The 144,179-nt window shown below is 46.1% G+C and overlaps 1 protein-coding gene across 2 annotated transcripts; it reads left to right on the top strand.

Moving 5' to 3' along the window:
* The first annotated feature begins 42,293 nt into the window (after positions 1–42,293).
* Positions 42,294–110,578, top strand: LOC140720575 (butyrophilin subfamily 3 member A3-like). Of its 2 annotated transcripts, XM_073035413.1 has the most exons (9): positions 42,294–42,393; positions 43,422–43,562; positions 50,950–51,036; positions 57,330–57,677; positions 77,113–77,391; positions 87,492–87,611; positions 90,962–90,994; positions 102,826–102,852; positions 109,962–110,578. In XM_073035413.1, the coding sequence occupies exons 3-9, from the start codon at positions 50,979–50,981 to the stop codon at positions 110,492–110,494; spliced, it is 1,398 nt and encodes a 465-aa protein (XP_072891514.1). In that variant the 5' UTR covers positions 42,294–42,393; positions 43,422–43,562; positions 50,950–50,978; the 3' UTR covers positions 110,495–110,578. The 2 variants fall into 2 exon arrangements, with proteins under 2 accessions (XP_072891514.1, XP_072891520.1); XM_073035419.1 differs by lacking the exons at positions 42,294–42,393; positions 57,330–57,677 and having other exon boundaries at positions 43,146–43,562.
* The last annotated feature ends 33,601 nt before the right edge of the window (positions 110,579–144,179 follow it).

Here is a 144,179-nt window from a genome sequence, read left to right as displayed (position 1 = left end):
CTACAGTGGGATCTGTCCCTTCCTGTCCTTGCTACCGTTGGGTAAGTCAGGCTGTCTTTGCTGTTGCTCTGAGGCTGAACTGTTCCCTTCCTTCCCTCTGTAGCCCTGTCTGCAACCTATGCCTGTAGCCCTGCCGGCAACCTGGCCTGCATCCTCACCTGTATCACCATCAGGTTCAGCTGCCGGAGTGAGACTGGAGCCTTGCCATGCTAACAGAAGGAACTATCTATCGTTGAGCTTGGAACTGTCTCTTTGTGTCCCTGTGTTTAGTGTCCGTGTATGAGTCCTGGCCCTATGTCCTGTCCCCAAGGAGGGGTCCTGACTCTATGTAAAGCCCCGGCCCTACGTACTGTTCCCAAGGAGGGGTCCCGGCTCTGTGTTCTGTGTTTCTGTGCTCCAGTCCAAGGCTCAGTGTTCCTGTGCTCCAGTCCAAGGCTCAGTGATCCTGTGCTCAAGTCCAAGGCTCCGAGGAGGTTCCAGTCCGTGTCCAAGTTGTCGCCTAGGCCCTGAGTCCTGGTCTCGTCCAGAGCTAGTGTCCGTGTCCAGCTATGCCTCTCCCCGCTTCTGCTTTGCTGTCCCTTGATCTATGCTCTGCATTCTTGCTCTCCCTCAATCAAGACCGAGCTTCATGTCCTCGCGCAGCCCTGCAGTCCCGCGTCCTGCCCCCACATCCAGTCCTGTTGCCCTGTCATGTCCAGTCCTCACCTGGATCCGGAGTCCGATCCTGAGTTAAGACCCAGGTTCCAGGTCTCTGTCCAGTCATTGGCTCGGAGTCCTTGTCCACGTTCCTAGTTCCCAGTTCCCAGTTCCTAGTTCCTCGTCCAGGTCCCACTTTCCTACTCTAGTCCTAGCCTGTGCCCTGTCTCCTAGTCTTGTCCAGGGCCTGTGTCTTGTCCAGCATCATTTCTTCCCCATTTCCCTTGCTTTCCTCTCTCCAGTACTTCAGTGTCTGTGTCTTGTATTTGGGTCCGTTCCCAACGTCAACCTTATGACAGATATATGTACTCTGATAATAAAATTTACTTTGAATCCCATTGGATTTGTCCACTTTATTTCTCTTTGAAAGACCCAAAGCACCTTCTTCCTTATTTCAAAATGTCTTGGCACAGTAGGATTTCCCAGAGTGATTTCACTATCTTTCATAATTGAATCCTAAGCAAATAACTGTCATTAACTGCAGGTTCAGGGAGTGAACTTCGGATTCAGTTGGAGTGATACCGTGGAGAGGGAATCCAGCTTGTGTGTAAATCCAGTGGATGGAATCCTGAGCCAGAGATCCAGTGGATCGGTGGGGATGGAAATGTATTAACAGAGGCTGAGACAAAACACCACAGAGACTTGGGTCTTGTAAATGTTGAGAGCAGTGTTGGAGTAATGAGGCAATCATCGGGCAAACTGAAGTGCATTATCAGGAGCAAACGTTTGAAAATTGAACATACGGCAATTATTACAATACAGTATCAGGTTTGTAAATTATGATGTTTGATCATTGAAGGGCAAAGGTGGTCTAATCTCTACTGAAAAACTAACTACCAAAGAATAGTTTGTCTCCATAATGTCTTTGCCGAAATCTTATGCCTGCTGAAGATTGTCCCTTGTATTTAAACAAAGTCTGTTAGTGACAGTTTTGCTATTTGTGCACCTTTTAAATCTAGCACACCATTAAAGGCCAGTTGAATCCAGAACTTGTCCATTTGGGTTGGACGTCAACACAGATATTTTCAATCCGTTGATATGCTGGTGAAAATTAAATTTTCTCTCAGTGGATTCAACTTGGAACATTCAAAAAGCATTGGCATTACAAAACATTTCCCAAAGCATTAGCATCTGCTATATTGACCTACCCGTGAACCATTGACATTGCTATGCTCAAGATGAAAGTTCTGTTGCTATCACAGGTATGGTCCAACTTAAATTGGACAACCATAAAATAAGTGCCCAGATTACTACTTGAAAATTTTATAAGTTGGCACAAGGCAAATACGATCAGAGCAGAATTCCTGGCACAATGATCAGTGTGGGAAAACCCCTCATAATTTTGTATAACTCTATGAAATCTCCCCTCAATCATCTACATTCCAGTAAATACTCAAAGCAATTCAAACACCACATCTTATTCAGTTTCAACCAAACATTCCCCTCTGCTATACTTAATACATTGATGTATGAAGGCCAATCTGCCAAAAGGTTTTCTTTATGACCCTATCTACTTGTGACACCACTTTCAAAGAATTATGGACTGTATTCCCAGATCCCTCTGTTCTACCACACTCCTGTTCCCTACCACTCACCGTGTAAGACCAACCCTGGTTGGTTCTACTGAAGTGCAACGCCTCACACTTGTCTGTATTAAACAGCATCTGCCATTTTTCATCCCATTTTTCCAGGTCTTCCAGTTCTGCTGTAAGTTCTGATTGTCTTCCTCAATGTCCACTAACCACCCCCCCCCCCCCCGCCCCAATCTTGATGCCATCTCTAAATTTGATGATGCAGTTTACCACATTATCATATCCAGTTTGTTGATATGGATGACAAACAACAACGTACCCAGCACTGATCCCTGCAGCAGTCCACTCGTCACAGGCCTCCAGTCAGAGAGGCAGCCATCTACAATGCTCTCTGGCTTCTAATGAGAAATCAAAGTTTATTGCAATCTTGAAGGCCAAGCAACTGAACCTTCTTGACCAAACTACCATGTAGGATTGTCTCAAAGGCCTTGAAAAGGTGCATGTAGACATTGTCCACTGCCATGACTTCATCAACTTTCTTTGTAACTTCCTCAATAAACATTGTAAGATTGGTTAGACAAATATGTGGAAAGTTAAAATCACTCACTACCACAAACATTTGTTTCTAGTAACAATGTGAAGCCTGTCTACAAATTTTCTACTCTACATTATAGTCATAGAGAGAAGTACAGCATATCTAGTACATGCTTAAAATATTTAAATTGCCTACTCCCATCAACCTGCACTGGGACAATAGCCTTCCATATTACTACTATCCATGTACCTATCCAAACTTTTCTTAAACATTGTGATCGCATGCACCACTTGTGTTGGCAGATCATTCCAAAATATTACGACAGTCTGAATGAAGAAGCTTCCCCTCATGTTCCCCTTAAACCTTTCACCTTTCACCCTGGACCCATGACATTTGATTGTAGTCCGACCCAACCTCGAGAAAAAGCCCACCTGCAGTTACTTTATCTATAGCCTCATAATTTTGTACACCTCTGTCAAATCTCATCTCAATCTTCTATGTTCTGAAGAGTACAGTCTTAAGCTATTTCATCTTTCCTTATAACTTGGGTCTTCCAGATGCGGCAACATAGTTGTGAATGTTCTCTGTACTCCTTCAACCATGTTTACATTTTTCCTGTAAGTATAGTAGGTGACCAAAATGAAAACATTACTCCAAATTATGCCTCACCAATGCCTTAAACAAGTTCAACATAAAATCAATACTCAATGTATTCAATGCATTGATTTATGAAGGCCAATGTTGCAGAAGCTTTCTTTATGGCCCTATCTAACTGTGACACGACTTTCAACAAATTATATACTGTAGCGGTGTGCTACACGCAGCGCTGAAATAATGACACGGAGTCGATAAACTGCAGCCAAAGAATAAGTTTATTTCAAATTCACAGTCTTGCTTTAAAGCCTGTCTCCCCCACCCGATACCTCGACCGAAAGTCCCTATGAGCAGGGCTTTGAATGCCGTATACTTGCCGTCCGCCGGGGGAGACTGTACGAACTCCGCGACCTGGGCCGCTGTGTCCTGGTCGAGGGAGCTCACCACGTAGTAGTAACGGGTGTCCTCTGAGGTTATTTGCCGAACATGGAATTGGGCTTCTGCTTGCTGAAACCATAGGTGAGGTTGTAGCATCCAGAAGCTTGGCAGCTTCAAGGAAACTGCATTAATAAATGCAGCGTCTGCCATCTCTGGTCCAAAAACGTTTGGACCGTCGGGGTCACCAATTGTAGCGGTGTGCTACACGCAGCGCTGAAATAACGACACGGAGTCGATAAACTGCAGCCAAAGAATAAGTTTATTTCAAATTCACAGTCTTGCTTTAAAGCCCGTCTCCCCCACCCGATACCTCGAGAGGCATGTACTGAAACCCCTTGAGGCTATCTTCCTTTGTGCCTGCGCTCTGGCTAATTGTCAGCCGGTTCGAGTGTGCTAGTAATTGGGCCGCCACAATACCATGTATTTCCAGATCCCTTTGTTCTACCTCACTCTTCAATGCCCTTCCATTCTCTGTGTAGGTGCTACCCTGGTTAGTCCTACTGAAGTACAAAACCTTGTATTTATCTGCACTAAATTCCCTCTGCAAGCCATGATAGCCTTCCACACAGATCACTATAACCCCAATCTGACCGTCATCCGAAAATATGTTGATCCAGTTAGCCACATTATCATCTGGATCATTGATATACTGTCAGTGGCAAACAACAAAGGACCCAGCACTGATCTGGTGGCACACCACTAGTCACAGGCCTCCAGTCAGAGAGGCAACTCTCTGCTACCACTCTCTGGCTTCTCCCACACAGCCAATGTCTAATCTGATTTACTACCTCATCCTGAATACCAAGCAACTGAACTTTCTTGACTTTCCTCCCATGCGGGACCTTATCAAATGCACTAATCAACAGGAAAGACTCTTTCATGTAAAGTTAAGGAAAATTTCTACAAATTGGCCTAATTTTATTTCAATTATTACAGAATTGATCATAGGGAACAAAGACATGGCAGACCAATTGAATAAATACTTTGGTTCTGTCTTCACTAAGGAGGACATAAATAATCTTCCGGAAATAGTAAGGGACCAAGGGTCTAGTAAGATGGAGGAACTGAGCGAAATACATGTTAGTAGGGAAGTGGTGTTAGGTAAATTGAAGGGATTAAAGGCAGATAAATCCCCAGGGCCAGATGGTCTGCATCCCAGAGTGCTTAAGGAAGTAGCCCAAGAAATAGTGGATGCATTCGTGATAATTTTTCAAAACTCCTTAGATTCTGGATTAGTTCCTGAGGATTGGAGGGTGGCATTTCCCACTTTTTAAAAAAGGAGGGAGAGAGAAACCAGGGAATTATAGACCGGTTAGTCTGACATCGGTGGTGGGGAAAATGCTAGAGTCGGTTATCAAAGATGTGATAACTGCACATTTGGAAAGAGGTGAAATCATCAGACAAAGTCAGCATGGATTTGTGAAAGGAAAATCATGTCTGACGAATCTTCTAGAATTTTTTGAAGATGTAACTAGTAGAGTGGATAGGGGAGAGCCAGTGGATGTGGTATATTTAGATTTTCAAAAGTTTTTGACAAGGTCCCACACAGGAGATTAGTGTGCAAACTTAAAGCACATGGTATTGGGGGTATGGTATTGATGTGGATAGAGAATTGGTTGGCAGACAGGAAGCAAAGAGTGGGAGTAAACAGGACCTTTTCAGAATGGCAGGCAGTGACTAGTGGAGTACCACAAGGCTCAGTGCTGGGACCCCAGTTGTTTACAATATATATTAATGATTTAGACAAGGGAATTAAATGCAGCGTCTCCAAGTTTGCGGATGACACAAAGCTAGGTGGCGGTGTTAGCTGTGAGGAGGATGCTAAGAGGATGCAGGGTGAGTTGGATAGGTTAGGTGAGTGGGCAAATTCATGGCAGATGCAATTTAATGTGGATAAATGTGAGGTTATCCACTTTGGTTGCAAGAACAGGAAAACAGATTATTATCTGAACGGTGGCTGATTAGGAAAAGGGAAGGTGCAATGAGACCTGGGTGTCATTGTACACAAGTCATTGAAGGTGGGCATGCAGCTACAGCTGGCGGTGAAAAAGGCAAATGGTATGTTGGCATTCATAGCAAAAGGATTTGAGTACAGGAGCAGGGAGGTTCTACTGCAGTTGTACAAGGCCTTGGTGAGACCGCACCTGGAATATTGTGTGCAGTTTTGTTCCCCTAATCTGAGGAAAGACATTCTTGCCATACAGGGAGTACAGAGAAGGTTCACCAGATTGATTCCTAGGATGGCAGGACTTTCATATGAAGAAAGACTGGATCAACTAGGCTTATACTCACAAGAATTTAGAAAATTGAGGGGGGATCTTATTGAAACGTATATAATTCTAAAGGGATTGGACAGGCTAGATGCAGGAAGATTGTTTCTGATGTTGGGGAAGTCCAGAACGAGGGGTCACAGTTTAAGGATAAAGGGGAAGCCTTTTAGGACCGAGATGAGGAAAAACATCTTCACACAGAGAGTGGTGAATCTGTGGAATTCTCTGCCACAGGAAACAGTTGAGGCCGGTTCATTGGCTATATTTAAGAAGGAGTTAGATATGGCCCTTGTGGCTAAAAGGGATCAGGGGTATGGAAAGAAAGCAGGTACAGGGTTCTGAGTTGGATGATCAGCCATGATCAGACAGAATGGTGGTGCAGGCTTGAAGGGCCGAATGGCCTACTCCTGCACCTATTTTCTATGTTTCTAAAATGATTGATTGCACAATTACTTACCCCCTTCAAAACTCCCCAAGCTCTGTTAATTTATATGGTGATTATCAGTGAAGAGCCATTTTCAAGTCCAGCCACAAACTCTCAAATGTGGTCTAGACTCTGACTTGGCCACTTCAGGACATTAACTTTGTTGTTTTTAAGCTATTCCAGAGTAGCTTTAGCTTTATGCTTGGTGTCACTGTCTTGGTGGAAAACAAATCTCCCAAGTTGCAGTTCTCTTGCAGACTGCATCAGATTTTCCTCCAGGATTTCCTTGTATTTTGCTGAATTCATTTTACCCTCTACCTTCACAAGCCTTCCAGGGCCTGCTGCAGTGAAGCATCCCCACAGCATGATACAGCCACCACCATGCTTCACGGTCGGGATGGTGTGTTTAGTCTGATGGCCAAAAAGCTCAATTTTGGTGTCACTGGTCAATAGAACCTTCAGAATCAGAATCAGGTTTATCATCACCAGCATGAGTCGTGAAATTTGTTAACTTAGCAGCAGCAGTTCAACATAATATATAATAAAGAAGAATAAAATAATAAAATAATAATAAATAAGTAAATCAATTACAGTATACATATCCAGTGGGTGGGGGAGGGGGGGAGCAAATCAAAATCAGAATATAAAACTCACCACTCCGTTCAGGGTACAGCAGCTTAGAGATATTGCTAAGGATATCTGGACATGAGTGCTTGGAGATGATCCTCAAGAGCTTTTCCAAGCAACTAGTCATCAGAGAATAATACACAGCCTAGACGACTCTGAGGAAAGGAAACTGATTATAATGTGTTTACACCCAAATATACATAGAAACATAGAAAACCTACAGCACTATACAGACCCTTCAGCCCACAAAGTTGTGCCAAACATACCCCTACCTTAGTAATTACTAGGCTTACCTATAGCCCTCTATCTTACTAAGCTCCATGTACCTATCTAAAAGCCTCTTAAAAGACTATATAGTATTCGCCTCCACCACCGTTGCTGGCAGCCCATTCCATGCACTCATCACTCTCTGAGTAAAAAACGTGCCCTCTGATATCTCCTCTGTACCTATTCCCCAGCACCTTAAACCTGTGTCCTCTTGTGGCAACCATTTCAGCCCTGGGAAAAAGCCTCTGACTATACACACGATCAATGCCTCTCATCATCTTATACACCTCTATCTGGTCACCTCTCAATCTCCATCGCTCCAAGGAGAAAATGCCGAGTTCACTCAAACTATTCTCATAAGCCATGCTCCTCAATCCAGGGAACATCCTTGTAAATCTCCTCTGCACCCTTTCTATGGCTTCCACATCCTTCCTGTAGTGAGGTGACCAGAACTGAGCACAGTACTCCAAGTGGGGTCTGATCAGGGTCCTATATAGCTGCAACATTACCTCTCGCTCCTAAACTGAATTCCACAATTGATGAAGGCCAATACACCGAACTCCTTCTCAACCTGTGCAGCTGCTTTGAGTGTCCTATGGCCTTGGACCACAAGATCCCTCTGATCCTCCACACTGCCAAGAGTCTTACCATTAATACTATATTCTGCCATTATTTTTGACCTACCAAAATGAACCACTTCACACTTATCTGGGTTGAACTCCATCTGCCACTTCACAGCGCAGTTTTGCATCCTATCAATGTCCTGCTGTAACCTCTGACAGCCCTCCACACTATCCACAGCACCTCCAACCTTTGTGTCATCAGCAAACTTACTAACTGTTAGGATTAATTTGCGACTGCCAGTTCAGGTCAGCATGATATTAGCAGACAGAGATACAAGGGAGGGAGCGAAACAAGGGATCCTTTGTCTCTAAACTGCAAGTGTCACGTGATTCAGTAAAACTGGGAATTCGTGAAAAAATTGATATCAGACCAATTAGAAGGGCAAAAGTGTCCAATATTACCAAATATGTATAACAAAGTTCAGCATTATCAGATATGTGTAGCGGGGGTTGGGCTAAGGGAAAAAGGGTATAAATAAGAAAAGAATGTAAGGGGAGGGGAGAACGCGCCTTCCCAGCGGGGTCTTGTCTCCTCGCTGTGCCAGTTACGCTTCTGCATTAAAGCCAAGTTTTGTAATATTCCGGTGTTGGTTGTCTCTCTTCCTAAACGAACACAGGGCAGAATTTAAAGCCCAACAATTGGTGACCCCGACGTGATTCGAACACGCAGCCATCCCTCCGCTTCCTCATCCAGGTCATTTATAAAAATCACAAAGTGTAAGGGTCCCAGAACAAATCCCTGAGGCACACCACTGGTCACCGGCCTCCATGCAGAATATGACCCGTTTACAACCACTCTTTGCCTTCTGAGGGCAAGCCAGTTCTGTATCCACAAGGCAATGTCCCTTGATTCCCATTCCTCCTTACTTTCTCAATAAACCTTGCATGGGGTACCTTATCAAATGCCTTGCTGAAATCCATATACACTACGTCTACTGCTCTACCTTCATCAATGTGTTTAGTCATATCTTCAAAAAATTCAATCAGGCTTGTAAGGCACTACCTGCCCTTGACAACGCCATGCTGACTATTCATAATCATATTATACCTCTCCAAATATTCATAAAACCTGCCTCTCAGGATCTTCTTCATCAACTTACCAACCACTGCCAAGACTCACTGGCCTATAATTTCCTGGCCTATAATTTCCTGGGCTATCTCTACTCCCTTTCTTGAATAAGGGAACAGAAGGAAGAAAGAGAAAAGGCAAGCACAGTTTGTGAGAGATCCATTCAGCTTCACCAGGACTCTTCTCAGCCAACAAAAATCTGATATACTATCCAGCTCGAAGCAAGAGGTAGAGGAGTTCCTGCAGGAAGCACACAGCGACCCATGGAGGGATCAGGGACTAGGAACCAATCGGGCTGTGCGTAAACCGGAAAAACCATCAATTGAGCTGAATGTGAAGGAGCCTACATGGCAGGAAATCCAGGACATCATCCAGAAAGCTGAAGCATCAGCTGCCTCAAGCCCAAGCAGCATACCTTATAAGGTGTATAAGAAATGCACAAAACTTCTTCGGACGCTGTGGAAGGTCATGAGAAAGATCTGGGCCAAAGGTACTATTCCATCAAGTTGGAAATTGCCAGAGGGATGCTTTACTCCAAAGGAAGAGGGATCTTCCACAATCGCCTAGTTTAGGACAATTACTCTCCTGGATGTGGAATGTAAGATTTTCTTTGCTGTACTTGCAAGAAGGCTGACGTCTTACATGATGCAGAACTGTCGGGTGGCCTATAAAAAACACACAGTAAAGTTATTGACCCCCTCCTGTTCCTAAACTACACCCACAGAGACTCCGTAGACAATCCCTCCATGTCGTCCACCTTTTCTGCAGCCGTGACACTATCTCTGATCAACAGTGCCATGCCCCCACCTCTTTTGCCTCCCTCTCTGTTCTTTCTGAAACATCTAAACCCCGGCACTTGAAGTAACCAATCCTGTCCTTGAGTTATTCAAGTCTCTGTAATGGCCACCACATCATATCTCCAAGTACTGATCCACACTCTAAGCTCATCCGTTTTGTTCACAGCACTCCTGGTCTTAAAATAGACACATCTCAAAGCTTCAGTCTGAGCGTGTCCCTTCTCTATCACCTGCCTATCCTCCCTCTCGCAATGTCTACAAGCTTTCTCTATTTGCGAGCCAACCTCTTCTTCCCCAGTCTCTTCATTTTTGTTCCCACCCCCCAACAGTTCTAGTTTAAACTCTCCGCAGTAGCCTTAGCAAACCTCCCCGGAGGATATTGATCCCCCTAGGATTCAAGTGCAAATCACCCGTTTTGTACAGGTCACGCCTGCCCCAAAAGAGGTCCCAATGATCCAGAAATCTGAATCCCTGCCCCCTGCTCCAATCCCTCAGCCACACATTCATCCTCCATCTCATTCTATTCCTATACTGACTGTCATGTGGCACAGGCAGTAATCCTGAGATTACTACCTTTGTGGTCCTACTTCTCAACTTCCTTCCTGACTCCCTGTAGTCTTTTTCTCAGGACCTCCTCCCTTTTGCTACCTATGTCATTGGTACCAATATGTACCACGACCTCTGGCTGTTCTCCCTCCCACCGCAGGATATCTTGGACATGATCAGAAACATCCCAGACGCTGACACCTGGGAGGCAAACTACCATCCGAGTTTCCTTCCTGCCAAAGGCACGGACACTGTTGCTTCCCCCAGGTAGGCTGTTGCCCCCAACAGTACTCAAACAGGAGTACTTATTGTCAAGGGGTACAGCCACAGGGGTACTCTCTAGTATCTGACTCTTCCCCTTCCCCCTCCTGACTGTGACCCACTTGCCTGTCTCCCGTGGCCCTGGTGTGACCACCTGCCTATAACTCCTTTCTATCAGCTCCTCGCTCTCTCTGACCAGGTGAAGGTCATCGAGCTGCATCTCCTGTTCCCAAACTCGGTCTCTTAGGAGCTTAAGATATGGCCGTCCGGGAGTTTGGGAGACTCCAGGACCTCCCATATCTGACACCAAGCACAGAAAACCAGTCTCATACACATAAAAACACAAAATGCTGGCAGAACTCAGCAGGCCAGACAGCATCTATGGGAGGAGGTAGTGACGACGTTTCGGGCCGAAACCCTTTGCCCAAAATGTCATCACTACCTCCTCCCATAGATGCTGTCTGGCCTGCTGAGTTCTGCCAGCATTTTGTGTTTTTATTTATTTCCAGCATCTGCAGATTCACTCGTGTTGCCTCATACACGTACTTCCTCCTTTCCACAAGTAACACAGTTAAACCTACCTCGCCTTGTCTCGTTACCGCCTAAGCCCGATCACTCTGCTGCCTCTCACTCCGCTGCCTGCTGGATAAGACTGTCTTCTTTTTAAACCTTTCGTGCTCCAAATCAAAAACCGTTGAAGATTCCTTGCCTTTTTAAACCTTTCGCGCTCTACTGGCTGACGTCATCCACCTGCACAGTCTCGCCTTTCTTTTGCCCCGAGTAGTAAAAAACTCCCTTCGCTCCGAAAATCAGCCAGTCACTCGCAGCCTTCTTGCTCCGAATACACTTAGTATTGTCAGATATACAACACAATAATGACTGTTATGGGTGTTAACTCTACAAAGCTCTGGTGAGACCACACTTGGAGTATTGTGTTCATTTCTGGTCACCTCATTATAGGAAGGATGGGGAAGCTATGGAGAGTGTGCAGAGGAGATTTACCAGGATGTTGCCTGGATTGGAAAACAAGCCATATGAAGCAAGGTTAGCAGAGCTGGGACTTTTCTCTTTGGAGAAAAGGATGAGAGGGGACTTTGATAGAGGTCTACAAGATTATGAGAGGTATAGATAGGGTGGGTAGTCAGTACCTGTTTCCCAGGGCACCAATAGCAAACACCAGAGGGCATATGTACAAAGTTAAGGGAGGGAAGTTTAGGGGAGACATCAGGGGTAAGTTTTTACACAGAGGGTTGTGAGTGGCTGGAATGACTTGCCAGGGATGGTGGTGGAGGCTAAAACATTAGGGGTATTTAAGAGCCTCTTAGACAGGCACATGGATGAAAGAAATATAGAGGGTTACAGGGTAGTGTGGGTTTAGTACTTTTTTAAAGGAATATATGGGTCGGCACAACATCGAGGGCTGAAGGGCCTGTACTGTGCTGTAGTATTCTATTCTAGTGTCTAGTGTCTAGGGGACCCGGTAGACGCACTAGCCAAATGAGGAGAGGTGAACATCCCACTGCTTATGCACCCCGTTTATGGACTGTGTTCCAAGGGGTTTATAGGGCTGTATTAGAGTGGGACCATTTAGGACCAGAGGCCTCAAATAGATGGTTGAGGACACTGGTGTCTCATTGTACCGATGACTCTAAAAAGGCACAGGAAATGTTTGATTCTTCTGAACCCACAATACGGAGGCATGGGTACTGAAGAAAATGTGTAGAGCGTGGGAAAAGGAGATACAAAGACCAACTACACTCCCCAGTGGGAGGTGACACCTATTAAAAGTCAGGCACTTACCTGGAGAAATTAGGGTAGGGGACCCACCCTGAGGAACTGCCTGCCACACTATCTAGGGGCAGCTAAGGGCAGAGGAAATGGAACAGGGCCAGGAACAGGGAGAACTGAAGGTGGAGTAATTAAACGCTTTTACTGTGTTCAGGAAGGGCACATTAAGAGAGAATGTCCAGACCTGAGACGAGAAAGAGCAGAGCAATGCCGTTTCCCCTTGGAGGGTCCAGAAAGACGGAGCCCACAATAACATGATGGAGACACCACCATCCAGGGAACTGTACCCTGAGCTTCAGTGACGGTGTCAGGCCTCACCAACATGGCTGTGTGATGCAAGGTGGGATGAAACTGGAAGACCGCTGGTGAGTGATTCGGAGCAAGAGGGCTGCAAGTGAACGGCTGTTTTCCGGAGTGAAGGCAGTTTTTTAACTACTCGGGGTAAAAGAGAGGCAAGACTGCGCAGGCATGTGACGTCAGCCAGTAGAGCGTGAAAGGTTTAAAAAGAAGTCGGCCATATACAGCGGGCAGCAGGGTGATAGGGCTTTGGCTCAACAGGCTTAGGCAGTAATGGGACGAGGCGAGGTAGGTTTAACTGTGTTATTTGCAGAAAGGAGGAAGTATGTGTGTGAGGCCAGTTTTCTGTGCTCTGTGTCAGATGTGGGAGGTCCTGGAGTCTCCCAACCTTCCGGACAGTCATATCTGCACCAGGTTTGTTGAGCTCCAGCTCCTGAGGGACCGAGTTAGAGAACTGGACATGCAACTCGATGACCTTCGCCTAGTCAGGGAGAGCGAGGAGGTGATAGAGAGGAGTTATAGGCAGGTGGTCACACCGGGGCCACAGGAGACAGCCAAGTGAGTCACAGTCAGGAGGGGGAAGGGGAAGAGTCAGGTACTAGAGGGTACCCCTGTGGCTGTACCCCTTGACAATAGATACTGTTGTGGGGGACAGCCGACCTGGGGGAAGCACCAGTGGCTGTGCCTTTGGCACAGAGTCTGGCCCTGTGGCTCAGAAGGGTAGGGAACAGAAGAGAAAGGCAGTATTGATAGGGGACACTATGGTTAGGAGGTCAGACAGTCGATTCTGTGGACGCAGGAAAGAAACACGGATGGTAGCTTGCCACCCAGATGCCAGCGTCCGGGATGTTTCCGATCGCATCCAAGATATCATGCAGTGGAAGGGAGAACAGCCAGAGGTCGTGGTACATATTGGTACCAATGACATAGGTAGGAAAAGGGAAGAGGTCCTGAAAAAAGACTTCAGGAAGTTAGGAAGGAAGTTGAGAAACAGGACCGCAAAGGTAGTAATCTCAGGATTACTGCCTGTGCCATGTGATAGGAATAGAATGAGGTGGAGGATAAATGTGTGGCTGAGGGAGCAGGGGGCATGGATTCAGATTTATGGATCATTGGGACCTCTTTTGGGACAGGTGTGACCTGTACAAAAAGGACGGGTTGCTCTTCAATCCTGGGGAACCAATATCCTGGTGGGTATGTTTGCTAAGGGTACTGGGGAGAGTTTAAACTAGAATTGTTGGGGTGTGAGAACCGAACTGAAGAGACTGGGGAAGAAGAGGTTGGCTCACAAATTGAGAAAGCTTGGAGACATTGCGAGAGGGAGGATAGGCAGGTGATAGAGAAGAAACACATTCAGACCAAAGGTCTGAGGTGTGTCTATTTTAATGCAAGGAGTGTTGTGAACAAAGTGGATGAGCTTAGAGCGTGGATCAGTACTTGGAGCTATGATGTGGTGGCCATTACAGAAACTTGGATGGCTCAGGGACAGGAATGATTACTTCAAGTGCTGGGTTTTAGATTTTTCAGAAAGGACAGGGAGGGAGGCAAAAGAGGTGGGGCATGGCATGTTGATCAGAGATAGTGTCACAACAGCCAAAAAGGTGGATGCCATGGAGGAATTGTCTACAGAGTCTCTGTGGGTGGAGGTTAGGAACAGGAGGGGTTCAATAACTCTACTGGGTGTTTTTTTATAGGCCGCCCAATAGTAACAGGGATATCGAGGAGCAGATAGGAAAACAGATCATGGAAAGGTGTAATAATGACACAGATGTCATGATGGGAGATTTTAATTTCCAAAATATCGATTGGCATCTCCCTAAAGCAAGGGGTTTAGATGGGGTGGAGTTTGTTAGGTGTGTTCAGGAAGGTTTCTTGACCCAATATGTAGATAAGCCTACAAAAGGAGAGACTGTACTTGATTTTGTATTGGGAAATGAAGCTGAACAGGTGTCAGATCTCTCAGTGGGAGAGTATTTTGGCGATAGTGATCATAATTCTATCTCCTTTACAATAGCATTGGAGAGAGATAGGAACAGACAAGTTAGAAAAGTGTTTATTTGGAGTAAGGGGAATTATGAGACTATCAGGCAGGAAATTGGAGGCTTAAACTGGAAACAGATGTTCTCAGGGAAAAGTATGGAAGCAATGTGCCAAATGTTCAGGGTATATTTGTATGGAGTTCTGCGTAGGTACGTTCCAATGAGACAGGGAAAGGATGGTAGGGTACAGGAACCATGGTGTACAAAGGCTGTAATAAATCTAGTCAAGAAGAAAAGAAAAGCTTACAAAAGGTTCAGAGAGCTAGGTAATGTTAGAGATCTAGAAGATTATAAGGCAAACAGGAAGGAGCTTAAGAAGGAAATTAGGAGAGCCAGAAGGGACAATTAGAAGGCCTTAGTGGGCAGGATTTAGGAAAACCCCAAGGCATTCTACAAGTGTGAAGAGCAAGAGGATAAGACGTGAAAGAATTGGACCTATCAAGTGTGACAGTGGGAAAGTGTGTATGGAACCAGAGGAAATAGCAGAGGTACTTATTGAATACTTTACTTCAGTATTCACGGTGGAAAAGAATCTCGGTGATTGTAGTGATGAATTTCAGCAGACTGAAAAGCTTGAACATGTAGATATTAAGAAAGATGATGTGCTGGAGCTTTTGGAAAGCATCAAGTTGAATAAGTCTCCGGGACCGGATGAAATGTACCCCAGGCTACTCTGGGAGGCGAGGGAGGAGATTGCTGAGCCTCTGCTGATGATCTTTGCATCATCAATGGGGACTGGAAAAGGTTCCAGATGATTGGAGGGTTGCAAATGTTGTTCCTTTATTCAAGAAAGTGAATAGAGATAGCCCAGGAAATGATAGACCAGTGAGTCTTAACTCAGCGGTTGGTAAGTTGATGGAGAAGATCCTGAGAGGCAGGATTTATGAACATTTATAGAGGTATAATATGATTAGGAATAGTCAGCATGGCTTTGTCAAGGGAAGGTTGTGTCTTACAAGCCTTATAGAATTTTTTGAGGATGTTACTGAACACATTGATGAAGGAAGAGCAGTAGATGTAGTGTATATGGATTTCAGCAAGGCAATTGATAAAGTACCCCATGCAAGGCTTATTGAGAAAGTAATGAGGCATGGGATCCAAGGGGACATTGCTTTGTGGATCTGGAATTGACTTGCCCACAGAAGGCAAAGAGTGGTTGTAGACAGGTCCCATTCTGCATGGAGGTTGGTGACCAGTGGTGTGCCTCAGGGATCTGTTCTGGGACCCTTACACTTTGTGATTTTTATAAATGACTTGGATGAGGAAGTGGAGGTAGGGGTTAGTAAGTTTGCTGATGACACAAAGGTTGAAGGTGTTGTGGATAGTGTGGAGAGCTGTCAGAGGTTACAGCAGGACATTGATAGGATGCAAAACTGGCTGAGAAGTGGCAGATGGAGTTCAACCCAGGTAAGTGTGAGGTGGTTCATTTTTGGTAGGTCAAATATGATGGCAGAATGTAGTATTAATGGTAAGACTCTTGGCAGTGTGAAGGATTGGAGGGATCTTGTCCTAATGATCTAGTCATTAGGACGCTCAAAGCAGCTGTGCAGGTTGACTCTGTGGTTAAGAAGGCATTCGGTGTATTGGCCTTCATCAATCGTGGAATTGAGTTTAGGAGCGAGAGGTAATGTTGCAGCTATATAGTACCCTGATCAGACCCCACTTGGAGTACGGTGCTCAGTTCTGGTCGCCTCACTACAGGAAGGATGTGGAAGCCATAGAAAGGGTGCAGAGGAGATTTACAAGGATGTTCCCTGGATTGGGGAGCATGACTTATGAGAATAGTTTGAGTGAACTCGGCCTTTTCTCCTTGGAGCGACGGAGATTGAGAGGTGACCAGATAGAGGTGTATAAGATGATGCGAGGTATTGATCATGTGGATAGTCAGAGGCTTTTTCCCAGGGCTGAAATGGTTGCCACAAGAGAACACAGGTTTAAGGTGCTGAGGAGATGTCGGGGATAAGTTTTTTACTCAGATTGGTGAGTACGTGGAATGGGCTGCCAGCAACGGTGGTGAAGGCGGATACGATAGGTTCTTTTAAGAGACTTTTGGATAAGTACATGGAGCTTAGAAAAATAGAGGGCTATAGGTAAGCCTTGTCATTTCTAAGGTAGGAACATGTTCAGCACAACCTTGTGGGCCAACGGGCCTGTATTATGCTGTAAGTTTTCTGTGTTTCTATGAGTGGTAGGGTTGGAGGCCACCCTGTTACCTTTTTATGGGATACTGAAGGATCCCAAACCACCATCAACACCGCTAATATAATTAATGTAAATTGGGAGATACAAGGTAAAATTAAGTGGATTAACGGGACATTCACAAGTGGGACATGTGAGTGTACCATTGGAAGTTAGAATAGGAGACATAGCATTGAAACATTCAATAGTGTTGGTGAAATTACCCAGGAGACAGGAACATATACTGGGGAGTTATTACATGGCCAAATCGGGCTTTGTTTTGACCCAGTTAATTGTATGATTTGGCAGATGCTAACTGGGATGAATAACATGCACAACATATAGAATATATATAATGGGTAAAATTTGGATAAAACCAGAGGAGATGAGCAATGATCAGATGGTGTAGCAAATCATTGCACAGAACTCGGGGGCTTTTGCAAGGCACAAGCATGACAGTGGAAAGATGGCTGGCAGTGTATGCATACAATGTCCAGTCCCTGTTATGAGCCTGTGGACCGTGTCTTTCAGAGGGCCTAAGTGAGGCAGGACTGTGACGTCAGTGACTGACTGCTTACAGCTACAGCTTGCTTTACCTAAGAAGAACAAGGACACAGACAGACAGTCAGAAGAAAGGAGAGAGAGAAAGAGAGAGCAAAACGTAAAAGCTAGTGACTGCTGGTCACTGTTCGGATCTCTCCTCTGCCCAAAACGTTTGGGTTAATTGATGATACTATACACAACGAATGTGTGGCTGTCACTTAGTATAATCCAGAGAAGTGGATTCTGGAATATCCTGTGGGATCACTTAGTGTTTAACCCTTGCCTGGGTATGTTGTGTGGTTACCACTTGAAGACGACATTCCTGTGACAGATCACTTGGTGATAATTCGTATGTGGATTCGCAAGGATTCGATGGACAAGAACTTCGGTGATTATTTTCGTGGAACCTGTGGAATACTTTGTAATTACCCTCTCTCTCTGCATTATCTCTGCATCATAACGTGGTTACAAATATCTCTCCATTCATTTATTCCTTGGATTGCTGAGCTTTAGTAATTTGTCATCCGAAGACTTTAACAACTATTCCTAAGCTTGATAGTTATACACACATAACACTGTTAACTGTCGTTTCTCTTGTTAAGTTGCTATATTCTGAGTAGATACTAATAAAAATAGTGCTTTTAACATTAAAACCTGACTCAGTGTGAAATCTCTTGCTGCTGGGTTGTTTCTAAACTATTACAGTATGTAACAAATTGGGGGCTCATCCCAGAAAGAACAAATTTGGGGGCTTATTTATTGATTAATTATTGATTTGACTGGGTAAAGGGAAATACCCAATCCCTTTCGATTTGCTTGTGTGTGGAAATCAACAGCAATGGATGTTAGGGGATTTTTGGCATTGCCAACTCCTGAGGCATTAGAGAAAGCCAAAAAGGATGATGTGCTAAAAATTGCTAAAGAGCTGAAGCTTACTGAGATAAAGCAGGTTATGAAAAAGCCAGTGATTCAGAGGAAAATAGCTGAGTACTATATACCTAAGAAGGAGTTTGATGAAGAGGGGTTAAAGAGGTTTCTTGTAAGTGCAGAGGAAATCCAGTTACGATTGGAACAAATTAAGTTTGATAGACTTAGAGGGTGAGGAAAAAGAAAGACAGAGGCAAACTGATGCGAGAGAAGCAGACAAATGGAGGGAAGAAGCAGGAAAAGAGAGGGAATTCGAGCTAGAGAAGATAGAGAGATTGCAGCGAAGGGGTCTAGTGTTAGACTCTGGTGATAAGTTTGTGGCCAGTCAGGAAGTAAAATTATTCCGTTCATTTAATGAGGCTGAGGTTGATAAATACTTCCAGAATTTTGAGAAAGTTGCTCAGAATTTACAGTGGCCAAAAAGAAGTTTGTCTCTTTCTCTTACAAAGTGTAATTAAAGGTAAAGCACAACAAGCTTATACTGTGTTATCCATTGACCAGGCAGCTAATTATGACATTGTGAAACAGGCTGTGCTGAAAGCTTATGAATTGGTTCCAGAAGCTTATAGACAAAGAGTTAGGAATTTGAAGAAATCTGTGAACCTGACTTATGTGGCATTTGCTAATGAAAAATCTGTGCGTTTTGAAAGATGGTGCCATCTAAAAATGTGGATGAAGATTTTCACAATTTGAAAGACTTGGTTCTAATTGAGGGATTTAAAAGGTGCATCCCTATGATGTAAAGGCATATTTAGATGAGAAGGTTGCTGCCACATTGCAAAAATTTGCTAGATTAGCAGATGAAACATAGAAAACCTACAGCACAATACAGGCTTTTCGGCCCACAAAGTGGTGCCGAACATGTCCCTACCTTAGAAATTACTCGGCTTACCTATAGCCCTCTATTGTACTAAGCTCCATGTACCTGTCTAAAAGTTTCTTAAAAGAAACCTATCATATCCACCTGCACCACCATTGCTGGCAGCCCATTCTACTCACTCACCACTCTGAGTAAAAAACTTACCCCTGACATCTCCTCTGTACCTCTCCCCAGCACCTTAAACCTGTGTCCTCTTGTGGCAACCATTTCAGCCCTGGGAAAAAGCCTCTGACGATCTACACGATCAATGCCTCTCATCATCTTGTACACCTCTAACAGGTCACCTTTCATCTCCGCCACTCCAAGGAGAAAAGGCCAAGTTCACTCAACCTATTCTCATAAGGCATGCTCCCCAATCAGGCAACATCCTTGTAATTTCCTCTGCATCCTTTCTATGGCTTCCACATCCTTCTGTAGTGAGGTGACCAGAACTGAGCACAAGTACTCCAAGTGAGGTCTGATCAGGGTCCTATATAGCTGCAACATTACCTCTCGGCTCCTAAATTCAGTTCCACGATTGATGAAGGCCAATACACCATATGCATTCTTAACCCACAGAGTCAACCTGCGCAGCTGCTTTGAGTGCTTTGCATCTGTCTTCACTGTGGAAGACACTAGCAGCGTGCTAGAGGTCCGTGAGTGTCAGGGAACAGGAGTGAGTGCCACTGCTGTTACAAAGGAATAAGTGCAAGGCAACCTCAAAGGTATTTTGTGGATAGTTCACCCGGACCAGATGGACTACATCCCTGCATCCTAAGAAAGGTTACTTAAGAGATAATGGATGCATTGGTCATGAACGTTCAAGAATCACTGATTCTGGCCTGGTTGCAGACTGGGAAATTGCAAATATCATTCCACTCTTTAAGAAGGGAGGAAGGCAAAAGAAAGGAAATTTTAGTCCAGTTAGTCTAACCTCAGTTGTTGGGAAAGTGTTGGAATCCATTATTAAGGTTGAGGTTTCGGGGTACTTGGAGACTCATGATATGATAAAATAAATCAAAAGACAGCATGGTTTCTGTGAAGGGAAATAGTTCCTGGCAAATCTTCGAGGAAGTAACAAACGGCTGGACAAAAGAGAGGCAGTGGATGTGATTTACTTGGATTTTTAGAAGGCCTTTGATAAGGTGCCCACACATGAGGCTGATTAACAAGATATTATCCTCTGGCATTGCAGGAAAGGGTACTAGGCGTGGATAGTGGAATGGCTGACGGGCAGGAGGCAGTGAATGGAATAAAGGGGGTCTTTTCTGGTAGGCTGCCAGTGACTTGTGGTTTCCCTCCGGGGCCAGTATTGGGACCACTGCTTTTTACATTGTTTGTCAAATGACTTAGAATGGAATTGATGGCCTTGTGGCAAAAGTCTGTGGATGATATGAAGAAAGGTGAAGGGGTAGGTAGTGTTGCAGAAGCAATGTGATTCCAGCAGGACTTAGACAAACTGGAAGAATGGGTAAAAAGGTGGCAGATGAAATGCATTATTGGGACTTACGAGAATGCAGTTTTGGTTAAAGAACAGTAGCACAGACTATTATCTCAATGGGGAGAAGGTTCAAACATCAGAGGTGCAGAGGGACTTGGGAGTCCTCGTGCAGAATCCCAGAAGGTTCATTACAGTCTGTGGTAAAGAAGGCAAATGTAACTTTGACATTTCTTTCAAGGGGAATAGAATGTAAAAGCAGGGAAACCATGCTGAGCCATTATAAGACACGAGCAGGCCACATTTAGAGTATTGTCAACAGTTTTGGGCTCCATATCTCAGAAAGGATGTGTTGTCATTGAGAGAGATCAGAGGAGGTTCAGGAGGATGATTCCGAGTATGAAGGGGTTAACATACGAGTGTTTGGCAGGTTGGGCCTGTACTAACTGGAATTTAGAAGTATGCGGGTGGATCTCATTGAAACCTATCAAAGGTTGAAAGGAGCTAGATAGGGTGGACATGGAGAGGATGTTTCCAATGCAGGGGGGATCCACAACATGAGGGTACTGTCTCACAAATAAGTGATGACCCTTTAGAAAAGAGGTAAGGAGCAATTTGTTTGAGCCACAGTTGTAATCTGTGGGATGCTCTGCCATGGACTGTGTTGGAGGCCAAGTTTGTGTGTATATTTAAGGTGGAAGTTGATCGTTTCCTGATCAGTCGGGGCATTGAAAAGGATATGGCAAGAAAGCTGGCTTGTGGGGCTAAGTGGGATTCGGGATCAGCCGTGATGGGATGGCGGAGCAGTCTCAATGGGCTGAATGGACTAATTCTGCTCCAATGTCTTGTGGTCTTACTGTCAAAAGGCAGAGAAACACCAGTGTTAAATTCCTGACGGCTGATACGAATGAGGAGTATCTGTATGATAATGATGAGGGCTGTGCCTATATTAAACTGACAGGAGACTGAAACTCCAGGCTTACCCTCACAGGATAAATGGAGGTTTATTGCAATCCTGCAGAGGATGCTACAGATTTTAGTTTTCCCAGAGTAGAGAGCACCACACTGTGAGCACTGAACACAACAGATCTACTCCGTGACCAGAGCTTCGCACAAATAGCTGAAGCTTGTCACAAGAGGATTTGACTTTTAAATCAGCTTTGAAATTTGCCTACAAGGGTACCAAGGAGCTGGTACGCCACTCTAAACCAGGGAGGTGCTGTTCAAAAAGTCCACACAGCACCCTGATGCAACGTGTGATAAACATTGAAACCGACCTTCCGGCACTTTACCAGCAACTCCGGGTTCTCAGAAACATGAAATGCAAATGAAGGTCATGTGACACAAGCATATTCATGCTGTGCTGGGAACCACCAGCAAATGTTCTGTGGGTTTCATCAGTAAAGGCGATGGGGTTTGGACAAATGTCCACACAAAGTGTGTAAAAGTGCACAGTGCTGTGTTTCTGCAAACTATGTGATTGACATCAAACACAACAATGAACTGTTAAGAATTAACTGTCTACACAACAGTGAAAGAACTTACTTCTACATTGACCTGGCATGAAAGTTAGTACGATGCTGAACATCGGGCGTCCGTGTCACTCAGGCCAGAGCACATTTACAAGGAGAGGCTGACCAACTGTCTCTTGCAGACAACATGCTGCGCCTGGTGGGAGTTAAGGGTCAGACTTGTATCACAGGGAAAAACTGGGTAAAAAGTTCACCTTAAACTCAGAAAAGATATTCAGCTTAGAAAGGAAGGAAGGTGTTTGACTCCCCCACCCCCACCCCCGCCCACACACACACACACAAATTTAAAGGATTTCAATGTGAAGATCCATGTGGAAGTACAAGCCACTCACAACTTCCACAAGACCCAAACTCTTCTCCAGATCTCAAAAGAAGCAGTTGTGCATGAACTGGGCTGTCTGAAGAGACATGGTATTCTGTCCCATTTGAGCTGTGATTGGGCCGCTCCTATTTCCAGTCATTCCAATGCAGGGTGAAACAGTGTTGCTGTGGGACGAAATTGCTACATGGAACTTGTCCTCAATCTAAATAATTTCTGCTTTGGATCCTCCCACTTCCATCAAACAAAAGGGGTTGTCATGGGCACTCCCATGGGTCCCAGCCATGCCTGCCTGTTTGTCGACTAGGTGGAAGAGTCTATGTTGCAGTCCTGTGCTGAACTCGTCGATTTCATCCACTTTGCCTCCAACTTCCACCCAGCCCTCAAATTCACCTGGTCCATTTCTGACACCTGCCTTCCTTTTCTCGATCTCACTGTCTATATCTCCGGAGACAGCTCATCCACCAATGTCTATTATAAACCAACGGACTCTCACAGCTACCTGGACTATACCGCCTCCCAGCCTGCTACTTGTAAAAATGCCATTCCCTTCTCTGAACTCCTCCATCTCCACCGTATCTGCTCTCAGGATGAGGCTTTTCATTCTAGAACGAAGGAGATGTCCTACTATTTCAAAGAAATGGGATTCCCTTCATCAAACATCAATGCTGCCCTCAACCACATCTCTTCCATTTTATGCACGTCTGCTCTTACCCAATCCTCCCACCACTCTACCAGGGATAGGGTTCCTCTTGTCCTCACCTACCCCCCCCCCCCCACCAGCTTCCACATCCAGTACATAATTCTCCAAAACTTCCACCATATCCAACTGGATTCCACTACCAAACACATCTTTCCTCCCCCCAACTTTCTGCTTTCCACAGGGATCACTCTCTACGCGACTCCCTTGTCCATTTGTCCCTCTCCACTGAGCTCCCTCTTGTCAATTATCCTTTCAAGTTGAACAAGTGCTTCACCCACCCCTACACCTCCTCCCTCACTACCATTCAGGGCCCCAAACAGTCCTTCCAGGTGAGGTGACACTTCACCTGTGAGTCTGTTGGGAATATATACTGTATTGGGTGCTCCAAGAGTGACCTCTTGTACATCGGTGAGATCCGACGTAGACTGGGAGTCTCTTCGCTGAGCACCTATGCTCCATTTGGCAGAACAAGCAGGACCTCCCAGTGGCCACCCATTTTAATTCCACCTCCCCTTCCCATTGCATTATGTCCATCCATGGCCTCCTCCACTGTCGTGATGAGGCCACACTTAGGTTGGAGGAGCAACACCTTGGGTAGCCTCCAACCTGATGGCATGAACATTGATATCTCCAATTTCCATTAATGCCTCCACTACCCCTCCTTCACCATTTCCCATCCCCTTGTGGCTCTTTCATGTTATCTCCTTGCCCACCTCCCTCTGGTGTTCTTCACCCCCCCCCCTCTTCTTTCATCCATGGCCTTCCATCTCTTTCACCAATCAACCTCCCAGCTTTTGCATCATCCCTCCCTCTCCAAGTTCACCGATCACCTGACATTTCCCTCTCCCCCTCCCTGCTCCCCCCACCTTTCAAATCTACTCCTCAGCTTTTTTCTCCAGTTCTGCCAAAGGGTTTTGGCCTGAAATGCCGACTGTACTTTTTTCTGTAGATGCTGCCTGGCCTGCTGAGATCCTCCAGCATTTTCTGTGTGTTGCTCAGATTTCCATCTGCAGATTTTCTTTTGTTTTTGCTATTATCAAAGTACCACCTTCAGCTGATTCAGCCAAACTCTGGTCATTCTGGAGTTTTTTTTGAATTGTTAGATATTTCCTCAACGTGTCAGCCTTCATACAACCATTTCAGGAGTCAACATGGCTAGAGGCCAGATAGAATTGGTCTCCTGCATTGCTGAAAAGCATTAGCTTTTACAGGTGACTGGTACATCACAGTTCAGAGACGTGTTGCAGAGGCCGTATAAATGCAGATTGCTCAACTGCTGTGCAACATCATCCAGGAAGAATCAGATTCAGATTCACCTGTTCATCATCTATACATCTGTAATGAAAAATTTAAATGTGACTCTTCCTTGACTATTTGTTAATATGCCAATCGAAGCAAGAGGCTGAGAGTGAAAGACTGAAGCATCGCGGAGGGAAGGTTGTTTTTCTTTAACTGATCGGGGAAAAGAGGCTAGACTGCGCAGACGCGTGACGTAGTGCGCCAAGGTTTAAGAGAAAGAACACCATATACAGCGGCCATTGTCGGAGTGGACTGAGTCGGAGTGGGACGGCTTTGGCTCAATCAGGCTTCGGCGAGAAACAGGCAGATCTTAAGGTCACCATTGCCCTTACAGCTGCAGAGGAAAATGATGCACAGATTGACAGAGAGACCATGAGTCTGGTTTGGGGTATAAAATGTTTCAAGCAGTACAAGAGAGGCGAGGGTAGGTTCTGGTATGTTTTGTTTTGTTCAGACTAGAGAATATGCCAGGCAGGATGTTGGAATGCTCCTCTTGCAGGATGTGTAAAGTCAGGGAGACCTCTGGTGTCCCTGACAACGATACCTGCAAGAAGTGCATCCAGCTGCAACTCCTAACAGACCACGTTAGGGAACTGGAGCAGGAGCTGGATGACCTCTGGATCATTCGGGAGACTGAGCAGTTTATAGATAGTAGCTTCTGGGAGGTAGTTACACCTAAGGAACAGGGCACAGGTAATTGGGTTACCGTCAGGCGGGGGAAGGGGAAAGGGCAGGTAGTGCAGGGTTCCCCTCCAAAACAGGTATACTGATTTGGATACTGTTGGGGGGGGATGGCTTACCTGGGACAAGCTGTGGCAGCCGGATCTCTGGCACTGAGTCTGGTTCTGCAGTGCAGAAGGGAGGGAGGAAGAAGAGGAGAGCGGTAGTGATAGGGGACTCACTAGTTAGGGGTACAGACAGGAGATTCTGTGGTCATGACAGAGACTCCCGGATGGATTGTTGCCTCCTGGGTGCCAGGGTCAGGGATGTCTCTGATCGCGTGCACAGCATTCTGAGGTGGGAGGGTGATCAGCCAGATGTCGTGGTACACATTGGTACCAATGACATAGGTAGAAAGAGTCAGGAGGTCCTGAAGAGTGAGTACAGAGAGCTTGGTAGGAAGTTGAAAAACAGGACCTCAAGGGTCATAATCTCCGGATTGCTGCCTGTGCCACATGCCCGTGAGGTTAAGAGTAGGATGCTCTGGCAGATGAACACATGGCTGAGAATCTGGTGTAGGGGGCAGGGCTTCAGATTTCTAGATCATTGGGACCTCTTCTGGGGCAGGTGGACCTGTACAAGAGAGACGGGTTACACCTGAACTACAAGGGGACCAATATCATTGCAGGGAGGTCCTCCACGTGCCAGAGAATCGAGATGCAGAGCAGGAGTAGTTCCGTCCAGGCTATGGAACCACTCTGTTAAATAACTTAGAGCTTCCCAATCCAGAGGAGGGTACGGGGAAAAAGACATATGACGTGTTGGGCAGCAGATCAAGAGCCCAGTCACACTCACCTCAATTATAAACAAAAGCTTTGAGAGGCTGGTTAAAGACTACATCTGCAGCTTGCTACCACCCACACTGGACCCCCATAAAATTTGCCTACTGAGAGAACCGGTCTCCTGATAATGCCATAGCCACAGCACTATGCACCATCTTCACTCACCTGGGTAAGAGGGGTGCATACGTTAGAATGCAGTTCCTGGACTACAGTTCAGCATTCAACTCCATAATTCCCTCCAGATTTGACAGGAAGCTCAGAGACCTCGGCCTGCACCCCACCTTGTGCAGCTGGATCCTGGACTTCCTGTCAAATTGCTGACAGTTGGTAAGGATTGGCTCCCTCACCTCTGCCCCTTTGACCCTCTACACAGGTGCCCCCAGGATTGTGTCCTGAGCCCCTCCTCTACTCCCTTTACACCCACGACTGTACTGCCACACCCAGCTCCAATATGCCGGTCAAATTCGCAGATGACACAACTTTGATCGGCCTTATTTCCAGTGGTGATGAGACAGCCTACAGAAGAGAGGTTGACACCCTGACACAGTGGTGCCACGGTAACAACCTCTCCCTCAATGTCCAAAAAACAAAAGAGCTGATTGTGGATTACAGGAGGAACGGAGACAGGCTCGGCCTGATCAACATCAATGGGTCTGCAGATGAGAAAAATGATTTACTCTGCAAACTATGCAATGGCTTTTCATTCTGTGGAGAGTTGCACAGAGAGCATCAGGTCTCCTATCCCAGTCCCTCCCTCTCCTCGTACATAGAACAGCAGACAAACACCGCACCTGGTTTGCAGGCAGCTTCAGTCACTGGAAAGCCAGTGTACAGGGGTGGAAACCCACTGCATTAAGTTCAATCACAAATAAATTTACAGCAACAGGTCAAGAGAAGAGCTTCATGGAGAAACCAGCTGCCTATTTTAAATCGGGTCTCGCCCAGATCTGGAAATATGACAGGTCGACTCCTGCCACAATAGCAACGATTGAACTATAGTTGGACATAATTCAGGTCCTTCACTGGCAATTCTTTGCACGAGTGCAGATCAAGTCCATTCCCTGAAGGGTTTGCAGAAATAACTAGTTGTTGTGGGAACCCACAAGTAATACAACCAGATAATGGGCCTCATTTCTCAGTTTATGCCACAAACAACTGGCTGCAAAGGCAGTTATTGTCAAAGTAAATTTTATTATAAAATACGTATCAGGGAGAGCCCTGTTGACAGCTGATGGAGTAACATCGTTTTAGATGCTCCTACCCTATTTACTTCATTGTCTCCTATCAGTTGTTTTTGAAACCTTAATATAATACTTTAATACTGCTCTCCTATGGCTGGGGAAATAAACAAAAGCTTCTGCAAAGAAAGGGAAACAGAAGATGAATCCCCAGTCACTTTCGATTCAACCAGTGACTTCCTTAAACGGCAAAAATCAGAATTTTCTGAGGAGTTTAAATGACTTAATGGCAAATTGGATACAATCCAACAAACTTTAACTGAGCATGAGAATCGAATTCAGGAAAATACTGCAAAGCTGTTGACACTTGAAGAGGATGTTGAAGATACAATTAAACTCTGCAGAGAGTTATTTTTATCCAATGAAAAAATAATGAAAAGGATTATCAATCTAGAAAATAGAAAAAGGAAAAATAGTTTGCGAATTCTGTGTTTTGAAGAATCAATTGAATGCGTTGACCCTAAGAAGTTCTTTGCAAACTTTCTGAAGCAGCTATTCCCTGTTTTATTCAATTCTGAGCCTAAGCTTGATCGAGCGTATTGCTCGTTGACTTTGAAGCCACTGTCGTCAGCAGTGAGACCTAGATCAGTCATTCTAAGTTTTCATGAATTTCGTATTAAGGACCTTTTAATTCACCATACCCGTCGACAAGGAATGATAGATTTTCATGGTTACAAAATCAGATTTCTGGAGGACGATTCGCCTGAAGTTATGGCTGATCATATGAAATATAAAGCGGTAATGTCAGAACTTTACAATAAAGGATTTAAACCATCTCTTTGTTTTCCCGCCTGTCTGAGTATTGTTTTGAAGAACCGATTGCAAAAAAGAATAAAGTCGGTTGAAGACGCAAAAGAATTTCTGAAGGCTGAGGTCTAATACCATTATATTTCTTATTTGATCAATTTTTTCTTCTTTTAATATGAATTTGAAATAAGGGTTCAATAAGCTTACATTTTGGCTGTTCATATATTGTTTTTTGTTTTTTTTGGTACTTTTTTATTATATCCCTTTTTGAGGCTTTATTTTAATATATCTTTCTTTGAATTTGTTTAAATTGATCCTTTTATATTTTTGAATACTGAGTTATTTTGCTTTTTATGTTATGTCTTGGTAGGGATATAATTGACCTTGAAGGACTGGAGTTTCTGTCAACAGGATTTTTTGGGGAGGGAACTTTTTAGTTGTTAGCTCGCTGACAATCTATTGGTCGGTCTTCTGGTTTTGGGTGGGGGAGGGCGTAGGCCCTATTTCTCTCTGGGAGCTGTGTTCCATTGATTATATGATTATCTGTTTGACTACCTTACCGTACAGTTTGCTTTCTAGTTTTAATAACTTATGGCCAGACCTTTTCATTATATGATGATTGGTATTTAAAATGGTTCAAAAAATTAACTTAATTAGTTTGAAAGTGAAAGGGATGAATCACCACATTACACGGAACAAAGTGTTCACTTATATGAAAAAATTAAAAGCACCCCTTATTTTCTTACAAGAAACACACATATGCAGCTGTGTTAGCTTGCAGCTTTTTTTACTCGGTGGAAGGGTATGCAATTCCATTCTTCGTTTAATGCAAAATCATGTGGAGTTTCAATTTTTGTAGTTAACACAGTTTCCTTTGTTCAGCATAAAGTTGTTCTGGATCCTTATGTTGATTTATTATTGTATCAGGGAGTTTAAACAGTAGATTGATTGTTTTTGCTAATGTATAGGTGCCCCCAACGTAGACGATCCAGGATTTTTTGAACGTCTATTTTCGTTTTTGCCAGATTTGTGTACTTACTCTCTTGTGATGGGAGAAGATTTTAAATGCTGCTTAGATGCAGTTTTAGATCACTCATCTGTTAAACCAGCCACACTTAATAAATCAGCTTTATTTATCCAATCCTTTCTAATTAAATGTGGTATAGTTGATGCTTGGCTTTTTCTTCATCCGACGGACAGGGAGTATTCTTTTTCCTCTAATATCCATCATTCTTATACCAGGATTGACTATTTTTTTTATTAACAGTCAAATTATTCCATTGGATTGATCGATCGAATATAAAGAGATTACTAATTCTGACCACTTTCCTGTACTTTTATTTTTAAATCTTCCTGGTCCTATCCCTATGAGTAGATTTTGGTGATTTAATTTAATTCTGTTATCCGATGAGGACTTTTTAAAATTTATGGAGAATCAAATTACTTTTTTTTTACGAAAATACGTTGGAAGAGATGTCTAGCCTTATTATTTGGGATACTTTTAAAACATATATCCGGGATCAAATTATTTCTTATACTGCAAACATCATTTTAAAAGTTAACAAAGAGAGAAATGAACTAGCTAATCAGTTAAAACAACTGGACCATAAATATGCTTCGGTACCCGATCCTGAAACATATAAGAGATGTAATGAAATCAAAACTAAATATGATCTTCTTTTAACGTATCCAATTGAAAGACAGCTTTTAAAAGATAGAAGTCAAATTTATATTCACGGAGATAAAACTGGTAAGCTACTGGCTAATCAATTGAAGACATTTATAGCCAAGCGGCAGATTAAGGAAATACGTAAAATTAATGGGGACTTGACAACTGACCACTTTGAAATTAATGACTCTTTTAGGGAATTTTATTCCAAATTGTATAGTTCTGACTCTGTTAATGATAATATTGCAATGAATATTTTTAGATCAATGAAATATTCCTAATCATGATCATAGGCAATTGGATCAACCTATTTCCCAGGAGGAAGTTGCTCAGGCTATTCAAGAATTGCATTCTGGGAAATCCCCAGGATCTGATGGATTCTCTGGAGAGCTTTACAAGGTTTTTTGCTCCTTGCTTATACCACATTTATGTTCTACCCTTACAGATTCCTTTAAGGTAGGAAGGTTACCGCAGTCTTTTTACGAAGCTTCCATTTCGCTTATTCTTAAAAAGAATAAGAATCCTACTGAATGTTCTTCGTATAGACCTATCTCTTTACTCAATTTTGATACTAAAATTTTATCTAAATTGTTGGCTTGCAGACTTGAAAATATTATATTGTGGTGTCCCACTTTCCAGCGCACTCGAACCGGCTCACAAAACGGTGCGCGCCAGCAGGGAGGCCGGCCCCAAAAAGGGCACTAGGCCTTCTTCACCAGCAAGGGGAAAAGCCCACGTGCAGGAAAGGACTGTGAATATGTGCCCTCTACAGCATTCCCGCCCGGGGAGGGCGGAAATGGGAAGGCTTAATAGCGAGGCCCCGAAGTTTGAATAAATCTTTAATGCAACTGCAACTCACCATCTGCGTGTCGTTATTCCAGCACTGTGTATAGCACTCCACTACAATTGGTGACCCCGACGGCCCAAATGATATTTGGACCGGAGATGAATGACGCCGCATCTGTTCATGCAGTTTTGTTAAAACTGCCAAGCTTCTGGACGCTGTGACCTCACCTATGGTTCCAGCAAGCAGAAGCCCAATTCCACGTTCGGTAGATAACCTCGGATTCCACACGTTACTACTACGTGGTGAGCACCCTCGACCAGGAGACAGCTGCTCAGGTTGAGGAATTCATACAATCGCCCCCAATGGACGGCAAATACGCAGAATTCAAAGCCCTGCTCATAAGGACTTTCCGACTCTCACGGCGCAAGCGAGCTGCCCGCTTACTGCACCTGGATGGTTTGGGAGACAGGCCGCTGTCGGCTTTGATGAACGAGATGTTGGCCCTGGCTGAAGGACACAAGTCTTGCCTCATGTTTGAGCAGGCGTTCCTAGAGCAGCCGCCCAAGGACATACTTCCTGCTGCTGTCCAACACAGATTTCAGCGACCCCTGGAAGGTGGCGGCCTGGGCAGATGTGCTGTGGAAAGCCAAGGAGAGTGGGGCATCCGTCGCACAGATCACCAAGCCCCACGCCCAACAGCAGACCAGACCAGGCCTGGCAGCAGAGCCCACAAAACCCAGAGGCAGGAATGAACATTGGTGCTTCTACCACCAGCGGTGGGGCGCAGAAGCCCGCCGCTGTAGCCCGCCCTGCAAGCTCCCGGGAAACACCAGGACCAGCCGCTGCTAATGGCTACGGCGGCTGACCATCAGGATAGCCTCCTGTATGTCTGGAACAAACAGTCGGGATGCGGCTTTTTGGTCGACACTGGGGCCGAGATCAGCGTCTTACCTCCAACGAGTTACGACACCCAAAACAGAGAACCGGGACCCACCCTGTGGGCCGCAAATGGCAGCGCAATACAGACCCATGGCACCCATACGGTGCCGCTACAATTCGGCTCCAGCCGGCTCACACAGGACTTCACAGTGGCTGCCGTGGCCCAACCACTACTGGGGGTGGATTTTTTGCGAGCTCACAGCCTGCTGGTCGACCTGCAAGGGACGAGACAAGTCAACGCCAAGACTTTTCAAATGTTCTTCCTGGGTGAAGCCAAGTTGCCAGCCCCACACGGGGACATTGCGGGGAAAGAGGAGGTTTTCAAGGTGGACCGACTCAAACCGACCCATGTGGACTTGGCGCAGCCGATCGGGGCTCCGCGGCGCAGAGGCAGACCTCCCAAACAGAGACCGACTCAGACTGTGGACATTGGGGGGTGTATCGCCAGTTCTGGGGGGGAGTTATGTGGTGACCCACTTCCCAGCGCACTCGAACCGGCTCACAAAGTGCCGCGCGCCGGCATTGAGGCCGGTCCTGAATAGGGCGCCAGGCCTTCTTCACCAGCAAGGGGAAAAGCCCACGCACGGGAAGGGACTGTGAATATGTGCCCCCTACAGCATTCCTGCCTGGGGAGGGCAGAAATAGGAAGGCTTACAAGCGAGACCGCGAAGTTTGAATAAATCTTTTATACAACTGCAACTCAGCGTCTGCGTGTCGTTATTCCAGCGCTGTGTGTAGCACACCGCTACAATATCGTCTATAGTTTCGGATGATCAGACAGGATTTGTTAAAAATTGATATTCCCATTTTAATGTACGGCGTTTGTTAAATGTTATGCATTCTCCATCTAAGGAAATATCGGAATGTGTGGTCTTTGACAAAGTTGAATGGAATTATCTTTTTACATCCTTAGAAAAATTTAATTTTGGACCTAATTTTATTCATTGGATTAAATTACTTTATTTATTTCCCTCTGCTCAGGTTCTTACTAATCTTCAAAAATTCTAAACTCTTTAAATCCAACATGGGACTAGACAAGGTTGTACTTTGAGCCCTCTATTTTTTGATTTGGTATTAGAACCCTTAGCAATTGCTTTTCGAGTATCTAAAGAGATCACTGGTATTTTAAGGAGAGGTATTATTCATAAAGTGTTGCTTTATGCTGATGACTTATTGCTTCTTATATCTAATGTTACAACCTCTTTACCATTTGTGTTCCGTTTACTGACTAATTTTAGTCAGTTCTCAGGATATAAATTAAATTTACAAAAGAGTGAACTGTTTCCCTTAAACAGATAGACAGACAGACAGACATACTTTATTGATCCCAAGGGAAATTGGGTTTCGTTACAGTTGCACCAACCAAGAATAGTGCAGAAATATAGCAATATAAAACCATAAATAATTAAATAATAATAGGGAAATTATGACAAGTGGAAATAAGTCCAGGACCAGCCTATTGGCTCAGGGTGTCTGACACTCCGAGGGAGGAGTTGTAAAGTTTGATGGCCACTGGCAGTAATGACTTCCTATGACGCTCAGTGTTGCATCTCGGTGGAATGAGTCTCTGGCTGAATATACTCCTGTGCCTAACCAGTACACTATCGAGTGGATGGGAGAATTTAATACCAACTGATATTAACCCTCCTTTTAAAATTTTAAGAAAACAATTTACTTATTTAGGAGTAACAATTACTAAGAATTATAAAGATTTATTTAAGGAAAATTTTTTAACTTTAATGAATTATGATAAAAATACACTTTCTAATTGGTCGCCTCTCTCTTTATCACTGATTGGCCAAATTAATTCTATTGAAATGAATATCTTACCTAAATTTATATACCTTTTTCAAGCTGTGCCTGTTTTTATTCCTAAATCTTTTTTTGATTCTTTGGATTCAATTCTTTCTTCCTATATATGGAAGAATAAAAAACCTCGAATAAATAAAACTCACCTTCAAAAAACCAAACAGAATGGAGGCTTTGCCTTACCCTACTTTAGGTTATATTACTGGGCAGTTAATATACGAAATATTACATTCTGGATATATTACATTAACCATGAGAATTATCCGATATGGGTCTCTTTGGAAGTCAACTCTATTATGAAATTTTCCATTATTTCTTTACATGGATCCTCGCTTCCTTTATCTTTAAATAAAGTAACTGACAATGTGGTGGTCAAACATACTTTGAGGATTTGGTTACAGTTTAGAAAACATTTTGGTTTATTGAGATTGTCCCTCTCGAATCCCATATGTTCTAATTGTTTTTTTAAATCATCGATAATTGACTTATCTTTTAAAGAATGGGATAGATTGGGTATTAAACGATTTCAGGATTTGTTTGATGGCGGGAATCTGTCTTCTTTTGTGCAACATTCAATGAAATTTAACCTTTCCAATACCCACTTTTTTCATTACTTACAGATTAGAGATTTTTTAAGATTTCAATGACATACATTTCCTACAAGTCCAGATAAGAATATAATAGATACAATTTTTAATCTGAAACCCTTTGACAATGGCTCAATATCTTACATTTACGGTCTGCTGTTGGGACTGAAAAAGGCTTCTTTAGATAAAATTAAAGGAGACTGGGAAAAGGATTTACAGATTTTCATATCTGAAGAGAGCTGGAAGATTACTTGAAAATTGATTAATTCTTCATCATTATGTGCTCGTCATTCTTTATCAAAGTGGTACATCGAGTTCATAAGTCTAAAGACAAGCTCTCTCGTTTCTACACAGATATTTCACCTTACTGTGATAGATGCACTAATGGAGTGGCCACAATAATTCATATGTTTTGGACATGTCCGAGCCTTGAAAACTTTTGGAAAGGTGTATTTCAAACCTTTTCTGTACATTTCAATGTTGGTTTTAAGCCCAATCCCTTGACTGCTGTGTTTTGTATTGTTGAGGATAGTGCTACAATACTGAAGCCATCTGATTTGCAGGTATTGGCCTTTATGTCTCTTATGGCCAGGAGGGCGATCTTGCTCAAATGGAAGGGGGCCGCCCCGCCCACATGCTCAATGGCTATCTGATTTTATGTTAAGCCTAGATCTAGAGAAGATTTGTTGTTCGATTTCTGATTCTAAACCTGATTTTCTAATGTATGGGGACCCTTTCTGAGTTATTTTCATAATCTTTGAACTGTTATTAAAGTATGGATCTGAGCCATTATTATTATTTTAATATTACATGGTAAGGTTTTTTTCCTTCTCTTTCTTTTTACCAACCAGCTCATTTTGGTAGTGGGGGTAGACCCACTACCAAAAATAAAATTATTTTATTTTATTTCATTTCATAATTCAGCCTATTTTTCTACCTGATTGATTTGGAATATGGGTTACTGTGATCATATTACTGTGATTTAAATGTAATGTAATTCATATTACTTATTTGTATCCTTATGAATTTTGTATTTGTATTCAGCAACTTATATATTAATAAAATATTGAAAGAGAAAAAATACGTCTATGTCATCATATACTGTACAATAGATGACCTCAACAGACTCACCAGTAGAGTGTTGCCTCACCTGGAAGGACTGTCTGGGCCCTGAGTGGTAGTGAGGGAGGCATATAGGGGCAGGTGTAGCACTTGTTCTGCATGCAAGGATAAGTACCCGGAGGGAGATCAGTGGGGAGGGACAAATGGACAAGGGAGGTGCATGGGGTGCAATCCCTGCGGAAAGCAGACAGTGGAGGGTGGGGAGGGAAAGATGAGCTCGGTGGTGGGATCCCACTGGAGGTGTCAGAAGTTTCTGAGAATGATGTGTTCGACACAGACACTGATGGGGTGGTAGGTGAGGACAAAGGAACCCTACCCCTGGTGGGATGGTGCTTGCAAATATCTGTAGGGTCTTTATTAGACTGATAGAGTGAGAGGTTGTTGCATTGCTGAATTACTCTCACTGCAATCTGAAGAGTGGAATTTCCCTTTCAGCAATATAATTTTAGATCAACTTAATGATGTACAGATTTCACAATCTCACAGACTTAACTCTCAAGCAAGCAGGAACGGCACCTTTACAGTAAGTGGATGAAGGTTCTCACTATGGTGAGCAAATGTGCAGTTGCTGAAGAACAACATTGAGGACTCGTGGCAAGATCGCTGTAAAGAAGGACAACCAGGGACTCTTGTATTCTATGTTTGAACGAGACATAACTTACTAACAGGGTGCCAGGTACGGTGATCAGACCTAAAGGCTGCTTGATTCACAGGATGGAATGAACTGCTGATTCAGGAAAGGCAAAAGGTGGAGGTGTGTGTATCATGACAAACTCTCGGTTGTGCTCCAATGTGGAAGTTTTGTGACCTTGAACACCTAACAATCAAATGCCAATTGTTCCATTTGCCTAGAGAATTCTCATCCATAATCCTAACCACAGATCACATACCACCAGTGGTCGACTATAATCAATTGCTTGAGATACTGCATGATGTTGTCTTCAAACAAGAAACAGTCCATCCTGGTGAATTTCAAATCATTGTTGAGTACTTCACCCAGGCTTGCTTGATGAAAACCCTGCCCGATTATCATCAGCGTATAACCTGTAGCACCAGAGGCCACAACAGACTAGACCACAGCTATACTAAGATGAGGAGTGCCTACCACTCCATGCCCAGACCGTATTTTGATAACTCTGGTCACTTGGCTACATACCTACAAACAGGGAGAGGCTAAACAGCAGAACTCCAGAGATTAGGATAACAAAGAGGTGGTCATTGGAGGCAGAGGAGCGGCTGTGGGATTGTTTTGAATTGGTGGACTGGGCCATGCTCAGGACACATCTGTGGATTTGAATTAAATACACCATAGATAGATAGATAGATACTTTATTCATCCCCATGGGGAAATTCAACATTTTTTCCAATGTCCCATACACTTGTTGTAGCAAAAACTCATTACATACAATACTTAACTCAGTAATAATATGATATGCATCTAAATCACTAACTCAAAAAGCATTAATAATAGCTTTAAAAAAAAGTTCTTAAGTCCTGGCAGTTGAATTGTAAAGCCTAATGGCATTGGGGAGTATTGACCTCTTCATCCTGTCTGAGGAGCATTGCATCGACAGTAACCTGTCGCTGAAACTGCTTCTCTGTCTCTGGCTGGTGCTATGTAGAGGATGTTCAGGGTTTTCCATAATTGACCGTAGCCTACTCAGCGCCCTTCGCTCAGCTACCGATGTTAAACTCTCCAGTACTTTGCCCACGACAGAGCCCGCCTTCCTTATCAGCTTATTAAGACGTGAGGCTGTAATTGACAGTTATAGATGAGCGTGTCCCCACAAAATTATTCAAGTCCTCCCCAACCAGAAGGCCTGGATGAACCACAATCTACTGACAGCGAGATCAGAGACATTCAGATCTGGTGACCAAGAAAGTTTGTTACAAGCCTGAAGTCTCGTTTACTGTGACTGTTACTTTAAGAGCGCCTGAGTGAGGCGGGACTATGACGTCTGTCACAGGCTGTTGCAGTCTGTGTAGATTTAAACAAATGCAGGGAGAGAGAGAGAGAGAAGAAGCTAGTGGCAATTCTGCTTGTCACTGTCTGGATCTCTCCTGTGCCCAAACGGTTGGGTTGATCATCGGATGCAGTGCACAACGGATATGGGACTCTCACTTTGTATAATCCATATGTGTGGATGTTGTGGAGTTTCTCGAGTGGTATCACTTTTGTTAACCCTTACCTGGAATCGGGGTGTTATGTGGTAACCACTGTGAAGACGATATTCCTATGTGACTGCTGTTATTCCTGAGCGGATCCGGAATGACTCGACGGACAAGATCTTCGACGATCGCTATTTTGTTTTACCAGCGTGGAACCTGTGGAATTCGACGTAATCACTCTCTCTCTGCGTGCTACCCTGGATGACAAATCTCTCTCCTATCACCTTTTCCGTGGATTACTGAACCTTACCAAGATGTCATCTTGAGACTTTAATTACTATCACTAATGAGGAGGAGGAGAAAATGGCGGCGCGACGCAGCGTGCGCGGTCTCTCTGGTGAATGAAATCTGTTACTTGTTCAGTAGGGATCCGTGCACAATCCTGATTTGATGGAGACAGACGTGAGAGCGTGGAGGAACATCTGGAGAAACTTCTGAAATGCCCGATTCGCTGCCGCTGCTACTGTGCGGTCCGGAATCTCCGGAGGAGAAGGCCTCCGAGACCTCGGCTTTGCTTGTTTCGGCGGCCGGGACGAGGTCGAAGGCGCTCGGCAGAGGATGGCGCTCGGGAGGCTGTATCGGAGGGGCTGGTCGGAGGCTCAAAGTTTTCGGACGGACTCAGTGTCTGTTGTGGTCGGGTGATTCCTAGGCATCAGTTGTCAGTGCCTGGAAGTTTATGGCAGGGAGAGTTTCTCCCTTTTGCTGCCTGATATCGGGACTACCGGAGTCGATCAGGACTGGAGACTTTTTCTTTTAACCGGGCCCATGGTCTACGTTTATCGAATTATAGTATTGCTTTGGACTGCTGTAACTATATGTTATAATTATGTGGTTTTGTCAGTGTGAGTCTTTGGTTTGACCTGTTTTTTTTTGTGATATCACTCTGGAGGAACATTGAATCATTTCTTAATGCATGCATGCATTTCTAAATGACACTAAATGAGGACTGGGTGTCCTCATAATCTAATCTAATCTATTCCTAAACTTGATAGTCAATCACACACAATAACACTGTTAACTTTTGTTTATCTCTTTAAGTTACTATATTATGAGTAGATTCTAATAAAAGAAAGTGGTTTTAATATTAAAACCTGACTCAGTGTGAAATCTCTTGCTGCTGGTTCGTATCCAAAACATTACAAATACGTAACAAGCTACAAGAGGTCCAAGTACAGTCCGATGTCTGAATCTGAATCAGCGAAGTTGCAATTCTAGGCCAAGTGAAGGTTGCTAGACAGTTGTGTCAGGGCTTGAATACTGTCAGCTCATAAAATTAAATCAGGTGACATAGGTGGCAACAGAGCTTCGCTTCCAAATGAGCTCAAAGCCTTCTCTGCTCACTTTGATGATCAAAACATGGAGAAAACATCACAAATTCTCACAGACCCCGATGATCCTGTGATTCCAGTCTCTGTGGCCGATGTGCAAGCGATGTTCAGGAGGGTGAACCCCTGTAAAGCATTTAGCCCAGATCGTTACCTGGCCAATTATTAAAGACCTGGGTTGATAAACTGGCTGGAGTAGTTACTGAGATCTTTACCCTCTCATTCTGGCAGTCTGCTTCAAGCAGGCTTCAATTATACCAGTGTCTAAGAAGAACGTGGTAACTTGCCTCAGTGACCAGACCAGATGAATGGCACCCTAGGGTTCTGAAAAAGCTAGCGTTAGAGACTCTTTCAAAAATCATTGGACCCTGGCTTGGTGCCAGAGGACTGTAAAATTGCAAATGTCACTCCACTCTTTAAGAAAGGAGGGAGGCAGCAGAGAGGAAATTACAGAATCAGAATCAGGTTTATTATCACCGGCACGTTTTGTGAAATTTGTTAATTTAGCGACAGCAGTTTGATGCAATATATAATATAGAAGAAAAAGAACAATAATAAATAAATTTACAGTATATACATTGAATAGATTAAAATTGTGCACAAAACAGCAATGATGTATATTTTTAAAAATGAGGTAGTGTTCATGGGTTCAATGACCATTTAGGAAACAGATAGCAGAGGGGAAGAAGCTGTTCATGAATCACTGAGTGTGTGCCTTCAGGCTTCTGGACCTCCTACTTGATGGAAAATGTGAGAAAAGGACCTCAGTGGTCGGGAAGATGTTGGAGTCAATTGTTAAGGATGAGGTTATGGAGTACTTGGTGACACAGGACCAGATAGGACAAAGTCAGCATGGTTTCGTTAAGGTAAAATCTTCCCTGGTGAACCTGTTGGAATTCTTTGAGGAGATTACAAGTATTTTAGATAAAAGGGGTGTTGTATATTTGGACTTTCAGAAGGTCTTTGACAAGGTGCCACACATGAGGCTGCTTACCAAGTTAGGAGCACATGGAATTACTGAAAAGTTACTAATGTGGTCAGAGCATTGGCTGATTGCTAAGAAGCAGTGAATGGGAACAAAAAGATCCTTTTCTGGTTGGTTGCTAGTGACTAGTAGTGTTCTGCATGGGTCAGTGTGGGGACCGCTTCTTTTATGCTGTATATCAATGCTTTAGATGATGGGATAGATGGCTCTGCTGCCATGTCTGCAGATGTTAGGATGCTTGGTAGAGGGGTGTTGAGGAAACAGGTAGGCTGCAGAAGGACATACAGATTAGGAGTATGGCCAAGAAAGGGGCAAATGAAGTACAATGTTGGAAAATGCTTGGTCATGCACTTCGGTAGTAGAAATAAATGTGCGGTCTATTTTCTAAATAGGGAGAAATTCCAAAAATCTGAAATAAAAAGGGATTTTGGAGTCCTTGTATAGAACACCCTAAAGGTTAGCTTGCAGGTTGAGTTGGTGGTGAGGAAGGCAAATGCAACGTTAGCATTCAAGAAGTCCAGAATACAAGGGCAAGGATGTGATGCTGAGGCACTGGTGAGACCTCAGCTCGAGTATTGTGAACAGTTTTGGGATCCTCATCTACAAAAGATAGTTCTTGCATTGGAGAGGATCCAGAGGAGATGCACAAGAGTTATCGTATGAGGAATGTTTGATGGTCCTGGGTCTGTACTCACTGGAATTTAGAAGGTTGAAGGGGGATCTCATCGGAACCTTTTCAAAAGGTTGAAAGGCTGAGAGAGTAGATGTGGAAAGGATATTTCCCCAGGTGGGGGAGTCCAGGACAAGAGGGCACAGACTCAGGAGAGAGGGGAGTCCATTTAAAATGGAGATGCGAAGAAATTTCTTTTGCCAGAGGGTGGTGAACTTGTGGAATTTGTTAACACATGCAGCTGTGGAGGCCAAGTTGTTGGGTGTATTTAAGGCAGAGATTGATAGGTTCTTCATTGGACATGCAATCAAAGGTTACGGGGAGAAGGCTGGGAATGGGGTTGAGGAGGGGAAAAAAGTTTGCCTACTGGAGCAAAAGCAAATTTCATCTCATTAACCCTGGAACATCTGGACAGCAAAAATGAGATCCCCTTTCATCCTTCTAAAGATGCATACATCAAGATTCTCTTTATTGACTGCAGCTCAGCACTTAAAACCAATTTCCCCTCAGTGAGCTTCAGACTGTGCTCTCAGTTCCTCCTTCTGCAGCTGGAGCCTCAACTTCCTCAATTACAGACCAGTCAGTCCGGATTGGGAACAACATCTCCTTCGGGATTTCCATCAGCACAGTTGCACCACAATACTGAGTGCTTAGCCCTTTAGTCTACTCGCTTTACAATGTGTGGCTAAGCACAGCTCCAATGCCACATTCAAGTTTGCTGATGACATCACTGTCATAGGTCGAATCAGATAATGAATCAACATATAAGAGGGAGATTGACAATCTGGCTGAGTGGCACCAGAACAACAACCTCTCACACAATGTCAGCAAGACCAAAGAGCTGATTCCTGACTTTAGGATTAAACCAGAGGTCCAAGAGCCAGTCCTCATCAGAGGATTAGAAGTGGAAAGGGTCAGCAAATTCCTCGGTATTAATATTTTTGAGGATCTGTCCTTGGCCCACTATGCAAGTTCAATTATGAAGAAAGCACAGCAGCGCCTCTAATTCCAAAGGAGTTTATGAAGATTTCTATGACATCTACAACTTTGACAAATTTCTTTTGTGTTAGAGGAGAGTATATTGACTGGCTGCATCAGAGCCTAGTATGGAAACACCAATACCCTTAAACAGAAAATCCTACAAAACGCACTGGATATAGTCCAGTCAATCACGGGTAAGTCCTCCCCACCAGTGAGCATATCTACGTGAACCACTGTCACAGGAAATCTGCATCCATCGTCAGGGACCCCTCCACCCAGGTCCTGTTCTCCTCTTGCTGCTTCCATCAGGGATAAGGTACAGGAGCCTCAGGATTCACACCACCAGGTTGAGGATCAATTATCACCTCTCAACCATCAGGCTCTTGAACCAAAGTGGACAACGTCATTTGCCCCATCTTTGAAATGTTCCCCACAACCTATGGATCACCTTCAAGGACTCCTCATCTCATGTTCTCACTATTTGTCACTTATTTATTATTATTTGCACAGTTTGCACACTGGTTGAATGCCAAAGTTGGTGCAGTCTCTCATTGATTCTCTATGGATATTTATTCATTTAAATATTTATTGAGATACAGTGCAGAATAGGCCCTTCTGGCCCTTCGAGCCACACTCCCCAGCAGCACACTGCCCACTGCCCCAATGTAATCCTAGCCAAATCATGGTACAGTTCACAATGTCGAATTAACCTCCCAATTAACCTACTCACTGGTCTGTCGTTGGTCTGTGGGTGGAAACCAGAGCACCCAGAGGAAACCCACTCGGTCATGGGGAGAACATATAAAATCCTTGTATCTGGGTCGCCTGTACTGTAAAGCATCGTGCTAACCACTGTGCTAATGTGCCAATGGTGGATTTATTGAGTGTGTCTGCAGGAAAATGGAACTCAGGTGTGCATATGGTGACGTATATTGACTTTGTTTCAGCACCATTCAGCCAGGTACCGTGTCACTCCTGTACACTGACTCATCACCGGCTGGGATTCACCGTGATATAATTGGCAAACTTGCTTAAACGTGTGAGGAGCCATTTCAAAGAAACTTTTGTTTTCCAGCCTCGCTGACAAGTTCCGTGACACAGACTCTGCCTCTGAACTTGAGTTTTATCGGACTTCGACTTTCAACAATAAAACAGGCGAGTCCTCACAGGCCATAAACACACACAAAATCCTGGAGGAACTCAGCAGGCCAGGCAGCATCTACGGAAAGCGTACAGTCAACGTTCTGGGCCTAAACCCTTCGGTAGGACTGGGAAAAAACCCGAGGAGTAGCTTTATGTGGTGGGGGGGGGGAGGGGGGAGAGAAATATGCAAGGTGAGAGGTGAAACCTGAATCGGGAGGGATGAAGAGCTGGAAAGTTGATTGGTGAAGGAGACAGAGGGCCATGGAAGAAATAAAAGGGGGGAGGGGGAGAGGAGCACCAGAGGGAGGCAATGGGTGGGTAAAGAGAAAAGGTGAGAGAGGGAAAAGGGGATGGGAAATGGTGAAGGGGAGGGGGTTATTATCAGGTTTGAGAAATGATGTTCATGCCATCAGGTTGGAGGCTACCCAAACAGAATATAAAGTGTAATTCCTCCAACAAAGTGTGGCCTCATCACAATAGTGGAGGATCTCACGGATAGACATATCAGAATGGGAATGGGAAGTGGAATTAAAATGGGTAGCCACTGGGAGATCCCGCTTTTTCTGGCTGATGGAACATAGGTGCTTGGTGTTGGGTCTCACTGATTTACAGGAGGCCACAGTTGGAGCACCGGACACAGTATATAACCCCAGCAGACTCACAGGTGAAGTGTCACCTCACCTAGAAGGACTGTTTGGGGCACTGAATAGTAGTGAGGGAGGAGTTGTGGGGCAGGTGTAGCACTTGTTCCGTTTGCAAGGATAAGTGCCAGGAGGGAGATCAGAGGGGAGGAACAATTGCACAAGGAAGTTGCACAGGGAGCGATCCCGACAGAAAACGGAAAGTGGGTTTAAAAGGTGGGGGGAGGGGAAAGACAAACACACGGTGATAGATGAAACTCGGAGGGGGAGCGATGAAGGAACTGGGAAATTGATTTGTGAAAGAAATACAGGTCTAGAGAAAGGAGAATCTAATGGAGAGGGCAGAAGGTCAGAGAAGAAAGAAAAGGGGAAGGAGCACCAGAGGGAGTTGTCGGGCTGGTATTGTCCTCTCCAATCCCCTACACAGTTTCACTCTTTCCGTCCCGCCCATCTAACTGCATCCATTTTGCGGAAAAGTACAATAGTTTTAATTTTTCCTCTGGCAGCTGCCGTGACGCCGATTTTGTGGTGCTCCTCACCGAGAAAGTTCTGCTCTGAGGTCGCTTACTCCACGTTACTGCTGAGCGCTCGTTACAAACTTCCCCACCAGGAGTGGGGAGGGGGATCCGCCTGATGAAGCTGATCCGGTGAGTGGGGCTCAGGAACAGGTCACGCCACGTGAGCCACCTGGACAAAGTGGGTCACTTTCCTCTTTCCTAGCGCAGTCAGTGAGAGGGAGACCCGCCGCTATCGGCCGGCCCACGATCCCGAGATTGGCTCCGCCTCGTTACCGGAGCCGGAGCGGGAGCGGTGAACCTGTCTGCTCCGGAGAATGGGGAGAGCGAGAGCTCGGCCGGTCAGGGAGGCGGAAGCCCTTAAGACCCTAAGACAAAGGAGCAGAATCCATCATGGGTGATCCTGATCCCACTGAACCCCACATTCTGCCTTCTCGCCGCACCCTTTGATACCCTGACCAATCAGGAAACTATCAACTTCCGCCTTTAATATACCCACAGACTGGGCCTCCACGGCAGTTTGTGACAGAACATTCCAGAGATTCACGACTCTCTGGCTACAAAAAAAATCCTCCATGTCTCCGTTCTGAAAAGTCGCCCCTCAATTTTGAGGCTGTGCCCTCTCGTTCTGGACACGCCCATCACAGTGAACATCCTCTCCACATCCACCTTATCGAGTCATTTCCGCATTCGGTAGTTTTCAATGAGATTCCCTCTCCTCTCCCCGCATTCTTCTAAATTCCAGTGAGTCCAGGCTCAAAGCTGCCAAACGCTCCTTGTATGTTAACCCCTTCAGTCCCGGAATCATCCTCGTGAACCTCCTCTGGACTCTCTCCAATGACAACTCATTCTGAGATATGGGGCCCAAAACTGTTGACAATACTGTCACTGCAGCCTGACTAGTGTGGTATTATCTCAGCATTATCTCCTTGTTTTATATTGTATTCCCCTTGAAATGAAAAACAGCATTGTTTTCGGGGACTTTTGCATGAGGACTCCTAAGGCCCTTTGCCCCTCTGATGTTTGAATTTTCTCCCCATTCAGATAATAGTCTGCACCTTTGTTCCTTTTACCAAAATGCATTATCATACATTTCCCAACACTATTCCATCTGCCACTTTTTTGCCCATTCTTTCAATATGTCAAGACCTTCTGCAATCGCATTGCTTCCTCAGCCCTACCGACCCCTTCACCTATTTTTGTATCATCTGTGAACTTTGCCACAAAGCCATCAATTCCATTATCTAAATCATTGATAAACAATGTGAAAAGTGGCAGTCCCAATACTGATCCCTGAGGAACACCACTAGTCACTGGCAGCCAACCAGAAAAGGTCCCCTTTATTCCCTTTCTCTGACTGTCAACCATTCCTCTATCTATGTCAGTATCTTTCCTGCAATGTCATGGGATTTTATCTTGTTAAGCAGCCTCATATGTGGCACCTTATCAAATGTTTTCTGCAAATTCTTGTAAGTGACATCCACTGCCTCTCATTTGTCCACCCTGCTTGTTACTTCCTCAAAGACTCTTAACAGATTGTCAGCAAAGATTTCCCTTTACAAAAACCATGCTGACTTTGACTTATTTTATCATTAGTCTCCAGGTACCCTGAAACTTCATTCTTAATAATAAACTCCAACCCTTTCCCAACCACTGAGGTCAGGCTAACTGGCCTATCATTTCCTTTCTTTTGCCTTCCTCCCTTCTGAAAGAGTGGAGTGACAGTTGCAATTCTCCAGTCCTCTGCAACCATGCCAGAATCAAGTGATTCTTGAAAGATCATGTCTGCTGTCTCTGCAGCAACCTCTCTCAGGGTTCTGGGATATTGTCCATCTGGTCCAGGTGACTTATCCGCATTAAAATCTTTGAGTTTGCCAGCACTTTTTCCTTTGTAATACTAATGACACTCACTATTGCTCCCTGACACTCGTGGACCTCTGGCACACTGCTAGTGTCTGGCACAGTGAAGATTGATGCAAAGAACTCATTAAGTTCATCTGCCATTTCTTTGTCCCTCATTACTACCTCACCAGCATCATTTTCCAGTGGCCCAGTATCAACTCCATTAGTATCCTGCTTTATGTCATTGGTTAGTTTGCCCTCGTGTTTCATCTTTTCCCTTATGGCTTTTTAAATTGCCTTTTGTTAGATTTTGAAAACTTCCCAGTCATACAATTTCCCACTCACTTTTGCCCTTTCCTTGGCTTTTATGCCATCCTTAACTTCCCTTATCAGCCACAGTTGACTACCCCTGCCATTTCAGAGCTACTTCTTCTGAGGGACATATCTATCCTGTGCCTTGTGCACTATTCGCAGAAACTTCAGCCACCTCTGCTCTGTTGTCATCCCTGCCAGTATCCTCCTCCAATCCACCTGGGCGAGCTCCTCTCTCATGCCTCTGTAATTCCCTTTATTCCATTGTGATACTGATACACCTGAGTTATGCTTCTCCCTCTCAAATTGCAATATGAATTCAATCATATTATGATCACTACCTCCAAAGTATTCCTTTACCTTAAGCGCCATAATAAAATCTGGATTATTAAATAACACCCAATCAAAGATAGCCTTTCCCATTGTAGGCTTAAGCACAAGTTGCTCTAAAAAGTTGTCTTGTAGGCATTCAACAAATTCCCTTTCTTGCGAGCCCACACCAACCTGATTTTCCCAATCCCCTTACATATTGAAGTGCCCCATTACAGTTGTGACATTACCCTTATTAGATGCCCTTTCCACTCCCTTTGCAATCTCCCTTTGAAAACTGGATGGATCCTGGTGTTTGTTTATTTACAGCAGTGACTTTCAAAGTTCAAAATATATTTATTATTGAAGTACATATTTCACCATATACAACACTGATTCATTTTCGAGTGTCCATGTTCAATAAAACCATAGAATAGTAGCTGTAACTGGTTGAACACACTGATAGGGCATTGAACCAGTGTGCAAAATACAATGATCTCTGTAAATACAAAAAGAAAGAAATATCATACGAGGAACGTTTGATAGCTCTTGGTCTGTACTTGCTGGAATTAAGAAGGATGGAGGGTGGGGAATCTCATTGAAACCTTTCGAATGTTGAAAGACCAAGACAGCGTGGATGTGGAAAGGATGTTTCCCATGGTGGGGGAGTCCAGGACAAGCAGGGACAGCCTCAGTATAGAGGAGTGCCGATGCAAAACAGAGATGTGGAGAATTTTCTTCAGCCAGAGGGTGATGCATCTGTGGAATTTGTTACCACATATCGTCGTGGAGGCCAGGTCATTGGGTGTATTTAAGCCAGAGATTGATAGGTTGTTGATTGGCCATGGGATCAAAGGTTACGGGGAGAAGGTCGAGGAATGGGGTTGAGGAAGGAAAAAAGAGGATCAGCCGTGATTGAGTAGTGGAGGAGACTTGATGGGCCAAATGGCCTAATTCTGCTCCTATATCTTATGGTCTTATAATAAATGAGCAATAACTATCAAGAACATGAGTTATTATGAGCAATTTCGTGGTGACACAGCTGCTTTTTACAAACTCCATGACAACCATGGTGTATTCATTCATATCCACAAATGAGTCCTTGAACAGGGCCCAGCCTGCTGACTCAAAGCAATCCTGTAGCAGCTCCTCTGTCTCCAGCGACCACCTCTTTGTGGTCCTAATTTCTGAAGCCTTGCTCTTCAGCCTCTTCTGTGACAGCTTTCAGACGGGCACTAACTGGCTGGAAGGAGGAAGGAGGAAGGAGGGAAACTTTCTGTTCCCCGCGCTGAAACTCATTGGCAGGGCTGTGGGGGCTTCCCGGGTCTGGGTGTCGGGGCAAACTGCACAGTTCGTTGGAGAGATCCCACTCCTCCCTCCGCTTTCACTGTTGTTATTTGTGTGTTTCCAGGGCTGTCTTGTTACACATTTCATATTTCCATCACCTATTGATTCAGTCGGAGTTTGGGACAGGGTCTTGTTGGAGATCTTTAGAATCTCATACAGGAGATTGATGGTTAGAATTGAACTGGATATTGTGTGCTGAGAAGAGGAGGATGCCATGAAGCATGTACACCAACAGACTGTTTGGGATGATTGTCTTAATGTCCTGTTTTACTGACTAAAGTGAGATTTGAATTTTCTGAACCTCATATTTTATTTGTTACGAGGGGAGGCCATTTGGGCCAGGGAGTCTGCGTGGAATCCAACAGCAGTGACATTTGGTCAATTTCCCTGTTATTTCCACGGAAACTTATTACTGTTGGGTGCCAAATGAAGAAGGGGAATTTACAGCAGCCAATTAACCTATCAACCAACCCAACTCTGGGATGTGGGAGGGCACTGGAGCTCCCAGGGGAAACCCATCAGTCTCAGACTGTGCAACTCCCAACAGACAGTCCCAGACAGGTCAGCATGGAGCCAGTGTCATTGATTGAAGTGAAGAAGCAGCACCATTACTCTTTATAATCTAAAAGTTGCAAGCAATTGTCTCCCAGGACTCTCAGTCCTGTTAGTCACAGTCAGTCTGTGGGAAGCTTTTCCAGACATTTTGAGTGAACACAAATTGTGACCGGCAGACGTTGTTTGTCCGCAGGTAGTTCCACACATGGAGTTGCTTGGAGAGGTGGATTTTCAGCAGCTTGACCAAACACTGACTCTCAAATTCTCCATCTTGATCTAGTCATGGCCAAGAGTTGGTCTGAAATATGAGGGTGATACTCAGTAACTCTTTCCTCAACCTCAGAGAATCCAAATGGAGAACCCCACTGGATACAGTCCTGATCTGTAAATTGCTGATCCTTCTTATCAAAAGGTCACAATTCAGGATATTGCTCTTCCCTATTGAGATTAAATCTAAGCTTTTTGAAAGGACATGATTCCACATTGTTTATTTGGAAAATTTGTTTGCTGATGGCCTTAGCAACACATCTCTGAACTGTAGTGTGCCAGTCACCTGTAAAAGTTAGTGCTTTTCTGCAATGCAGGGGACTAACTCTATCTGGCCTCTGGTCACATTGACTTCTGAAATGGTTGCATGAAGGTTGACATCTAATAATTCAACAAACTCAAGACTGACCTGAGTTCGGCTGCATCAGCTGAAGGTGGGACTTTGATAATTGCATCGACTTTGCTCTGAGGCCTTGAACTTGAGCATCAGTTTGACATGCCACGTAATGCTTTAATATTTGTGGAAATTGGCATTTTGCATGCTGACACTGATTCCATTAAGACTACAGTCTGACCGTCACTACTCCTGGTAGCTCCATACTGAAACCAGGATTTCACAGATGAAGCAAAGAACATAATCAGCTGATCCAAAATCTCATCTGTAGTACAGTGCATAAACTCTGGTGCTGTTTAACCTCCACACGCCCTTTGTGTGTGTTAATTGTGGGACATGTCAGTCACTGGATTCAGGCCCATCTGCTGTTCAGTGATGGATGAATTCATCTTACTGAATTCAATCGCCTGTCAAGGTTGCATTAAAATTGAGTTATGTGTATGAACATTCATGTAGCAATTTAGTCCCACAGCATCACAGTTTCACCCTGCATTGGAATGACTGGAAATAGGAGCCGCCCAATCACAGCTCAAATGGGACAGAATACCATGTCTCTTCAGACAGCCCAGTTCATGCACAACTGCTTCTTTTGAGATCTGGAGAAGAGTTTGGGTCTTGTGGAAGGTGTGAGTGGCTTGTACTTCCACATGGATCTTCACATTGAAATCCTTTAAATTTGGGTGTGTGTGTGGGGGCTACTCCATTTGGTGGGGGTCAAACACTTTCCTCCCTTTTTGAGCTGAATATCCTTTCTGAGTTTAATGTGAATCCAGTTTAATACCATGCCCCACTGGCGTCTGTGTTTTCAAACTCCCAGATTACCACAGTGAAGCTGCTCTGTGAATCTAGACACAGCCCCTTATCATTATCATACAGATACTCCTCATTCATATCAGCCATCAGGAATTTAACGCTGGTGTTTCTCTCCCTTTTGATAGTATTAACTGTTTTTTCAGTAATAGTTCTGATAACAGCCCTGGTCTGCACCCTATCACAGTCATTATACCTTCTCTCCATTTTACAGGACTTTGCAACTTAAAGCAAACTTGTCGTCTTATTTTTGCCATTCTGATGAAAGGTCCTTGGACCAAAACATTGACTCTTTTTCTTTGCAAATGTTGTCTGGCCCGCTGAATTCTTCAGAAATTTGGTATACACCACAATATATTTACTTGTATATAATATTCCACTTCTGAACAACAGCAAGTTGTTGAAATGAACAATTTTTTCAACGTTGTCTTTTGTTTCCACAATTTTACCCTTTATTCTCTGCCATGTATTAAAAGCCTAGAGTGCACTTAACTCTTCTGGAGTTAATCAATACTTCTCCATTTGTTTAAACTGTGGGGGAATTTCTCCTTGTGCATGTTTTATAGAAAGCAAGAAATAACACAAAATACATTAAGTGCAATTTTTGACAGTGGAAGTCTTGATTGTACTCTGCCACTGTTCGCAGCCTGGTTTTTCAGTTGCTCCATCACTTGCTGGCCCTTTGTGAGAAATCTTGCTGCATGTGTTGGTCATGACAAACTTTGTGGCTCATATGGTATTATTGGTTCAGAGATTAAATGACCAAGTTGTGATCCTGACCTCAAGCCTTGTTTGTGGAGTTTACACATTTTCTCTGTGACTATGCAGGATTGCCCTGCATGCTTAGCTTCCTCATGCATCCCATAAACTCTCAGATTGGTAGGCTAATTGGTTGCTGTAAATACTGTAATGACCAGAGGAACATTTGGGGAGTTGATGTGAATGTGGGGAGAATAAAATGAATGAGGGAAGGATTAATGTCAATGGGTGTTTGGTGTTAACACAGACTTTGTGGACCAACTGGCCTGTTTCCATCCTGTTCCATTTTCTAAATCCATCAAAGTCAATCAAATATGCTAGTTAAAAGGATCTAGTGCTTTTGTGGCATATATGATGAATAAACTCTCCACACAGGAGGGAACAGGAATCCCAAACTTCCTGACAGCTCCTCAGCAACATTTCCCAGCTACAATTCCCATTGGACTAGCCCAGCGCTGGTCAGAGTGTTGTTGAATCTTCACAAACAACTGGTTTAAACATGTACAGGAACAATATTTTTACTAATATGATACTGTGATGATTGTACCTTTATATTACTGAACATTATATTGTTCTGAATTATGTAAATACACTTTACAAATCTAATTATTGAAACCTTGACAATAATTTGACTATTTTAAATCAAGTTTGTTGGTTAGAAATGTTTTCTACATTTCTAAGGTGAAGTGGGGTGTTCCGTGCTGAACCTGGTGTCCCTTTGCCCAGTAACTTGTTCCCACCTTGTGTGGAGAGGCCAAGGGCATTTTTCACAGGTTAATGGGAGTGGGGTTGGTGAACATTGGAGCTGAGGACAGTGGGGGAGGGGATGCTCACAGCTTCCCCCAAATGACAGGACTAACATCTCTCTCTCTCTCTCCCCCCCTCACTTACTCCATAACCCCACAACCCCTCCCCTTCTCCCAGCTTCTCAGCCTCTCGACTCTTCTGCTGAGATGAGAGTGATTCTCTGCACTCTGCTGTTACTGAACGGGATTCTCATCTCACTCCAGGGTAATTATCACAAAATCTTGTTTGATTATGCTTCTTTATCTCACAGAGTAGACACATGGAATCAGAATTTGAAGCTTTGTATATTTATTACCTTATGAAGTTGTCCACACTACTTAATTGCAATAAATGAATGTCCCATTCCTCTCCTTGAAAGTGAGATTATAGATGTCTGTAATTACAAAAAAAGTTTTCAAGTGCCTCTTATTTGGTACAAAATATAAATTATTTTCATATGAATTAATTTGTGAGATAGATGAAATGTATGAGCATTGAGTTTAGTTTTTGGTGTGTATCTAATCATTACTGTTACAACTCCCAATAAACATCTAGACACACACATGTGCCGACAAACACACGCACACACAGACACAGACACGCAGACACACAATTCTGCGGGTACTGGAAATCCAGAGTAACTCAGCAAATGTTGGAGGAATTCTGACAGGTCAGGCAGCATCTATGGAGAAGAATTAGAAGTCACTGTTTCGGGCTGAGACCCTTCATCGGGACTGCAGTGGTCCTGGATTCCTACGATTCCTTGCTGGGTCTTTCCCCTTTTACCAGCATTGCGTTTGGTGGATCGGACACACCCTGTATAGGAATCCCTTCCCCAGCAGTGTCTGAATGGGGGAACACCCTCGCCAGAAACACTGGGAGGCCATCACCAGAAGCAACGGGACAGTTTAAAGAACGAAAACATCAGCACATCCTCAAGAATAATTGATAGATAGATAGATAGATAGATACTTTATTCATCCCCATGGGGAAATTCAACATTTTTTCCAATGTCCCATACACTTGTTTTAGCAAAACTAATTACATACAATACTTAACTCAGTAAAAATATGATATGCATCTAAATCACTATCTCAAAAAGCATTAATAATAGCTTTTAAAAGTTCTTAAGTCCTGGCGGTTGAATTGTAAAGCCTAATGGCATTGGGGAGTATTGACCTCTTCATCCTGTCTGAGGAGCATTGCATCGATAGTAACCTGTCGCTGAAACTGCTTCTCTGTCTCTGGATGGTGCTATGTAGAGGATGTTCAGAGTTTTCCATAATTGACCGTAGCCTACTCAGTGCCCTTCGCTCAGCTACCGATGTTAAACTCTCCAGTACTTTGCCCATGACAGAGCCCGCCTTCCTTACCAGCTTATTAAGACGTGAGGCGTCCCTCTTCTTAATGCTTCCTCCCCAACACGCCACCACAAAGAAGAGGGCGCTCTCCACAACTGACCTATAGAACATCTTCAGCATCTCACTACAGACATTGAATGACGCCAACCTTCTAAGGAAGTACAGTCGACTCTGTGCCTTCCTGCACAAGGCATCTGTGTTGGCAGTCCAGTCTAGCTTCTCGTCTAACTGTACTCCCAGATACCAATCTTGTAAATTGAGGAAGCAAAGTTTGGTTTGCATCCAGCAATATTTGTGAGGCCGGGTCATCATTAGGCTCTGTGCCAAATTCATGGCGTATAAATGATATGATATCTGTAAAGGAATGTTAAACAGGCCATGAATAACAAGTCAGGAATTAAGTCAGACCGGCCTTTCAAAGTGAAGATCCAACTCAATGTTGGTGGTTGTTAATTATGTATATTTCCTCTAATTACATTACCCTACAACACCCCCCTCCCCATAGTTCACTAAAACCATCATTGTGAACCTGTCCGGAGTTTGGACGAGCCGCCCAGCTCAGGTTCTGTGTTCCATGGGAGGAGGAACAGCAGGTGCCTCAGCTCCTCCAGAGGAGTGTTGACATACTCATGGTCATGTTGTGACACCAGGTGCATGGTAGCAGAATCCTCCAAATCCTGGTGGGTTGGTTTAAGGTGATCTGCTGAAATATATTCCAGTTTACCCCTCTTATCTGTGATAACGGTCTTTTCTCCCCATTCCAAAACGTGGAGCGGACAATCGTTAGGGGCCTAAGGGAATGTTAGTGTGCATCATGGCGGACAAACTCAAATGAGGCAGAATGTAGGTCAGTAGGAATCCAAGAGAGCTGTACACCATGATGGGAGGTAGGAATAGGTGGAAAGGAATTGAATTTACTGAGGAGGGTGGAACGCTTTGAATGGTCGACAAGGCAGTCATGGTGTCAGGAATGAATTCACCTGGCACTCGGAATGTCTGCCCTTATACCAACAACCATGGATGACTGCAGGTCTTCTTGGAGTTGTTCTGAGCCCCAGGAGGACCCACGGGAGATGATCCTGCCAACACCCATAGGTCAGGGAGCCCTCAGAGCAGCCTTTCAGGAGCGGTGAAACCACTCACATAGGCCATTGGACTGTGGGGATACGCTGTGGTGTGAGGAACCATCTCTGCTAAATTCCAGAGTGTGTTGGTAACTTGTCATCAGGAACTTGCATCTGCCTAATTCTGCTATATATCACCAAGCAATCGGACACAGAGGGAAATTGTCATGTAGATATTTACAGCAGCCTTTCTCAAACTTTTTCCCTGGAGGAACTGTGAAATATTTTTTATGTCTCCAGGAACCCCTGCATAAAAATTATATCTACAGCTCATGGTACCTTAGTGTGATCAGTAGGTTGTAGATAAAATAATTCAAAAATAATTGTCAATGCTCTTTTGAATAGAGAATGTATTTTTAACTGACCTTTCTTGAAAAGAAAACAGACAGTTAAGCTTAGTTTACCTTTCTTGGAATTAATCTTTCTTTCCCTTCCATAACTTTTAAAAACTCATAAGGCAAACAATTTTTTTTCAACTCTGGGTCAAACCTAAGATAGCACACATGGATTTCACCTTCAACTGAAGTGAGATGATTTTTATCCTTGCTCTTGTTGCTTGTTCAGCAAGGAAAAGCTTGCTCACATGTGTAAGAGGTTGAAAACTGCAGCAAAATGTTCATTGCTTTCCGATGAATGGCAGGATACTCTTCTTCAGAAATCCAGAACTTGTCCAGGGTCAGGTCAGTAAATCTAATCTCGAGTGCATGATCAGAGTGCAGCTCACAAAGTTCATCCTCTTCTCTCAAAGTCAGGTTCTCAGGCTGAGCAGAAGATTCAGAGAAAGGTTCCCTCAACCAGTCATACTCTTGTGTTGAAATGGAGAGAAATGACTGTTCAATTTTGTTCTGCAGTTCTTCCAGGTGGTTTTCAATAAGAGTCAAGACTTTCTGATATCCGTTCTCACTCTCAAGCCCAAACAGCAGTGGAAACACATCAAGGTTTTTTTTTCTGCAATGTGATTTTTCAAAGGATTCAGTTTCCTTTTAAATCCAAGAAACTTGTCACTTGAAGTCGGAACATTTTCTCCAGGACATTGCAGAGCCTTGCTCAACTGGTTCATATGATGAAAAAATGTCTGTTAAGTAGGCTAGTTTCTGAAGCCATTCTTCATCTTCAAAGCACTCAGCAAAATCTGGCCTACTATTTTCTACAAAGTACACCTGCAATTCGCCTTTCACTCAGACACCCTGTTGTGCTCTCTTCCTCTGCTCAGCCACCAGATTTCTGTATGTAGCAGGAGATCGGTGTGCTCTTTGTCCTGGGTTTCACACAGTTCTTTAAACATTCTTCAGTGATCTGGTCTTAAAATTACTTAATAACATGCTTCCTGAATGCTTTAAATGACAGTGACTTTATTTTCAAAGCTTTAATCTTTTTTTAGAGATTCCAATAGCTGTTTAAAATAATCAGCACAATTATGTGTCAAATGGCTGTGATCTGTAGTTAAGTGTCTTTTCAATGTTGCTGGAGCCATTGCTGCATTTGTAAGTTGTTTGCCACAGACTAGTGTTACGTACCCCGTAACTGGGTCACTTACCAGCAAAGATAGAGAGGTCCGTTGAAGTCTGATGGTACTATTTTTAACTGTATTTATTGATAAAAATACACAAAAATAATATCAATGCAAACATACAGATAATATATCTCGTCAATACTAAATCTAAAAGCGTGGGTATAATAATAATAAGAAATAGCTCTATCGTTGTCGAGGGGATAATGTATTGTCTGATGGAAATATAAAAGTGTCTTTAGTTCATGCAGGCTGCAGCCTTTGGTTGGAAAGAGAGACGGATTTTTAGAACTTACCAGTCTTTTCCTTTTTATGATGTCGATCCTGCAAAATTTCGTTGGTGGTGATCTCTTCTTTAGCTAAGCCGTCTTCCGTGGTAAGGCCCCAATCCCGGCGACAGGAAAGGACACACATGGGCCCTCCACCGGCTGTCGCTATTAAACGCTGTCACGGGATTTCTAGCGTTTCTCCTGGTGCGTCTAAAGGGGTTGTTCCCCAGACCTTTTATCCTTACTCACGGGGTCTCAGATGTCAATCAGGTTGTAATGATGCCATCCCTCAACCAGCCCACTTTGGTCATTCCCTGAGGGCTTCAAATAAATAGTACAGTACTCAATACACAATTCCGTCTCCAAGAGACAATGGCCGTTTTCCGTGGCTTTGTATCGCTCAGGGGCCAGGACATTTCAAACCCCTTGTGGATTCTGCGTGTCTCTCTCTCATTTCCTGGGTCCCAGACCCGCATAAATAGCGATCTTGCAATTCTCAAGAAGGAGGGGGCTACTTTGTACCCTTCGGCCCCTCAGAGTTGGGGCACAGTCGTAACACTAGGCTCAATTGAATAGGACAACGTGGATCACCAGTCCATGTAAAACCCATTGATGAGCAGCTCTCACTGTATAAACGGACTTTTGTCTGTCCACTGTTGCACTACCGCAATGAAATGACTCAGAAGATTGTAATTCTGCTTCATTAACCTTATCAGAAATGACCATAGGCCTAGGCCAAGCATCCTCTTCCATCTCACACCTCCTCTTCAGAGATTGCCACACTGGACCAACTTCAGAGTGAAAATTTCCCTCCAAATTTTCTACTTCGCCTGTAGTTTGTTCACTCCCAAAAGTCAGTTGTTGGTGTGTAAGGGGAAGTCGAGTGAGGTCATGCCTACAGTCCACTTCTCCGTGCTCTCACCAATCATCAATGGCCTCCAGATCTCACGTCAAAAACAGAATGGACTCAACCAAATAAACACTGTCCTACTGCGCACTGCCATACTGGGCTGAGGTTGCCAATGGGGCTGCTCGGTCACTGCCCACCACTGTGAGTGCTAGCATCACGCATTGCGCGAAGTTCAAAAAACGATATATTTTTTTAACATCATGATCTCTTGCGGAATCCTGGCTGAGAAACCTGCAAACGATTGATGAAGGTCAATACACTGTATGCCTGCTTAACACAGAGACAACCTGTGCAGCTGCTTTGAGTGTTCAATGGACTCGGACACCGATCCCTCTGATCCTCCAAACTGCCAAGAGTCTTACCATTAATACTATATTCTGCTATCATATTTGACCTACCAAAATGAACCACCTCAAACATATCTGGCTTGAACCCCATCTGCCATTTCTCAGCCCAGTTTTGCATCCTATGGATGTCCTGTTGTAACCTCTGACAGCCCTCCACACTATCCACAACACCTCCAACCTCTGTGTCATCATGTTCGATTGAGAGTAGTGATGGGGCCTCAAGATACCAGGAGTGATATTCGATTGGGAGTAGTGATGGAGTCACAAGATCATCCCAGGAATGATGTTTCATTGGGAATAGTGATGGAGCCTCAAGATACCAGGAGTGATGTTTGATTGAGAGTAGTGATGGAGCCTCAAGATACCAGGAGTGATGTTTGATTGGGAGTAGTGATGGGGCCTCAAGTTTTTGCAGTTTATATAAAAAAAATGATGACTGGACAATATCAATATAAAGTTGGTACTTCAACCCTCAAAAGTTGGACTTTGAGCACTTGGAATGCAATAAACTTTTCTCATCAATTTTCTTGTTTGTAATTTGGGCTTTTCTGTCCAGCTGCCACCTGGCTGGATTTCACATAGAGATTTCCGTGCTGAGTTCCACCCACACCATTACCCACCCTCAGACCCAAACCACCCCTTTCTTCATGCTTGTTGGGTGGGTTGCGGTGGAGTAGCTGTGGGATGTTATTTTCCACCCCAGTGCTCTGTGGGATGCCAAAACTATTTTGATGGTTCGAGGGGATGGGGTAGAAGCAGGGGCAGAACCAATATAATAACATTGTTATTATAATCCGTAGTAAATTTATATACAAACCAGCAACCAACTTGCCCATTTCTATTTCATGGTATGTAATCAATATCGTAATACTTGCTGAGATTCTTTTCATTTGAGTTCACAGTCCTGGTTGTGTTGTAGTTGAACTGTATATTGGGTAACAAGTTCCTCATCAATGTTCAATATGGGTTCCTTGTCTTATCAATTATTTCTCTCCAGGTGATTTTATCCTATTTGTACCCGATGAGCCTTTTGTAGCCATTGCAGGTGAAGATGTTGTACTGGAATGTGAGCTGCTCCCACCAACCTCTGCCAGCAACATGGCAGTGCAGTGGCTGAAATCCGGTCTCAGCTCACCCATCCACGTGTACAGACATGGACAAGGTGACCCCCTCGCTCAACACCAGGATTACAGAGGAAGGACAGAACTGTTTAAAGATGAAATCACCAAAGGAAACATTTCCCTCAGAATAAAGAACGTAAGGCGAGATGATGAAGGGCAATATACATGTTCAGTTGAAGACAGAACTGACTTCAAACAATCTACAGTTGAACTGCATGTTCTCGGTGAGTATTATTGCTATTTTTACCAAGGTATAGTGGGAAGCTTTTGTTTTGCATGCCATCCAGGTAGATCATTTCATACACGAGTATATTGAGGTAGTAAAATGAAATCAATGTGCAATATGGTGCTGTTGTTGCAGAGAAATTACAGTGCAAGTAATTACACAATTACACAATAAGGTGTGAGGGCTACATTGAGTTAGACTGGGGGTACAAGTGTTCAAATGGTAGTGTGTGAGAGATCTATTCAGGAGTTTGATAACCGTGTCATAGAAACTGCCCTTGAGACTGGTGGTTCGTTCTCTCGGGGCTTTGTATCTTCTGCTCAATGGGAGAGGGTAAAAGAGAGAATGACCAGGGTGGGTGGGATCATTGATTATATCGGCTGCTTTCCCAACCCAGTGGGAAGTGTAGACAGAATCAGTGGAAGATTCTGGTTTGCATGAAGGACCAGGCTTTGTTCACAACTCTTCAGTTTCTTCTCAAACCTTAGTCACAGAGTCATAGAAAAGTCCAACACAGAAACAGGCCCTTTGGCCCATGTAGTCCATGCTGGATCATTTAAATTGCCTACCCCCATTGACTTGCACTGGGACCATGGCCCTCCACACCCCTGCCAACCATGTACAGTCCCTAACCAAACTTCTCTTAAACATTGAAATTGACCTTGCATGCTCTGCTTGTGTTGGCAGCTTGTTCCACACTCTCACGAACCTCCGAGTGAAGAATTTTCCCCTCATGAGACCATTAAACTTTTCACCTTTCACCCTTAACCCATGAACTCTGATTGTAGTCTCACACAACCTCAATGGAAAAAGACTGCTTGCATTTACCCTCTCTATATGCCTCATAATATTGAATCTCTCTGTCAAATCTCCTCTCAGGTCTTCTGCGTTCCAAGGCATAAAGTCCTAACCTATTCACTCTGTCCTTGTAACTCAGATCCTACAGACCTGGCAACATTCTTGTAAATTTTTTCTGCATTTTCTCAAACTTATTTACATTTTTCCTGTAGGTGGGTGACTAAAACTGTACACAATACTCCAAATTATACAACTTCAACACGGCAATCCATCTCCTGTAGTCAATATTTTGATTTATAAAGGCCAATGTGCCAAAAATTTTCTTAGTGACCCTGGTGACCCCTGATACTGCTTTCAGCAAATTCTGGAACTGTCTTCCCAGATTCCATTGTTCTACCACAATCTTCAGGTTCCTGTCGTTTACTGTGTGAGACCTATCCTGATTGGTCTGATGAAGATCAACACTTTGCACCTGCCTGTATTAAATACCACCTGCCATATTTCATTTCATTTTTCAGCTGGTCCAGATCCTGCTGCAAGCCATGATAGTCTTCCTCATTGTCCACTACACCCCCAGTTTTGGTGTCATCTGTAAATTTGCTGATCCAGTTAACCACATTATCATCTAGCTCATTGAGAGTGATGACAAACAACAACGTACCCAGCACTGATCACTGTGGCACTCCACTAGGCACAGGCCTCCAGCCAAAGAGGCAACACTCTACTACCAAGCTCTGGTTTCCCCTACAGAGCCAGTGTCTATTCCAATTTACTACCTCATCTTGAACACTGAATGACTGAACGGTCTTGACCAACCTCCCATGTAGGATCTTGTCAAACACCTTACTAAGGTCATTGTAGACAACATCCACTACAACTCCAATTTAAACCACCCTGCCCACTCCTCCCCTGTTCCCCACACACCCTCCCCCCACCACCGTGTGAAGCACGAGCAAACCTTCCTGCGAGGATGGTAGACCTCCTCCACCTCCAGTACAGTCCGTCTCTTTTGTGCAGGTCCCACCTTCCCTAGAAGAGAGCCTAATGATCCAAATATCTTGTGTCCTTCCTCCTGCACCAACTCCTTAGCCATGAGTTAAAGGGAGTAATCTTCATATTTTTGTTCTCAATAGTGTATGGCATGCATAGCAATCCTGCAGTCAGAACCCAGGAAGTCCTGCCCTTTAACTTGGCACCTAACTTCCTGAGAACAGCATCACACTTCCTGCCTATGTCATTGGTACCGACATGGACCACAACCTCTGGCTGTTGACCATCCCACTTTGGAATGCTGAGGACTCGATCCAAGATGTCCCGGAGCTTGTCACCGAGGATGCAACATAACATCCAGGAATCTTGTTTTCATCCACCGAACCTCTTTTCCATTCTCCTCAGTAAAGTATCCCCTATCACCACAAGTTGCCTCTTCTACTGCCCCCTCCCCCCACCTTCTCTTCTGCTAGGTCACCACTTGGCACAGTAACCAAAGTACCTGGTGTTGTGGTGGATGGCCACAGGGGTACTTTTTAAAAAAAAAATTCAATCTTTTTTATTGGTTTTAAACAAAAAAAGGATACAAATCAGAGGAGAAGTTATAAGAAACACATGCTGCAAAAAGTGTACAAACAACGAAAGGGATATATACTATCAAAGTCATAGAAACCAGAACTCCTCCTGACAGATCATAGGAAAAAAAAATTGGAAATTTTTGATAAAGGAAAAAAACACTAACCTAACCCAAAACAAAGAAAAAAGAGACTGGGCAGTCCATTTGAGGATAAAATTAAAAAAGAAAAAAGAAAACATCCTTCTATTCAGTTCTGAACCTTTATGAATGACAAGGGACAAAAACAAAACAAAAAACAAAAAAAACGTTTATCTAAAAAAATAAAAAAGAGGAAAAAAATTAAATCAAATGAAAATATTGAATAAAAGATCACCAGACTTGTTCAAAATTAAAAGATATGTCAAACGTCCGGCTTCTAATTTTCTCCAAACTTAAGCAGGACATAATGGAGGAGAGCCAATGAAAAACAGTAGGTGGATTAGAATCTTTCCAGTATAACAAGATAGCTCTCCGAGCCAGTAAGGTTGAAAAGGCTATCACATGTTTAGAGGAAACGGGAACACTTCCTGTTTCCTTTGGAATAATCCCAAAAATTGCTGTAAGTGAGTTAGGTTGTAAGTCCACACCTATAACTTTTGATAACGTTCTAAAAACATCCCTCCAAAAATTGTTTAACTTTGCACAGGACCAAAACATATGAGTTAGAGTAGCCACCTCAGCGTTGCATCTGTCACAGGTGGGGCTTATGTTAGAAAAAATATTCGCTAGTTTATCTTTGGACATGTGCGCCCTGTGTACTATCTTAAACTGAATTAGGGAGTGATGTGCGCAAATAGATGAATTATTAACTAGATAATAAATTTTACTCCTTTGATCATCTGAAAGTGAGTGCTGAAGTTCCATTTCCCAAGCACATTTAACCTTATCATTAGGCATCGTACGAGCATTCATTAATGGTTTATATATAATGGCTGTCAATCGTTTTTGAAGCAGTTTGAGCTGAAAAATAGCATGTATCATATTTCAAAATGCTGGTGGAACACAGCAGGCCAGACAGCATCTATAAGGATCTCCTATAAGGATCTATAAGGATGCTGCCTGGCCTGCTGTGTTCCACCAGCATTTTGTGTGTGTTGTTTGAATTTCCAGCATCTGCAGATTTCCTCATATATCATTTTGGTAATTGAACAAATGGATAATTCGGTAGAAAATTAGATAAAAAATTCCTAACTTGCAAGTATCTAAAAAAATGTGTGCTAGATACAGTATATCATATTTATCCACTAACTGTGAAAAAGACATTAAACAATCCTCTGAAAACGAATCTAAAAAAGTTTTTATTCCCTTGGTTTTCCATATTAAAAAGACCTTATCCAGAGTTGATGGTTTAAAGAAAAAATTAAAATGGATATTACTAGAGAGCACAAAGTTATTTAATTCAAAAAACCTACGAAACTGAAAACAAATTTTTAAAATATGTTTAACAATAGGACCAAGACCTTGTCTACCTATCCTGGAGAACGAAAAAGGAAGAGGAGCTCCTAGTAAAGAAGCTAAAGGAAACCCCCTTACCGAATTCTCCTCCAAATGTAACCTTGAGGGACAGTCCTGATTATCTATACCATGAATCCAGAAGGTGATATAACAAATATTAATTGCCCAATAATAAAATCTAAAGTTTGGTAACACCAGTCCTCCATCTTTTTTTGATTTTTGCAATAAAGATTTATTCACTTTAGAGCTTTTATTATTCCAAATGAATGACAGGATCATGGAATCTATTCTATCAGAAAACATTTTCGGAACAAAAGATGGAACCGCTTGAAACCTATATAAAAATTTTGGTAAAATAACAACTTTTATAGCATTTATTCGACCAATTAATGACATCGACATAGACGACCATTTAGAGAGCATTTGTTGTGTATATTCAATTAGAGGAGAAAAATTATACTTATATAGGTCTTTAAAATTTTTAGTAATTTTAATACCAAGTTAGGTAAAATAGTCTTTAGCAATATTAAAAAGTATTTGATCATAATAATCAGAGTAATTATTAATAGGAAATGATTCACTTTTATGTAAGTTTAGTTTATATCCAGAGAAAATACTAAATTCAGTAAATATAGATAACATAAAGGGAATAGACTTCCTAGGGTCTGAAATGTAAACTAATAAATCATCCACATATAATGAAACCTTATGTAATTTATCCCCTCTGTTAATACCCTGCACAGAATTAGAATCCCTAAGAGCAATAGCAAGTGGTTCTAAAACCAAATTAAATAATAAAGGACTGAGAGGACAGCCCTGACGGGTTCCTCTATATAATCTAAAGTAAGGAGACTTTTAATTATTAGTTATAACCGCAGCCACTGGGGCTTGATAAATCAGTTTGATCCAGGAAGTAAATCCCACACCAAAATTAAACCTCTTCAAAACCTGAGACAGAAAAGGCCACTCCACCACGTCAAAAGCTTTCTCTGCATCCAGAGACACAATACATTCAGATTCTTTAACTGAGGGGGAATAAATGATATTTAACAGTCTTCAAATATTAAAATGTGAGTACCTATTTTTAATAAATCCAGTTTGGTCATTTGAGATAATAGTAGGCAGAAGCTAAAGTCTATCAGCTAAAATCTTAGAGAGGGTTTTAAAATCTACATTCAGTAAAGAGATAGATCTATAGGATGCACGTTCCAATAAATCTTTTCCTTTTTTAGGAATCAATGAAATTAATGCCTCATAAAAAGTTTTTGGAAGATTCCTAGAGGATATAGAATCAGTAAAAGTTTGACAAAGATGTGGTATAAGCATTTCATTGAAAGTCTTATAACATTCCATTGTATACCCATCTGGTCCCAGAGCTTTCCCTAATTGCATAGAGGATATAGCTTTAACTATTTCCTCCTGTTTAATAGGTGCATCTAATGTATTAATAGCTCGAGTTGAAATTTTAGGTATATTTATTCTTTGCAAAAATCTATTCACAATAAAAGTACTATCAGAGAATTCAGATTTATAAAGATTGGAGTAAAAATCCATAAACATCTTATTAATTTTATAAGGATCTAATGTTTCAGTTCTGTCTGGTCTGCATATTTTCAAAATCTGTCTTCTAGCCATGGCCGCTTTAAACTGACCAGCCAAAAGTTTACCTGACTTCTCTCCATGTATATAAAATAAACTTTTAATTTTAAAAATTTGCTGTTCAATAGGGAAGGTCAGAAGCAAATCATATTGTATTTGAAGTTCAACCCTTTCCTTATATAGATCTTCAGTAGGTTTTACTGAATACGTTTTATCTATCTCTCTAATTTTATTAGTAAGCACTGACAGTTCCCCTTTAGTTTTCTTTCTAAAAGCTGCTGAATATGAAATTATCTGTCCCCTAAGGAAAGATTTCATCGTATCCCATATAACCAAGTTTGACATTCCTTCAGTTGTATTAAATTCAAAAAATATGGAAATTTGCTCCTTAATAAAACTAACAAAGGCTGGGTCCTGTAACAATATGGGGTTCAATCTCCACTGTGACATTTTCAAAAAACTATCAGAGAGCTTCAGGGTTAATTTCAGAGGCGCGTGATCTGACGACGCAATGACGTCATACACACACTCAACAACAGAATGTAGCAAACGTGTATCTAAAAAAAAAGTAATCAATTCTAGAATATTTATGATGAACGTGTGAAAAAAATGAAAAATCTTTGTCATTAGGGTGTTGAGATCTCCAGATATCTACCAGGCCATATTCTAGTAGAAAAAAATTAATATAAGCCGCCGCTTTATTGGGAAGAAACGGATTGGTTGATGGCCTGTCGATCGCCGGAGTCAGACAGCAATTAAGGTCACCGCTCATAATCAGCTTATATTCATTCAGATTCGGTAGCTCAGAAAAAAGCTTCTTAAAAAATTCAGGACTATCTAAATTAGGTGCGTATACACACACCAAAGCTAGCATTTGATCACATAATAAACCAGTAACAATTAAATATCTTCCAATCGAATCAGTAATAGTATTAAAATGTACAAAAGGGATTTTAGAGTTAACAAAAATAGATACCCCTCTAACTTTACTAGTCAACCAAGAATGATATAAAGGGCCTTTCCAAAATTAAAAAAAATGGTCTTCATCTTGTCTCCGTGCATGATTTTCTTGCACAAAAATACTATCTGCATTGTGTTTTTAATTTCTTAAAAATCTTTTTACGCTTAATAGGATGATCCACACTATTCAGATTCTGAGAGATTATATTAATTTTATTAACATCCATGTTTAAGATTTAATTCGATATTTTATAAAGAAAACTAATGCACAGGCACACATTTAACCAAAAGGAACAGCTATGACTATGAAAGCTCTTTCTTTCAAAAAAACACAAGTCATACAGAAAATTAGATGAATATATATATATTTCAAACCTAAAACTATATTAATATTGAGACAAACAGAAGATTAGAAAAAATAATTCAAGCCAGGTCCTATACAGACCTCTATAATATAATACTGTAAAAGTCCCCTACAAAGCAATTATGAATATATACTAATTATTAACAAATAAAGAGAAAAATTAAATCAGCCAAGTCCCATATGGACTTTCAAAAAGTGTAGAATAGACTTTGCTCAGAGCATCTATAAACATCTCATACATCAGAGTTACCTATTCAGGTTACATTCGGCTTAGCTTTGAGATTTTTAATACACTGCCAGCCCTCATCAGGGGAGTAGATCCTCTGTGGCTGAGAATCAGCAGGAAAGATTATCAGCCACGCTGGGTACCGAAGGGATGGATGGAGATTTTTCTTATACATTTCGCTCATGACTTCTCGGTATTTCCTTCTTTCGGCAAAAATCTCAGGGGGAAAATATTCAACTATACGAATTTCTGTTGATTTAAAGATGAACTTTCGCTTTCTTCTGGCCTCTCAAAGTATGGCTTCTTTGGTTGTATAATAACGCAAATAAAGCATGATTGGCCAAGGGTGTAATTCAGATGAACATCGAAATCCTGGAATTCTGTGTAGTCTATCGAGTAAAGGGCTTGCTTCAAGGTTCTCACTAAAAAGTGAGTACAGCATATCTGAGAAGAACAGGTCACCAGCTTCAGTGTTTTCAGGCAGACCCAGTATACGCAAATTCCTCCGACGAGCTCTACTGTCTAAGTCAATCATTTTTCTCTTCATTTTGGATGGTTCCGAGGTAATTTCATTAATTTTCTTTTCCATCGAAGACATCTTCACTTCTTGATCTTTAATAGTTTGCCTGAATCGTTCGTGTTCGTTCTTGATTCGATGTGTAGTCTGCTTGAGCGTCTGAAATTGAAAGTCCAAATTCTTCAAAGATTCTTGGACATTAAAAATAGATTTTTCAAGCTTCCAGTTGTTATCCATCAGCTTATTAATCTTAGTATTGAGTGATCCAAATTCAAACTTCATATCTTGTATTGAAGAGAGTATTCCTGCTAAAGTAACAGGTTCCTCCAGTTTCTTTATTTGCTCAGTTTGTTCCGTTTCGGAAAAAGTCTTGCCGCTTCTCAATTCAATACCAGATCGACTTCTGGCCATCGTAATTAAATCATGAGTCCTTCAACAAAAGTGATAAATCATCAGACTTGAAAGAAATCTGTCAGTGGGATGTACAACATATAAAAAAGTGGAGCCGCTGTAAAACGCGTCTCACTCCATGCGCTGCAAAATGGAGTCCCCTAGGAGTACACTTATACAGGCTGTTTAACCCCTTTCCCCTTCTTGACTATCACCCTGTGCCCTACATCTTGGTTGTAACTACCTCTCTAATTATCCTATCTATCACCCCCTCAGTCTCTCAAATGATCCAGAGTTCATCCAGTTGCAGCTCCAACTCCTTAACATGGAGTGTTAGAATCAACAGCTGGATGCATTTCTCATAGTTGTAGTCATCAGGGACACTGCAGGACTCCCTGTCTTTCCACATCCTGTAAGAGGAACATTCAACTATCCTGCTTGGCATCCCTGATTTTCTATCTGAACAAATATAAAGAAGGAAAAACAACAACAAACTGTGGGGAAATAATACCTACAGCTTTTTGCTTTCTCTCACTCAAGCCTCTCCTCAGTGAAGCAAAGAAGAGCTGAAGCATCAAAATCACAATTCTATCTCTGTCCGCTCCATCGATTGTCATTCCAACAATGGCTGCTCCACTTGCCTCTGCCTTACTTTCATTTCTTTCTGTCAATCAATCCCACTGATTGGGCACTGTGCTGCTCAAAGCTCCAAACTGCCACGAGTCACTGTCTCTTCTACTCATTTGGCGAACCTGAGTGAACGACCCCTTCTCAGGCTTCGATCTCTGTGATGGAGGCTGCTCAAAGTTCCAGGAGGCAGGTAGTGAGGTGACTGTCAGGAGAGGGAAAGGGAGTAGACAGACAGTGCAGAGTAACCCTGTGGCCATTCCCCTCAATAACTAGTATACCACTCTGACTGGTGTTGGGGGAATGACACAGTGAGCAGGGCTCTGGCGCTGAGTCTGGTTCTGGGACTCAGAAGGGGAGGGGGTAGAGGATGAGTACAGTAGTGATAGGGGATTAGGGCTGAGGATGGTGCAGTTGCTATACAAACGAAGGCATTTGTAATAAAATTTCAGAAAGAGCAGACAGATAATAGGGCAAAATTTCAGTCAGTGCAATGAGTGGCAGTGTAACAGAAGTCGAAATTGAAAAGGATTATGAATACAGGGCTGATGGAGTTATTTCTGAATGCATGAAGTATATGAAATAGTTTTTTGAACCTTTCATAAGCTCTTCTTTTCTTCTTGACTAGATTTACAACAGCCTTTCGCCAAAATCCTTTTCCGTAGTGAATACTGAAGCAAAGTATTCATTAAGTACCTCTGTTATCTCCTCCAGTTCCATACATACTTTTCCACTGTCACATTTGATAGGTCCTATTCACTCACATCTTATCCTCTTGCTCTTCACAGACTTGTAGAATGCCTTGGGGTTTTCCTTAATCCTGCCTGCCAAGGCCTTCTCATGGCCCCTTCTGGCTCTCCTAATTTCATTCTTAAACTCCTTCCTCCTGGCCTTATAATCTTGTAGATCTCTATCATTACCTAGTTTTTTGATCCTTTCGTACACCACGGTTCCTGTACCTTACCATCCTTTCCATCTCATTGGAATGTACCTACGCAGAACTCCACGCAAATATCCCCTAAATATTTGCCACATTTATTCTGTATGTTTCCCTAAGTACATCTGTTTCCAATTTATGCTTCCAAGTTCCTGTCTGATAGCCTTATATTTCCTCTTACTCCAATTAAACGTTTCCCTAACTTGTCTGTTCCTATCCCTCTCCAATGCTATGGTAAAAGAGATAGAATTGTGATCACTATCTTCAAAATGCTCTCCCACTGAGACCTGACAGCGGACCAGGTTCATTTCCCAATACCAGATCAAGTACAGCCTCTCCTCTTGTCGGCTTATCTACATATAGTGTCAAGAAACCTTCCTGAACACACCTAACAAACTCTACCCCATCAAAACCCCTCACTCCAGGGAGAGGCCAATCAATATATGGGAAATTAAAATCTCCCATCACAACAACCCTGTTATTATTACACCTTTGCAGAATCTGTCTCCCTATCTGCTCCTCGATGTCCCTGTTACTGGTCTGCAAAAATCATCCTGTAGAGTTATTGACCCCTTCCTATTCCTAACTTCTACCCACAGAGACTCCATGGACAACCCCTCCATGACTTCCTCCTTTTCTGCAGCCGTGACACTATCTCTGATCAACAGTACCACGCCCCCACCTCTTTTGCCTCCCTCTCTGTCCTTTCTGAAACATCTAAAGCCTAGCATTTGAAGTAGCTTTCCTGCCCCTGCAGCATCCAAGTCTCTGTTATGGCCACAACATCATAGCTCCAAGTGCTGATCCACGTTCTAAGCTGATCCGCTTTGCTCATAATACTCCTCACATTAAAATAGACACATCTCAAACCATCAGTCCGAGTGCATCCCTTCTCTATCACCTGCCTATCCTCCCTTTCACACTGACTCCAAGCTTTCTCTATTTATCAGCCAACTTCCCTTTCCTCCGTCACTTCAAAGAGGTCCCAATGATCCAGAAATCTGAATCCCTGCCCCCTGCTCCAATCCCTCAGCCATTCATTTATCCTCCACCTCGTTCTATTCCTATACTTACTGTCACACGGCACAGGCAGTAATTCCGAGATTACTACCTTTGAGGTCCGGCTTCTCAACTTCCTTCCTAACTCCCTGTAGTCTGTTTTCAGAACCACTTCCCTTTTCCTACCTATGTCGTTGGTACCAATGTGTACTACGACCTCTGGATGTTCTCATTCCAACTTAAGGATATCGTGGACACGATCAGAAACATTCGGGATCCTGGCACCTGGGAGGCAAACTAGAATTCGCGTATCTTTCCTGCATCCAGAGAATCGTCTGTCTGACCCCCGAACTATAGAGTCCTCTATCACTGCTGCCATCCTCTTCCTTTCCTACCCTTCTGAGACACAGGGCCTGACTCTGTGCCAGAGGCACGACCACTGTTGGTTCCCCCAGGTAGGCTGTCTTCCCCAACAGTACTCAAACAGGAGTACTTATTGTTAAGCCGTACAGCCACGGGGGTACTCTCTAGCATCTGCTTCTTGCCCTTCCCTCTCGTGACTGTTACCCACCTATCTGTCTCCCCAGGCCCCGGAGTGACTACCTGCCTAAAGGGCCTCTCTATCACCTCCTCGCTCTCCCTGACCAGACGATGGTCATCGATCTGCATCTCCAGTTCCCTAACATCGTACCTAAGGAAGTGCAGCTCAACGCACCTGGTGCAGATGTGGCCGTCTGGGAGTCTGGGAGTCTGGGAGTCTCCAGGACCTCCCACATCTGACACCAAGCACAGAAAACCGTCCTCACACACATACTTCCTGTCTGTATTCTACAGATAACCTACCTCGCCTCTGCCCTTTATCACCCAAACCCCGTTGAGCCAAAGCCTTCCTACTCTGTCTCTCTCTACTCTGATGCCCGCTGTATTAATCTGTCTTCTCTTTAAACAATTCTCGCCATTCTCACAGGCCGACCTCCACGCGTTTGCACAGTCGCGCCCCGTTCAAACCGCTGAAGAAATAACAAGGCTGATGAGCTTCGAGCATGGGTCAGTACATGGAACTACAATGGTGTGGCCATCACAGAGACAGAGACTTGGCTGTCACCAGGGCAAGAATGGTTGCTAGATGTTCCAGTGTTTAGATATTTCAAAAGGGGCAGTGGGTGGTAAATGAGGTGGGGGAGTGGCATTGCTAATTAGGGAGAGTATCACAGCTGCAGAGAGGGAGGGTGTCATGGAGGGATTGTCTACTGAGTCAGTGAGGGGGGAGGTTTGAAACAGGAAGGGAGCAATCCCTCTATTTGGAACATTCTATAGACCCTCCAAAAAGCAACAAAGACACTGGGGAACAGATCGGGAGGAAGATTTTTAAAAGATGCAAATATAACAGGGTTGTTGTCATGGGAACTTTAATTTGCTTAACGTTGATTGACACCTGCTGCGTGCAAGAGGATTATATGAGGTGGAATTTGTTCGGTGTGTCCAGGAAGGATTGGTGTACAGTCTGTGAACAGGCTGAATAGAGACACTCGCTGATGAGGGAGCTCAGTAAATTTGGTTGATTGTTGGGATGAAGGGCTTGTCTTCTGAGGAAAGATTGATCAGGTTGGGCCATGGTCCCTGGAAAATGAAACTATTTGGCAGTGAAACTATCCTCTGAGACAAGAGGACCAAATCACAAGCAAGAGAAAATCTGCAGATACTGGAAATCCAAGCAACACACACAAAGTGCTGGAGGAACTCAGCAGGCCAGGCAGCATCTATGGGAAAAAGCACAGTCGATGTTTTGGGTGAGGCTGTGCTGAGAATGCTGTGCAGAGCTTTGTTCTCATTATCTAAAACAAGATATATTCACAGTGTAGTCTGTCCAAAGGTTTGGTAGGCTTACCAGATTAATAACTGTGAGAGTTATCATAGCATGAAAGATCAGATAGTTTAGTTACTTTTTCCTTTGCAGTTTAGAAAACAGTGATTGAACTTGTGTGTTCAACTAATGTCCAACTGGCTTCACAGGGCCAGAGGTTTCCATCAGATAACAGAACAGAACAGAACAGGCTCCTTGGACAACAATATCTGTGGCAACCAAAATGCCTAATACAACCAATCCCATGTAATTGCCTGTGGTTCATATTCCCCATTCCCTGCTTGTTCTTTTTCCTGTCTGAATGTATTTTAGATATTTTGTTTGTACCCACTCCTCTCAGTTACCTTGTGACACATTCCAGATAATTTCCTCCTTCACCCTAATCCCATGTCCTCTAGTACTTGAGATTTCCACCTGGGAGGAGAAAGCTCTGACTAGCTAGCCTATGTATGCCTGTCATATTTAAAATACTGTACTTCAATCAGGATACCTGTCGGCCTCCAACACTCCAGAGAAAACAATCTATTTGTCCAACTTTGTGCTGCAGTTGAGACTCTGAGACAACATTCTGTTAAACCATTTCTGCCCTCTCTCCTCCACTGCCCCCACATACCTTCTGTAACATGGCACACAGAATGTTCCAGTTGTGATCTGACTGAAGTTTTGTGCAGCTGCAACATGACTTCCCGGCTTTTCTGCTCGACGTCCCAACAGGTGAAGGCAACAGTGCTGTAAGCCACCTTTACCACCCTATTTACCTGTGTTGCCACTTGCAGGGTGCGGTGAACTTGCACCATAAGATTGCTCTGTACATCAATGCTTTTGAAATCATGGAATAGTACAGACTAGGAATGAGATTTTTTACTCTCAGTGTCTATGCTGAATTAAGCTAATCCCTTCCACCTGTACATGATCCACATCCCTTCATTCCCTGCACATTCATTTGTCTGTCTGAAAGTCTCTTGGATGCCACTGTCATAACTGCTTCCAACACTCTACCAAGCAGTCTTTTTCAGTCCCATACTGCTCTCTGTTTAAAAAAAAATGTCCTGCATATCCCTGTAATCTTTTTCTTGTCACGATTTGACGTTTCTACTGAGAGGACAAGGTTCTGACTGCCTTCCTTATCTATGCCTCTCATAACTTTTTAAACCTCTGTCAGGCATCCCTCCAGCCTATGATACTACAAAGAAAGCAATCCAAGTTTGTCTAACCTCTCGTTATAGTTCATACCTTCTAATCCCGGCAATAGGTACATTTAATGTCAAAGAAATGTATACAATATACATCATGAAATTCATTTTCTTCACAAACATCCACAAAAAACAGAGGAGTGCCCCAAAGAACGAATGACAGTGAAATGTCAGAACCCCAAACTCTACACCCCCTAGCTCCCCCCTCCCACGCGCAATCAGCAGCAAATCAATGACCATCCCCCGTCCCCCACCAGCAAAAAAGCATCGGCAACCCCACCGAGCACTCAAGTGTGTAGCAAAGTGTCAATAAAGACACAGACTGGCAGTACCCCGAAGACTACTCGTTCACCCGGTATTCGACATACCACAGGCTCTCCCTCTCCCCAAAAGGGAAAAAAGAGCTGTGTCCCTGTTTCACAGTGAGAGAGGAGATATTACAAAACAACTCGCTGATTTATGGTGTTAAAAGTCTGTTGCATCACTTTTTTTGAGCTCTGTCCCCAAAGAACTCGGGTCTCTGGTCACACACAGCCAGCTCGCTGCTTTCGATCTTCCATCTCCCACGACGCACCAGGCGGCAGAACCAACTTCGAGTCCGCCCGCCTCCAGAGCCACGAAAATCCAGCACCCAGCAGTCTTCTAGGCCACGTCCTTGGCATATCGCTCTTCTCTCCTTATAGCTCAAACCTTCTAATCCAGGCAGCATCCTGGTACACCTCTTCCACATCCTCTCCAAAGACACCGTATCCTTCCTGTAATGGGACAGGCAGAACAGCACATCAAGTTCCAAGTACTGCCTAGACAAAGTTTTACAGACTACCACCAGCACCTCCTCCTCCTCATCATCCTCCTCATCCTTGTCCTCCTCTGTCCTCTTCCTCTTCCTCCTCCATCCTCCACCTCCTCCTCATCCTCCTCCTCCTTCGTCCTCCTCGTCGTCCTCCTCCTCCTCTTAATGGCAGTAGGCAGTCCAACTTAAAGGTGCATTCCCACCACCGACTGCACTGGAGTGTGTTGTAGAGAGGTGGGAAATAAAACCCCTTCTAGTTGTTTATCAAATGAAAACTAAATTACCCCAAAGGGCCCTATTGTTTGTAAATAATGAAAGACAATATTGTGAATTCAATTCAATTCAATTCCATTACTTAGTAAAGTTTAGAAAAATGAAAAATTTCAAAAACCAAAGCTAGTCGTGCAGCCTGCATTTGCTTTCTTTCAATCTTCACATTGTAAAAGAATATGTTCTACTCTTTCATAGTGATAAAGCCTACACATCCCATAGTGATGTTTTCCAACAAGATACAAGGAAGAATTAAGCATAGTATGCCCAATTCTAAGTCGTCAATATAATTCCTTACCTTCTTGTTTTACCCCTTCTCCCATCAATCCAACAGTTTTGTGTATTCTGTAATCATAACTTATGCCCATTATCCCATGTCTTGCCATAATCCTCTAATTCATAACCCCACCAACCCCAGAGATTCTGATTTGTTCAGTGGAAGGTCTGTATCCACAGATGAACTTTTAACAGCTTTTTTGGCCAAACAATCAACCTGCTCATTCCCCTCAACACCTCTATGTGCAGGGACCCATAAGCAGAAGACATGTAGACCAATGCTTTGAATATGAAATAAAGTTTGAAGAGCTTCCAGCATTAAATCTGACCTACTGCTAGAATGAGCTGTTTTAAGAAAAAGAATCTAAGCAAATTATAACTTTACAAGGACAAATTTCCTCCACCCACTCTTAGCCACACAGCCAGAATCAAGTACAGATCTTATTAAGTTTAATAGAGCTGTATCATGACTTCCTGACTCCTGTACTGTATGCCCCTAGTGATGAAGGCAAGCATTTCATACACACCTTTTTTTGCCACACAATCTATTAGCATTGCCACTATCAGGAAGATTGGACTTGGACCCAAAATTCCTCTGTACATCAATGCCAATAACTGTATCTTTTCCACTTGCACTCGACCTTCCCAAGTGCAACACCTCACTTGTTCAGATGAAACTCTATTTGCCATTTGTCCGCTCAGATCTCCAAATGATCTGTGTCCTACTCTATCCTTTGACAACTTACTTCATTACCCACAATTCAATTCAACCAATATTTGTGTTGTCTGCAAAGTTGCCAACTCACCTATCTGCAACTTTGTCTCAGTCATTTATATGTTGTATATATACTGTGTTTACAACTCCCCATGGATCCTGTGCATCTCAGAGTGTTCCAAGGTTCATTTACTATCAAAGTTCACACTCTGAAATTCTTCTTCTCCGATTAGCCATGAAGCCACGAAAGAAAAGAAAGATGACATGATCTTCAAACCCCAAATCCCCCCTCCCACACAAAAGAAGCAAACAGGAACAGAATAAGCACATCAATCTCCAAATCCCTCCTCCCACACAATAAAGAACAAAATGGGAACAGGCACATCAGCCCCAAAATCCCCCTCCCTAAAAAAAAATGAGCAAGATCAGGTGAAAAACACAGAATATTAAAAAGCTACAGAACTGAAAAAAGAATTCTAGTCCAAGTTCACATCCAAAACACAGAAAACTTGGGTAACACTCTCCAGGCAAAGCGACAGGCCTTTCCCTCTCTGGCAGCGATCGATCCAGAGACAGGCAGCCGGTGCTCACCCTCCACATTCACCTCAATCTGAATCATCGGGATCAACCCACCATGAGAAGCCGTTCAGTTTCCTTACTAAAGCCCATGTAGTCAACATCCACTACTCCACTGTTATAAATCACCTTCTTCACCTCCTCAAAAACCTCAATCAAATTTGCAAGACATAACAAGTACTGCACACAAAGCCATCCAGATGCGAGCAAATCCAGTCCCAGAGAATACTCTCCAATCGCTTCTCCATCACTGATGTAAAATCCATCGGCTATCATGGATTCGTTCTTGAACTATGGAACAACATTCACTATCTCCAATTCTCCTGCATTCCACTATTACCCTCTGTCTTCAGTGGGCAAGACAGAGCAAGGAGTTTTGTCAAAATGCCAGAAATCCCAGAAATTTCCTCTCTTGCCTCTCTCAGTTACTGGTGGTGATGAATCAGCATATGGAGGGAAATTGAAAATTAGGCTGAGTGGTGTCATAGCAACAACCTCTTTAACAACCTCTTAATGTCAGCAAGACCAAGGAACTGATTGAAGACTTCAGAAGAGGGAAAGCAGAGGTCCATGAGCCAGTCCTCATTGGTGTATCGAGGTGAGAGGGTTAGCAACTTTAGATTCCGGAGTGTTACTATTCTGGAGGACATGTCCTGGACCCAGCAAGCAAATGTACTTGTGAAGAAAGCACGGCAGTGCCTTTTCTTCCTTAGGAGCCTGCTGAGATTCAGCGTGACAGCAGAATCAGGTTTATTATCACCGGCATGTGACGTGAAATTTGTTAACTTAGCAGCAGCAGTTCAATGCAATACATAATCTAGCAGAGAGAGAGAGAAAAATAAATAAAATAAAACATAATAATAAATAAACAAGTAAATCAATTACGTATGTTGAATAGAATACATCGAAAATTTTGACAGAAGTTTATAGCTGTATGGCAGGAAATGTATTGACCGGCAGCAACATGACCTGATGTGGGAACACCAATGCCTTTGAACAGAAAATCCTGCAAAAGGTAGTGGATTTAGCACAGTGTATCATGGGTAAAGCCCTCCTAACCATTGAGCACATCTACATGAAACACCTTCGTAGAACAACAGCATCCATCATCAGAGATCCTCATCGCCCAGGCCATGCTCTTTTCTCACTGCTGCAGTCAGATAGAAGGTACAAGAGCCTCAGGACTCACATCACCAGGTTCAAGAACAGTTATGAGCCCTCAACCATCAGACTCTTGAACAAAAGGGGATAACTACACTCACCTGCCCATCCATTTGAGATGTTCCCACAACCAATGATATTTCCTTCGATTGCTTTTGTTATTTCATATTATTTATTGCTATTTATATAATTTTGCATTTGTACAGTTTGTTGTCTTCTGCACTCCACTGGATCTTTCACTGATCCTGTTACAGTTACTATTCTGCAGGTTTGCTGAGTATGTCTGAAGGAAAATGAATCTCAGTGTCTATATACGTACTCTGATAATAAAATTTACTTTGTATAGATCAGAAACAGAATCAGGTTTATTATTATCGGCATGTGTCGTGGTTTGTTAACTTAGCAGCAGCAGTTCAATGCAAAGCATAATCCAGAAGAAGAGAAAAGAGAATCAATCAATCAATTACAATATACCGTATGTATATTGAATAGATGAAAATCATGCAAAAAAATAGAAATAATACATATTCAAAAAGTGAGCTAGTGTTCATGGGTTCAATGTACAGTTAGGAATCGAATGGCAGAGAGGAAGAAGCTGTTCCTGAATTGCTGAGTGTGTGTCTTCAGGTTTCTGTACCTCCTAACTGATGGTAACAGTGAGAAAAGGACATGCCCTGGGTGTTGGAGGTCCTTACCGATGGGTGCTGCGTTTCTGAGACATCGGTCCTTGAAGATGTCCTTCCTGGGTACTTTGAAGACTAGTACCCAAGATGGAGCTGACTAAATTTACAATATTCTGCAGTTTCTTTCAGTCCTGTCAGTAACCCCCCCCCCCATACCAGACAGTGATGCAGCCTGTCAGAATGCTCTCCACAGTATATCTACAGAAGTTTTTGAGTGTTTTTGTTGACATACCAAATCTCTTCAAACTCCTAATGATGTATAGTCGCTGTCTTGCCTTCTTTATAACTGCATCGATATGTTGGGACAAGGTTAGATCCTCAGATATCTTGACGCCCAGGAACTTGAAACTGCTCACTCTCTACATTTCTGATCCCTCTATGAGGATTGGTATGTGTTCCTTCGTCTTACCCTTCCTGAAGTCCACAATCAGCTCTTTTTTCTTACTGACGTTGAGTGCAAGGTTGTTGCTGTGACACCACTCCACTAGTTGACATATCTCACTCCTGTACGCTCTCTCATCTCCAACTGAGATTCTACCAACAATGGTTGCATCATCAGCAAATTTTCAGATGGTATTTGAGCTATGCCTAGCCACACAGTCATGGGTATAGAGAGAGCAGAGCAGTGGGCTAAGCACACACCCCTGATTTACACCGGTAGTGATCGTCAGCGAGAATGAGATATTATCACTAATCCACACCTATTGTGGTCTTCCGGTTAGGAAGTTGAGGATCCAATTGCAGAGGGAGGTACAGAGGTCCAGGTTCTGTAACTTCTCCGTCAGGATTGTGGGAATGATGGTGTTGAATGCTGTGTATAATCAATAAACAGCATCGTGACATAGGTGTTTGTATTGTCCAGGTGGTCTAAGGCCGTGTGAAGAGCCATTGAGATTGCATCTGCCGTTGACCTATTGTGACGATAGATCCCACAGGCCCTGGCCATTTATCCACTTTACTTCTCTTTGAAAGACTCAAAACCACCATCTTCTTTATTTCAAAATGTCCTGGCACAGTAGGATTTCACAGAGTGATTTCACTATCTTCCATTATCTAATCCTCAGTGAACAACTTTTGTTACCCTTTTGCTTTTAACGTATGTAAAAAATGCCTTTGTATTTTCATTATACATAATTGCCAATGGCATTTCATGTCCACTTTTTACCCTCCTTATTCTTTGCTTGTGTTCTTTCTGACGTTCTTTATATTCCTGAAACATCCGGTCTGAATTCAGCTTCCAAATATTTAATGTGTTTCATCAGGTAGCATCTATGGAGAGAGAAACAGTGAACGTCTCAAGTTGATGAACTAGGAAAGGCTAGAAGTCGATAAACATGATTGCAAGCAGCTTTAATACATGTGTTATGAATTCATGTTGAATTTTTCCTGACGACTATTATTTCTTCATCTGTCATTAACTACAGGTTCAGGGAGTGAACCTCGGATTCAGATGAAGGGATACCATGGAGTGGGAATCCAGCTTGTGTGTAAATCCAGTGGATGGTATCCTGAGCCAGAGATCCAGTGGATCGGTGGGGATGGAAATGCATTAACAGAGGCTGAGACAAAGTACCACAGAGACTCGGGTCTTGTAAATGTTGAGAGCAGTGTTGGAGTAACGAGGCAATCGTCAGGCAAACTGAAGTGCATTATCAGGAGCCAACATTTGAAAATAGAACATACGGCAATTATTACAATATCAGGTTTGTAAATTATGATGTTTGATCATTGAAGGAGAAAGGTGATCTAATTTCTACTGAAAACCTAACTACCAAAGAATACTTTGCCTCCATAATGTCTTTGCCAAAATCTTATGCCTGTTGAAGACTGTCCCTTGTATTTAAACAAAGTTAACTATTTGTGCAATTTTGCTGTTTGTATATCTTTTAAACCTGGCACACCATTAAAGGCCAGTTGATTCCACAACTTCTCCATTTGGGTTGGACATCAACACAGGTATTTTCAATCCTTTGATACTCAGGTGAAACATAAATTCCATCTGAGTGGATACAACTTGGAACATTTCCAAAAATGTTGGCATTACAAAACATTTCCCAAAGCATTAGCATCTGCTTCATTGACCTACCTGTGAACTATTGACATTGCTATGCCCAAGATGAAAGTTCTGTTGATGTTGCAGCTATGGTCCGATTTAAAGAAAATCTATAAAAATAATCATCCAGATTACTACTGAAAACTTGTATAAGTTGGTCCAGGCTAATACAATCAGAGTGGAATTCCTGGCTAAATGATCAGTGTGGGAAAACCCCTCATAATTTTGTATACCTCTGTGGAATCTCCCCTTAATCATCTACATTCCAGTGAATAAAGCTCAAAGCAATTCAATCTCGCCCCATAACAGGGGCTCAGGTTTCGGTAAATTCCTTGTAAATTTTCTCTGCACTCTTTCAATCTGATTTACATCTTTCCCGTAGGTAGGTGATCGAAACCGGACACAATACTTCAACTTAGGCTGCACAAACATCTTAGTCAATTTCTACCAAACTTCCCACTCTTGTACTAAATACATTGATGTATGAAGGCCAATATCCCAAAAAGTTTTTATTATGACCCTTTTCTTTTCAAATTTTTTTTTTCATTTTTTGAAACACCACTTTCAAAGAATTATGGACTGTATTCCCAGATCCCTCTGTTCTACTACACTCCTCAGTGCCCTACCACTCACCGTGTAAGACCAACCCTGGTTGGTTCTACTGAAGTGCAACACCACACACTTGTCTGTATTAAACTGCATCTGCCATTTTTCATCCCATTTTTCCAGGTCTTCCAGATCTGCTGTAAACTCTGATCATCTTCATAACTGTTCAGTAACCCCCAATCCTGATGCCATCTCTAAATTTGATGATGTATTTTACCACATTATCATCCAGTTTGTTGATATGGATGACAAACAATAATGTACCCAGTATCGAGCCCTGTGGCAGACCACTAGTAACAGGTCTCTAGTCATCTAGGCAGCCATCTACACTGCTCTCTGGCTTCAAACAAGAAATCAAAGTCTCTTGCAATCTTGAAAGCCAAGCGACTGAACCTTCTTCACCAAACTACAATGCACTACCTTTTCAAAGGCCTTGCTGTAGTGTATGTAGACATCATCCACTGCCTTGCCTTCATCAACTTTCTTTGTAACTTCCTCAAAATCTCTGTAAGATAGGTTAGACAAATTTATCACACACAAAGCTGTATTAGCTATCCTGATCAGTCACTGTCTATTCAAATACTTTTATATCTGGCCCCTTAGAACTCTTCCCAAAAACTTCCCAGTACTGACGTCAGGCTCATATGCTGATAATTTCCTGATTTATTCTTAAACAGCAAAACAACATTAGTTATCCTCCAATCCTCTGGCACCTCACCCATGGCTAAAGATGTTTAAAATATCTCTGCTGGCACCCCTGTAATTTCTGCATTAGCCTCCCACAGGGTCTGAGAGAACATCTTGTCAGATCCTGTGATTTATCCACCTTAATTTGCCTCAAGAGAGCACACACCTCCTCCTCCGTAATCTTTATCAGGTCCATTAACTCACTACTGCACAGCCTCACATCAATAGCTCCTGTCTCTCTCTCTCTCTCTCGAGTAAATACTGATGCAAAAATCCATTTAAGATCTCTTACATTTCTGTCAGCTCCATGCGTGGATACCACTCTGTTCTTCCACATGTCTTCTTTCAGCCTTCCTGATTTTCTTGCATTTCTTTCACTCCTCGAGTACCTCATTTGTTCCTGCCTGCCTATACCTGTGATGTACCTCCTTTTTCTTCATTAGGACCACAATATCTTAAAAATAATGCTCCCTAAACCTATTATCCCTGCCTCTTATTCTGACAGGAACAGACAATCTCTGTACTCTCAAAGCTTCCCTTTTGAAAGCCTCTCACTTAACAAGTACACCATTCCAAGAAACACTCTGTCATCATCCACACTTGCCAGAACCTGTTTGATACCATCAAAATTGGCCTTTCTTCTATTTGGATCAGACCTGTCCTTTTCCATAATTACTTTGAGACTAATGGCATTATGATCACTAGATGCAAAATGTTCCAACAGAAACTTCTGTCACCTGCCCTGTCTCATTCCCTAATAGTAGATCAAGTGTCACACACTCTCTCTTCTGGACTTCCACGTAGTGATTAATGAAACTTTCTTGAGCACATCTGACAAACTTTTTCCCATCCAGCTGTTTTACAGTATGGGAGTCCCAGTCAATATGTGGAAAGTTAAAGTCACCCACTATCACAACCATTTGTTTCTTGCAACAGTCTGCAAACTGTCTACAAATTTGCTGCTCTACATTATAGACTCATTGAGAAGTACAGCACAGAAGCAGGTCCTTTGGCCCATCTAGTGCAAGTTAAAAATATTTAAATTGCCTGCTCCCATCAACTTGCACTGGGACAGTATCCCTACCATCCATGTACCTATCCAAACTTTTCTTAAACATTGAAATTGTTATCCCATGCACCACTTGTGTTGGCAGCTCATTCCAAAATCTCACGACCCTCTGAATGAAGAAGTTTCCCCTCATGTTCTCCTTTAACTTCTCACCTTTCACCCTGAACCCATGACATTTGGTTGTAGTCCCACCCAACTCTGGAAAAAGCCCACCTGCAGTTACTTTATCTATAGCCTCATAATTTTGTACACCTCTGTCAAATCTCATCTCAATCTTCTATGTTCTGAAGTATGCAGTCCCCACCTATTCCATCTTTCCTTGTAATTCAAGTCCTCCAGATTCTTGTGAATTTTCTCTGTACTCTTTCAACCATGTTTACATCTTTCCTGCAAGTAGGGGTCCAAAGTTGCACACAATATTCCAAATTAAGCCTCACCAACACCTTAAACATCTTCAACGTAACATCTCATCTCCTGTACTCAATACATTGATTCATGAAGGCCAATGTTGCAGAAGCTTTCTTCATGGCTCTATCTACCTGTGACTCAACTTTCAACAAATTATGTGTCTGTATTCCCAGATCCCTTTGTTCTGCCACACTCCTCAGTGCCCTTCCATTCACTGTGTAAGACCTACCCCGGTTGTTCCTACTGTAGCGCCAAACGTACTTCTCTGCAATAAATTCCCTCCGCCATTTTTCAGCCGATTTTCCCAGATGATCAACTCCCCCTGCAAGTCATGATAAGCCTTCCTTACAGTCTACTACACTCCCAATCTAGGTGTTATCCGCAAATCTGCTGATCCAATTAATCACATTATCATCTAGATCATTGATATACTGTAGATTGCAAACAGCAAAGGACCCAGCACTGATCCGGTGGCACACCACTAGTCACAGGCCTCCAGTCAGAGAGACAACTCTCTGCTATCACTCTCTGGCTTCTCCCATAAAGCCAATGTCTAATCCAATTTACTACCTCATCCTGAAATCCGAGCGACTGAACCTTCCTGACTAGCCTCTCATGTGGGCCCTTGTCAAATGCCTTACTAAAGTCCGCATGGACAACATCAACTGCCTTGCCTTCATCAATTTTTCTTGAACAACTCAATAAGATTGGTTAGACATGCCTGACCACGCATGAAGCCATTCTATCCTTCATCAGTCTATGTCTATCCAAACACGGAGTCTGTAAAAAGAATTCCCCCCCCCCCGAAGTTTTCATGTTTTATTGTTTTACGACATTGAATCACAGTGGATTTAATTTTGCTTTTTTTTGACACTGATCGACAACAAAATCAATCATGTAAAGTGAAGACAAATTTCAACAAATTGATCTAAATTTATTTCAATTATTACAAAACAATTGATTGCACAATTATTCTCCCCCTTCAAAACTCCTCAAGCTCTGTCAGAATGCATGCTGATTATCAGTGAACAGCCATTTTCAAGTCCAGCCACAAATTCCCAATTGCGGTCTAGACTCTGACTTGGCCATTAACATTTTTAAGCTATTCTTGAGTAGCTTTGGCTTCATGCTTGGGGTCATTGTCTTAGTGAAAAACAAATCTCCCAAGTCACAGTTCTCTTGCAGACTGCATCAGATTTTCCTCCAGGATTTCCGTGCATTTTGCTGCATTCATTTTACCCTCAACCTTCACAAGCCTTCCAGGGCCTGCTGCAGTGATGCATCCCCACAGCATGATGCAGCCACCACCATGCTTCACGGTCGGGATGGTGTGTTTAGTCTGATGGCCAAAAAGCCCAATTTTGGTTTCATCAGACCATGGAACCTTCTTCCACCTGACTTCAGGTCCCTCACATGCCTTCTGGCAAACTCTAGACGAGATTTCATGTGAGTTTTTTTGAACAGTGGCTTTCAATTTGCCACTGTCCCATAAAGCTACGACTGGTGAGGCACCCGGGCAACAGTTGTTGTATGGGTAGTCTCTCCCATCTCAGCCACTGAAGCTTGTAACTCCTCCAGAGTTGTCATAGGTGTCTTGGTGGAGTCCCTCACGAGTCCTCTTCTTGCACGGTCATTGAGTTTTTGAACTGAATTGAATTTAATTGACTTTATTACTTTCATCCTTCATATACATGAGGTCTAAAAATCTTTACGTTACATCTCTGACTGAATGTGCAATGTGCAATTTACAGCAATTTATAATAAATAGTATGTACAACAGGACAGTCAATATAACATAGAAATACAGTTGTATCAGCATGAACTAAGCAGTCTGATAGCCAGGTGGAAGAGGCTGTCCTGGAGACTGTTGGTCCTGGCTTTTATGCACCGGTACTGTTTCCTGGATGGCAGCAGCTGGAACAGCTTGTGTTGGGGTGATTCAGGTCCCCAAAGATCCTTCAGACTCTTTTTACACATCTGTCTTTGTAAATATCCTGAATAGTGGGAAGTTCACATCTACAGATGTGCTGGGCTGTCCGCACCACTCTCTGTAGAGTCCTGTGATTGTGGGAAGTACAGTTCCCATACCAGGCAGTGATGCAGCCAGTCAGGATGTTCTCAGTTGTGCCTCTATAGAAAATTCTTAGGATTTGGGGGCCCAGACCAAACTTCTTCAACCGTCTGAGGTAAAAAGATGCGCTGTTGTGCTTTTTTCACTACACAGCCGGAATGTACAGATCACGTGAGATCCTCGGTGATGTGTATGCCGAGGAACTTAAAGCTGTTTGCCCCCGCGATCCCAGATCCACTGATGTCAATAGGAGCTAGCCTGATTCCATTCCTCCTGTAGACCAAAACCAGCTCCTTTGTTTTTGCAACATCGAGGACGGCAGATTTACAGCTGTGCCATATTCTTTCCATTTCATGATTATTGACTTAACTGTACTCCAAGGGTTATTAAGTGACTTGGAAATTTTCTTGTATCCATCTCCTGACTTGAGCTTTTCAATAACCTTTTAGCAGAGTTGCTTGGAGTGTTCTTTTGTCTTCATGGTGTAGTTTTTGCCAGGATACTAACACCAGCAGTTGGTCCCAGATACAGGTGTATTTTTAACTGCAGTCCATCGAAACACCTCGACAGCACATAGGTCTTCAAAAACAAATTTCCATTTAACTAATTACAGTCGGCCCTCCTTATCTGTGAATTCCGCATCTGCGAATTCAACCAACTGCGAATCGAGAAAACCCGGAAGTGCTCTTCCAGCACTTGTTGTTCCAGCATGTACAGACTTTTTTTCTTGTCATTATTCCCTAAACAATGCAGTATAACAGCTATTTTACGTAGCATTTACATTGTATTAGGTATTATAAGTAGTCTAGAGATTATTTAAAGTATATGGGAGGATGTGCGTGAGTTATCGTGGATCGGGATCGAAAAAAATCAGAAGTTCTCTTACTAAGTAAATCAGAACAGGTACATCCGGTATTATTTAGTGTCAGTTAGTCAAACGTTTGTCTTAGTATATAGTATATATTTTACCTTTCTATGCATATAAAACGCTTAAGAATGTATGTTTCAGCGCCGGCTCGGGAACAGAAGTTCCCGAGTTTGATCCAGTAACAGATCACTCCCGGGTGCACACTCCACCGTGCCGGGTTGATGTGGAGGATCAAAAACCCAAAACCCCAAAACCCAATAATTAAACCACTGCGTTGCTCAGTAATAATTGTAGCTTTCATCAGGGCAGAGCCTTTCTCACTTTATACTTTAAAATTGTTCCGATCGTTGACTGACGTAGCCTAACGCTTTTCCAATGACCGATGGTGTTTCACCTCTTTCCGATCACTTTATTATTTCCAGTTTATTTTCAATCGTGATCGTGATTATTTTCGTGAACAGAAACACTGCAGATTCAGAGCCCATCGCCGGGTCCTAATGTCCACCGCACTGAGACAAGTTAAATAACGTCTGGGGTTCCGCTGGGTCCTAAGGTCCACCTCATTAAGACAGGTTGAATAAGGGACTTGAGCATCTGCGATTTTTGGTATCTGCGAGGGGTCCCGGAACCAATCCCTCACAGATAAAGAAGGCCGACTGTATGTAACTTCTAAAGTTAATCTGCTGCACCAGTGATGATTTGGTGTGTCATATGAAACGGGATGAATACTTACGCAATCAATTATTCTGTGTTTTATATTTGTAACTAACTTTGAACATTTTGTAGTGATCTACTTTCAAGTTGACACAGAAAAGACTTTTCCTGTTGATCAGTGTCAACAATGTCAAATTAAATCAACTCTGATTCAATACTTTAAAACAATAAAATATAAAATCTTCTGGGGGGGTGTGAATACTTTTTAAAGGCACTGTACTTATATATCCGGTCCTTTACAATATCTTCCAATAACTTTCCCACAACTAATGTCAGACTCACTGTTCTATAATTTCCTTGTTTATGTTCAGAGCCTGTTTTAAACGGCAGAACAACTTTAGCTTTTCTCCAGTCCTCTGGTACCGCTCCTTTTGCAAAGGATGGTTTAAATTTCTCTGCTGCAACCCCAGCAATTTCTGCACACCTCTTGTAGGGTCTGAGGGAACACCCTGTCAGGAATTTATCCACCCTGATTTGCGTCAGGGTAGCAAACACCTCCCCCTCTGTAATCTGCACATGGTCCATGAAGTTGATGCTGCTTTGCCTTAATTCTAAAGACTCTGCATCTATCTCTTGAGTAAATACAGATGCATATCATCTGCAAACTTTGCAACAGAGCCATCAATTCCATCATCAAATCATTGACATATAACGTAAAAAGAATCAGTCCCAATGCAGACCTCTATGGAACACCACTAGTCACCAGCAGATAACCAGAAAAGCTCCCCTTTATTCCCACTCTTTGCCTCCTGCCAATTAGCCACTCCCTTATCCATATTAGAATCTTTCCTGGGCTCGTAGCTTGTTAAGCAGCCTCATGTGTGGCACCTTGTCAAAGGCCTTCTGAAAATCCAAGGACACAACACCAACCGATTCTCCTTTGTCTTTACAGCTTGTTGTTTATTCAAAGAATTCCAACAGATTCCTCAGGAAAGATTTTCCCTTGAGAAAACCATGCTGATTACGGCCTATTATATTATTTGCCTCAAAGTACCCTGAGACCTCATCCTTAAAAATCAACCAACATCTTCCCAACCACTGCAGTCAGACTAACTGGCCTATAGTTTCCTTTCTTCTGCCTCCCTCCCTTCTTAAGGGTGGAGTAACATTTGCAATTTTCTAGTCTTTTGTATCCATTGTAGAATCTGGTGATTCTTGAAATATTATTAATGCCTCCATGATCTCTTCAGCCACCTCTTTCAGATCTCCAGGGTGTACACTATCTGGTCCAGTGACTTATCTACCTTCAGTCCTTTCAGGTTCCCATGAACTTTCCCTCCTGTTATGGTAACTTCACCAACATCATGACCCCTGACACCTAGAACTTCCACCATACTGCTAGTGTCTTCAACAGTGAAGACTGATGCAAAATACTTCTTCAGTTCCTCCGCCGTTTTGTTGTCCCCCATTACTATCTCTCTGGCATCATTTTTGAGTGGTCCGATGTTCATTCTTACCTCTCTTTTACACTTTATATATATGAAGAAACTTTTGATATCCACTTTAATATTATTGGATCGCTTGCTTTTGTAATCCATCTTTCCCTAGTGACTTATTTAGTTGCCTTCTGTTGGTTTTTAAAAGCTTCTCATCCTTTAATTTCCCACTAACTTTTGCTTTATTATATGCTCTCTCTTTGGCTTTGACTTCTCATGTTAGCCATGGTTGTGTCATCGTTCCTTTAGAAAACCTCTTCCTCTTTGGGATGTATATATCCCGTGCCTCTGAATTGCTTCCGGAAATTCCAGGCTTTGCTGACTGCTGTCATCCCTGCCAGTGTTCTTTTCCAATCAATTCTGGCCAACTCCTCTCTCATGCCTCTGTAATTCCCTTTACTCCACTGAAATACTGATACATCTGACTTGAGTTTTTCCTTCTCAAATTTCAGTGATCACCCCCCAAGGGTTCTTTTACATTAAGCTCTCTAATCAATTCCGGTTCATTGCACAACACCCAATCTGAAATATCTGATGCTCTTTTGAGCTCAACAAGCTGTTCTGAAAAGCTACCTCGTAGGCATTCTAGAAATTCCCCCTGCAGGAATCCAGCACCAGCCTGATTTTCCCAATCTACCTGCATACTGAAGTCCCCCATGACTATTGTAATATTGCCCTTGTGGAATGCAGCTACCTGACCTTCAGCACTATTATCCGCCTTTCCTACCATACTTCCTGCATTGACATATATGCAGCTCTGAACACAGGTCACACCATTCCTAACTTTGTCCGAGGTCTTTCCAGCATTTGCCTCCACAAACTCTCCCCTATCTGCTGCTGTAGAGGCATAGTTTTAAGGTGAGGGGGGGGGGGGAAAGATTTAGCAGGAACATGAGCAGCAACCTTTTTTCCACTGAAGTTGCTATGTGGAATAAGCTGCCAGGGGAGGTGGTTGAGACAAGTACAATAATAACAATTGTAACAATACTCAGTATTCTGGCTGGTCGTATCATGATCTGGTCTGGCAATCCGAATGCACGGGAATGTAAGAAGCTGCAGAGAGAAGTGGACTCAGCCCAGTACATCAGGGGAAAATCCCTCCCCACCATTGGTAGTATCTACAGCAGGTGCTGCCTCAGGAAGGCAATTCCATTATTAAAGAGTTTCACCATTCAGCCATGACATCTCCTTGCAGTGACCATTAGGCAGAAGCTACAGAAGCCTGAAGTCCCCACACAACCAGGTTCAGGAATAGAAACTGTTCAGTTCATGAACTAACTCACAAAACTCTAATCACTACCTCAGTACAACACTGTGACAACCTTGATCACTTTGCACTACAACAGACTTTGTTTATTTTGTTTTTCAATCTGATTGTGTTCTTTCTTGTAAAAATTATGTATAATTTATGTTTTCATTGTGAGTGCTACCTCTGTGATGTTATATAGCCTGTGATGTTGCTGCAAGTGTGTGTGTTTTTTGAGCTGGTGCTTACATGGACTTGTGCATGGAACATTGAAACTTTGCATAGACAATCTGTCGGGCACATGGACAAGGAAGGTTTAGAAGGATCTGGGCTAAACACTGGCAAAAGGGGCTAGTTTGGATGGGGCCTGGTGGTCATCATGGACCAGTTGGGCTGATGGACCTGTTTCTGTGCTGTATATCTCTACAATTAAACATCAGTGAGAGTGATGAAGTCTCAGAGCCTCCATTATAACAGTCCATTGCAGCCATTTCTGGTTCTTCCAGTAAACACCTATTGACTTGACCGGAGGAGGCTGCTTGGGCAGTTGTGGACTTTCCACCTCATAGAATTTTACTGAACTAATCCCGCTGGGGTGCATTGCAGATTTTTCCATTGTCTCATTCACTGATCTTTATTCTACAGACGATCTCTTCCCTGCTCTTCCTGACTGGGTCCTGCCACTGGTCATCACCATTTGTGTTACAATTGCTGCTAACTCTACTGTGATTTATTGGAATGTGAAACAAAACAGACGCATAAAAGGTACGTTTCTGCAATATTGTGAAGTACTGGCCTGGAAATCCACTGGAACATCTCCCAGTTTCCCTCTGAAATTTCGATGAAAAACCAGACCATTTTCTGGAGAAATCATGTAAAATCCACATTTCCCAGCAAGGTCTGACATTCCAGCAGTGAATGTTGTCTCTGGAAATAATATTTGTAGCCATAGAGATGGGAAGTAAGGAAGGAAACTGCCCGATGTTGCATCTCCTGTGTCTGCATGATGACGTGCCCGGAGGTTCAACTGGTCACTGATTCACCTGCTTCCGGTAACCTGGTTCACGATGTTTAGGCTTCTCTACAGTGGTGAGACTGGGCACAGTTTATGTGATAACTGTTTAATAGCTGAAACAAAATTTTAGAATATGCATTTTCACTACGCATCCTATCCCTGTGAGCTCTCACTCACAGTGCCCTACAATGGTCTAAAGAGACTGACCAGGGGCAGAAGAACAGAACTTCATCTTTAAAGTATAAAGCACAAAAAATGCTGGTGGAACTCAGCATCTGTGGAAAGAAATAAACAGTCAACGTCTCAGACCAAGACCCTTGATTGGAAAGGAAGGGTGAAGAAGCCCACAAGAACATGGGTGGAGGGGACGGAGTACAATCCAGAGGCTGGTAGGTGAAGGCAGGTGAGGGAAAAGAGTGGTGGATGAGGGAGAGAATTGAATTGTGAAGATGGGAGATGATAGACTGAAAAGTAAAGTGCTGAAGCAGAAGGAATCTTTATTGGAGAGGAGAATGGATCAGGGGAGAGAGAGAAGAAGGAGGGAGCTGATAGGCAGTGGAGGAGAAGCAGTAAGAGGGAAGTCAGAATGGGGAATGGAACAAGAGAAGAGGGAAAGCATCAGAGGGAGGTGATAGGCATGTTAGGAGAGAAGCACTGTAGGGATACCATACAGCCCTCATTGCTGAGGGAAAGCTCCATTCAATGCAGGTTGGCACTTCCATTGTATCCTGGATAATGGACTACCTGACTGGCAGACCACAGTTTGTGTGGCTCCACAGCTGTGTGTCAGACATGGCTAGAAGCAGCACTGGGGACTCATAGGCAACTGTATTGTCTCCCTTCCTGTTTACCCTGTATACCTCAGACTTTAGATACAACACTGAGTCACGTCATCTGTAGAAAATTATCTGATGACTTAGCAATAGTGTATAAAGGGAGGCTGGGAGGATGAATACAGGGCCCTGGTGGAGGACGTTTGTCATGGGTCTGAGGACTGGAATACGCAAATATCACTCCACTCTTTAAGAAGGGAGGAAGGCAAAAGAAAGGAAATTATAGGCCAGTTAGCCTAACCTCAGTGGTTGCTAAACTGTTGGAGTCTATCATTAAGGATGAGGTTTTGGGGTACTTGGAGACTAATGATAAAATAAGTCAAAGTCAGCATGATTTCTGTAATGGGAAATCTTGCCTGACCAATCTGTTGGAGTTCCTCGAGGAAGTAACAAGCAGGGTGGACAAAGGAGAGGCAGTGGATGTGATTTACTTGGATTTTCAGAAGGCATTTGATAAGGTGCCACACATGAGGCTGCTTAGCAAATAAAATCCTATGGCTCTCACAGGAAAGATACTGGCATGGAGAGGAATTGGTGGAAGGCAGGAGGCAGTGAGTGGGAATAAAAGGGGCCTTTTCTGGTCGGCTGCCACTGACTTGTGGTATTCCTCAGGGGTTGGTTTCCTGTGGTGGAGATATCCAGAACTAGAGGGCACAGCCTCAAAATGGAGGGGTGACCTTTCAGAACAGAGATAAGGAGGAATTATTTTTGCCAGAGAGTAGTGGATCTGTGGAATGCTCAGCCACAGACTGTGGTGGAGGCCAAGTCAGTGAGTTTATTTCAGGCAAAAGTTGAACGTTTCCTGATCGGTCAGGGCACCAAAGGATATGGGGAGTGGCAGGTTCATGGGGTTGAGTGGGATCCGAGATCAGCAATCCTGGATGGTGGAGCAGGCTCGATGGGCTGAATGGCCTAATCTGCTCATCTGCCTTCTGGTCTTGGACTTTGTCAAATGGTGCAAGCTGAATCACGTTCAGCTCAACATCAGGAAGGCAAAGGAGATGGTGATGGACTTTAGGAAGACTGATCCCACACTGCTCCCTGTTACTATTGATGGTGAGAACGTGGACGTGGTGAGGACCTACAAGTACCTGGGGGTGCACCTGGATGACAGACTTGAGTGGAGCACCAACACTGAAGCTGTGTACAAAAAGGGCCAGAGTTGCCTCTACTTTCTGAGGAGACTGAGGTCCTTTGGAGTCTGCAGGCCTCTCTGTCTCATGTTCTACCAGTCTGTTGTCACCAGGACAATCTTCAATGCAGTGGTGTGCTGGGACAATGACAATGGCGTCAACACTGGTGATGCCAACAGGCTCAATAAACTGATTAGACAGGCTGGCTCTGTAAAAGGAGTCAAACTGTGCACAAAGGACCCGACGGAAAATATGGGCAATGTTTCTCACCCTCTGCATGTCACCTAGACTGAACAGAGGATCACTTTTAGTAATAAACTAAGACAACTGCGCTGGTCCAAAAATTGCTGTATGAGGTCATTCTTACCCTCAGCCATTAGGCTCGATAATGAGTCAACCTCTAGAGGGGAAGTGATGACCCCTCCTGTTAGACTGTTTGAAGTAACATTTTTAATTCTAATGTCTATAATATCCTTTGACTACAATAAAGTATCTATCTAGAAGGGGTCAGAGGGGAGTCAGAATGGGGAATAGAAAAATAGTGGAGGGAGAGCATCAGAGGGAGGTGATAGGCAGGTTAGGAGAGAGGGGGTAAGGAGGGAGTCAGAATGGGAAGTGGAAACAGAGAGAAGTTGGGTGGGGGAGAAATTGATATTCATGCCATTAGGTTGGAAACTAATATCAGGTGTTGCTTCTCCAACACAAGAGTGGCCTCATTGTGCCAGGAGAGGAGGCTCAATATGTCGGAATGGGAATGGGGATCGGCATTAAAATGGTTGGCCACTGGGAAATCCTGCTTGATGCAGGTGGAGTGATGGTGCTGACAAGACAGTCCCCCAATCTACATCGGGTCTCACAAATGTAGAAGAGGTCACACTGTGAGCACCATATACAGCTGGTAGCTCACAGTATTTCAAATTCAACACTGAGTGTAACCACTTCAAACCATGATCACTGTGTTCATGTTTTCCTACAGCAACTGTTGGGAATGGTTTTTGTGTTGTCATTTATCGTCTCCACAGCTGCCTGACCCTCTGAGTGTTCCCCATTCTTTCAGATCTCCAGCATCTGAAGCGAAATCATTGTCCTGAAAATTTGTTGTTGTTCTAATATACCACTGGTCTGTCTTTTCAGAGCTGGAACTTCAGAAATCCATTGTAGAATCTGGTAAGAGTTCAATATTGAAATATTCAGAAACTACAAGAAATAGCCATTTTATTTAATAAAAACATTTTCTTCTGTGAGGATGAATTATTTCTTTCATGACATTGCTCTGTTTAGAGATTTGTATATTAAGAATAATAAACTAATTCCCTGTATTTTGCAACCAAGGCTCCTTAAAATAATCTTGATCAAATACAAGAGACTTCAGATTTGGAGTGAACAATCTTCTCTGGGAACATTGGGTTAAACATAATCTGTCGGGGGGGGGAGGGATGGTTGATGAGCAAAGGTCTTTCATATTTGGGGTAAAACTGCATTAAGACGATGTTTTCGGTTTAAAGCCTCCATAAAGACTGATGCAGGATTTTGACAAAAATTGTCAAAATTTCACTTCACCACCAGCCCGCCCCCCACCCCAGAGATGCTGCTCACTGATTTCCTCCACCCATTGTTTGATGTGTGAACTAATCCTCGACGTGTGAATGAAATGCTCTGGGTGGAATTTTCCAAGCCATTGTGCTTTGGGTGTTTCACCTCAACCTCGAGAACATGGTGTTAAATTCCCAGAACTGGGTTTGTATTTCTGCACCAAAGATCAATCACCACTCTGACACAGGCTGGAATATCACAGGGTCAGATGTTGCTGATCCCAGCCCACACTCACCCCATGTCTGCACCCGTGTTCTGCAGTCCGACAGTCCCGAAGGTCCGAATAATACCTCTCACACCCTCACCTCCCACACACACCCTCACCTCCCCCAACTTCGCCTCACCTCCCCCACACTTTCCCTCACCTCCCCTACTCCACTCAACTCCCCCTCCCCCTCACCTCCTGCACTCTTCCCTCACCTCCCACAGTCTGCACTCACCTCCCACCCATCCCCTCACCTCCCACACACCCCCTCACATCCCACACTCACCCTCACCTCCACACTCACTCTCGCCTCCAACGCTCTCCCCCTCATGTCCCACACTCCCCCCTCACTGCCCCCACTCCCCCTCACCTCCCACACTCACGCCACGCTCCCGAATAATGGCTTCAAGACAAATTCAAGGAAACAAAGTTTATTAACAGTTCTGCAGAGCTGGGTGCCTTCAGAGAAGGGAACCCTGAACCTTACAGGGCAGCAGGTTTTTCCTTCTTCCTTACCCCTCCCCTCCCTGACTCGGGAGGTACACAGTGTTTTCCCATTCCATATTTGGAGTTGTTTTTTTACACATTTCTGTAAAACAATAGTCCATATCTCAGGACTTCAATGATTCCACAAACAGTTAATCTTGTCAGGGCTTCTGCATTCATAATTAAATCACATTTGTTTACAGACTTTAACCCAGACATAATCAAATCACATTTGTCCCTGGACATAATTAAATCACATTTGTCCTCTGACTTTAACCCAGACATAATTAAATCACATTTGTCCTTTGACTTTAACCCAGACCTCTTTCAGAAACACACATCTTAATTTTGAGTCTCACATCCCCCAACTCCACCTCACCTCCCCCACACTTTCCCTCAACTCCCCCTCCCCCTCACCTCCTGCACTCTTCCCTCACCTCCCACAGTCCGCACTCACCTCCCACCCATCCCCTCACCTCCCACACACCCCCTCACATCCCACACTCACCCTCACCTCCACACTCACTCTCGCCTCCAACGCTCTCCCCCTCATGTCCCACACTCCCCCCTCACTGCCCCCACTCCCCCTCACCTCCCACACTCACCTTCAACTCCCACACTCCCCCTCACATCCCACACTCACCCTCAACTACCACACACCTCTCACCTCCCCCACTTCCCCCTCATCAAATCATTATAGATTTGCTAAGGCTACTGGGGAGACTTTAAACTAGAATGGTTGGGGGGTAGGAATCAATTTGAAGAAACTAGGGGAGAGGAGGTTAGTTCACAAATAGAGAAAGCTAGCAGACAGTGTGTGAGGGAGGATAGGCAGGTGATAGAGAAGGGGAGCGCTCAGACTGAAGATGTAGGGGAGAAGGAAGAAAGAGATTATAAAGTTGATCACATTGTTAGGGATAAACAGAGAGGAAGAGGTAAGAGGGTTTCTTAAATGCATCTATTTTAATGCTAGGAGCATTGTAAGAAAGGTGGATGAGATTAGAGCACGGATTGATACCTGGAAATATGATGTTGTAGCAACATGGTTGCAGGAGGGGTGTGATTGGCAACTAAATATTCCTGGATTTCGTTGCTTCAGGTGTGACAGAATCAGAGGGACAAGAGGGGGAGGTGTTGCATTGCTTGTCCGAGAAAACATTACAATGGTGCTTTGGCAGGATAGATTAGAGGGCTTGTCTCGGGAGACTATTTGGGTGGAATTGAGGAATGGGAAAGGTGTAATAACACTTATAGGGGTGTATTATGGACCACCTAATGGGGAGCGAGAATTGGAGGAGCAAATTTGTAAGGAGATAGCAGATATTTGTAGTAAGCACAAGGTTGTGATTGTGGGAGATTTTAATTTTCCACACATAGACTGGGAAGCCCATACTGTAAAAGGGCTGGATGGTTTGGAGTTTGTAAAATGTGTGCAGGATAGCTTTTAGCAGCAATACATAGAGGTACCGAATAGAGAAGGGGCAGTGTTGGATCTCCTGTTAAGGAATGAGATAGGTCAGGTGATAGACATGTGTTGGGGAGCACTTCAGGTCCAGTGATCACTATACCATTAGTTTCAATATAATTATGGAGAAGGATAGGACTGGACCCAAGGTTGAGATTTTTGATTGGAGAAAGGCTAACTTTGAGGAGATGCGAAAGGACTTACAGACAGACATACTTTATCGATCCCGAGGGAAATTGGGTTTCGTTACAGCCGCACCACCAAGAATAGTGAAGAAATATTGCAATATAAAACCATAAATAATTGGGACAATTTGTTTTATGGGAAGGATGTAATGGAGAAATGGAGGTCATTTAAAGGTGAAATTTTGAGGGTACAGAATCTTTATGTTCCTGTTAGGTTGAAAGGAAAGGTTAAAAGTTTGAGAGCGCCATGGTTTTCAAGGGATGTTGGAAACTTGGTTCGGAAAAAGAGAGAGATCTACAATAAATATAGGCAGCATGGAGTAAATGAGGTGCTCGAGGAATATAAAGAATGTAAAAAGAATCTTAAGAAAGTAATTAGAAAAGCTAAAAGAAGATACGAGGTCACTTTGGCAAGTAAAGTGAAAATCAATCCGAAGGGTTTCTACAGTTATATTAATAGCAAAAGGATAGTGAGGGATAAAATTGGTCCCTTAGAGAATCAGAGTGGACAGCTATGTGTGGAGCTGAAAGAGATGGGGGGAGATTTTAAACAGTTTCTTTTCTTCGGTATTCACTGAGGAGAAGGATATTGAATTGTGTAAGGTAAGGGAAACAAGTAGGGAAGTTATGGAAACTATAACAATTAAAGAGGAGGAAGTACTGGCACTTTTAAGGAATATAAAAGTGGATAAATCTCCAGTTCCTGACAGGACATTCCCTATGACCTTGAGGGAAGTTGGTGGAGAAATAATAGGGGCTCTGACAGAAATATTTCAAATGTCATTAGAAACGGGGATGACGCTGGAGGATTGGCATTTTGCTCATGCGGTTCCATTGTTTAAAGAGGGTTCCAAGAGTAAAACTAGCAATTATAGGCCTGTCAGTTTGACGTCAGTGGTGGGTAAATTAATGGAAAGTATTCTTAGAGATGGTATATATAATTATCTGGATAGACAGGGTCTGATTAGGAACAGTCAGCATGGATTTGTGCGGGGAAGGTCATGTTTGACAAATCATTGAATTTTTTGAAGAGGTTACGAGGAAAGTTGACGAGGGTAAAGCAGTGGAAGTTGTCTACATGGACTTCAGTAAGGCCTTTGACAAGGTTCCACACGGAAGGTTAGTTAGGAACGTTCAGTCATTAGATATTAATATTGAAGTAGTAAAATGGATTCAACAGTGGCTGGATGGGAGATGCCAGAGAGTAGTGGTGGATAACTGTTTGTCAGGTTGGAGGCCGGTGACTAGTGGTGTGCCTCAGGGATCTGTATTGGGTCCAATGTTGTTTGTCATATACATTAATGATCTGGATGATGGGGTGGTAAATTGGATTAGTAAGTATGCAGTTGATACTAAGGTAGGTGCGTTGTGGATAATGAAATAAGTTTTCAAAGCTTGCAGAGAGATTTAGGCCAGTTAGAAGAGTGGGCTGAACGATGGCAGATGGAGTTTAATGCTGATAAGTGTGAGGTGCTACATTTTGGTAGGAATAATCCAAATAGGACATACATGGTAAATGGTAGGGCATTGAAGAATGCAGTAGAACAGAGTGATCTTGGAATAATGGTGCATATTTCCCTGAAGGTGGAATCCCATGTGGATAGGGTGGTGAAGAAAGCTTTTGGTATGCTGGCCTTTATAAATCAGAGCATTGAGTAGAGGAGTTGGGATGTAATGTTAAAATTGTACAAGGCATTGGTAAGGCCGGATTTGGAGTATTGTGTACAGTTCTGGTCACGAAATTATATGAAAGATATCAACAAAATAGAGAGAGTACAGAGAAGATTTACTAGAATGTTACCTGGGTTTCAGCACCTAAGTTACAGGGAAAGGTTGAACAAGTTAGGTCTTTATTCTTTGGAGCATAGAAGGTTGAGGGGGGACTTGATAGAGGTATTTAAAATTATGAGCGGGATAGATAGAGTTGACATGGATAGGCTTTTTCCATTGAGAGTAGGGGAGATTCAAACAAGAGGGCATGATTTGAGAGTTAGGGGACAAAAGTTTAAGGGTAACACGAGGGGGAATTTCTTTACTCAGAGAGTGGTAGCCTTGTGGAATGAGCTTCCAGTAGAAGTGGTAGAGGCAGGTTCGGTATTGTCATTTAAAGTAAAATTGGATAGGAATATGGACAGGAAAGGAATGGAGGGTTATGGGCTGATTGAGGGTCAGTGGGACTAGGTGAGAGTAAGAGTTCAGCACGGACTAGAAGGGCTGAGATGGCCTGTTTCCGTGCTGTAATTGTTATATCTCACTACTCTCCCCTCATCTCTCCACTCACACCTCACCTCCCCAACTCAGCTCCCCCACTCCACCTCACATCCCCCACTCCCCCTCACATCCCCCACTCTCACCTCACCACACACACTCCCCTCTCAACTATTCCACACCCCCTGACCGCCTCACCTCCCCCCTCCGCCTCACCTCCCATGCTCCCACCACACCTCCCACACTCCCTCACTTCCCCCACTCACCCCTCACCTCCCCCACTTCCAATCCCACACTCCACCCTCACGTCCGCAACTCCCCCTCACCTACGCCTCCCCCTCACATCCCCCACTCCCCCTCACATCCCACCCCGCACTCCTACCTCAACTCCGCCACTCCCCGCTCACCTCCCACACTCCCCTTTCCTTCCCCACTCCCCCTCACATCCCCCACTCCCCCTCACATCCCACAATCCCTCCTCACCTCACACACTCCCCCCTCAACTACACCACACCCCCTTACCTCCCACTCTGCGCCTCACCTCCCATACTCCTCCTCACCTCCGATACTCCACCCTCACCTCCCCAACTCGACCCTCACTTACCCCTCTCCCCTTCAACTCCCACACTCCCTTCCTCACCTCCCACACTCACCCTCATCTCCCCACCCCTCCCTCATCTCCCACACCCCTCCCTCATCTCCCACACTCACCCCTCACCTCCCACACTCACCCTCACCTCCCCTTTCCCTCTCTCCCCTACTCCCCCTCACATCCCACACTCCCTGTCACCTCCCCCATTCACAGTTCACCTGCCACACTCACCCCTCACCTCCCATACACCTCTCACCTCCTACACCCCTCCCTCACCTGCCACACTCCACCTCACCTCCCAAGCTCCCGCTCACAACCCCCACTCTCCCTCACCTCCCACACTCACCCTCAACTACCACACTCCTCCCTTACCTCCCACACTCACCCCTTAACTCCCCCACTCACCCTCACCTCAACACTGCACCCCTCACCTCTCATACTCCTCCCTCACCTCTGGCACACCCGCTTCTCCTCCAGCAATCCCCCTCACATTCTACACTCTCCCTCACCTCCACTTTCCCTCCCTCCCCTACTCCCCCTCATCTCCCACACCCCCTAACATCCCACACTCACCCCTCACATCCCACACTCTCCCTCACCTCCAACACTCCCCCTCACATTCCACACTCTCCCTCACCTCCACTTTCCCTCCCTCCCCTACTCCCCCTCATCTCCCACACCCCCTAACATCCCACACTCACCCCTCACATCCCACACTCCCCCTCACCTCCAACACTCCCCCTCACATCCCACACTCCCCCTCATCTCCCACACTCACCACCAACTACGACATTCCTCCCTCACTCCACACTCACCCCTCAACTCCCCCACTCCCCCTCATCTCGACACTCCACCCCTCACCTCCCATACTCACCCCTCAGCTCTGGCACACCTCCTTCTCCTCCAGCACTCCCCCTCACATTCCACACTCTCCCTCACCTCCACTTTCCCTCTCTCCCCTACTCCCCCTCACGTCTCACAGTCACCCCTCCACTCCTACACTCACCACCTCCCCTCACTCCCCCTTACCTCCTCCTCACCCTCCCTTCCCACACCATCTGCTCAACTCAAACACACACCTCACCTCCTCCACCCCTCCCTTTCATGCCACACTCCCCCTCACCTCCCACACTACTCCCTTACCTCCCACACTCACCCAACTCCCCACTCACCCTCACCTAGCACAGTCCTCCCTCACCTCCCACACTCTCCCTCAACTCCCCTTTCCCTCTCTCCCCCTACTCCCCCTCATCTCCCACACTCCCCCTAACATCCCACACTCCCCCTCACCTTCCCCACTCCTCCCTCACCTGCCACACCCCCTCATCTCCCAAACCCACTCCTCACATCCCACACTCCCCCTCACCTCCCACACTCACCTTCAACTGCCACACTCAACGCTCACCTTCCTCATTCCCCCATACCTCCCCTCTCCCCCTCCCCTCCCACAATTCCCACCAACCCCCACACTCCCCCTCACATCCAACGCTACCCTTCACCGCCCACACTCCCCCCTCACCTGCACACACCCCCTCAACTCCCCCTCTCTCCCTCATCCCGACACTCCCCCACTCCCCCTCCCCTCCCATACTCCCCCTTCATCTCCCCTACTCCACCCTCATCTCCCCCACTCGACCCTCACTTACCCCTCTCCCCTCAGCTCCCATACTACACCTCACATCCCACACTCCCCCTCAACCTCCCACACTCACCCTCATCTCCCACCCCTCCCTCATCTCCCACACTCTTCCTCACCTCCCACACTCCTCGCTTACCTCCCACACTCACTCTCTCCTGCCACACTCCCCCACTTCCCAGTCTCACCCCAGACATCCCACACTCCCCTTCACCTCCCAAACTCCCCCTCACATCCCACACTCCCCCTCACCTCCCAAACTCACCCCAGAAATCCCACATTCCCCCTCACCTCCCACACTCACCCTCAAATACCACACCCCTCCCTTAGCTCCTACACCCACCCCTCACCTCTCCTTGCACAATCCCCGCTCACCTCCCAAACTCCCCCTCACATCCCACATTCCCCCTCACCTCCCATACTCCCCCCCTCACATCCCACATTCCCCCTCACCTCCCATACTCCCCCCCTCACATCCCACATTCCCCCTCACCTCCCAAACTCCCCCTCACATCCCACATTCCCCCTCACCTCCCATACTCCCCCCTCACCTAGCACATTCCCCTCTCACCTCTGGCACTCCGCCCTCACCTCCCACTCCCCCTCAACTCCCACACTCCCCCTCACATCCCACACTCCCTCTCACCTCCCACACTCCCTCTCACATCCCACACTCCCTCTCACATCCCACACTCCCCCTCACCTCCCACACTCCCCCTCACATCCCACACTCCCCCTCACATCCCACACTCCCTCTCACCTCCCACACTCCCTCTCACATCCCACACTCCCTCTCACATCGCACACTCCCCCACACCTCCCACACTCGCCCCTCAGCTCCCCCACTCCCCCCTCATCTCGACACTCCACCCCTCACCTCCCATACTCCCCCTTCAACTAGCACACTCCTCCCTCACCTCCGGCACTCCCCCTCACCTCCCACTCTCCTCTACACATCCCACATTCCCTCTCACCTCCCCCATTCACCCCTCAAATCCCACACTCACCCCTCACTTCCCACACTCCCCCTCACCTCGACACTCCCCAAATCTACCTCACCCCCACACTCCCTGCTCACCTCCCACGCTCCTCCTCACCACCTCCACTCCTCCCTCACCTTTCACCTTCCCCCTCACCTCCCATACCCCCCCTCACCTAGCACATTCCCCTCTCACCTCCGGCACTCCCCCTCAACTCCCACACTCCCCCTCACATCCCACACTCCCTCTCACCTCCGTCACTCTCCCTCACCTCCGGCACTCCCCCTCACCTCCCATACTCTCCATCACCTCCCCTTTCCCTCTCTCCCCTACTCACTCACCTCCCACACTCCCCATCACCTCCCACCCAACCCCCTCATCTCTCACACTCCCCCTCACCTCCCCCATTCCCACCTCATCTCCCCCCACTCCACTCTCACCTCCGGCACTCCCGCTCAAATTTCCAACACTCCCTCACCTACCCCACTCTCCCTCACTTCCACCACTCCACCTACCACACTTCCCTCACTTTCCTCGCTCCCCCTCATATCCCACACTCACCCCTGACATCCCCCACTCAACCCTCACCTCATCTTCCCGACTCTAAAGTCACCTCCTCAATTCCCCCTCACCTCGCCTCTATACTTTCACCTCATTCAGTCTCACTCACCTCCCACACTGCCCCCTCACCTCTGGCACTCCCTCCACCCCCCACACTCTCCCTCTCCTCCCCCTCTCCCTGTCACCTCCCATACTCCCCCCTCACCTAGCACACTCTCCTCTCACTTCCCTCACCTCCCACACTCCCCCTCACCTCCCACACTTCCTCTCACCCACTCTCCCTCTCACCCCCACACTCCCCCTCACCTCCCACACTCCCCTTCACCTCCCACACTCCCCCTCACCTCCCACACTTCCTCTCACCCACTCTCCCTCTCACCCCCACACTCCCCCTCACCTCCCACACTCCCCCTCACCTCCCACACTTCCTCTCACTTCACACAGTCCACCTCACCTCACTCCCCCACACCTCAAAATCTCTCCCTCACCTCTCCCACTCCCCCTCACCTTCCACACACACTCTCACCTCTCTCCAGCCACCTCCCAAGCCTCCTCTCTCTCTACCCCATCTACTTCCTCTCCCTCTACCCCTCTCTCCCTACACCCCTCTCCCCACTCTCTCTTTCTCTCTCCTTAGTCGTCTCTCTACCCGCTCCCCTTCTCTCTCTATCCCGTCTCTCACCGCTCACCTCTAAACCGCTCTAAGCCCCCACTCTCTCCACAATCCTCCCTCTAACCCCCCAAAACACTCACTCAAAACCAACTCTCTTTACCCACCACTACCCACAGACTACCAACCCCTCTCTACCACGGCCACTTTCTAACCCCCCTCTCTCTACCCCCTCTCTTTCTCTGTCACCTCTCTACATCCTGTCTATCTAACACTCTTCCTAACCCATCTCTACCCTCTCTCTCTATCCCCTCTCTCTACCCTCACCTTCTCTAACCCCCCTCTCTCTACCCCATCTCTCTGTCTACCCTCTTCTCTCTACCCCCTTCTCTCTACCCCGCTCTCCCTACCTTCTCTCTCCTACTACCTTCTCTCCTTCTACCCACCTCTCCGTCTACCCCTTCTCTCTAACTCCCTCTTTCTACCCTGTCTCTCTACCCCCTCTCTTTCACCCTCTCTCTGTCTACTCCCTCTCTGTCTACCCACTGTCTCCATCTACCCACTCTCTAACCCCTCTAATCCCTCCCTCTCTACTGTCTTTCTACCCCTCTCTCTCTACCCCCTCTCTATGTAACCCCCCCTCTCTACAATGTGTCCCTAACCATCTGTCTGTAACCCGCTCTCCCTAACTCTCTCTCAACCCCTCTCTCTACCCCTCTCCCTCTTTCTCTCTACCCCCTCTCTAACCCCTTTTACCAGCCTCTCTAACCCTCTACACCATTCCTCTACCCCCTCTCTCTCCCCACCTCTCTCTTCCCCGTCTCTCCCCACTCTCTATCCCCAATCTCCATCCCCCTCTCCCTAATGCCCGTGCCCTCTAACCCCTGAGCTCTCTCTACATCACCACCCTCTCTCCCTCACATCCCTCTTCCCACTCCTTTCTTCCCTCCTCTCTTATTCCCCCTTTTCTCCTCACCCCATCTCCCCCACCCTCGCTTTCACTCTGCCCCTCTCCCCTCTCTCTCCTCCCTACTCTCTCTCCCCTCTCTCTTTCTCCCCACCCCCTCTCCCCCCTCTCTCCCAAACCTCAAGCCATTCTCTCCCCTCTCTCCCCATCTCCAACACCCCTCTGCCTTCTTTACACCCTCTCCTCTCTCTTTACCCACTCCCTCTCTACCTTCTCTCTCTATCCACTATCCCCGCTCTTCCCCACCCCTCTCACCTCTCTCTCTGTCCCTCACCCACCCCCTCTGTGCCCTCCTCTCTTTCTCCCCAATCTCTCCTCCCCGTTTCTCTGCCCCCTCCCCTCTGTCTCTATCCCCACTAACTCTCCCTCTCCCCTCCCATCTTTCTGTGTCTCTCCCTTTCCCCCTCTCAGCATTCCCCTCTCTGCCCCCACTCTAGCTCTCCCTTCCCTCGCACTCCTACTTCCCCTCCTCTCTCCCTCCCCATTCCCTGCCCTCTCTCTACAACCCCCATTCCCAGTCTCCTTCCCGTCTCGCACCCCCTCTCGAGCCTTCTCTCCCCCCACCCCTCACATCCCATGTCTCTCCCCCATCTCTCCCCGCCTCTCTCCCCAACCATCTCCCCATCTTTCCCCCACCACAACCCCCACCTCTCTCCCCTCATCTCTCACATCCATCTCTCTCTCCTCCATCCTCCACTCTCTCCCACTCCCACTTTTTACTGCCCCTCCACTCTCCCTCTCCTCCCCACCTCTCTCCCCATCCACCTCCCCACCTCCACTCCACAGAGCATTGAACTGAACTGAACTGAACTCTGCACCATCATAAGACTATTCATTTACCCCTAGACTTCGATGGAGCTTGGTTTTGATTTATATTTCCACACTTCTGTATGTATGTATGTATGTATATATACACACAGAATATATCATTGCTAACCTGTTTTTTATATATTTGCATTTTATAGTACTGTATTACTTAGTTTACAGTAATACCAGACTGCAACGTATTGTTCAATTTCTGCTGGTTTGGTATCCCGGTCACGGGGTATGTGACACGTGCTGTTCGTTCAGATTAATTAATGACACCGTGCACTGATAGAACGAGGTAAAACAACAACATGCAGAGAAAGTGTAACAGCTCCAGAGCAGGTGCAGTGTAGGGAAATGATAAGGAGCAAGATCATATTGAGGTAGATTGTCAGATCAAGAGTGCATCTGATTGTACTAGGAAATCATTCAATAGTCTTATCAGAGCAGGGTAGAAGCTGTCCTTCAGACTGCTTCAGGCTTTTGTATCTTCCACCCCATGGGAAATGGTAATGCTGGAGACTGAGACTCTGGGAAAGTTACTCACATGGTCCTTGATGATAAACATTTACCTTCTCTCCTACAAGTGGTGATACAGAATTAGAAGCTTCTATTATGTATCTAAAGCTGTTTCCTGTGAAATTAATTGCACACTAAATCCACGAGAGATTTCTTCAGTCTTGTCTGTTCTTTCTGTTTTCAGTGTGGAAGAGGATATGTGGCCATGAAGGTAAGATCTTGTGTTACTAGACTGAGAGGTTTAGTATAAACAGCTTTTTGAAAATGAGTCAGTCTCGGTGTAATGGGAGGTATTCAGGAGGTTGAAGGAGTTCAGGGTGATGTCTTCTCACAAAAGTGGAAGAGTCATGTGGTATGATTGCATTCACAGGCTGAAGCATAGAATATAACAGTTTGTATGTTTTGCTTGCAAGTGGGAAGATTTGCTGGTACTGCTCTGGGTTGGTGGGGTGGGGTGGAGTGGTGTAAACTAGTCTTGCAGGGGATGGGAACCAAAGTGCCAGAGCAGATATGGAGCAGTTGTGGGAAAAGATGCTGTTAACACTCCGTACAAAGACAGCAATTGAAAGGTTGAGTATGGTGGGAAGAATGTTCTGAGTTGCATCCATTTCAATGCGAGAAGTATTGTACGTAAGGCGGGTGAGCTTAAAGCATGGATCAGCACGTGGAATTATGACATTGTAGTCATTAGTTGGAGGAGGGGCAGGACCGGCAGCTCAGTGTTCCGGGTTCCATTGTTTTAGACATGTTTTTAAACATGAGAGCAAAATTGGCAAATATGACAGAGCAGAAGAGATTAAAGGGGGAAATCTGGTATCACTAGCCAGGGAAAAATGTTACTGCAGTGCTCAGACAAGACAGACTGGAAGATCACAGAGAGATCGCAGAGAGTTGGGTGGGATAGAGATCATCAAATGTGTCAGGAAAGTTTCCTCAACATGCAGCTGTCCCAAGTAGAGAGAATTCAATACTGGATCTCCTATCAGGGAATTAGGTGACAGGAGTGTGTGACGGGATTTGGATCCACTGATCACTGAAGAGGATATCAACAAGTTTTATGAAGATCTCGACAGTGCTTATGAGCAATGTAAATCTCAGGATATAAAACTCTTCATGGGAGATTTTAACTCCAAAGTTGGACAGGGAAGGGTTGATAACATCACAGGACCTTTTGGATTAGGGGAGAAAAATGAAAATGGAGAAAGGTTTACTGATTGGTGTGTCAGAAACAACTAAATGATGACCAATACTCGGTATAAAAACCATCCACGTAGATTGTGTACTTGGATTAGCCCTGGAGATAGAACAAGGAATCAGATAAATTTCATTACCATCAATGAACGCTTTAGAAATAATATCACAAATTCTAAAGCCTACCCAGGAGCAGACTGTGGTTCAGATCACCATCCAGTAATAGCTACCATCAAAACAAAATCAAAGAAACTGAAACGTGGAACAAAGAGAAAGAAGTATATGTTGGGAGAACTTAAAAATGATCGCATCCTTAAGCAACAATTCAAAACAGCTGTAGAAGAACACATCAACGAAAACGAAACTACACCTGTTTGGGACAGATTTAAATATGCTATACAGCAATCAGCAGGGGAGATAATCCCAGTACAAGAAATCCAACACACCAACAAAGGGAGGATAACCAAAGAAATTCTAGATCTGATGGAACAGAGAAGAATAATGAAGGGCAATACAGAGAGCTGGACAGACAGACCAGACAATTGTGCGATATTGCAAAGGAAGAATGGCTGAATCAAAAATGCAATGAAGTAGAAGGCCATATTAACAACAGCAAAGAAATGTACAAGAAAATTAAGGAAATTACTGGAATTAAAAAACCTCCTCTACAGGATACATAAGATCAGCAGACGGATCGATACTAACAGATCCAGATAAAGTATGTGACACAGCAGGTCGGGCAGCATCCGTGGAAACGAGCAGTCAACGTTTCGGGCCGAGACCCTTCGTCAGGACTGAAGAGGGAGGGGGCAGGGTCCTATAAAGAAGGTGGGGGGAGGGTAGGAAGGAGAAGGCTGGTAGGTTTCAGGTGAATAACCAATCGGGGAAAGATCTAGGGGTGGGGGAGGGGAAACAGGGAGGGGATAGGCAGGAGAGGTGAAGAAGGAATCTAAGGAGAAAGCACTATGGGTAGTAGAAGGCAGAATCATGAGAGAGGTGATAGGCAGCTGGAAGAGGAGGCAGAGTGAAACTGGGATGGGGGAAAGGAGAGGGAGGGAATTACCAGAAGTTGGAGAATTGGATGTTCATACCAGAGACTGGAGACTACCCAGACGGTAGATGAGGTGTTGCTCCTCCAACCTGAGTTTGACCTCATCATGGCAGTAGAGGAGGCCATGTATGGATATATCCGAATGGGAATGTGAAGCAGAGTTGAAGTGGGTGGCAACCAGGAGATCCTGTCTGTTGTGGCGGACGGAGCGGAGGTGCTTGACGAAGCGGTCCCCCAATCTGCGTCGGGTCTCGCTGATGTAGACCAGGCCACACCGGGAGCAATAGATGCAATAGATGACCCCAACAGACTCACAAGTGAGGTGTTGCCTCACCTGGAAGGACTGTTTGGGGCCCTGAATGGTGGTAAGAGAGGAGGTGTAGGGATACACTTACACTTGCAGGGATAAGTACCAGGTGGGAGATCTGTAGGGAGGGACGTGTGGACGAGGCAGTCGTGGAGGGAATGATCCCTGCAAGAAGCGGAGAGGGGTAGAGAGGGAAAGATGTGCTTAGTGGTGGGGTCCTGTCAAATGTCCCTTTCTCGATCTCTCGGTCTCCATCTCTGGAGACAGACTGTCCATTGACATCTTCTATAAACCCACTGACTCTCATAACTACTTGCATGGGTTCATGGACAGATTTGTCCCATTGGGACAGTGAAAGGGTGGGAGGGTGACGAAACCATGGTTGACAAGATGAAACAGAAAGTTTACTTCCAGTTTTGGGAAGCAAAGATCAGATGAGGCTCTAGAGAGTTACAAGGTAGCCAGGAAGGAGCTGAAAACTGGACTGGGGAGAGTTAGAAGACACGAGAAGGCCTTGGTGAGTCGAATTAAGGAAAACCCCAAGGCATTGTACACATACATGAAGAACAGGAGGATGACTAGAGTGAGGGTAGGACAGATGAAGGATAGAAGTGGAAACATGCCTGGTGACAGAGGAGGTTGGAAAGGTATTTAATGAAGACTTTGCTTCAATATTAACTACTGAGAGAGAGAGACTATGATTTTTCAGAGAAGAGCACAAAACAGGCTGATACGCTAGAACGTCGACATTCAGAAAGAGGATGTGCTGGTTTAGTAAAGTATTAGGATGGATAAGTCCACAGTCTATACCACAGGTTACTCTGGGAAGTGAGGGAAGAGATTTCTGTGCCATTGGCGGTCATCTTTGTCTCCTCATTTGTCACAGTAGTGGTGCCATATGCCTGGAGGGTGGCATATTAGACTAATTTGACAGGGGGGTGGGAACCAGAGTGATCGTGCTGAGGAAGAGGTAGTTGGTTTACAAACAGAGGCAGTGTGCAGTGAGACTCCGGACAAGGAGAGGCTGATGACAGAGGAAATTGCAGTCAACAGGGTGAGTTGTTTATTAAAAGGTGGACAGAATCTAAAAGGCTGAATACAGGACTGAAGGTGTTATATTTGAATGTGTGCAGAATACGGAATATGGTAAATGAACTTGTAGTACAGTTACAGATTGACAAGTATTATGTCGTAGGCATCACTGATCATGGTTGAAAGAAGTTTATAGCTGTGACCTTAATGTCCAAGGATGCACATTGTATCAAAAGGACAGGCAGGAAGGCAGAGGGGGCTCCGTGTCTCTGTTGGTAAAAAAAATGAAATCAAATCATTAGAAGGAGAGGGGACATCAGATCAGAAGGTGTTGAATAATTGTGGACAGAGCTTTGGAACGGCAAGGGTGAAAAGACCCTGATGGGAGTTGTATACAAACCCCAAACAGTAGCAAGTGGTCTGCAAGCTACAGCAGGAGATAGAAGGTGCATCCCAAAAGGGCAATGATACAAGGGGGGGGGGGGGGGGGGGGGTTCAATATGTGGGTAGATTGGGAAAATCAGATTCCAAGAGAGGGTATTTCTAGAATGTCTAAGAGATGGCTTTTTAGAGCAGCTTGTGGTTGAGCCCACTCAGGGATCAGCTATTCTCGACTGGTGAAATGAACTGGAATTGATTAGAAAGTTTAAGGTAAAAGAACCCTTCGGGGAAAGTGATCGTAATATGATCGGATTCACACTGAAATTTCAGAAGGAGAAGCAGAAGTCAGATGTATCGGTATTACAGTGGAGTAAAGGGAATTACAGAGGCATGACAGAGGAGTTGGCCAGAATTCACTGGAAAAGAACACTGGCAGGGATGACGGCAAAGCAGGAATGGCTGGAATACGATACCAAGGATGTTTATCTGTGGAATTTTCTGCACCGCAGGGCTGTGGGGTCTCAGTCATTCAGTTCATTTGAAGTCACAGAGTCATTGTCATACAGCACAGAAACAGGCACTTCGACCCATCAACTCTGTGCTGACCTACTTACCCATCTGTACTCACCCCATTGGCCAGCATTAGGTCAGTCTCCTTCTGTGCCTTGTCTATGAAGTGTCTGTCTAAGTGTCTCCGAAACACAGTGATTGTATCTGATTCCATCACCTCCTCTGGCAGCAAGTTCCAACATCAACCACTCACTCTTCAAATAAAATCACCTTTAAACTCCTTCCTCCCACCTCAGACATGTGACCTCTTGTATTTGATCCCACTCCTGTGGGGAGAAGATTTCAACCATCTGCTCAATCTAAGCCCCTCATCACCTTAGCTATTTCTGTCAGATCACCCCTCGATCCATTTACCTGTATTTGGCCCGTATCCTTCTAAACCTTCCCTGTCATCATTTCCCTGTCCCAGGCCTCAACTCCTCTTCTGTGCCAGTTCCACAGGGCCCTCAATTCCCCCGTGTTACAGAAGATGATCAACCCCATTTTGAACCACATTACAGAAGCAAATGTGCTGCAGGTCCTAAAATGCAGAAAGGTCAATAAATCCCCAGGTCCTGATCCAGTGTATCCCAGGACATTGTGGGAAGCTCAGGAGGAAAGTGTGGAGCCCATTTGGAGATATGTGAGTCATTGATAGCTCCGGGTGAGGGGCCAGAAGACTGGAGGGAGACTAATGTTGAACATTTATTGAAGATCGGCTGTAGGGAAAAGCCTGGGAAGTACAGACCAGTGAGCCTAACGTCAGAGGAGGGTACATTAATGGAGGGGATTCTGAGAGACAGGATCTACATTCATTTGGAAAGACAATGACTAATCAGAGATACCCAGCTTGGCTTTTATAGAAACATAGAAACAAATAAAACTTACTGCACAATACAGGCCCTTCAGCCCACAATGCTGTGCCGAACATGTACTTACTTTAGAAATTACCTAGGATTACCCATAGTCCTCTCTTCTTCCAAGCTCCATGTACCTAAGCAGGAGTCTCTTAAAAGACCCTATCCTATCCAGCTCTACCACCATCACCTGCAGCCTATTCCACGCACTCACCACTCTCTGCGTAGAAAACTTACCCCTAACATCAGTGGTGGGTACATTAATGGAGGGGATTCTGAGAGACAGGATCTACATTCATTTGGAAAGGTGAGGACTGATCAGGGACATCCAGCTTGGCTTTCTGCATGGATGGAGATGATGGAAGTGCAGTAGACATTGTCTACATGGACTTTAACAAGGGATTTGACAAGGTACTTCATGGTCGACTATTCCAGAGAGTTGGATCTCATGGGCTACACTACGATCTGGCCCATTGGATACAGAGTTGGCTGGGTGGAGTCCTGTGCCCAGTGGTTGTTCTGCAGGGATCAGTGCTGGGTCCACTGTTTTTCATCATCCATATGAATGATTTGGAGAGAATGTAGGTGACGTGTTTAGGAGGTTTGTGGGGGACTCTAAAATCAGTGGTGTCGTGGGCAGTGAAGCGAGTTATTTAATTATTAATTTTCAGATATAGTGTGAAACGGGCCCTTTCAGCTCATCAAATCACACACCCAGCAACTGAGCTATTTAACACTAGCCTAATCACAGAACAATTTACAACGACCAGTTAACCCACTAACCAGCACCCGGACAAAACCCCTGCAGTTGTGGGGTGAACAGAGACCCTCCTTACAGACGGTGCCACAACTGAACCCCAAACCCTATAAGGTGTAATAGTGTTGCGCTATCTGCTACGTCACCATGACAACCCTGAACATCACCATCATGCCCGTGGTTTATCCAATATTACAACGTGATCTTCATCAGCTGGGCAGTGAAGGGCAGATGGATTTTAATTCAGAGAGATGTGGGTTTTGGGAAGGCAAACCAGGACAGGATTTACACAGGAATCAGTGGGTCCCTGGAGAGTGTTGTGGAACAGAGAGACCAGGAGGTGATTGTCTTCATCAGTCAGAATACTGAGTGCTGGAGCTGGGATGTCACACTACGTGTGCACAAGACATTGGTAAGGCCACATTTGGAGCAATGTGTACAGTTCTGGTTACCTTCCGAAAGGAAGGCTGTCATTGAACTGAGAGGGAGTAAAACAGATTTACAAGGACGTTACCAGGACTGGAGGGTTTGGTTTACAAGGAGAGGCTGGGACTTTCCCTGGAACTGAGGAGTCTCCCAGAGGAAGTTTAAAGGAATAATGGGTACATACAGGCAAGTGGGACAAGCTTGTTGAAGCAAGTTGGTCAGGATGAATGAATTCTGCAGAACATCCTCCCTGACCTCCTCTTTAAATGCCTCCAATTTTCACTCTTCCCATCCTCATCTGGATCCAGTTGTTGCCTCACCCCCTCCTCACACCTGTTTCCACTGGCTATCTCCTCTTTCTCACCATTCTTGATGCTGGCTTTCGGCCTCAGACATCGACTGTCTATCTCCCTCCACACACGCTGCTTGACCCGCTGAGATCCTCCACAATGTTAGTGTGTTGATCTAAATAACCTTCACTCACTATCCCGGTGAAAAACCTCGTGAAGATGCTGGTTGTCCATCCGCTGCGTTTGGGTAAAACCCCGGGAAAGGTTCCTGTCGCCCACCCGACTGTGCCCGAGTCTCCCCTTGATCCCCGGGGACGCGCTGCCCGAGTCTCCCCCCGATCCCCGGGGCCGCGCTGCCCGAGTCTCCCCCCGATCCCCGGGGTCGCGCTGCCCGAGTCTCCCCCCTGGTCCCGGGGCCGCGCTGCCCGAGTCTCCCCCCGATCCCCGGGGACTCTCTAATTCTCTGCTTCTCCCCCCAGTCTCTGTCACCCTGGATGTGGAAACGGCGAATCCGGGGCTTGAGGTGTCTGAGGATCGGAAGAGTGTGAGATTGACCGAGACCTGGAGGGATCTCCCTGACACCGGGAAGAGGTTCACAGCCTGGGAATGTGTGCTGGGATCGGAGGGAATCACATCAGGGGGACATTACTGGGAGGTGGAGGTGACGGGGAATCTGTGGTGGAGTCTGGGAGTCGCCGTAGAGTCTGTGGAGAGGAAGGAATGGGTCACACGGAGTCCGGAGACTGGTATCTGGATCATCGGGCGGGATGATGACGAGATGTGTGTTTTCACCTCCCCTGAGTCCCGTCTCCCTGCCGATCCCATCCCCGGGAGGGTGGGAGTTTATCTCAGTTACGAGTCCGGGACAGTTTCATTTTACAACGCGGAGACCAAGTCCCATCTCCACACCTTCACTGGGAATAAATTCACGGAGAAACTTTATCCTTTCTTCGAGACTGGATATGAAAACGAGTGGCTGAGAATCTGCTCCGGTTCCGCTCTGGGTCTGTAAACGGGTCGGGTCCCGGGTCCGGCGTCGGGAGTAAGTCAGTGTAAATATAAATGTGCGGAGAGTGAAATAAACACGATGTGAGAATTATCGATCCATTAATTTTAACTCGTTCATCGCATCCGTCAACGGAACAGAAACACTGCGGATTCAGCAGCAGCCGCGGGCGGCGGGTCCTGAGCTCCCCGGCTCCCCCGGGTGCTAAAATCCACCGGGACTGACAGGGTAACTGGGGCAAGTGGTGGTGGTGCTGACTGGGAGAGGGAGGTCAGGGTGACGCTTAGGGGACGGGACAGGCGCCGGTGGTAACACACAAAGTGCCAAAGAATTGGTGCAGAAAGGTGGAAGGAAGGGGGAGTAAAAGCTGACAGCTGATCCGGATGAGGGAGGGGTGGAGTGTGGAAATGTGTCAGAACCTGGGAGGTGAGAGGTGGGACAGACAAAGATGATGGAATCTTTGGGAAAGAGGGATGTGGAGACTGGAATAAAGGGAGGGAGGTGGGAAACAAAATGGCCACAAGCTTCCTTTTTCAATCTTTTTATTAATATCAACATGATAAGATTAGTACATAGATAATGGAATTACAAACTTACAAAATTAAAATGAACATAAAAGGATGCATAAGCAATAAGTACATTATAGTTGTCTTCCCAAATCATGAATGATACAAATATCATATAAACGAGACAAAAAAAACTAAGTAATTCATGTTGGAAAAAAAACAGAAAAGAGAAAAAGAAAAAAAAAATATTAATACCCTAAGAAAAACTAAACTATTAAGAAAAAAAAGGAGAAAAAATAATTTTAAAAAATAAATGGGCTGTTTATAGTATCTATAAAAAAAAATTACAAAATCATCAGTGTCCCCAACTCCGATCCTCTCAATATAAATATATATATATATATATATATATATATATATATATATTTATAATCAAAACCGGAAAAACAAATGGGATTGGAACAGGGTCACAAGCTTCCTGTGGGATTATCATTGTGGAATTGGTTTCCTATTTCCTTCATCTTCCTGGTGGCCTCCAGGATGTGATCTGTGAAGTGAGTTCTGTGGTCCTGATTCATCTCGTATGTAAGTGCAACATTCTTGTCCAATCTGGGCACACGTGGTTCCTTTCTCGGATAAAACAAAGTCCAAAGCCATTTGGATTTGCAATGCCACTGTATGGACCGGCAACAATTCTGCCGACAAATTTAGATATTGCTTATTGGCTTGGATCGAGAGCATATGCAGTTTAATTTACTAACTTTTCCAGTGCTGATGTCATGTTAATCAGTTCCTGTGCTGGTTTACCGGCTCCCTAGGCAGGTGTAACATTCTCCAGGGGCAACACTGTCCTTTTTACCCTGGGGTTATTGTCTTTCAGAGGAATCTGTAACCATCCTCTGAAACACCGGTTGTTTCCAAATTTACATCCCACATCCCCAGTGACATTCTGGCCATCCGATACTTTACTTTTACTTTATTGTCACCAAACAATTGATACTAGAGCGTACAATCATCACAGTGATATTTGATTCTGCGCTTTACGCTCCCTGGAGTACAAATCAAAGTAAATATAATAAAAAATTTAATTATAAATCATAATTAGAAAATAGAAAAGGGAAAGTAAGGTAGTGCAAGTCAGGTCCGGATATTTGGAAGGTACAGACCAGATCCAGGTCAGGATCCGTTCAGCAGTCTTATCACAATTGGAAAGAAGCAGTTCCCAAATCTGGCCATATGTATCTTCAGGCTCCTGAACCTTCTCCTGGAGGGAAGTGGGACAAAAAGTGTGTTGGCTGGGTGGGTCTTGTCCTTGATTATCCTGGCAGCACTGCTCCGACAGCGTGTGGTGTAAAGTCAGTCCAAGGATGGAAGATTGGTTTGTCTGATGTGCTGGGCTAGGTTCATGATCTTCTGCAGCTTCTTCCGGTCTTGGACGGGACAACTTCCATACCAGGTTGTGATGCACCCTAGAAGAATGCTTTCTACGGTGCACCTATGAAAATTAGTGAGGGTTTTAGGGGACAGGCCAAATTTCTTCCGCTTTCTCAGGAAGTAAAGGCACTGGTGGGCCTTCTTGGCAGTGGACTCTGCTTGGTTAGACCAAGTCAGGTCATTTGTGATATTCACCCCGAGGAACTTAAAGCTCTTGACCTGTTCCACCTGCACACCACCGATGTAGATGGGGTCGTGCGGTCCACTACTCCTTCTGAAGTCAACAACCAATTCCTTCGTCTTGCTGACATTGAGGGATAGGTTATTGTCTTCGCACCATGCCACCAGGTTCTTAATTTCCTCTCTGTACTCAGACTCATCATTACCCAAGATACGGCCTACAATTGTGGTGTCATCAGCAAACTTATATATTGAGTTTGATGGAAACTTGGCTACACAGTCATGGGTGTACAGTGAGTACAGCAGGGGGCTGTATAAAGGGGTAAGGGGATGAAGGGGGTCCCACCATCATTGCACCAGAAATACCCGGGGCTGAGGGCTTGGACCAATTAAAGTCACAGTCCATCTCTGTTTCGGTGAAGGACACATCCATTTCTACATGTGCCGGGACAGCCATACACACCCAGCAGCTTGAGTGTTGGTGGCAGGGAAAGGACACGATCTCATCCAACCGCCATGGTTAGACACCGTCTTACAGTGAGAGGTGTGAATCCACGACGGTTTGTCTCTGACCTTGATGTCTGTGTTAGTGACCAGCAAAACCTGAAATGGTCCTTCAAATCGAAGTTGCAAACAGTTCTTTCTTTTAAATGTCCACACCACCAGGCAGTCTCAGGGTTCAATGTCGTGGCATTTAAGGCCACATGACTGGTTTCTGGGCTTTTACCTGTTGATGATATTTAGTGACGCTGCCCGGCTTTCATTTCTCTTGTAGCTTCAGCAGTCGACCAAGTCCTCTCGTAGTGCAGCCGACACCTGAGGCCAAGTTATGCACAGAAAGATCCCAGGTAGCCACCATGGACAGTCCCCAGTCCGGCTGCAAAAGGAGGAGGGTTGGGCAGGGGGAAAGCAACCTCATTCTGTAAAATTCCAGAGCTACAGGAACACCAACAGAAGCTCCAAAGATCTCATCACTGGGAGAGGAAGGATCTTCGAAGATGGTCTACATCGAGGAACAACGTGAAAGACAGCCCTCGGACCAAGGACTCTGGTGAGCTGCTGTTGGTGGACTCTGCCCCAGGAGGGGTGATGGGCTTCAAGCGAAGGTCCCACGAATTCCAGTGTGACAATGAGCATTTCCAACTGAGACAGGAGCACTGTCTGGGAGTGCGGTGAGAGACAACCGAATCTCCCACCCAGTAGGGAATTTGCAGATTACTCACTTACGGTCCCCAGCCTCTCCCCCACCACCTTTTCCTTTCCACACAACCCCACAAGTATTACCGTATCAGATCCCCTCGACTGAGTTACAGTTGAATGAATTTCCATCCGACCGAGATCTACAGATGTAGAAACCATTTCCTTCTCCTCCAGCATCTTCCCCCCATTAAACCACTTACTGCCTTATCTTCTACTGGAAACTATCCTCTGTTAAACTGTTCACAATGTGAAACTCCTCCGTTCACTCTCCCCTCATCCAGTCTAGCACACTTTCTTCACTGCCTTATATAATTTTTGTAGAATTTAAGTTTTCTGCCATTGTCTGTGTCTGTGATGCTGCTGAAAACACTTCCTCTGAACAGTCTATTTCCCTCCACTGACACTGTCTGGCCCGCTGAATTACTTGTGTGCATTGGTCATGATCTTTCAAGTGTCACTTGATCCTGGCCTGGTCCCAGAGGACTGGAAAATCCTCAATGGGTTTGTTTGATCATCGCCATCCAGGACTGCCCTCTTCTCACTGACCCATCAGGGAGAGGTACAGGAGCCTGAAGACACACACTCAGTGTTTTAGAAACACCTTGTTCTTTCCACCATCAGATTTCTGAACGGACCAGCAACAGTACCAGAGGAGTTTGCACCATGTAACATGTAGTAAAACTATTGACTGCACTGTCCTGCAGCCCCAAAACAAATTTCTCAACATAAATCAGTGATAATAAACCTGATTCTGATTCTAATTCTTGACCCACACTGGGAAATCCTGTCTTACATCATTACAGCTCCTTGTGTGGGTCAGGTCTAATCACACACGACTGTAATTCTATCCCGTTGCCTTCTCATTCGTAATCTTGACTTCCTTTGAAACTATAAAAGCCACTCTTTGACAGCCAGTTTCAACTCAGCTGCTAACCAGGTTTCTTTTCAAAGCCTTTTCCTGTTGTACTCCAGGGTGATCACTCTGCTTGCCTGGCCGACTTTGTCTCCCCTGGGCCATGTCACTTGACGATCATCTCAGCGGGGAATCTCGGGGACGACCACATTGACAAGAATCTGAAGTCACGTCCAGTCCAGAGGGGGTACGGAAGGCTGATGTCCTCCCCTCAGTATCAGTCGTGAATTTAAAGTTAACAATTCGCTTTGCTTGTCACACGTACATCGAAACACACAGTGAAATGGGTCATTGTGCGTCAATCACCAACACAGTCTGAGGATTGTCCAGGGCACTGGCCACAAATGCTGACACACTTCTGGTACCAACGTAGCATGCTCGAAACTTACTAATCCCAACCTATACATCTTCGGAATGGGGGAGGAAACCGGAGCATCCGGAGGAAAATCACACAGTCACAGGAAGAAACTGCAAACTTAAAGACAGCAGCAGGAAGCGATCTTGCAGTAAAGGAGCCATTAGGAGGTAGTGATCATAATATGATAAGTTTTTATCTGCAATTTGAGAAGGATAAGGGCAGCTCGGAGGTGTCAGTGTTGCAGATGAACAGGGGAAACTATGGAGCTATGAGGGAGGAGCTGGCTAAAGTTGACTGGACGGATAGCCTAGCAGAAAAGACAGTGGAACAGCAATGGCAGGTATTCTTGGGAATAATGCACAAGGTGCAAAATCAGTTCATCCCCCAGAGAAGGAAGGATTCAAAGGGGGGAAAAGGGGCCACAGTGGTTGACAAAGTAAGTCAGAGATTGCATAGCATTAAAAAAAAGGAAGTATGACAGAGCTAAGGTGAGTGGGAGGACAGATGATTGGGAAGTTTTTAAGGAACAACAGAACTTAACTACAAAGGCAATACGGAGAGAAAAAATGAGGTATGAACGCAAGCTAGCCAGGAATATAAAGGAAGATAGCAAAAGCTTTTTTAGGTATGTGAAGAGAAAGAAGATGGTTAAGAACAATGTTGGCCCTTGAAGAATAAATTGGGTGAAATTGTTATGGGAAACAGAGAAATGGCAGAAGAATTTAATGAGTACTTTATATCTGTTTTCACTAAGGAAGACACAAGCAATCTCCCAGATGTATGGATGGGCCAAGGACATAGGGTAACAGAGGAAATGAAACAGATTGACATTCAGAAGGAAACGGTGATGAGAAGACTGATGGGACTGAAGGCTGACAAATCCCCAGGTCCAGATGGTCTGCACCCTAGGGTACTAAAGGAGGTGGCCCTGGAAATTGGGGATGCATTGGTAATCATTTTCCAATGTTCCTTAGATTCAGGATCAGTTCCTGAGGATTGGAGTATGGCTAATGTTATCCCACTTTTTAAGAAAGGAGGGAGGGAGAAAACAGAGAACTATCGACCTGTCAGCCTGACATCGGTGGTGGGAAAGATGCTAGAGTCCATTATTAAGGATGAAATAGTGGCATATCTAGATAGCAGTGATAGGATTGGGCCGAGCCAGCATGGATTTACCAAGGGTAAATCATGCTTGACTAATCTGTTGGAGTTTTTCGAGGATGTAACCAGGAAGTTAGACGGGGGAGATCCAGTGGATGTAGTGTACCTCGATTTTCAGAAGGCATTTGATAAGGTCCCACATAGGAGATTGGTGGGTAAAATCAAAGCTCAGGGCATCGGGGGGAAGGCATTGACATGGATAGAAAACTGGTTGGCAGATAGAAAGCAAAGGGTAGCGGTGAATGGGTGTTTCTCGGAATGGCAGGTGGTGACTAGTGGGGGTGCCACAGGGCTCGGTATTGGGACCACAGCTGTTTACCATTTACGTTAATGATTTGGATGAAGGCATAGAAAATAACATCAGCAAATTTGCTGATGATACTAAGCTGGGTGGCAGTGTGACATGTGATGAGGATGTTAGGAGAATTCAGGGTGACTTGGATAGGCTGGGTGAGTGGGCAGATACTTGGCAGTTGGCGTTTAATGTGAATAAGTGTGAGGTTATCCACTTTGGGAGTAAGAACAGGAAGGCAGATTATTATCTGAACGGTGTAGAGTTAGGTAAGGGAGAAATACAAAGAGATCTCGGAGTCCTTGTTCATCAGTCACTGAAGGCGAATGAGCAAGTGCAGCAGGCAGTGAAGAAGGCTAATGGAATGTTGGCCTTTATTACAAAGGGAATTGAGTACAAGAGCAAGGAAATCCTCTTGCATTTGTACAGAGCCCTGGTGAGACCACACCTGGAGTATTGTGTACAGTTTTGGTCTCCAGGGTTAAGGAAGGACATCCTGGCTGTAGAGGAAGTGCAGCGTAGATTCACGAGGTTAATTCCTGGGATGTCTGGACAGTCTTACGCAGAGAGGTTAGAGAGACTGGGCTTGTACACGCTGGAATTAAGGAGATTGAGAGGGGATCTGATTGAAACATATAAGATTATTAAGGGATTGGACAAGATAGAGGCAGGAAATATGTTCCAGATGCTGGGAGAGTCCAGTACCAGAGGGCATGGTTTGAGAATAAGGGGTAGGTCATTTAGGACAGAGTTAAGAAAAAACTTCTTCTCCCAGAGAGTTGTGGGGGTGTGGAATGCACTGCCTCAGAAGGCAGTGGAGGCCAATTCTCTGGATGCTTTCAAGAAGGAGCTAGATAGGTATCTTATGGATAGGGGAATCAAGGGATATGGGGGCAAGGCAGGAACCGGGTATTGATAGTAATTGATCAGCCATGATCTCAAAATGGCAGTGCAGGCTCGAAGGGCCGAATGGTCTACTTCTGCACCTATTGTCTATTGTCTATTGAATTGACCCCGGGCGTTACACTAACTGCTGGGCTACCGTGCCACCTGAATTGGATGGATTTTTACAACAATCCTGTAAAAATGTCACCGTTACTGATGTTAGTGTTTAAGTCTGGATTTACTTGATATTTCAAGTTACATCCTGAGTCATTGGTGATAAGGTTCGAACTCTTGTGACAGTTTTAATTAGCTGGACCCATTTTTCCCCAGACTGGGGAATCAAGAACTAATCGGTATAAAATGAGAAGGAAAGGATTTAACAGGAATTTTCACAAAGAGGCTGGTCATGAATAGGAAGTATTTCCTGGGGCAGCAACAGCTAAAAGGAGGGGGCATAATGTTAAGAGATTGGAGGAAAGTACGGGGGGGGGGGGGGGTTGTCAGAGGTAGATTTTTACACAGAGAGTGGAGAGTGCGTGGAACGCTTTGTAAGGGTGGTGGTAAGACAGGAACAAAATGTTGTAACTGCTCATTAACTTTTTTAAATTTTTTTTATTTTTATTGAACACAAACAAAAACAGAAACACTAAACATATGCTAACAAAGCCAGGAAATCACACATAAGCAGCAACAAATATATAACTATTAACTTTAAATAAACAGGAAAATCCACTCTAAATACTGTTGGACAGAAGGAACAATATCTAAAAGGAGTCACAAAACAGAAACATTTACGGAGATAACCCGAAACGTTGACAGATTTGTACAGTCTTTACAGCTTTCTGGTTATGGGAAGTTTTCAGAGTATTAACGTATAGTTTGAAGTCTGATGTAAAAAATATAAATGAAGGTTTCTGATTGCTGTATTTGCATTTATGGATATAAAATTTGCTGTAAATTAACAAGAATTATGATAAAGAAATGATCCCTATGAGATTTGCTATTATTAGTAAACCCAAATTAGACATTTTCAAAACAAAAAGTAAAATCCACATTAATATATTGATCTATAAATTTACAAACATCAACCCAAAATGTTTTAACACATTCACAATCACAAAACAGATGAAATAGATCCTCTGAATATAAACCACAAAAAGAACAGTTAGTTTCAATATCAGAATTAAACCCCATCAAATAAACATTGCTTGGATAATATCTATGTATAATTTTAAATGAAATTTCATTAATTTTATTCCTCAATAAAAATTTATTAAATAGGCCCCAAATACTCCTCCACCTCAGATTCCCCAAGCGACTATTCCAAAAGCTAACAGCCATAGGAATAGAAGTAATTTTTTTAACAAACTTCTAATACCTTTATTATTTTTTTAAAATGATGGATGAAAACAAATCTTTCCTACAGCTGTACTGGATGGATCCAAGCTGGGTAATTCAACTACCAAATATGATGTATTTCTAAACAACATAATTACACCAGAGGGAATTGCATCCATAACAACAGCAAATTCTTTTGGAGTCACAGGAAATTCAAAGGTGGATAAAAACTCAGTATAACTCAATAAAGTACCACTTGAATTAAGTAACTGTTTAACAAAATATTATTATCAAACCAACCTTTATAAAACAAAAGATTTATTCTTGTAAGTTATGTTGTGGTTATTCCAGCTAAAGTAACTATGTGGAGGAAAAATTGTGTTTGTAAATGAAAGACCAAGATAAAAGCATCTGTTTGTGAAACTGAGATAAATGGAGAGGAACTTTGTCTATTTTGTAATTACATAAAAGAAAAAAATTCAATCCACCAACCTGGGAAAAGACAAAAGAAGGAAAACAATTCCATATAGAAGTGGGATTACGTAAAAATTGTTTCATCCAATTAATTTTGAAAGTATTATTAAGATTGTCAAAATCTAGAAAATTTAGGACCCCCCCCCCCCGTCATAACTATTCATGACAGCAGATATTTTTATATAATGAACTTTGTTTTTGCATAAAAAGTTAAACAACATGGTGTCTGTCAATTTACAGATTTTTTTATCGACGTTTAAGGGGAGAGTTATATATGTAATCCTGGAAAGACCTTCCGCTTTACAAAACAAAACCCAGCCTTTCAAAGTCCCTTTGAAGCCACTGGTTTAATCTTTTTTTTGGTTTTGTCTATAATAGGTTGAAAATTATCGTTAAATGTCAGCTGAAGTTGCTCGATTCGACCTTCTCAAGGGCAGTCGATGGGCAGTAAATGTTGTTCCTGCTGCCGACGCCCACATTCCGGACACAAGAAATTCTTGGTGGAACACAGCAGGCCAAGCAGCATCTATAGGGAGAAGCACTGTTGACGTTTTGGACCGAGACAGAAGGGTCCTGACGATGGGTCATGGCCCGAAACGTCGACAGTGCTTCTCCCTATAGATGCTGCCTGGCCTGCTGCGTTCCACCAGCATTTTGTGTGTGTTGCTTGAATTTCCAGCATCTGCAGATTTCCTCGTGTTTGCCACAAAAAGTTCTAGTGCCGGTTCCCAGCAATTACATTTTGTTTCTGCTCCTCCTGCAGTACCGTTTTCCAGCGGCAGGCGGCGGTCCTGCACCGTGAAACTGACCTTTGGGCCGCTCGCCATCCCCGCCCTCTGGTTGAAATCGGTACTGCAATACATTAAATTTCCTCCCAGTAGATCCCGAAAAAATTGAAAATTAAATACACAAATACTGTTGTAATGTGAGCATTACAAAAAATAGTAATGCTAATTAGGATAATGGTAAAACAGCAATACTTCCCTTACTGAAAGCTTTTTTTAAATAAAGAGAGATTGTTTCCGGGTTGCGGGGTTTTAGTTCCGTTCTTTCTGTCTAGTGCGCATGTGTGTGTAGTCCTACCATGCCCCGGACTCGAAATGACCGGAAGTAAAACTGCAACCCGGAAGCAACCTCTCTTTACAAACACCTTTACGTAGCGGGGGTATTGCTATATTACCATTATGCTAATTTGTATCATCTTTATAATGTTAACTTTACAACACTTCTCCCCCTGTAATTTCCAAAATTCCCCAGATATAAATAACTGGGAAACGAAAAACAGTGGTGCAATGATCTTGCAAACCGCAGAGACTTGTACTAGTGACTCAGTAACGATTTACCAATCAAAACACCTGAAAAACATGGCAGGTTCAACATTCAGTCTAACAAAGGAAACTGCCCATTCAAATATTCAGTCTGTCAGGAGGTTTGCGAGGGCGCTGTGTTGCAACAGATGAACATTATGAAATCTAAGTCTTACTGACAAGACACCTCACAGACTGTCTCAGACTGGCTGTCTGTAGTTATGAGTCAAATCTCAGGGAACTAGCAGAAAGTATTCAGCCCTAGTCATCACACTTGAGTGCAACAGTCAATTTTTACCAACCTTATCAATTCTGGGGATTTCCCATCCACTGCCACCAACCTTATAGTTCCCACACCCCGCACCTCCCGTTTCTACCTCCTACCCAAGATCCACAAACCTGCCTGTCCAGGTAGACCCATTGTCTCAGCTTGCTCCTGCCCCACCGAACTAATTTCTGCATACCTTGACACTGTCTTATCCCCCCTTGTTCAATCTCTTCCCATATGTTCGTGACACTTCTCACGCTTTGAATTTTTTCAATGATTTTAAGCTCCCTGGCCCCCACCACCTTATTTTCACCATGGACGTCTAGTCCCTATATACCTCCATCCCCATCAGGAAGGTCTCAAAGCTCTCCGCTTCTTTTTGGATTCCAGACCTAACCAATTCCCGTCTACCACCACTCTCTGTCTAGCGCATAGGTGTCAAACTCAAGGCCCGCGGGCCATATCCAGCCCGGCGTACAATTATATCCGGCCCGCGAGATCATTTTAGATAGATCTATTATTTTAATTATTAATGGCCCGGCGATATGAAGCCTATGATTGTAAGTTAATACCAATCATAAAAATAATGCTTACTCAGCAGTCTTCTTCATAAGAAACAGAATTTGTGAAGTGAAACACTTTGTAGTTATAGCAGAGACTGAGACACATGAGAGCAGGCTGAAAAAACAGAGGCAACGAAAGCTGCGTTCGCACGCGCCCGACTGATCCGGCCCGCATGAAGCTGCATTTTGCCCAATCCGGCCCGTGACCTAAAATGAGTTTGACACCCCTGGTCTAGCGGAATTAGTTCTTACTCTCAATCATTTCTCCTTTGGCTCCTCCCACTTTCTCCAAACCAAGGGTGTAGCCATGGGCACCCATATGGGTCCCAATTATGCCTGCCTTTTTGTTGGCTTTGTGGAACAGTCCCTGTCTTTTCCTTCACTACATCGACGACTGCATTGGCGCTGCCTCTTGCACGCATGCTGAGCTCATTGACTTCATTAACTTTGCCTCCAACTTTCACCCTGCCCTCAAATTTACCTGGTCCATTTCCGACACCTCCCTCCCCTTGCTTGATCTTTCTGTCTCCATCTGTGGAGACGGCCTATCTACTGATATCTACTATAAGCCTACAGACTCTTACAGCTACCTGGACTATTTCTCTTCCCACCCTGTCTCTTGCAAAAATGCTATCCCCTTCTCACAATTCCTTCGTCTCCACCGCATCTGCTCTCAGGATGAGGCTTTTCATGTCAGGACGAAGGAGATGTCTTACTTTTGTAAACAAAGGGGCTTCCCTTCTTCCACCATCAACTCTGCTCTCAAATGCATCTCTCCCATTTCCTGCACATCTGCCCTCACCCCATCTGCCCACCACCCCACTCAGGATAGGGTTTCCCTTGTCCTCACCTACCACCCCACCAGCCTCCAGGTCCAATGTATAATTCTCCGTAACTTCAGCCACCTCCAACGGGATCCCACTACCAAATACATTTTTCCCTCCCCCCCTTTCTGCTTTCCGCAGGGATCGCTCCCTACGTGACTCCCTTATCCACTCGTTCCCCCCCCCACCATCCCTTCCCACCGATCTCCCTCCTGGCACTTATCCTTGTAAGCGGAACAAGTGCTACACCTGCCCTTACACTTCCTCCCTCACCACCATTCAGGGCCCCAGACAGTCCTTCCAGGTGAGGCGACACTTCACCTGTGAGTCTGCTGGTGTGGTATACTGCGTCCGGTGCTCCCAGTGTGGCCTTTTACATATTGGTGAGACCCGACGCAGACCGGGAGACCGTTTCGCTGAATGCCTACACTCGGTCCACCAGAGAAAGCAGGATCTCCCAGTGGCCACATATTTTAATTCCACGTCTCAATCCCATTCGGATATGTCTATCCATGGCCTCCTCTACTGTCAAGATGAAGCCACACTCAGGTTGGAGGAACAACACCTTATATACCGGCTGGGTAGCCTCCAACCTGATGGCATGAACATTGACTTCTCTAACTTCCATTAATGCCCCTCCTCCCCTTCTTACCCCATCCCTGACATATTTAGTTGTTTGCCTGTTCTCCATCTCCCTCTGGTGCTCCCCCCCCCCTACTTTCTTTCTCCTGAGGCCTCCCGTCCCATGATCCTTTCCCTTCTCCAGCTCTGTATCACTTTCACCAATCACCTTTCCAGCTCTTGGCTTCATCCCACCCCCTCCGGTCTTCTCCTATCATTTCGCATTTCCCCCTCCCCCCACTATAGACAATAGACAATAGGTGCAGAAGTAGACCATTCGGCCCTTCGAGCCTGCACCGCCATTTTGAGATCATGGCTGATCAATTACTATCAATACCCGGTTCCTGCCTTGTCCCCATATCCCTTGATTCCCCTATCCATAAGATACCTATCTAGCTCCTTCTTGAAAGCATCCAGAGAATTGGCCTCCACTACCTTCCGAGGCAGTGCATTCCAGAACCCCACAACTCTCTGGGAGAAGAAGTTTTTCCTTAACTCTGTCCTAAATGACCTAACCCTTATTCTCAAACCATGCCCTCTGGTACTGGACTCTCCCAGCATCTGGAACATATTTTCTGCCTCTATCTTGTCCAATCCCTTAATAATCTTATATGTTTCAATCAGACCCCCTCTCAATCTCCTTAATTCCAGCGTGTACAAGCCCAGTCTCTCTAACCTCTCTGCATAAGACAGTCCGGACATCCCAGGAATTAACCTCGTGAATCTACGCTGCACTTCCTCTATAGCCAGGATGTCCTTCCTTAACCCTGGAGACCAAAACTGTACACAATACTCCAGGTGTGGTCTCACCAGGGCTCTGTACAAATGCAAGAGGATTTCCTTGCTCTTGTACTCAATTCCCTTTGTAATAAAGGCCAACATTCCATTAGCCTTCTTCACAGCCTGCTGCACTTGCTCATTCACCTTCAGTGACTGATGAACAAGGACTCCGAGATCTCTTTGTATTTCTCCCTTACCTAACTCTACACCGTTCAGATAATAATCTGCCTTCCTGTTCTTACTCCCAAAGTGGATAACCTCACACTTATTCACATTAAACACCATCTGCCAAGTATCTGCCCACTCACCCAGCCTATCCAAGTCACCCTGAATTCTGCTAACATCCTCATCACATGTCACACTGCCACCCAGCTTAGTATCATCAGCAAATTTGCTGATGTTATTTTCTATGCCTTCATCCAAATCATTAACGTAAATGGTAAACAGCTGTGGTCCCAATACCGAACCCTGTGGCACCCCACTAGTCACCACCTGCCATTCCGAGAAACACCCATTCACCGCTACCCTTTGCTTTCTATCTGCCAACCAGTTTTCCATCCATGTCAATGCCTTCCCCCCCGATGCCCTGAGCTTTGATTTTACCCACCAATCTCCTATGTGGGACCTTATCAAATGCCTTCTGAAAATCGAAGTACACTACATCCACTGGATCTCCCCCGTCTAACTTCCTGGTTACATCCTCGAAAAACTCCAATTAGGGATAACGAGGAAGAGGGTTCCTCACATCAGAGCAGGACTACACAGGGGTGAAGTCAGGAAGTTTCTCTGCAGCTGTGACTGAGTAATCCCAGTGTGTCCAACATCTCACAACGTCACGTTGCCTCTGGATCGACCTTTATATTGTGAAGATAGTTTGTATGCAGATTAAATTATTTGAATAAGACTTCGTCAAGAATTATATTTAACCACTTTTTCACCTTACTGCCTGACACGGTTACGTACACCCCGGCACCTTCTGTCCTCCCTCAGTTCAGTCTGTCCGCTGCTCTGAAGAGCATCAGGAATAGAAGCAAGAGGAGGCTATTCAGCCCCTCACACCTGCTTTCCTATTAAATAACATCAACACCACTTCCCTGTGCTGATGTCATTTCCACGATTTCCCTTATTGAAAAATCTAACCATCTCTCCTGAACATACCGGCTCTCCAAACATCCACCGGCCCCACACCACTCCCAGCTCGAAATGTTCACCTGCTTGGTGAATTAATTTATCATCAGAAAAGTCGTCCCCTCACCATGACCCCTCCTTCTAGATGTCCCATAAACCGGAGACGTCAGCCCTGCATCTTCTCTGTGAAGTCAGGAAAAAGTCTGTAAGATTCAGTTTGATGGCTAGATGTTCTTCTAAATTATGGTTTGTGTGATTTGGTCACAGACAGTCCCACAGAAGTTGAAACTTCACACCCTCTCTCTCTCTCTCTCTCCCCCCCCCCCCCTCCCCACCACACACACACAGAGCTGGGCTGAGGCACAGAGAAATTACCCATGGACACCTCCTCACTTTCCCCAGCCTCCCCTCTAACTCTCCAAACCTTGATCCTCCCTCTGACTCTTCCCTGCCCCTCACTCACCATTCAGACTCCCTGAGACCCTCTCTCCCACATCTCCACATCCTGCCTCCTCCTCCTGCATTCCCCACACAGACCCTCTCTCCCACATCTCCACATCCTGCCTCTTCCTCCTGCATTCCCCACACAAAACCTCTCACCCACATCTCCACATCCTGCCTCATCCTCCTAAATTCCCCACACAGCCCCTCTCTCCCACATCTCCACATCCGGCCTCTTCCTCCTGCATTCCCCACACAGACCCACATCTCCACATCCTGCCTCTTCCTGCTGCATTCCCTCACAGACCCTCTCTCCCACATCTCCACATCCTCCCTCTTCCTCCTGCATTCCCTCACAGACACTCTCTCCCACATCTCCACATCCTGCCTCTTCCTCCTGCATTCCCCACACAGACCCTCTCTCCCACATCTCCACATCCTGCCTCTTCCTCCTGCATTCCCCACACAGACCCTCTCTCCCACATCTCCACATTCTGCCTCTTCCTCCTGCATTCCCCACACAGACCCACATCTCCACATCCTGCCTCTTCCTGCTGCATTCCCTCACAGACCGTCTCTCCCACAACTCCACATCCTGCCTCTTCCTCCTGCATTCCCCTCACAGACCCTCTCTCCCACATCTCCACATCCTGCCTCTTTCTCCTGCATTCCCCACACAGACCCTCACTCCCATATCTCCACATCCTGCCTCTTCCTCCTGCATTCCCCTCACAGACCCTCACTCCCACATCTCCACATCCTGCCTCTTCCTCCTACATTCCCCTCACAGACCCTCACTCCCACATCTCCACATCCTGCCTCTTCCTCCTGCATTCCCCACACAGACCATCACTCCCACATCTCCACATCCTGCCTCTACCTCGTGCATTCCCCACACAGATCCTCACTCCCACATCTCCACATCCTGCCTCTTCCTCCTGCATTCCCTCACAGACTCTCACTCCCACATATCCACATCCTGTCTCTTCCTCCTGCATTTCCCACACAGACCTTCACTCCCACATCTCCACATCCTGCCTCTTCCTCCTGCATTCCCCACACAGACCCTCTCTCCCACATCTCCACAACCTGCCTCTTCCTCCTGCATTCCCTCACAGACTCTCACTCCCACATCTCCACATCCTGCCTCTTCCTCCTGCATTCCCCACACAGACACTCCCTCCCACATCTCCACATCCTGCCTCTTCCTCCTGCATTCCCCTCACAGACCCTCTCTCCCACATCTCCACATCCTGCCTCTTCCTCCCGCATTCCCCACACAGACCCTCTCTCCCACATCTCCACATCCTGCCTCTTCCTCCTGCATTCCCTCACAGACCCTCTCTCCCACATCTCCACATCCTGCCTCTTCCTCCTGCATTCCCCACACAGACCCTCACTCCCACATCTCCACATCCTGCCTCTTCCTCCTGCATTCCCCTCACAGACCCTCTCTCCCACATCTCAACATCCTGCCTCTTCCTCCTACATTCCCCTCACAGACCCTCACTCCCACATCTCCACATCCTGTCTCTTCCTCCTACATTCCCCTCACAGACCCTTACTCCCACATCTTCACATCCTGCCTCTTCCTCCTGCATTCCCTCACAGACCCTCTCTCCCACATCTCCACATCCTGCCTCTTCCACCTGAGTTCCCCACACAGACCCTCACTCCCACATCTCCACATCCTACCTCTTCATCCTGCATTCCCCACACAGACCGTCTCTCCCACATCTCCACATCCTGCCTCTTCCTCCTGCATTCCCTCAAAGACCCTCTCTCCCACATCTCCACATCCTGCCTCTTCCTTCTGCATTCCCCACACAGACCCTTACTCCCAGATCTCCACATCCTGCCTCTTCCTCCTGCATTCCCCACACAGACCCTCACTCCCACATCTCCTCATCCTGCCTCTTCCTCCTGCATTCCCCTCACAGACCATCTCTCCCACATCTCCACATCCTGCCTCTTCCTCCTACATTCCCCTCACAGACACTCTCTCCCACATCTCCACATCCTGCCTCTTCCTCCTGCATTCCCCACACAGACCCTCTCTCCCACATCTCCACATCCTGCCTCTTCCTCCTGCATTCCCCACACAGACCCTCACTCCCACATCTCCACATCCTGCCTCTTCCTCCTGCATTCCCCACACAGACCCTCTCTCCCACATCTCCACGTCCTGCCTCTTCCTCCTGCATTCCCCTCACAGACCCTCTCTCCCACATCTCCACGTCCTGCCTCTTCCTCCTGCATTCCCTCACAGACCCTCTCTCCCACATCTCCACATCCTGCCTCTTCCTCCTGCATTCCCTCACAGACCCTCTCTCCCACATCTCCACATCCTGCCTCTTCCTCCTGCATTCCCTCACAGACTCTCACTCCCACATCTCCACATCCTGCCTCTTCCTCCTACATTCCCTCACAGACCCTTACTCCCACATCTCCACATCCTGCCTCTTCCTCCTGCATTCCCCACACAGACCTTCTCTCCCACATCTCCACATCCTGCCTCTTCCTCCTGCATTCCCCACACAGACCCTCACTCCCACATCTCCACATCCTGCCTCTTCCTCCTACATTCCCCTCACAGACCCTCTCTCCCACATCTCCACATCCTGCCTCTACCTCCTGCATTCCCTCACAGACCCTCTCTCCCACATCTCCACATCCTGCCTCTTCCTCCTGCATTCCCCTCACAGACCCTCACTCCCACATCTCCACATCCTGCCTCTTCCTCCTACATTCCCCTCACAGACCCTCTCTCCCACATCTCCACATCCTGCCTCTTCCTCCTGCATTCCCCACCCAGACCCTCACTCCCACATCTCCACATCCTGCCTCTTCCTCCTGCATTCCCCTCACAGACCCTCTCTCCCACATCTCCACATCCTGCCTCTTCCTCCTGCATTCCCCACACAGACCCTCTCTCCCACATCTCTACATCCTGCCTCTTCCTCCTACATTCCCCTCACAGACCCTCACTCCCACATCTCCACATCCTGCCTCTTCCCCCTGCATTCCCTCACAGACCCTCTCTCCCACATCTCCACATCCTGCCTCTTCCTCCTGCATTGCCCACACAGACCCTCACTCCCACATCTCCACATCCTGCCTCTTCCTCCTGCATTCCCCACACAGACCCTCACTCCCACATCTCCACATCTTGCCTCTTCCTCCTGCATTCCCCACACAGACCGTCTCTCCCACATCTCCACATCCTGCCTCTTCCTCCTGCATTCCCCACACAGACCCTCACGCCCTCATCTCCACATCCTGCCTCTTCCTCCTGCATTCCCCTCACAGACCCTCTCTCCCACATCTCCACATCCTGCCTCTTCCTCCTGCATTCCCCACACAGACCCTCTCTCCCACATCTCCACATCCTGCCTCTTCCTCCTACATTCCCCTCACAGACCCTCACGCCCACATCTCCACATCCTGCCTCATCCTCCTGCATTCCCCACACAGACCCTCACTCCCACATCTCCACATCCTGCCTCTTCCTCCTGCATTCCCCACACAGACCCTCACTCCCACATCTCCACATCCTGCCTCTTCCTCCTGCATTCCCCACACAGACCGTCTCTCCCACATCTCCACATCCTGCCTCTTCCTCCTGCATTCCCCACACAGACCCTCACTCCCACATCTCCACATCCTGCCTCTTCCTCCTGCATTCCCCTCACAGACCCTCTCTCCCACATCTCCACATCCTGCCTCTTCCTCCTGCATTCCCTCACAGACCCTCTCTCCCACTCCACACCCTGCCTCTTCCTCCTGCATTCCCCACACAGATCCTCTCTCCCACATCTCCACATCCTGCCTCTTCCTCCTGCATTCCCTCACAGACGCTCACTCCCACATCTCCACATCCTGCCTCTTCCTCCTGCATTCCCTCACAGACCCTCTCTCCCACATCTCCACATCCTGCCGCTTCCTCTTGCATTCCCCACACAGACCCACTCTCCCACATCTCCACATCCTGCCTCTTCCTCCTGCATTCCCCACACAGACCCTCACTCCCACATCTCCACATCCTGCCTCTTCCTCCTGCATTCCCCTCACAGACCCTCACTCCCACATCTCCACATCCTGCCTCTTCCTCCTACATTCCCCTCACAGACACTCACTCCCACATCTCCACATCCTGCCTCTTCCTCCTGCATTCCCCACACAGACCATCACTCCCACATCTCCACATCCTGCCTCTTCCTCGTGCATTCCCCACACAGATCCTCACTCCCACATCTCCACATCCTGCCTCTTCCTCCTGCATTCCCTCACAGACGCTCACTCCCACCTCCACATCCTGCCTCTTCCTCCTGCATTCCCTCACAGACCCTCTCTCCCACATCTCCACATCCTGCCTCTTCCTCCTGCATTCCCCACACAGACCCTCTCTCCCACATCTCCACATACTGCCTCTTCCTCCTGCATTCCCCACACAGACCCTCACTCCCACATCTCCACATCCTGCCTCTTCCTCCTGCATTCCCCTCACAGACCCTCACTCCCACATCTCCACATCCTGCCTCTTCCTCCTACATTCCCCTCACAGACCCTCACTCCCACATCTCCACATCCTGCCTCTTCCTCCAGCATTCCCCACACAGACCATCACTCCCACATCTCCACATCCTGCCTCTTCCTCCTGCATTCCCTCACAGACCCTCTCTCTCACATCTCCACATCCTGCCTCTTCCTCCTGCATTCCCCACACAGACCCTCACTCCCACATCTCCACATCCTGCCTCTTCCTCCTGCATTCCCCTCACGGACCCTCTCTCCCACATCTCCACATCCTGCCTCTTCCTCCTACATTCCCCTCACTGACCCTCACTCCCACAACTCCACATCCTGTCTCTTCCTCCTACATTCCCCTCACAGACCCTTACTCCCACATCTCCACATCCTGCCTCTTCCTCCTGCATTCCCCACACAGACACTCACTCCCACATCTCCACATCCTGCCTCTTCCTCCTGCATTCCCCTCACAGACACTCTCTCCCACATCTCCACATCCTGCCTCTTCCTCCTACATTCCCCACACAGACCCTCTCTCCCACATCTCCACAACCTGCCTCTTCCACCTGCATTCCCTCACAGACCCTCTCTCCCACTCCACATCCTGCCTCTTCCTCCTGCATTCCCCACACAGACCCTCTCTCCCACATCTCCACATCCTGCCTCTTCCTCCTGCATTCCCTCACAGACGCTCACTCCCACATCTCCACATCCTGCCTCTTCCTCCTGAATTCCCTCACAGACCCTCTCTCCCACATCTCCACATCCTGCCTCTTCCTCCTGCATTCCCCACACAGACCCTCTCTCCCACATCTCCACATCCTGCCTCTTCCTCCTGCATTCCCCACACAGACCCTCACTCCCACATCTCCACATCCTGCCTCTTCCTCCTGCATTCCCCTCACAGACCCTCACTCCCACATCTCCACATCCTGCCTCTTCCTCCTGCATTCCCTCACAGACCCTCTCTCCCACATCTCCACATCCTGCCTCTTCCTCCTACATTCCCCTCACAGACCCTCACTCCCACATCTCCACATCCTGCCTCTTCCTCCTGCATTCCCCACACAGACCATCACTCCCACATCTCCACATCCTGCCTCATCCTCGTGCATTCCCCACACAGATCCTCACTCCCACATCTCCACATCCTGCCTCTTCCTGCTGCATTCCCTCACAGACCGTCTCTCCCACAACTCCACATCCTGCCTCTTCCTCCTGCATTCCCCTCACAGACCCTCACTCCCACATCTCCACATCCTGCCTCTTCCTCCTGCATTCCCCTCACAGACCCTCTCTCCCACATCTCCACATCCTGCCTCTTTCTCCTGCATTCCCCACACAGACCCTCTCTCCCACATCTCCACATCCTGCCTCTTCCTCCTGCATTCCCTCACAGACGCTCACTCCCACATCTCCACATCCTGCCTCTTCCTCCTGCATTCCCTCACAGACCCTCTCTCCCACATCTCCACATCCTGCCTCTTCCTCCTGCATTCCCCACACAGACCCTCTCTCCCACATCTCCACATCCTGCCTCTTCCTCCTGCATTCCCCACACAGACCCTCACTCCCATATCTCCACATCCTGCCTCTTCCTCCTGCATTCCCCTCACAGACCCTCACTCCCACATCTCCACATCCTGCCTCTTCCTCCTACATTCCCCTCACAGACCCTCACTCCCACATCTCCACATCCTGCCTCTTCCTCCTGCATTCCCCACACAGACCATCACTCCCACATCTCCACATCCTGCCTCTACCTCGTGCATTCCCCACACAGATCCTCACTCCCACATCTCCACATCCTGCCTCTTCCTCCTGCATTCCCTCACAGACTCTCACTCCCACATATCCACATCCTGTCTCTACCTCCTGCATTTCCCACACAGACCTTCACTCCCACATCTCCACATCCTGCCTCTTCCTCCTGCATTCCCCACACAGACCCTCTCTCCCACATCTCCACAACCTGCCTCTTCCTCCTGCATTCCCTCACAGACTCTCACTCCCACATCTCCACATCCTGCCTCTTCCTCCTGCATTCCCCACACAGACCCTCCCTCCCACATCTCCACATCCTGCCTCTTCCTCCTGCATTCCCCTCACAGACCCTCTCTCCCACATCTCCACATCCTGCCTCTTCCTCCCGCATTCCCCACACAGACCCTCTCTCCCACATCTCCACATCCTGCCTCTTCCTCCTGCATTCCCTCACAGACCCTCTCTCCCACATCTCCACATCCTGCCTCTTCCTCCTGCATTCCCCACACAGACCCTCACTCCCACATCTCCACATCCTGCCTCTTCCTCCTGCATTCCCCTCACAGACCCTCTCTCCCACATCTCAACATCCTGCCTCTTCCTCCTACATTCCCCTCACAGACCCTCACTCCCACATCTCCACATCCTGTCTCTTCCTCCTACATTCCCCTCACAGACCCTTACTCCCACATCTTCACATCCTGCCTCTTCCTCCTGCATTCCCTCACAGACCCTCTCTCCCACATCTCCACATCCTGCCTCTTCCACCTGAGTTCCCCACACAGACCCTCACTCCCACATCTCCACATCCTACCTCTTCATCCTGCATTCCCCACACAGACCGTCTCTCCCACATCTCCACATCCTGCCTCTTCCTCCTGCATTCCCTCAAAGACCCTCTCTCCCACATCTCCACATCCTGCCTCTTCCTTCTGCATTCCCCACACAGACCCTTACTCCCAGATCTCCACATCCTGCCTCTTCCTCCTGCATTCCCCACACAGACCCTCACTCCCACATCTCCTCATCCTGCCTCTTCCTCCTGCATTCCCCTCACAGACCATCTCTCCCACATCTCCACATCCTGCCTCTTCCTCCTACATTCCCCTCACAGACACTCTCTCCCACATCTCCACATCCTGCCTCTTCCTCCTGCATTCCCCACACAGACCCTCTCTCCCACATCTCCACATCCTGCCTCTTCCTCCTGCATTCCCCACACAGACCCTCACTCCCACATCTCCACATCCTGCCTCTTCCTCCTGCATTCCCCACACAGACCCTCTCTCCCACATCTCCACATCCTGCCTCTTCCTCCTGCATTCCCCACACAGACCCTCTCTCCCACATCTCCACATCCTGCCTCTTCCTCCTGCATTCCCTCACAGACCCTCTCTCCCACATCTCCACATCCTGCCTCTTCCTCCTGCATTCCCTCACAGACTCTCACTCCCACATCTCCACATCCTGCCTCTTCCTCCTACATTCCCTCACAGACCCTTACTCCCACATCTCCACATCCTGCCTCTTCCTCCTGCATTCCCCACACAGACCTTCTCTCCCACATCTCCACATCCTGCCTCTTCCTCCTACATTCCCCACACAGATCCTCACTCCCACATCTCCACATCCTGCCTCTTCCTCCTGCATTCCCTCACAGACCCTCACTCCCACATCTCCACATCCTGCCTCTTCCTCCTACATTCCCCTCACAGACCCTTACTCACACATCTCCACATCCTGCCTCTTCCTCCTGCATTCCCTCACAGACCGTCTCTCCCACATCTCCACATCCTGCCTCTTCCTCCTGAGTTCCCCACACAGACCCTCACTCCCACATCTCCACATCCTGCCTCTTCCTCCTGCATTCCCCTCACAGACCCTCTCACCCACAACTCCACATCCTGCCTCTTCCTCCTTCATTCCCCACACAGACCCTCACTCCCACATCTCCACATCCTGCCTCTTCCTCCTACATTCCCCTCACAGACCCTCTCTCCCACATCTCCACATCCTGCCTCTACCTCCTGCATTCCCTCACAGACCCTCTCTCCCACATCTCCACATCCTGCCTCTTCCTCCTGCATTCCCCTCACAGACCCTCACTCCCACATCTCCACATCCTGCCTCTTCCTCCTGCATTCCCCTCACAGACCCTCTCTCCCATATCTCCACATCCTGCCTCTTCCTCCTGCATTCCCCACACAGACCCTCTCTCCCACATCTCCACATCCTGCCTCTTCCTCCTGCATTCCCCTCACAGACCCTCACTCCCACATCTCCACATCCTGCCTCTTCCCCCTGCATTCCCTCACAGACCCTCTCTCCCACATCTCCACATCCTGCCTCTACCTCCTGCATTCCCTCACAGACCCTCTCTCCCACATCTCCACATCCTGCCTCTTCCTCCTGCATTCCCCTCACAGACCCTCACTCCCACATCTCCACATCCTGCCTCTTCCTCCTGCATTCCCCTCACAGACCCTCTCTCCCACATCTCCACATCCTGCCTCTTCCTCCTGCATTCCCCACCCAGACCCTCACTCCCACATCTCCACATCCTGCCTCTTCCTCCTGCATTCCCCACCCAGACCCTCACTCCCACATCTCCACATCCTGCCTCTTCCTCCTGCATTCCCCTCACAGACCCTCTCTCCCATATCTCCACATCCTGCCTCTTCCTCCTGCATTCCCCACACAGACCCTCTCTCCCACATCTCCACATCCTGCCTCTTCCTCCTGCATTCCCCTCACAGACCCTCACTCCCACATCTCCACATCCTGCCTCTTCCCCCTGCATTCCCTCACAGACCCTCTCTCCCACATCTCCACATCCTGCCTCTTCCTCCTGCATTGCCCACACAGACCCTCACTCCCACATCTCCACATCCTGCCTCTTCCTCCTGCATTCCCCACACAGACCCTCACTCCCACATCTCCACATCTTGCCTCTTCCTCCTGCATTCCCCACACAGACCGTCTCTCCCACATCTCCACATCCTGCCTCTTCCTCCTGCATTCCCCACACAGACCCTCACTCCCTCATCTCCACATCCTGCCTCTTCCTCCTGCATTCCCCTCACAGACCCTCTCTCCCACATCTCCACATCCTGCCTCTTCCTCCTGCATTCCCCACACAGACCCTCTCTCCCACATCTCCACATCCTGCCTCTTCCTCCTACATTCCCCTCACAGACCCTCACGCCCACATCTCCACATCCTGCCTCTTCCTCCTGCATTCCCCACACAGACCCTCACTCCCACATCTCCACATCCTGCCTCTTCCTCCTGCATTCCCCACACAGACCCTCACTCCCACATCTCCACATCCTGCCTCTTCCTCCTGCATTCGCCACACAGACCGTCTCTCCCACATCTCCACATCCTGCCTCTTCCTCCTGCATTCCCCACACAGACCCTCACTCCCACATCTCCACATCCTGCCTCTTCCTCCTGCATTCCCCTCACAGACCCTCTCTCCCACATCTCCACATCCTGCCTCTTCCTCCTGCATTCCCTCACAGACCCTCTCTCCCACTCCACACCCTGCCTCTTCCTCCTGCATTCCCCACACAGACCCTCTCTCCCACATCTCCACATCCTGCCTCTTCCTCCTGCATTCCCTCACAGACGCTCACTCCCACATCTCCACATCCTGCCTCTTCCTCCTGCATTCCCTCACAGACCCTCTCTCCCACATCTCCACATCCTGCCGCTTCCTCTTGCATTCCCCACACAGACCCACTCTCCCACATCTCCACATCCTGCCTCTTCCTCCTGCATTCCCCACACAGACCCTCACTCCCACATCTCCACATCCTGCCTCTTCCTCCTGCATTCCCCTCACAGACCCTCACTCCCACATCTCCACATCCTGCCTCTTCCTCCTACATTCCCCTCACAGACACTCACTCCCACATCTCCACATCCTGCCTCTTCCTCCTGCATTCCCCACACAGACCATCACTCCCACATCTCCACATCCTGCCTCTTCCTCGTGCATTCCCCACACAGATCCTCACTCCCACATCTCCACATCCTGCCTCTTCCTCCTGCATTCCCTCACAGACGCTCACTCCCACCTCCACATCCTGCCTCTTCCTCCTGCATTCCCTCACAGACCCTCTCTCCCACATCTCCACATCCTGCCTCTTCCTCCTGCATTCCCCACACAGACCCTCACTCCCACATCTCCACAACCTGCCTCTTCCTCCTGCATTCCCTCACAGACCCTCTCTCCCACTCCACATCCTGCCTCTTCCTCCTGCATTCCCCACACAGACCCTCTCTCCCACATCTCCACATCCTGCATCTTCCTCCTGCATTCCCTCACAGACGCTCACTCCCACATCTCCACATCCTGCCTCTTCCTCCTGAATTCCCTCACAGACCCTCTCTCCCACATCTCCACATCCTGCCTCTTCCTCCTGCATTCCCCACACAGACCCTGTCTCCCACATCTCCACATCCTGCCTCTTCCTCCTGCATTCCCCACACAGACCCTCACTCCCACATCTCCACATCCTGCCTCTTCCTCCTGCATTCCCCTCACAGACCCTCACTCCCACATCTCCACATCCTGCCTCTTCCTCCTGCATTCCCCACACAGACCCTCACTCCCACATCTCCACATCCTGCCTCTTCCTCCTGCATTCCCCACACAGACCGTCTCTCCCACATCTCCACATCCTGCCTCTTCCTCCTGCATTCCCCACACAGAACCTCACTCCCACATCTCCACATCCTGCCTCTTCCTCCTGCATTCCCCTCACAGACCCTCTCTCCCACATCTCCACATCCTGCCTCTTCCTCCTGCATTCCCTCACAGACCCTCTCTCCCACTCCACACCCTGCCTCTTCCTCCTGCATTCCCCACACAGACCCTCTCTCCCACATCTCCACATCCTGCCTCTTCCTCCTGCATTCCCTCACAGACGCTCACTCCCACATCTCCACATCCTGCCTCTTCCTCCTGCATTCCCTCACAGACCCTCTCTCCCACATCTCCACATCCTGCCGCTTCCTCTTGCATTCCCCACACAGACCCACTCTCCCACATCTCCACATCCTGCCTCTTCCTCCTGCATTCCCCACACAGACCCTCACTCCCACATCTCCACATCCTGCCTCTTCCTCCTGCATTCCCCTCACAGACCCTCACTCCCACATCTCCACATCCTGCCTCTTCCTCCTACATTCCCCTCACAGACACTCACTCCCACATCTCCACATCCTGCCTCTTCCTCCTGCATTCCCCACACAGACCATCACTCCCACATCTCCACATCCTGCCTCTTCCTCGTGCATTCCCCACACAGATCCTCACTCCCACATCTCCACATCCTGCCTCTTCCTCCTGCATTCCTTCACAGACGCTCACTCCCACCTCCACATCCTGCCACTTCCTCCTGCATTCCCTCACAGACCCTCTCTCCCACATCTCCACATCCTGCCTCTTCCTCCTGCATTCCCCACACAGACCCTCTCTCCCACATCTCCACATACTGCCTCTTCCTCCTGCATTCCCCACACAGACCCTCACTCCCACATCTCCACATCCTGCCTCTTCCTCCTGCATTCCCCTCACAGACCCTCACTCCCACATCTCCACATCCTGCCTCTTCCTCCTACATTCCCCTCACAGACCCTCACTCCCACATCTCCACATCCTGCCTCTTCCTCCAGCATTCCCCACACAGACCATCACTCCCACATCTCCACATCCTGCCTCTTCCTCCTGCATTCCCTCACAGACCCTCTCTCTCACATCTCCACATGCTGCCTCTTCCTCCTGCATTCCCCACACAGACCCTCACTCCCACATCTCCACATCCTGCCTCTTCCTCCTGCATTCCCCTCACGGACCCTCTCTCCCACATCTCCACATCCTGCCTCTTCCTCCTACATTCCCCTCACTGACCCTCACTCCCACATCTCCACATCCTGTCTCTTCCTCCTACATTCCCCTCACAGACCCTTACTCCCACATCTCCACATCCTGCCTCTTCCTCCTGCATTCCCCACACAGACCCTCACTCCCACATCTCCACATCCTGCCTCTTCCTCCTGCATTCCCCTCACAGACACTCTCTCCCACATCTCCACATCCTGCCTCTTCCTCCTACATTCCCCACACAGACCCTCTCTCCCACATCACCACAACCTGCCTCTTCCACCTGCATTCCCTCACAGACCCTCTCTCCCACTCCACATCCTGCCTCTTCCTCCTGCATTCCCCACACAGACCCTCTCTCCCACATCTCCACATCCTGCCTCTTCCTCCTGCATTCCCTCACAGACGCTCACTCCCACATCTCCACATCCTGCCTCTTCCTCCTGAATTCCCTCACAGACCCTCTCTCCCACATCTCCACATCCTGCCTCTTCCTCCTGCATTCCCCACACAGACCCTCTCTCCCACATCTCCACATCCTGCCTCTTCCTCCTGCATTCCCCACACAGACCCTCACTCCCACATCTCCACATCCTGCCTCTTCCTCCTGCATTCCCCTCACAGACCCTCACTCCCACATCTCCACATCCTGTCTCTTCCTCCTGCATTCCCTCACAGACCCTCTCTCCCACATCTCCACATCCTGCCTCTTCCTCCTACATTCCCCTCACAGACCCTCACTCCCACATCTCCACATCCTGCCTCTTCCTCCTGCATTCCCCACACAGACCATCACTCCCACATCTCCACATCCTGCCTCATCCTCGTGCATTCCCCACACAGATCCTCACTCCCACATCTCCACATCCTGCCTCTTCCTCCTGCATTCCCTCACAGACGCTCACTCCCACATCTCCACATCCTGCCTCTTCCTCCTGCATTCCCTCACAGACCCTCTCTCCCACATCTCCACATCCTGCCTCTTCCTCCTGCATTCCCCACACAGACCCTCACTCCCACATCTCCACATCCTGCCTCTTCCTCCTGCATTCCCCTCACGGACCCTCTCTCCCACATCTCCACATCCTGCCTCTTCCTCCTACATTCCCCTCACAGACCCTCACTCCCACATCTCCACATCCTGTCTCTTCCTCCTACATTCCCCTCACAGACCCTTACTCCCACATCTCCACATCCTGCCTCTTCCTCCTGCATTCCCTCACAGACCCTCTCTCCCACATCTCCACATCCTGCCTCTTCCACCTAAGTTCCCCACACAGGCCCTCACTCCCACATCTCCACATCCTACCTCTTCCTCCTGCATTCCCCACACAGACCGTCTCTCCCACATCTCCACATCCTGCCTCTTCCTCCTGCATTCCCTCACAGACCCTCTCTCCCACATCTCCACATCCTGCCTCTTCCTCCTGCATTCCCCACACAGACCCTCACTCCCACATCTCCACAACCTGCCTCTTCCTCCTGCATTCCCTCACAGACCCTCTCTCCCACTCCACATCCTGCCTCTTCCTCCTGCATTCCCCACACAGACCCTCTCTCCCACATCTCCACATCCTGCATCTTCCTCCTGCATTCCCTCACAGACGCTCACTCCCACATCTCCACATCCTGCCTCTTCCTCCTGAATTCCCTCACAGACCCTCTCTCCCACATCTCCACATCCTGCCTCTTCCTCCTGCATTCCCCACACAGACCCTCTCTCCCACATCTCCACATCCTGCCTCTTCCTCCTGCATTCCCCACACAGACCCTCACTCCCACATCTCCACATCCTGCCTCTTCCTCCTGCATTCCCCTCACAGACCCTCACTCCCACATCTCCACATCCTGCCTCTTCCTCCTACATTCCCCTCACAGACCCTCACTCCCACATCTCCACATCCTGCCTCTTCCTCCTGCATTCCCCACACAGACCATCACTCCCACATCTCCACATCCTGCCTCTTCCTCGTGCATTCCCCACACAGATCCTCACTCCCACATCTCCACATCCTGCCTCTTCCTCCTGCATTCCCTCACAGACGCTCACTCCCACATCTCCACATCCTTTCTCTTCGTCCTGCATTCCCTCACAGACCCTCTCTCCCACATCTCCACATCCTGCCTCTTCCTCCTGCATTCCCCACACAGACCCTCACTCCCACATCTCCACATCCTGCCTCTTCCTCCTGCATTCCCCTCACAGACCCTCTCTCCCACATCTCCACATCCTGCCTCTTCCTCCAGCATTCCCCACACAGACCATCACTCCCACATCTCCACATCCTGCCTCTTCCTCCTGCATTCCCCACTCAGAGCCTCTCTCCCACATCTCCACATCCTGCCTCTTCCTCCTGCATTCCCTCACAGACCCTCTCTCCCACATCTCCACATCCTGCCTCTTCCTCCTGCATTCCCCACACAGACCCTCACTCCCACATCTCCACATCCTGCCTCTTCCTCCTACATTCCCCTCACAGACCCTCACTCCCACATCTCCACATCCTGTCTCTTCCTCCTACATTCCCCTCACAGACCCTTACTCCCACATCTCCACATCCTGCCTCTTCCTCCTGCATTCCCTCACAGACCCTCTCTACCACATCTCCACATCCTGCCTCTTCCACCTAAGTTCCCCACACAGGCCCTCACTCCCACATCTCCACATCCTACCTCTTCCTCCTGCATTCCCCACACAGACCGTCTCTCCCACATCTCCACATCCTGCCTCTTCCTCCTGCATTCCCTCACAGACCCTCTCTCCCACATCTCCACATCCTGCCTCTTCCTCCTGCATTCCCCACACAGACCCTCACTCCCACATCTCCACATCCTGCCTCTTCCTCCTGCATTCCCCACACAGACCCTCACTCCCACATCTCCTCATCCTGCCTCTTCCTCCTGCATTCCCCTCACAGACCCTCTCTCCCACATCTCCACGTCCTGCCTCTTCCTCCTACATTCCCCTCACAGACCCTCTCTCCCACATCTCCACATCCTGCCTCTTCCTCCTGCATTCCCCACACAGACCCTCTCTCCCACATCTCCACATCCTGCATCTTCCTCCTGCATTCCCCACACAGACCCTCACTCCCACATCTCCACATCCTGCCTCTTCCTCCTGCATTCCCCACACAGACCCTCACTCCCACATCTCCACATCCTGCCTCTTCCTCCTGCATTCCCCTCACAGACCCTCTCTCCCACATCTCCACATCCTGCCTCTTCCGCCTGCATTCCCCACACAGACCCTCTCTCCCACATCTCCACATCCTGCATCTTCCTCCTGCATTCCCTCACAGACCCTCTCTCCCACATCTCCACATACTGCCTCTTCCTCCTGCATTCCCCTCACAGAGCCTCTCTCCCACATCTCCACATCCTGCCTCTTCCTCCTACATTCCCCACACAGACCCTCTCCCACATCTCCACAACCTGCCTCTTCCTCCTGCATTCCCCTCACAGACCCTCTCTCCCACATCTCCACATCCTGCCTCTTCCACCTGCATTCCCCACACAGACCATCACTCCCACATCTCCACATCCTGCCTCTTCCTCGTGCATTCCCCACACAGATCCTCACTCCCACATCTCCACATCCTGCCTCTTCCTCCTGCATTCCCTCACAGACGCTCACTCCCACATCTCCACATCCTGCCTCTTCCTCCTGCATTCCCTCACAGACCCTCTCTCCCACATCTCCACATCCTGCCTCTTCCTCCTGCATTCCCCACACAGACCCTCACTCCCACATCTCCACATCCTGCCTCTTCCTCCTGCATTCCCCTCACAGACCCTCACTCCCACATCTCCACATCCTGCCTCTTCCTCCTACATTCCCCTCACAGACCCTCTCTCCCACATCTCCACATCCTGCCTCTTCCTCCAGCATTCCCCACACAGACCATCACTCCCACATCTCCACATCCTGCCTCTTCCTCCTGCATTCCCCACTCAGAGCCTCTCTCCCACATCTCCACATCCTGCCTCTTCCTCCTGCATTCCCTCACAGACCCTCTCTCCCACATCTCCACATCCTGCCTCTTCCTCCTGCATTCCCCACACAGACCCTCACTCCCACATCTCCACATCCTGCCTCTTCCTCCTACATTCCCCTCACAGACCCTCACTCCCACATCTCCACATCCTGTCTCTTCCTCCTACATTCCCCTCACAGACCCTTACTCCCACATCTCCGCATCCTGCCTCTTCCTCCTGCATTCCCTCACAGACCCTCTCTACCACATCTCCACATCCTGCCTCTTCCACCTACGTTCCCCACACAGGCCCTCACTCCCACATCTCCACATCCTACCTCTTCCTCCTGCATTCCCCACACAGACCGTCTCTCCCACATCTCCACATCCTGCCTCTTCCCCCTGCATTCCCTCACAGACCCTCTCTCCCACATCTCCACATCCTGCCTCTTCCTCCTGCATTCCCCACACAGACCCTCACTCCCACATCTCCACATCATGCCTCTTCCTCCTGCATTCCCCACACAGACCCTCACTCCCACATCTCCTCATCCTGCCTCTTCCTCCTGCATTCCCCTCACAGACCCTCTCTCCCACATCTCCACGTCCTGCCTCTTCCTCCTACATTCCCCTCACAGACCCTCTCTCCCACATCTCCACATCCTGCCTCTTCCTCCTGCATTCCCCACACAGACCCTCTCTCCCACATCTCCACATCCTGCATCTTCCTCCTGCATTCCCCACACAGACCCTCACTCCCACATCTCCACATCCTGCCTCTTCCTCCTGCATTCCCCACACAGACCCTCACTCCCACATCTCCACATCCTGCCTCTTCCTCCTGCATTCCCCTCACAGACCCTCTCTCCCACATCTCCACATCCTGCCTCTTCCGCCTGCATTCCCCACACAGACCCTCTCTCCCACATCTCCACATCCTGCATCTTCCTCCTGCATTCCCTCACAGACCCTCTCTCCCACATCTCCACATACTGCCTCTTCCTCCTGCATTCCCCTCACAGACCCTCTCTCCCACATCTCCACATCCTGCCTCTTCCTCCTACATTCCCCACACAGACCCTCTCCCACATCTCCACAACCTGCCTCTTCCTCCTGCATTCCCCTCACAGACCCTCTCTCCCACATCTCCACATCCTGCCTCTTCCACCTGCATTCCCCACACAGACCCTCACTCCCACATCTCCACATCCTGCCTCTTCCTCCTGCATTCCCCTCACAGACCCTCACTCCCACATCTCCACATCCTGCCTCTTCCTCCAGCATTCCCCACACAGACCTTCTCTCCCACATCTCCACATCCTGCCTCTTCCTCCTGCATTCCCTCACAGACCCTCTCTCCCACATCTCCACATCCTGCCTCTTCCTCCTGCATTCCCCACACAGACCGTCTCTCCCACATCTCCACATCCTGCCTCTTCCTCCTGCATTCCCCACACAGACCCTCACTCCCACATCTCCACATCCTGCCTCTTCCTCCTGCATTCCCCTCACAGACCCTCACTCCCACATCTCCTCATCCTGCCTCTTCCTTCTGCATTCCCCTCACAGACCCTCTCTCCCACATCTCCAGGTCCTGCCTCTTCCTCCTACATTCCCCTCACAGACCCTCTCTCCCACATCTCCACATCCTGCCTCTTCCTCCTGCATTCCCCACACAGACCCTCTCTCCCACATCTCCACATCCTGCATCTTCCTCCTGCATTCCCCACACAGACCCTCACTCCCACATCTCCACATCCTGCCTCTTCCTCCTGCATTCCCCACACAGACCCTCTCTCCCACATCTCCACATCCTGCCTCTTCCTCCTGCATTCCCCACACAGACCCTCACTCCCACATCTCCACATCCTGCCTCTTCCTCCTGCATTCCCCTCACAGATCCTCACTCCCACATCTCCACATCCTGCCTCTTCCTCCTACATTCCCCTCACAGACCCTCACTCCCACATCTCCACATCCTGCCTCTTCCTCCTGCATTCCCCACACAGACCATCACTCCCACATCTCCACATCCTGCCTCTTCCTCGTGCATTCCCCACACAGATCCTCACTCCCACATCTCCACATCCTGCCTCTTCCTCCTGCATTCCCTCACAGACGCTCACTCCCACATCTCCACATCCTTTCTCTTCGTCCTGCATTCCCTCACAGACCCTCTCTCCCACATCTCCACATCCTGCCTCTTCCTCCTGCATTCCCCACACAGACCCTCACTCCCACATCTCCACATCCTGCCTCTTCCTCCTGCATTCCCCTCACAGACCCTCTCTCCCACATCTCCACATCCTGCCTCTTCCTCCAGCATTCCCCACACAGACCATCACTCCCACATCTCCACATCCTGCCTCTTCCTCCTGCATTCCCCACTCAGAGCCTCTCTCCCACATCTCCACATCCTGCCTCTTCCTCCTGCATTCCCTCACAGACCCTCTCTCCCACATCTCCACATCCTGCCTCTTCCTCCTGCATTCCCCACACAGACCCTCACTCCCACATCTCCACATCCTGCCTCTTCCTCCTACATTCCCCTCACAGACCCTCACTCCCACATCTCCACATCCTGTCTCTTCCTCCTACATTCCCCTCACAGACCCTTACTCCCACATCTCCACATCCTGCCTCTTCCTCCTGCATTCCCTCACAGACCCTCTCTACCACATCTCCACATCCTGCCTCTTCCACCTAAGTTCCCCACACAGGCCCTCACTCCCACATCTCCACATCCTACCTCTTCCTCCTGCATTCCCCACACAGACCGTCTCTCCCTCATCTCCACATCCTGCCTCTTCCTCCTGCATTCCCTCACAGACCCTCTCTCCCACATCTCCACATC

The sequence above is a fragment of the Hemitrygon akajei genome, chromosome 2 (genome assembly GCF_048418815.1).
Source record: "Hemitrygon akajei chromosome 2, sHemAka1.3, whole genome shotgun sequence".
Taxonomy (NCBI): domain Eukaryota; kingdom Metazoa; phylum Chordata; class Chondrichthyes; order Myliobatiformes; family Dasyatidae; genus Hemitrygon; species Hemitrygon akajei.
This window is presented reverse-complemented; position numbering and strand designations above follow the sequence as displayed.

Excerpts from the sequence above, each read along its gene's own strand:
- LOC140720575 (XM_073035413.1), top strand. The coding sequence starts at position 50,979 with ATGAGAGTGATTCTCTGCACTCTGCTGTTACTGAACGGGATTCTCATC. Across the intron at positions 90,995-102,825 it reads GAAATCCATTGTAGAATCTG|TGTGGAAGAGGATATGTGGC; the intron begins GTAAGAGTTCAA and ends TTCTGTTTTCAG. Across the intron at positions 102,853-109,961 it reads GAGGATATGTGGCCATGAAG|TCTCTGTCACCCTGGATGTG; the intron begins GTAAGATCTTGT and ends TTCTCCCCCCAG.